This window comes from Triturus cristatus, chromosome 7 (genome assembly GCF_964204655.1).
Source record: "Triturus cristatus chromosome 7, aTriCri1.1, whole genome shotgun sequence".
In the NCBI taxonomy this organism is placed as follows: Eukaryota; Metazoa; Chordata; class Amphibia; order Caudata; family Salamandridae; genus Triturus; species Triturus cristatus.
The window spans coordinates 1,860,467,391-1,860,611,569 of NC_140590.1; the positions used below are offsets into that span (position 1 = coordinate 1,860,467,391).

General features: G+C 45.7%; 1 protein-coding gene across 8 annotated transcripts; it reads left to right on the forward strand.

Annotated features, from left to right (window-relative positions):
- The first annotated feature begins 19,630 nt into the window (after positions 1-19,630).
- Positions 19,631-90,493, forward strand: LOC146813499 (uncharacterized). Of its 8 annotated transcripts, none has more exons than XM_085620256.1 (5): positions 19,835-20,108; positions 36,708-36,775; positions 42,757-42,878; positions 63,613-63,664; positions 85,534-90,493. In XM_085620256.1, exon 5 carries the CDS (start codon positions 86,200-86,202, stop codon positions 87,892-87,894), a length of 1,695 nt encoding a protein of 564 aa, XP_085476382.1. In that variant the 5' UTR covers positions 19,835-20,108; positions 36,708-36,775; positions 42,757-42,878; positions 63,613-63,664; positions 85,534-86,199; the 3' UTR covers positions 87,895-90,493. The 8 variants fall into 8 exon arrangements, 7 of the variants coding, with proteins under 7 accessions (XP_085476380.1, XP_085476382.1, XP_085476381.1 ...); XM_085620255.1 differs by lacking the exon at positions 42,757-42,878 and adding an exon at positions 73,400-73,495; XM_085620259.1 differs by lacking the exons at positions 19,835-20,108; positions 42,757-42,878 and adding exons at positions 34,666-34,795; positions 73,400-73,495.
- The last annotated feature ends 53,686 nt before the right edge of the window (positions 90,494-144,179 follow it).

Consider the following 144,179-nt stretch of genomic DNA (forward strand, 5'->3'; position numbering starts at 1 on the left):
GTCATATTAATAACATAGGTAGTTCTTTATTCAGTATAATCACAGAACTGCATAGCAGACTTCGAGATAACAATGCTGAGTACCATTCATACATAGCACATTTGCCATCAAAATGTTCTTTTTTTGAAGCATTCACCTTAACTGTTTGAGCTCGTAAAATAAGTAAAGCAGTGGCAGCTGGTGATTTTTCAAAGTGTAAAAAAGTTAGAACCAACTGAGCCCAACTGATATAAGTCAAGATCCGGGGGAGGGGGTTCTTCATCTAAGAAGTTTTTGAAAGAAAAAAAGGGCAAATAGTGCATTTTAAGCTAATTTAGACAAAAAAATGAAAAAGCAATAAGAATCTAGACCACACATAGGGTGCACGACAACTGAGCTGCCTCTTTGTTAATGGCATTATTGTAAGGAGGGAGGCTGAACACTTCTAGTAAAGTACACCTGCACCTCAGTAAGCAGTCTAGGGACATAGTGTTGGACTAAACCTGACTTGTATTTTTGTCACAAATCTAACAAAAAATAAAAACATAAGTTGGCAGTGTAAGGCACAAGACCCACCATGAAAGCTTTAATGTGAAAACACACTTCCTTCTGTAATTACTAAAACATACACAGCGACAGTCCTATTCTGCCTCAGCATTGTGGCTTTTATTGAAAAAAGGACACTAGATGGAATACATAATCTCCCAAATACATTCTGTAACTATTTCTCACAGCGAAACATCGATCACATGCATCAGTGTACACTGTTGTTGCTCTATAAAATATAAAAGCCAACAGTTGAAAAACTGCTGAAAAAAATATTTAAAAATCATAACAAAGCACAACAGTGCATTACTGCTGCATAATCAGTAGTTTTGCCTGTAAATTGGACAGTCACCCGAGGTCAGCTCTGTACCCCCAGAAACATCAAAGTCCAAGTTCATATAGGTGTTTTGCAAGGTATAGGAGATTGCATGCACTTTACTTGCTGCAGACAATGTTTGTGGTAGTACCAGAGAAATAAACAGTAAAAGCAGCCTTCCAGACCATAAAACAGGAGCACAAACATAACAAAAAAAACTGCCTACTCTTTCCCATTATTAAACGTTACCTCACTGTGTTAGTGATGACTTCACTCGGCCTCAGGAGTCTGCTGAGAGAAGGGTTCCCACTTCACCTCTACTCTCGCCTTCTGTCAGCAGAATCTGTTGCGCAAATTGCACTGCATTTTACGCTACTAAGTTAAAGGCATCAAATGGCGTGCCAGCCACCTAGCTTAGGCGGCAAGGAGCCTTTGATGTGGTTTCTAACACTTGCAACAATGTGAAACTCTATGTAGGTATTCTGGGTTTGCAGACCTCTTTACAGCACTAAAGTGAAATAACATGCGCTCTCTGACATACTTTGGGTGCTCTCATACACCAATCTATAAATAGAAGCAGATCGGCTTAGTTTGGCACACATGTATCCATGTCAAAAAGTTGTGGCGGAACCTGCCATTGAGCAGCACTGATACTTGGACCTGAATCCAAAAGTGGACCCAGCTTTAATTTTAAGAACCCTGAGTGAAAGTGCACCCTGCTTTAATTTGAAGAACCCTGAGTGCTTTCTGCCCTCTTACTCTCCCTGCTCTGCCAGTGGCTCTCTAATTACCCATCTGCCTCCTTCTACCCCTCTCTGACTCTGCCCTGCTCCGTGCTCTCTCTCGCCGCTCTGACTGCCCCTCTGTCTCTGCCCTCTTACAGTCAGAGCTCTCTCTCTGGCCCAACTGCCTCTCTCCTACCTCCTGCCACTCTCTGTCTCTGCCCCACTGCTCTCTCTGCCTCCCAGGCTCTCCCCCCTCTCACTCTCCCATCTCTGACTGCGATTCTTGAACTGCCTCTCTTTCTCTGCCCTCCTACTCTCCCCGCTCTGCCTGTCCTCTAACTGCCCCTCTGTCTCTGCCTTGCTCCTCTGTCCCTGCCCTGCTCCACACTCTTTCTCTCGCCGCTCTGACTGCCCCTCTGTCTCTGCCCTTCTCTGCCCTCTTACACTCAGAGCTCTGTCTCTGGCCCAACTGCCCCTCTCCCGCCTCCTGCCACTCTCTGCCTCCGAGGCTCTCCCCCCTCTTACTCTCCCCTCTCTGCCTGCGGTTCTCTCACTGCCTCTCTTTCTCTGCCCTTCTCTGCCCTCCTACTCTCCCCGCTCTGCCTGTCCTTTGACTGCCCCTTTGTCTCTTCCCTGCTCCTCTGTCCCTGCCCTGCTCCACACTCTTTCTCTCGCCGCTCTGACTGCCCCTCTGTCTCTGCCCTTCTCTGCCCTCTTACACTCAGAGCTCTGTCTCTGGCCCAACTGCCCCTCTCCCGCCTCCTGCCACTCTCTGCCTCCGAGGCTCTCCCCCCTCTTACTCTCCCCTCTCTGCCTGCGGTTCTCTCACTGCCTCTCTTTCTCTGCCCTTCTCTGCCCTCCTACTCTCCCCGCTCTGCCTGTCCTTTGACTGCCCCTTTGTCTCTTCCCTGCTCCTCTGTCCCTGCCCTGCTCCACACTCTTTCTCTCGCCGCTCTGACTGCCCCTCTGTCTCTGCCCTTCTCTGCCCTCTTACACTCAGAGCTCTGTCTCTGGCCCAACTGCCCCTCTCCCGCCTCCTGCCACTCTCTGCCTCCGAGGCTCTCCCCCCTCTTACTCTCCCCTCTCTGCCTGCGGTTCTCTCACTGCCTCTCTTTCTCTGCCCTTCTCTGCCCTCCTACTCTCCCCGCTCTGCCTGTCCTTTGACTGCCCCTTTGTCTCTTCCCTGCTCCTCTGTCCCTGCCCTGCTCCACACTCTTTCTCTCGCCGCTCTGACTGCCCCTCTGTCTCTGCCCTTCTCTGCCCTCTTACACTCAGAGCTCTGTCTCTGGCCCAACTGCCCCTCTCCCTCCTCCTGCCACTCTCTGCCTTCGAGGCTCTTCCCCCTCTTACTCTCCCCGCTCTGCCTGTCCTTTGACTGCCCCTTTGTCTCTTCCCTGCTCCTCTGTCCCTGCCCTGCTCCACGCTCTATCTCACGCCACTCTGATTGCCCCAAAAAACCACAAACATACTTTAATTTTATTCTAAACCAAAGGAATGTTACCACTTTTCTGTGATATACAAGCTGATGAATATACTATAACAGAATTGTCGGTATATGTATTCAGTATTTCTTATATATAAATATATCACACTCGTGTAAAATCCAATATTTACAGTCATAAACATGTAGTGATTAAATACATTCTTTAGTTGTTTCTAAGTATAACTATAATAAAGAAACTTTGAACATAACCTAAGGGAAATCCCATCCTACAGCCAGTCAGATGGAGCCATAAAATACAAATCACTCACCTCGTGAGACAGGGTTGAGAGTCTGCAGAGCACCATCTGGACTCTGCAAGCAGTGACGCAGCCACGAGTCCCAGACAACTGAAGTGGGCACCTAAGCAACCTTCCCTTCATGCTGCCATCGTGTCCAGGGGTCTTCTGCTGGCTGCCAGACAGTCCATCACTGTGTAGTGCTGTAGACGTGTGATGCACCTACAATTCAACACCGGAAACAGAAAACTCGAGTCTGCGCAGTGTGTCTTCAGGAATCATGTGGATACACTGCACAGAATCAATTTCTACGCTTCCTGTCTGCCTGGAGCCTCTACCCCACCCCTTGCCAACTCCTCCTCACAGGGTGGGACCAACCCACCGTGACGAGTTGGAAATGGGTGGGGTAGCCATGCTCTTCACTCCCTGATTGACGTGAAGCCCCTGCACTACAGGGCTTAAGCCTGAAGCGCCCGGGGCTAACTTTACCCCCACGTCATCAGGGGGTGGAGACTGATCCTTTGAGCTATGTGTTTGCCGAGCTGATGACCTCACAGACCTCAGGTCGGTGAGCTCTTCAGCCCGGCAAATAGTTTGCCCAACGTCACTCAGCGTCAGTGACTCAGGCTGGCATTGTGCATTACTTATGGCCCCATTCACAGAAAACAAGGATGGCATGTATACTATTTACCGACCGAATTTAGGTGAGTGCAGCAGCCTGCATTTTTAATAACATAAACTGCAAACTGTTTTTATTGTGGAGATGGACGGTGATGATGGGGACAAAAGTAAAGGGGGCGGAGCCCCGACGCCCGGTACGAGAAACCGCCACTGCTGCTGACATTTGCATTCTCATCGGTGGTGAACAGATCTAACCAAGGCTCTCCTCACTGCTAAAAGACCACCTTCGGATGGAGACACCCTTCATGATACGCTAGGCATCTTTGGCTGAGTTTGTCTGCTCTGGTGTTAAGAAAATCAGCCAGATGTTGAACCACCAGAGAAATGTCCTGGTGTTCCAGTGAGGTCCAGAGGCGCAGGGCCTCCTGACAAAGGTTCCACTACCCCACCCCGCCCTATTTGTTTCAGTACCACATGGTGGTGGTGTTGTCGGTGAACACTTGCACTAGCCTTCCCCTGACGGAGGAAAGAAAAGGCTTTTAATGCCAGTTGAATTGCTCGGCGCTCCAATAGGTTGATGTGGAGTCCAGATTCCACCGGAGACCAGAGTCCTCTGATCTCCACCTCTCTCAGGTGGCCGCCCCATCCCAGAAGTGACGCATCTCTCACTACTATGAGATCTGGTTGGGGAAGGGAGAGGGGTCTGCCCCTGACCCATTTGCGGTTCGTGAGCCACCACTGCAGATAGTTTGCAGTTCCCTCCGAGAACTGGACCAGGTCGGAGAGATTTCCCTGATGCTGCGCCCATTGGAAGTTCAGGTCCCACTGCAAAGCCTGCATAAGCCATTGGACATGTGTCACCAGCAAGATGCAGGAGGCCATGAGGCCCAGCAGCCTCAGAGTCAGAGTCACCGAAACCCAGGATTGAGGCTGAAATATCGGTATCATAGCCAGGATATCTTGGATTCACCGCTCTGGAGGATAAACCCAAAACTGCACTGTTTCCAGAACATCTCCGATGAAAGGGAGTGTCAGTGAGGGAGTAAGGTGTGACTTTGGCACATTGATAGTGAACCCCAGCAAGTACATAAGGTTCGCCATAGGCTGGAGGTGGGAAACGACAGCCTGGGACCAGCCCGCCTTTAACAGCCAGTCGTTGAGATAGGTGAAGACTGGCACCCCTGATCTCCGCAGATGTGCTGCAACCTACGCCATCACAAATGCTCGGAGCCTACCGTAAACCATAGATAGCGCCAATGGGCAGGCAGGATGGGTATGTGAAAATAGACATCCTGCAAGTCCAACGCTACCATTTAGTCTTCAGGGTCCAGAGCAGACAGGACCTGAGCCGTAAGTATTTTGAATTTCTCCATTTTGAGGAAGAGATTGAGGGTCTGAAGGTCAAAAATAAGACAAAAGCTCTTGTCCTTCTTGGGAACCAGAAAGTAGCTGGATTAACAATCACAGCCTACTTATGGCACCGGAACGCTCTCTATGGCCCCCTGTTCCAGGAGAGCCGTGACCTCCTTGCTGAGAATAGACAAATGATCCTCCGTCAGCTGATCATGAGATGGTGGCATGAGGGGAGGGGTAGTCTCGAAGGGGAGGAGGTAGCCCCTACACATGATCTGCAAAACTCACCTGTCTGATGTTATAGACTGCCAGCGGGGCAGGTGATGGCGAATCCTTCCACCAAATGGGTGCCCATGATGGTAAAGGGGCAGACTAGGAGGGTTTGGAGGCTGTTGCAGTGGTAGTGAGGGTGGACAGAGAGGACCGCTGGCCACACGACCCATAAAGTCCGTGGGTACCATGCCTTAGGTCACGCAGAGGCTGGGGAGCCTGCCAGACACAGCGGCCCAGCGGGCATTAGCATGTCTGGAAGCCCCTGTCTGGTAGCACAAAAGAGTGAAAAGCAGATTGGCGATGTGGGGCGCAGAGAGGCCTAAAGACCTGGCCGTAACACGAGAATCCTTAAAGAGCTCGAGAGCCGAATCTGCCTTCTCCTATGTCCCATGAGAGAGGACTGGACATCTCCAGAGAAGCTAGTCATTCTCAGCCAGGCATGGCGCCTAAAGGCCACTGTCATTGAAACAGCCCTGTCCAGTGACTTGGTCATATCATGCCAGCATTGAATTGTGAACATTGCTGCATCTCTCCCCTCAGTAATAGCTTGGGAGAGTACAGCCCAGGCCTCCTGCGGGACCTGCGTCAGCACTTGCGCAGCCATATTCCATAGAGTGTGGGAATAATGGCCCAAAAGGTATGTGGCGTTCATGGACCGCAATGCCAGGCTGGCGGAAGACAACATCATCTTTACAAATGAGTCCAGCGGTAGGGAAAGAGCCTTGGGAGGTGGAGGCTTGGACCACCAAGCATTCAGGTGTAGGGTGTCAGGTGAGGAAGTTGGGGATCCCCAGGTGCGTGGCGATGGCAGCAGACAATTGTCCTATTCACAGGAGCCTCTGTGTTGAGTTTGGACCGGGTGCCCAAAATACGTCAGTAAAGCGTCACAGAAAAGGATTAATGGTGACGAAGCAGAGACTCCCAGTTGCAGCACTTCCATCAAGAGATTAGCCCTTGACTGCCACCATGGGCAACTGAAGGTTCAGGACTTTAGGCTCCCTACGCACCACCATTGCATATGATGCTCCCTCCTCCGTAGCCCCAGTAGGGGGAGAAAGCAGACCAGCATATGCAGAAATGTCCAGGCCACTGACATCACCCAGGTTCTCACACCAGTCCACACACTGTCCATCATGGGGCTGGTATTCTGAAGGGTCCAGCGACCGATCGCAGCCTTCCCCGAGTCTTATCGATGAAAATACCGCTCAGGCTCCAATCTGGGATGCATGGCTTCTGCCAGAGTCGGGCAATGCCCTTCCGGCTCCGTGTCAGAGTCGGGATGACAATGGGGATTGCACCGCCGGGAGCATCAGCGTCAGGACCGTGCCGGGGAAGGTTGAGATGGCTTGACCAGCACTGGTCTGAATCCAGGGATGGTTCAGTGGGGCCCCACCGGAGTCCGTGACGCTGGCACGGAATCAGAGAGGGTCCTTTAGGACCTGCGTCCCTAAGGCGAGTCGTCCGGGTCGGACCACCCAAAAATGAAGCGCAGGGCCTCATATAACTCTCCTAGCTGGGCGGGGTTGCTCCAACCTTAAGAAATTTCGGATTTCCGGAGGGTGCAGAGTCTGCCCAGGCGCAGGTTCCAGTGAACGAGGCCTAGAACTATGAGGCTTCCAAGTCTCATCAGCCGACGGACAAGGATAAATTGAAGAATGCATCGACTTCCTAATCTTATTCTTATGCCTCCTCCCTGAAGGTCCAGATGACTGAGTGGGATGAAGAGGACTTTGGGCTTCGTGAATGATCCTGGGACCTTCCCCTCGACCAGGATCTTGGCAGCAGCGGAGTCGCATGCTGGGCCACAAGCAGCTTCATGGACTGCTCCCTCAAAGCCTTCGGAGCCACGGTCCGGCATTTGGAGCACGCCTTAGTGTTGTGGTTGATCTCCAGATATTAAAGGCAGATGAGGTGCTGGTCCATCACCGATATCGGCCAGTGACAGGCGCCGCAGGGCTTAAAAGCCAAATTGCATTAAGACATCCTGGACACACCAGGAAGTAAAACTCAAAAAAAGCTGACAAAGCGTCGGAAAAAGGCCTGTCAAAAAGTGGCAAAGGGGTAGCTCTCCTCTGGATCAGCTCTGGCTGGCACATAAATAAAAGGACTGATATCAGTGCGCTTGGGTGGCGCTTAAATAGGTATTGCAACATCACATCCGGCGCGGACAACGATGGATGCGGAGCTGATGAACGCCGACCATTGGCGCGCAGGGGTACTGCTCATGAAAAATCTTCCGGATACAGCCTGACGTGTGTGGGAAATTCTAAGGTTAGAACTCTTCAGCTAGAAGTCTCTATCAGATAGAATGATTTGCAACCAGGAGCAAAGATTACTTGCAGTAAACTACATACACGGAGAGGAATAAATTAAAATCTAAAGGAATATAGGAAAGGGAATCTAGCCTTTGGATTTATTTTACGCATTCAGTTTCCTTTATTTTCTGTTCCAAGACAGGGGAGAAACTACTTTTGTGCATTTATTACTACGCCTTCAGGAGAGTCAATCAATATTTACTTGTGTTATTATCAGTTTTACTAGATCAGGTAAAAGATGCTAATATATATTCAAAATTGGATCTGAGAGAAGTATATCACTTAATTAAGTGAAAGAAGGAGACGTGGATAACTGCATTCGGAACAAACTTTGGTCTGTACGAATAACTCGTTATGCCCTTTCAGATTTCCAGCCCGGTGCCGAAGGTATTGCTTGCATGTATATGCAGTGGTTTACTTGGATGATATTCGCATCTGTTCCAGATCTGAGGAGGAACATGTCCAGCTCATGCAAACAATTTTAGAACGATTACAAAAACATCTGTATACTGAAATTAGAACTGTGTATTTCACACAGAGGAGGTAGAATTCCTGAGATGTAGTCTATCGCCAGATGGTATCTAAATGGATCAAAAAAGGTAGTGGCTGAATACAGTGAAATATTTCAAGGAATGTCAAAAAAGTGCAAAGCCTTCGCTGATCTATTGTAGATTTATGAACACATTTTCCAAGACAGACGTCCCCAAAAGAAGAATATTAGATAAGGGGGTACGTTTATCTGGGCTCCGGAGGCAGAAGCATTTCAAACATTTAAAAAGAAAATATTTGGAAAAGCTGAAATCTTAACATTCCGGTGTTTCACAGCCATTCATTGTTGAAGAAGAAGACCTCTCCCGTAGCAAATGTCACAAAGAGACACTGTTACAGGGAGAAATCATACAGCGGCAGAGCGAGAACTTTTAGCGATCAAAGCCGTGTTTGGGGAGTGGCTCAGGAGTAAGACGCGCAGTTACTGTACTTACAGATCCATAACAGTTTACATGTCTGAAATATACTAGTGCTTTATTTGTAAGACAACTATGACTGACAGAATTTTTGGGAGATAATGATTTTGTCATCCAGTCTTATACAGCCCAGAACAATGGGAAAAAATATACCCTATGATGCTTGGCTTTGGCAAAGAGGATACAAGTCTAGTTTCAGATCTGCCTAATATTCCTCCAAAAGGTTGTTTTCATGCTGGTACTGAAATAAGAGCAGGCTAAAGAATAATATTCTTAAATAAGAATGGAAGATTGGAAAGGATGAAGAAAGACTATCAGAAACGGATTCTTGTAATAAAACTGCAATTTATATTTATCTACAAGAGTGACACGATCAAGCATTATAATGGTGTCACAAATGTCAACAGGACCTCTTGGAGAAAATGAAACTAGTTAACTAACTGGAAAGACATTTCTGGTCACCAAGTATGACTCAATTTTTGTTTGTGCTCTAAGTAAAAAGATGTCTACTCCACCCTCTGGCCGTCTGAATCTTATATCAGTGCTCCTGGCCCTTGGCATGCTATTTCCATAAATTTATAGTATATCCTCTTGCGTCAGAAGAAGGCTGTGATATATTAGTAGTTGTAGACTATTTACTCAACGTAGCTAATTTTATTCCCTAGTAAAAGTTGCCAAAAGCCCTCACGCCAGGAACAGCATTTTTACAGTAAATAGTTACATTAAATCACATTTCTGTAGTGGTGATTACAGATCGATGTATCAAATGCATATTTCAAATTTGGAAAACTCAGTAAACTAATTGGTATTGGTGCTCAAATTTCAATAAGGTACCCTACTTAAACAGACACACTGAATGAATAAACAAGGTCTTAGAGCAATACCTTTGTGCCAATAAAAACAAGAGTCCGCAAATTGGGTTACACCATTATGGTTGGCTGACTTCACTTACAATAATGCAACTCAGTCTTCAACAAAATATTCTCAATTCTTTTGTAATTATGGTTTCAATCCTTGTATGATCAGTTTTGGGGTAATAAACCATCAAGAAATGCCCTTGGTCCAAGAAAGTTTCAGAACACAAAGTCAGTACAACATTTTATAACGAATAAAGAAACATAGAAACAAACTGTAGACAAGCATCATATAGGCACTTCAGTATACCAGTCCGGCGATTAAGTCTGTATGACTTTCAGTAAATTAAAAGGGAGTGATACATTTAAACAAAAATACCCAGGGCAGTGTCAGTGGAAAATATAATGAATTCAGTAGAAATGAAGAGTAAACCTCTCCCTGCATTGCACATTCATTCTGATTCCCATTTATGAAGAGCTAAACCAGTTGCTGAAAGAAGAAACTCAAACAACCCCCCCCCCCCCCACCAGCATCAGTATAAGGACACCAAGCATCTGAAATATGATGCATATTTGAATAAAAACAATGAAAGGGCAGCTGTAGTATTTCATTGATTGTAAAGTGTATGGCCCTGAGGAAAGATCATGTCACCCAGCTGTGCATATTCCTGCTTCACGAATTCGAACACAATTCCATCAATGGTTCTCTTTAACTCCAAGCCTCTGGAGAAGGCCTTACATAGGGTGCACTGTTATAGAGTGCCTACATCGGGCCATGTTAGCCTTTTATTAGGTTGCAAGGACAGATTTTGTCTATTTAAACAAAACGTTCTCCTGAAAGGTTTTGTCCATATGTACATATATACATTTCTATACATACATTCTTGTAAAGTGCTCCCAGATATCAGGACATTGCAATGCTCAAGCCTAGTTATGAGAATCCCCTGGAAGAAAAAGAAAGTGAGTGAGTGTCTGCTCACTCTTGTTTGAGCTTGAGTTACCTAAGAAGGGTTTCCAAATTTGTTTTTTTAAAGGATTCTAGCCTGGAAGGTGTGATGATTGTGATCTGGCCAGACTCTCGGCACTTCTAGCATGCTCTACTGCATAAGCCTGCTAATCCCTTTCTGAGAGAGAGAGTCTTACTTCTTGTATTAATCTACGAAAACTGTTCTGCTGATTAAAGGAGCAGTTTAGCACATAGTTCAGGATTTTCAGTTTCATTTAGTTTCTCTTTATTTTCTTTTGCAACGATTCTGGTTGGAATGTGAATTGCTAACAGAGTCATTCTCTGAACCAAAAATGTTTGTATAAAAGAACTTCTTGTGCAGTTTGGACTTGTGCTTTGATCACCAAGGCACTCGTACAGGGTGATATGAGTGATTGAGTATCAAGTCTATTTCACAGTCCAAAGACTTGTGGAAGATTTGTTGGTAAGAGCAACTATCTTATCATTGGGATCAAGGCATTCACTGAAGCTCAGAGTGACAATGGACTGTATGACACAATTGTGGTACCACAATAATGAAGGGCAACCACATGTTTCCACTAATGGCACCATTGCTTTTATGTGCAACCTTTTTTTGGTAACAAACTTTTTGGTGTCACCTATTTCTTTGAACAGACGATGGTCAAATATAGGCTGGAGGGTCTGTACTTTTTCAGCACAGGGAAATATCTTGAGTAGCTACACTGTTCTCTTTCCAACACTTGAACACTTGCACCTTTTTCAACGGAATGGAGAAGGGCCCCTCCAAAAATTGTCTCTATAGGGGGCAAGATGTGGTAGAGCAGACAGTAAAGGTAGAACATAGCCATGCTGAACTACCTGAATGACCCATTTGTCAAAGTGATGGATCGCCATCTTGCGAGGAAAATTGAATCCTGCCTCCAACAGGTTAAGCATTCGCCGCTAAGGGCAAACTAAGGAGGTTTAGAGGCAGATGCTGCAGGTGAAGGAGACTGTGAGGACTGGTGTCCTGGTTGGTCGGTGCAATGTTTGCCAGACCCCCATCCGCAGCTTCGAAAGGGCTGAGGTGATTGCTGGATTAGTTGGGGTGATTGATGGGGTTTGTTCGCCAATCCTTTTGAAAAGCACCTACATTTATGAAAGTGGCGAGGAAGCTGCTTAGCAGGGGTCAGCAGGTCCAGAAAGCAGCCCTTGCTCTACTATCCTTGATTCACTCAAGAACAGAATCAGCTTTTTCGCCAGAGGTCAGAGCCCAGAGCCATAGAAGTGTATATCCATGAGCAAAGCTTGCACATCTCCTGAGAGCCTCTCTTGGGGTGACAACCTTGGTAGAGGTACTGGCTAGGAATCAACGATATTGGCTGAGATTAAGCAAATGTCAGTTAAGAGTTGGACATCAGAACCAGAGTAATGTTGCCTTTTGTCGCCTAAGGCAGAGACGTTGGTACCGGTGTTGTGGATTTACGGCTTGGCATTGGTGTTGGGACCAAAGTAGGCATTGGACCCGCAACAGATCCCACATGATCAGTTGATGCTGGGAAAGTCCAGCTGGAGGAAACCTGTCGGCCCCGGCGCATCCTTGGGGCCCAAAGGCACAAAAAGAGGGGCCGATAAAGTGCAGAAAAATGGCAGCATGGCCTCCTTGAAGGCTTCCACTTGCTGCAGCCTAGCTGATACCCTGGGGTAATTGGAGCGCATTGAGAACGGATGGGGAATAGCCTCCATTCTCGGGGACCCTGGAAGAGACCAGGTAGCATAGTGAAGCCGTCTCCTTAGATATAGAGTAGAAGGATGGAAAGAAGTCCAGCTTCTCTTTTTAGTGTTTCCTCTGAGATTTTGACTTACCAGAAGACTTTAAAAGCAATAAATGCAAGATGGACTATTCTCAAGACCGGACCAACACCAGCGACCTGGAGCAGGAGCAGGACCGGCGCGAAGGACTCCAGTTCTTGTATTCTTTGGCAACATACAGCTTTGCATTCCGAAGAGGCTGAGGATGCATAGCTTCGCACTTATTACGCATCTTCTAATCATGGCCCAAACCCAGTCACCAGAAGCATACCTCATGCAGGTCCATGACTGACATCTGTTTCCTACAGTAATGGCATGGCCTGAAGCTTGTCATTCCAGGAGAGGATATCGGGCCCTACCACACAGTTTTTTCCCATTTTAGAAATCGTCAAAGGGCAGTCAAAAGTAGGAGTGAAGCTCCGGATCTACATCAGAAAGAAAGAAATTCATATCAGGACGTAGGAGTGGTGCTATTATGCCAACTGATGGCATGCAAAAGCATTGCTGAAAGCTTTTTTATTCCAGTCTGGTACCTGGGGAGTATTATAAAGGTGAGGAATCTACAGTTAGAAGTATGCATCAGAACATACCAGCAGTGTATACGTTAGAGAACCAAATACGGTGAATCACATCACAGCTGAGCAGCTGATAGAACACCAGCAGCTGAGATGGAAACTACGGCACAAATCTTCCCAAAGGCTGATGTGGTGAACAGGATTCTTTTTCCATGCAACCTAAGGGTAGTTGTTTTCTAAGTAAACGAGGATGACCACATTCTCTAAAAGATACTTCATACTATTTTCTGACCTCAAGCATTTTAGGCCAAGGAAAACATTTTGTTCAAATGAGCAGGTGCAACCACAAAGGACTGAGCTTCGATCTCTGGATCTGAAATCTCTATCCAGGAATATAAGCATCACATCTCCCGACACACGTCAGGATTCCACCATCCTGCCATCAGGTGTCGCTCATGAGGGCCCCTGAGAACCTGCCGTTAAATCAGTACAGGACAATATACACTTCAACACTTGCTATACTGAGGGCCTGATTTAGATCTCGGCGGATGGGTTACTCCGTCACAACGTTGATGGATATTCCATCCGCCAAAATATAAATCTCATTATATCCTATGGGATTTATATTTCAGCCAACGGGATATCTGTCACCGTTGTGATGGAGTAACCCGTCCGCCAAGATCTAAATCAGGCCCTTAGTAATGCTTCACATTTTAGTCCAGGATTCTGTACCTCTTTCCTGATGCATTATGGTCCCTGCAGTTCCCTCTGTCTTCAGACCCTTATTACATCACATTCTGTTGCTGGTTTCCTGTTCACTAGATTGGTTCTAGGATCCTACAGGTATTCTGACCCTTTATATTTGCATTCTGCATTCTTCTCTATGTTTGACCGGATCCATACTCCGTTTTAGGCTTTTCTAATCCCTTTCTTGCATCACCTATTTTCCTTGGTCTTCTCTCTAACAAGCCCCAGTTCAGCCCTCCCTTATTTGGTTGTTCCCCGATTCCTTGCACTTGGTGAATTCCTTGCACCTGGCTCTCTCCCTGCATCTGTGCTCCTCCCCTGAACCTCCAGCTATTTCAGTCCTGTGAGCGCAGAGTACAGCGGCTTGCAATTTCTGTTGAGTCTCCCTGTTCTCTATTGTGTTCCTACTTATGTTATTACAGGCTTGTTCTTTGATTCTGTTTCCATTTCCCCCCTACCCATTTTCCTGTTTTGGGCTATTTTGTAGTATCTGTCCCTTGTTTTCCTGCACCTCTGTTCCTGTGTTAGCCATTGATCCTAGTATCTGCCTGCACTCTTCTTGACCCACTGTGTTTGTATGCAGACTCCTTGCGCAGTATTCTGTGTTCCAGTTTGTCTGCATATAATTCTGTTTTGTCTTATTTGAATGCAGATCTTTCCTAGCCTTGTTCAATTACAGCTCTCCATATTCCAGTTCTCCTGCTGAACGATTCCAGTCCTGCTTTTCCCTGAGCTCAGTTTTTGTTCTGCTGTTCCTTGTTCTGTTTTGTGGTTATATTGTGATTGCTGTAGCTTCCAAGGGTGCCAGTTAGACTCCAAGGCTTATACCTTTGGCTCAGAGGGCCACCCTGTACACCTCCATAGGAGCTGCTGTGTGTTTTCCCAGAACTCTGTGAGATTAATCTGCTCCTTGTGTTTTTTTATAAGATATTTTCACCTCACAGAGAGATCATTTCCAGGGATCAGACAAATGATCATTTGTGATAGTTGGTTTATCGTTTTCCTGCTTTACCTTCCTGTTGTTAGTGCCTGCGTTTTCCCCACAGACTTCCAATTCCCTATGACTTCCTGTTCCAACCTGCTTCAGTTATCTGCTTGTCCCGCTTCCCTTCCATCCTACAGGTACTCTCTTGTATATAGGACACTCCAGTTATTGGTCTTGTCCCATCTCTCTCCCAGCAAGGACTTCCTGTGCCCTATTCACAGCCTGTTCCAACGGGTTTCAGTCCTCTGCTTCTGTCCTTCTTCCCTTCCGCCCTTGAGGTACTCTTGTTTGCATTCCCTTCAGAGACCAGTTATCCAGTCTTCTCCCAGTCTCACCAGCTAGTTCCCTGACAAGAGATGCTCATGACTTCTCGCTATCACAAACTCTCATCAGCAGTTGGAACTAAGGTTGTACTGAACATACTCACTGCAGATCAGAAGGCAGAGAGGCAACACCCACTGTTTAAGATTGAAACGCAATTGTTTGATTTGGTTTGTTTATCATTATCCGATTGTCTTGAAGAATCATTCCATGAAGGAAACGCAAGCTTAAAGCACAATGAGGTTAGTCAAGACGCCAGCAAATCTGGCACCCTAACTATTTGTAGTTATTGAATCACTTGCTAACCTCAGCAAGAGGTTTACATTTTTCATTCATTTCATCACAAGCACAAGACAATTGTTATAACACAAGCATTGAAGATTTCTCAAGGCACCACCGCTGGAGTTTTCAGCATTGTATTTGGGAATAATTATAAGCAGGAACACTGGAATTATACAGCAAGAGAGGGTCAAATTAAGCGGCAGGGTTGAGTAAATTATGCGACAAGAAAAGGCAAATTATGCGGCATAATGCAGCACATTTTGTAGCACTGTTACTTCTTTATTTCATCATTTTTTAAATGTGGTAACACTCTCTGGGCATTGGCTGCACCTCATTAGAACCAGTTTATCATCCAAATATCGAAATAAGCAACAGAAAGGCGTGCAGTCTAGCTTTGCAAAGAGTGTTCCACTGCAAGGAAACACATTTCATCGCAATTTAAGCGAGAAACAAAAAACATTTTGTTAAAATCTGCAGATTATGCAGCACATGATGGATTATGTGGCAAATGCTGCAAACCTATAATTATGTGAAAATCGCTGAGGACGCATTATTGCATAATTCCAGTGGCCCTGATTATAAGACAAATAATGTTTGCCAACTTGATTTGAGACCTGCAAAAGAATTTACCCTGATTAGGCAACACTGGTCAAAGTGGGAAAATTAATTATTCACTACTTGGGTCTGATTAACAAAATGTGCAAACCCTGAGTGCAAGTATACAAGTTTTGCAAAGGGCTCGAGGAGTATGTATTGTAAAGGCCCTTGCTGTCGTCGAACCTATACAAGTGGTGAGCAATGATAAAAGTTACTTTCTGTACATTTTATCAAATCTACACTCTGAATTTGTTACTGGTCGTTGGAGTGGAACACAGCCATTGGAAAAACTGGAATGATGCTTTAAAACATGCTGTATATCTTTACACATTTGTGTATAGGATCTATTAATTTAACAGACTTGCCAGAGCCTGATCTTTGACTGAAACACCAAACAAAAACATGTTATACAAAAGAGGTTAAAGGCAGGGTAAGGCATAGTTGGTGGGTTTTTTGGTGATTTGGCTGACCACTAGTGCTTCTGCCATGCTGACCAAAAGAAGGGTACTCTCATAAACACTGCCCATGCTTCGTGGTCGAGGATAGATTATTGAATGGTATCGGAAGACGTCCTAACCAGGGCAGCCCAAGTATCCCACTTACGGCGAACACTTTCTGACCATGCTACTGTCCTTCTAGAGTTATTACTCCCAGACTGTCTCCCCCGAGCTTTTAGTTGGAAATTCCCACCTGGCGCCCTCAGAGATCAGATGTTTTAGGAAAATATTAGAGCAGCAATTTTGGAATACTTCTAGCACCATGATAAAGAGGACATATTGAGGGCTTCCCTACGAGAGACCTTCAAGGCAGTTATTAGGGGAGAATGCATTGCCAAACAGGCAGGCGTCATCTGCGCCCTACGGGGAGGACTGGCACGGCTGGAGCACAAAATTAGAGACCTCGAATAAATGATCCAGTGTTATCAGACTAGCAACTATTCAGAATAAACTCTGAATATGAGGAGGCTGCCCAGCGTGAGGTGCATTATCTAGGAAGGGACTGTGAATCCCAGCAAATTTCCCACATCCTAAAAAAGAAATGCTGTCTGTGACTTTACGTTTTGTGAAGTGTTCTTATGTCCATGGGCAAGGTTTATAATAGTTACATCAACGAGGACATTGTTCCATGTTGTTTATAATAAACAAATGAGGATTCTGTAGGTCATCTTTACATAAAAGAGAGTACCCTCTCGCTAACATGGAGGACAGGGTTTAAAAACCAAAAATACAACATCTATATCCCCTCCGCATACTACACCTTCAGTTCTCACCTTGAGTATCCTCCGTATCCAACTTGACATTACCAATCACCTACGCTGTATACTACAAACAACACTTATAAATCATGTTATTCTTTTCAAAATATTAGCTCGCAATACATTTAATAACATTTCTCATACAAGCTTAAAACATTTTTGGGATCATCATTCCTACAGAAGTGTGTTAGCAACGCATCAAAGTAAATAAACCTTAAAAATCATGTTTAACATAAAAATGCCAATAAACACAAAAATGCTGCAGTGTTTCGAAGGACTTGCTGGTCTATCTCACCTTCTTCAGGACAGATCTATAACAATTTTTAAATTGTAAAAAATGTGTATTCACTCACAGGGCCCTGTATATTTTTTTTCTTACTTCTCAGACACATGTGATGAGTCTCTCCTATACTCCCTGGAAGCCTTGAAAATATCATGTTGGATACAAAGGGTAATCAAGGTGGGACCTGAAAGTGTAGTAGTACATGGAGGAAGAATGACGTATTTTTCATTCTGCATGCCACTTACACGCTGATCTTGTACGCCACCAATTAAACACCGTTAATGTGAGAAAGCAGTAGCCATCTAGCAGTTTAATTACTGCGTGACATGAAAATCTGAGATTAATCCCAGCCTCTCTGCTTGACCAAATTGTGTGATCTAGGTACTTTATTTCACTCTGCCTCATTTTGGTTCAATATCACATATGAGAGCTGTTACGAAGCCGGTCAGCAGGCAGAAGAAGTACAGACACCAGATGGGTTCAGGTAAGCTTTATTCACTGTCTCCACTGCACCACTCCTGTCACAGCCTCAGGTCGCCTCACAAGCCACCTCAACATTCTAAGGTACCCTTTTGAACCCCACAGTGGGAACATTCCATTTAACAATGGAAAGGAGGGGGGAGGAGGAAGGTACCAAGTGGAGAGGAATGAAATTACAACAAGAGCATATTCAGATATGAGTTTAAGATGTGTGCTGTACAAAAACCTCTCCTGTCTCATTTAATAGTCTATAATGGTGCCCCCTCTATATTAAGACTCTAAGCCACAAGTAGAGTACATATGACAACTAACTTTTAACTCTTAGTTCTCTAATAGCATTGTCATCAAGGCGCAGGGAAGGCTTCCCAGTGTATGTTTAAAAACTCTAAATTCTCATTGCTCTGATAAAATCTGATGCATTAAGGTGAACCGCTTCCATGCAATATAGAAATACGAAGGGGCGTATCAGCAACAACCGGCGATAATTGTCGCTAAGCGCACTTAGCGCAAGGATAATTATCACCGGCTAGCATGGATTTTTATCGCTGATATAGCGTGCGATTAGCAACGCTTATCTCAAAAGCGATAAAAATCCTAGCGCTAACTGCCAAATGTGAGATTATCGCTGGAAACCCAGCAATAACCCCATGAAGTTTGGCGAAAGCTTGCTGATAGGGCCTCACATACTTAGCCATGATATCCACCTTCCAAGGTGGATATCATGGCTAAGTTAGTTTCAAAGCAGGCGTAAGGAAAGTAGCGATAACAGAGGTTATCGCTACTTTTCTTGTCGCTATGCTGCTTTGCGTGAGGCCTGATAATAGGAGAAATGTCACTTAGCGACATTTCTCCCGTTATCCTGGGGAGGAACGCCCACTTTGCATCTCATTAGAGATGCAAAGATGGGCGTTAGGAATTCAGGCGCTAAGGCAAGGTTTCACGCGATAGCGTGACCTTGCTAATATAGCGATAAAATTATCGCCGCTTTTCGGACGAAAACGGACGCAAAAGCGGCGATAATTTTGTATTGCCGTCTTGTAGATATGCCCCGAAGTTTTTAAGGCACCTTATCATATTTTAAAGTGATGTTTGTTGCATGATTTACATGCCACATATTTTCCTGGGCTTGGCTCGTGCATGGGCTCTTAGAGTTAGAGCCAACCCTTTTCTCAGCTCTGGCTTTCCCTCTTAATTTGTTGGCTCGCCCACTTCTGATAAGAATACTGAAATTGTGGAAATGTCACACATAAGCAATCCCAAAACTTGTCAGCGAAGGAACATCATTTATTTACGCATATTTATTTAGCACGGACATTACGCAAGGTGCTACAGCGCTTTTCAATAGAAATATTTAATTGCATAGAAATTACAGGTGGTTTAAAATAACCAAATACTACCAAAACGAAATACAAAATGGTAGATCATTGGAGAAAAATAAAATGTACAAGGAGTACATACAGCAGTGAAAAAGCTGTAGGCACCTGATGAGATGGAGGTAGTGTCTGTGCCCAGATTAATAGCAATCCGCCGGACTGGGGGGGGGGCTCTTCATGCGCCGCCCCCGCTCAGCTGCAAGAACAGTCAGAGCAGCGCCATAATCAGTGGCAGGCAGGAAGTCAGGCAACAAACCCGGAAGTCACCTGCCTCGCGCCCTACACCTGACAGAATAGCCGTACAGGCAGGAAAACCGGAAGTCACCTTCCTCGCGACCCACACCTGACAAGACAGGAAGCCGGAAGCCACTCGCTCCGAGGCGCACACCTGACAGAACCCGGAAGTCACGGTTCAGGCGGCAATTACCGGCAGACCATGAAACCAAACGGCAGAACCCGAGTGTTGCGTGCGCGGCCTCCGGAGACAGCGCGGGGCCCGAGGCCTCTGCCACCCTCCTTTCATCCCGCGGATCTCTGTATGGCAGCGGGAGTTATAGCCGACCCCGCCTCTCAAGGACATCGGGGAGGGTGTAGCCAAAAGACAACCAGATACACCAATAAATTCGCAGGGAAACCAGTCCAAAAAACCCCGTTGCCTATCTTCCGGTTCTGCTTTTTGCTTGCTTTCCGGTTTCCCGCGTCGCCTGTCTTCCTGTCCGGTCTGCCTAAAGTTCTCTTTTTCTTGCGGCCGGGGAGCGGCGGAATCAGTTGTTTGCCTGCATTAACCCCCAAACCACCCTCGTCCCCCGGCCGTCCTGACATAGCAGCCGAGAGAACCTGCGGATGGTGAGTGCGGACACATATCAACAAGCATTTGCATTGCAACGGGTCTCGCATTTATCAGAGTTAGAGCTATTGGCGTCTGTGATTGTGTCTTTTATATTGTTTTGGTTTGGAGTGAAGTGTATGTATGAACAGAGATACAGCTGCAGGACTGTCTAGAGGACTTAGAATGAGGAACGGACACTGGGACCAGAGAAGCAGGTAGACTAAGGTAGAACTAACAAGCATTGGCGTAGACAATAGGTCTTGCCTTTAGGACCTTATACGTTTTTAGTTATGCTTTACATTATCGTGTGTGCAAGTTTTAGCACATTTATTAAGCATATTATAGAACTGTATGGAGAAGTACTTATGTAAAGTGTTATTTTGTACAACTAAACCACAGGGTATATATGTATAATACTACTAAATTAAAGTGGCAGAGAATTGAACAGCTCATAGCTCTTTAGTTGCGGTTGAAACTTCCTGCCTGGCCCGTATCGGATACACCGTTTTGGCTTCCGAAAATCTAGATTACCAAGTGGCGTCTAATCAGTTGTTCTGTCAAGCTCTTAAACTCACATCTCGTATTTAATACCCTTAGTGAAGTTACACACGTGTAGTCCATGTGGCTGTCTGTCTGCTTTCTGGAAACAACGTGTGCCCCCTGACCAACAGGCTCAGAGGCCTGCTGCAAAATTACCTCTCTGCAATAGTCCCCCCCCCCCCCTGCCATTTAACAACTTCTAGTTACTGTCCTGCACAAAAGCAGGCACGTGCTCAAAAAGTTATTGGCACTGCGTGCCACTGGAAATTTCATACTCTCTCTTCTCACCACTTTCTGCATGTCTGTGTTAAGTCAGTCCACGAATCAAGTAGAGATTCAAAACAAGTTTTAATCCAAAAGTAGTGGAAAGGAAGCACCGCTGGATACAAGTCTTCCAGCTCCAGCAGACCTCCAACAACTGTCGCCTCTTGGTTCATGGGACCGATCACATGTTCTATTCTAGAACACTGTGATCGTGCCATGAACCAAGAGTTTGTATAATAACATGTAAAAGATACGATCTCGTGCATGCAAGCACGAGACAACACAGGAAAAGTAATTACACATATATAAAACACCTTCCTCCCTTAAAGAAACAATAAAAAAACAAAAAAAACATTCAATACACAAACCTGTTTCTGATAAAAGAAACAAAATCAGCCATCCACCCAGGTTTTTTCCGCTGTCTTTTCCCATAGTCTACATTACATTCATTTTCACAAGGAATATTGCCCAAATCAGTATCACAGATTGGACTACTTACACAATCTTCATCCTCCAAATTGTCAGTAAACTTAGTTTCATCGTCAGCATTTAAATAAACACTTTTGTCCCCTTTTAGAACAGCAATTCTACTTAAATTCCAAACTTTGTTATTGGTAAGTTTCACAGAATTCTTAAGTACCTCTTTTATCTCAAAAGGTCCCATGAATTGACTTTCACCTTTCCTAACCTTCCAAGGTTTTTTAACCTTAACTAGCATGCCTACCTCAACAACTGGATCATGTACTGACCCTCTTCGCTTGTCATAACGTTCTTTAATGACAACATGATTTTTTATGAGATTTTCCTTCACAGTCTTAAAATCTAAATTAGACATGGTAGATGGTGCCAACCATGCTGGATTACATTTGGTTCTAGGGAGTCTACCCCTCATTATTTCAAACGGTGAGTAACCCGTCATAGCATTAACGGAGGTCCTATACATCCATACGGTTTTAAAAATGTGCAGTTCCCATTTATCATTTCCAATGCCCATAACTTGGATGGCACTTTTGAGAACCCTATTAAACCTCTCAATAACACCATTGCCGCTGGGGTTGTACAGAGATGTGGTGCAATGAGTAATGCCTACTCTGCTAAAATACACTTTTGCTTTGTTAGACATAAATTGAACACCATTGTCTGTGATTAGTCGTACTGGTAACCCTTCCTCAGTAAAAATTTCATCCAGAAATGCTAAAACAGAATCCGTGTCCACCTTATCAACAATTTTAACCACAGGCCATTTTGAAAAAACATCAATGGTTGCGAGCACATATTTTGAGTTAGGACCAACCGTACCCATAATATCCATGGCAATGGTATGCCACGGAAAATCTGGAATGGTATGTTCACTAATATTAGGTTTGAGAGTGACCAACGTCTTGTCAGCATTTGCACAAGTGATACAGTTCCTAATAATACGTTCAATGAATACATCCATACCAGGCCACCAAAAACTGTTCTTCACTTTTTGCTTGGTTCTCACAATACCACAGTGCCCTTCGTGACCACTAGAAACAATATTCCGCCTCAATTTGCTCGGAGGAATGGCACAATCACCTCTTTTAAGCACACTATCTACCACGGAAAGCTCATTCCTTACCTCCCAAAAACTCCTAAGGTCAGAATCAATGTTCTTTTTATTAGGCCAACCCGATAAAATATACTCTTCCACTTTCTTAAGAATAGGATCATTAACAAATTCCTTAAACCAAAGCTTCCGGTCAATGGGTAAAAGATTTTCATCATGCACCAAAGCTATATGGTAATCATCCCACTCATTATGTGTACATTCTTTAAGAGGTAAAGGCATTCTTGATAAAAAGTCAGCCGTTACATTATCCTTCCCGGGCACATACACAATGGAATAAATAAAATCTTGAAGACGCATGGACATCCAGGCTATACGTGCTGAAGCTTTCAACATGCCTTCTGTGGTTAAAAGACGTACCAATGGTTTATGGTCAGACCTAATTAAACACTCTTTGCCCCACACAAACACCCTGAAATGCTCAAGCGCCCAGACGCAAGCTAAAGTTTCCCTTTCTATGGTAGAATATTTCTCTTCAGCGGGTGTTAGTGCTCTGGATGCATGCGCAATGATGTGTTCCTTACTGTCATTGGATTTCTGAGACAGCACTGCCCCTAAACCCTTTGAACTTGCATCAGTAGTGATAATGCACCGGAGTGCAGGATCAAAACCTGAAAGGGCAGTAGCAGCACAAATGGCATTCTTAACATCATTGAATTCACTTTCACAATCCTTTGACTACATAAATTTGCTCTTGTTTTTGATCAATTGTCTTATGCTGAAAGTACGACAAGAAAAAATTGGTACATATTTAGAGTAAAACTCTGTAAGACCTAGAAAGGATCGAACGTCATCTTTGGACTTGGGTTGAGGAGCACATCTGATAGCCTCAACCAAATCATATTTTGGTTTGATACCCTCCTCACACAGCTCATGACCTAAATAAGTCACAGAACTCACGCCAAACTTACATTTGGAATGTTTGATTGTAAGACCATGGTCAGAAAGAACTCTCAGGACATTTTCTAATGCTGACAAATGTGCCTGAGAACTATTACCAAAAACAAGAATGTCATCTTGAAAACAAATTGCGTTGTTACATTCCTTAAGTAAATCTTGCATTACACGTTGGAAAATGGCCGCTGCAGACGCTAAACCAAAAGGCATCCTGTTATACCTGAAACATCCGAACGGAGTAATGAATGCAGTGAAATCTTTACTATTCTCACATAATTCAATCTGGTGGTACGCCGCTGATAGATCAATAGTAGAAAAAAATTTAGCCCCCCCAACACTGCTCAACATTTCAGATATGCGCGGTAGAGGGAATTGATCAATAATAATGTTGTTATTCAAATGGCGTAAATCAATGCATAACCTGATTTTTCCATTGGCGCGTTTAGCAACGACAATGGGTGAAACCCACTCAGAAGACTCAATTCTTTCAATAATACCGTCTCTCACTAGTGAGTCTAACTCTATTTTGACCTCTTCACGAACAGCTAGAGGAATGTTGCGTGCCTTGTGAATCTTAGGACATGAGTCTTTCTTTAAACGGATTTCCTGTTTAAAATTGTTTAGTTTACCAATACCATTACTAAACACACTGGGAATTTTTTTTAGTAAAAGTGTATTGAGACCGTTAGACTCATCAATTATCATAACAGGGTCAGGGCTATTAGGGTTAAGCATGATGTTTAATTTGCCCTGATCGAACCAACTTAAGACAGATGGTCCTTTCTTGGAAACATATAATTTGGTAGTGCATTCCCGATTTTTGAACCTAAAAACAAGAGTTCTATAACCCAAAATGTCAATTCTTTCGCCAGAATACCCCTCTGGAGAGATGTCAGTAGACTCTAACGTGTTACCTAATTTTGGTACAAATTGTGTGTTCCATACAGTCTCATTAACGATTGAGTAAGGAGAACCAGAGTCTGCATACATTTTGGTGTTTACACCTCCAATAACCATATCACATACAGGTTTTTTCCTGATGATATGATTATCAATATTCAGAATGGAATGATACGGGTTCTTAATGTTGAGAACATAGGAACATACTTCACTATAGTCATTGTTGGGATCTTCATTCTCACTGTCCTCGTTTTGATCTATACACTTAACTTTGTTGTTGGCCTTCTTTTTGTTACATGCTTTAGAGAAATGACCAACCAAACCACAATTAGAACACTTCTGCTTGATGGCTGGACAGAATTTGAAATGAGCTAAATGAGTTTTGCTGCAACATCTATAACACTTCAAATTATCTTTTTGTTCCTCAATTTTACCCTTGAAAGAACCAGAAGTTTTTTTCGTTTTAACGTCCTGTTCTTTGAAGCGAGTTTTAGTATTAATTTTAGCAATAGTATCTTTATCAGTACTACTGGATTCTCCCTTGACTTGCTTTGCACTTCTACATGACATTTCAGACTTTCTCACAATGGCTAGAATACTTTCTAAATCAGAATCTCCATTAACCCATAACCTCTCTTGGATAGTCGAATTGTTAGAGTGCATTACAACTTGGTCTCTAATGAACTCTTCCTGTAAAGTACCAAACTTACAATCCAAAGACAAAGTTTTCAAAATGGAAACGTAACTGTCCACCGGTTCATCATTAAGCTGCTTCCTTTGAAAGAACTTGTACCTCTAAATGCCAATACAAACTTTTGGGGAACAGTAGCGATCAAAGTCCAAAATAGCTTTTTCAAAAATATTACCATCCCCACTGCTGTCTAGACTGGGTAATTGGTTGAATGCTTTTAAACCTTCTGGGCCTAATGAATGTAAAAAAATTCCCTTTTTCTCAGGTGGTTTCATTTTTCCATTAGCATCTAATGTCTCAATATAATTTAAAAAATACGCTTTCCATTCTACCCAGGGCATACAAGGAGAACTGCCAGCTGACCAATAAGGTTGTGGGGGAGACAGAGTATAGCCTTGTGCACACATGTTAAAACTCAACAGAGGAAATAACAGAAATCAGAAAAGCAAAGGAGTAAGAGAAGAAGAAGAGAAAAAAAAAAAAATTAGAAGAAAAATGAATAGGATTTGGTGAGAACGATAGCAAATCACAAAATAGTGAGATATTTTGTCCAAAAGCAATGTTAAAACAAAAAACGAACGAATTTAACCACTAGATGGCGTAAATAGCTCAAAAATAACCTGAAATATGAAAGAGCAATAATGAAGTAGATCCCAAACACAAACCAACAAAAATGAAATGTGTTTGAAGTTCCTTACGACGGTGCAACAGTTTTACCTGGAAGAGGAAGAGAAAAAAAATACAAATAAACCGTCCCTTAAAAGTTGAAGAAAGAATCCTTTAAGAATCCACAGCAAAATGAGCGAATTTAAAAATAAATGAACTCCGTAGTAAATCAAAGGCTGCCGATGTCCGTGCAACGTTGGGCGTGATGATGAAATGACGTACGCGTCATTACCCTCGTTGCGTAGTCAACGCAGAAAGGAGACCGAAGAGCTCACGTTGAATATTCTGGAGCGCAGTGGAGGAAGAGAGACGAAGACGATGAGGATTCCAGAGCGTGATCGGTGAGTGAAACGTTGGTTATGTTCAAAACATAACAATAATGCATGTGCTGGCCAGGAGTGTTTCGCACGTTAGGAACGAAAAGCTTGCACTCACGATGATTCCGCACCTCAGCACATCTTGAAGGATCGATCAGCACCGCTCAAATACGTCTCAAATTCCGACTTCCCTTCTTTATTATTTTTCTTTAAAAAAAAAATAACGAGTAAAGCTCCAAGGACGAAGATGAACTACCAAACAAAGTCCAATGAAAATAAGAACAGCGGGTAGCAAATAAAGCGGAGGTTCACTGCCAACGAGATGATTCTTTAGTAAAAAGAAAAAAATATATTTGAATGTGCTTACAAATGCGCGAAGCGCAAAAATATAGAAATGCACATAAATAAAATATTTCAAATCGTAGGTTCGATGAAAGGTGCTTCCTAGGATCGTCGCCAGTTTTGTTAAGTCAGTCCATGAATCAAGTAGAGATTCAAAACAAGTTTTAATCCAAAAGTAGTGGAAAGGAAGCACCGCTGGATACAAGTCTTCCAGCTCCAGCAGACCTCCGACAACTGTCGCCTCTTGGTTCATGGGACCGATCACATGTTCTATTCTAGAACACTGTGATCGTGCCATGAACCAAGAGTTTGTATAATAACATGTAAAAGATACGATCTCGTGCATGCAAGCACGAGACAACATAGGAAAAGTAATTACACAATATAACAGTCTGTGCACACCTTGAATGTTTGCAATGCCTGTACAACCCAGAGATGTCTGATGACTGTATTTAAACACCATGCCATATTATCTTATGTTACTCCAGTAACATTTTAGTTGAACCGCCGATCCTTTAAAATGAACCTGGTCATTATTTTAAATTTAAAGATGTTGTTGGATGGACAATTTATTTTACAAGGATGCTAGAGTATTTAAATGTTTTGAAAGGTTAAAAACGTAAGAAAATGTGCAGCAGGTGGAAAGTACATACTGCAAAGTCTTTGTCATGAGTTTCCCAAACAAAAATGACACCGTAGTTGTTAACATTTTCACTGACATCAACAAACCGGTGGGAGAACAGGGTCTAAGGGAAACTATATTTAATGACCTGCCCAAGTCCTAATCGCCTATTATAAACTAATTCCACATACACGAGAACTGGGGGTCAATCACAAAAGCACATAGGGAGATATACACAGGAATTGAAAGATAGTTGTAATAACGCCCTGGCATTCAGAGCAGAGCAAGGATTACCATCAAATTGCTGTATGCGATAGAGCTAAGGTATCAAGCTCTGATGATCAATGCTATCATTTGGTAATCCGCCACAAGCAGAAGGTCAATCTCTTGATCATAGGGATTGCTTCTATGGCAAGCTCTGATGCTCATAAGAAATCGGGCAGACAACAACAGCAAAAGTGTACTAAGTAGTAAAGAAATATAATGTGATGCAGTGCAACAAAGAGAAAAGGACATTAAAAAGATTGTGTGGAGAGACTAGTCGCTCTAGAGAATATAACCCTCCTAACACCTAGTAAAAATGAACAAATAATGCAGTGATCACAAATAACTGCCATTAAATCATAGCAGCTTTACTGTGAAGTGTTTATTGTAAACACCCACCAAATGCACAGCGATGACAGCAGGCTTCAGCTCCAACTATCCCTTCAATCCCTTCTACACTCTAAACCCATGTCATCACATTCTGAGACAGAACTACCACTTAAAGGAGAAACTACAACACATCTTCCCCTTATAGAAATGTAAAAGAACACAAAAGAGAGAATAAAAAGATAAAATAACACAGCTTAAGCAAATACATAAGACTTGCAGATACAAAGATAAAACAACTTATTACCATTAGTACTTTACACAGTAGTCTTGAAGATACGATGGTAGTCTCCTGATTCTGAAACCATGAGTAGATGGACCAGATCGAGTACAATTTCCATTATATTTTGGGACTTTGGGCTGAGACAGAGAATCTGTGTCCATTCACAGAATGGGCACATCTTGACAAACGAGACATACTCCACACATCTCCCCCCCATCAAGCATAACTACATTCCTCATGACTTTAACAATACGCCTCGGTCCAAAATATTTTGTACCACCCTTGGGAGACCAAACTGCCTTCTTAACAAACACCATGTCACCAATTTTCCAAGTAGATTGACATACCCCATTTTTCATATCAAATCTACGCTTGTAATTCTCTTTATTTGTTAAGTCTCCAATTCTTCACAACACAACCTCTATCTTTCACACTCAACCAGTGAGGAATTAACTTAGAACCAGCTGTTCTCCCCTTAAGTTTTTCAAATGGGGAACAGCCAGTAACACTATTAGGTGTATTCCTATGCGCCCACAATTTTTCTCTAAGAATGGGCTTGAGTGGAGCTCTTCTCTCTAGGGCACTCTGAGCCGAAGCTCTAATTAATCTATTCATACTTTCAACTAACCCATTTGCCTGGGGGGCATAAAGAGCAGTTCTGTGATGTGTGACTGAAAGTTCTTTAAAAAAATCTGTAATTTCTTGAGAGGTAAACTGCACCCCATTATCTGAAACCAGAACATCGGGTATACCTTCACTATGTTCAATGCTCTCCACAATCGTTACGGCTTCTTTAAGATTGGGGTTTTTTGAAAATAATTTTTCCTGGACTTTTGGATCATTGGTGCATCGTACCAGTTGATCACGGATGAGAGAGTCAGATAATTGTTCAAACTCACAAGTCTGTGCCAAAGACTTTAACGCTGCCACATAGTTCCCTACTCTCTCTCCTTTGGCTTGTACACGCATGAAAAATTTGTGTCTTTCCATAACCACATTTATCCGAGGTCCAAAATAACTCGGCAATTGCAATAGAGTCATTTCATACATGTCATTAGGTTCACCTGCACCTCTGCCTATTGGTATAGGATCTAGGCTGTCGTAAATATTCCTTCCTTCTGTGCCCAAATTGTGAAGTAGTATGGCTTGTTTCCTAATTGCAGAAAACTTTTCACCACCAATTGCCAAGAAATATGAGTCAAAAAGTGGTTTCCATTTTTTCCAGGGAAGTACAGGTTCACCTCGTTCACTTAAGAACTGTGGTGGTTGACTCATGCCACTTGCTGAAGCCATGTCTGAATGTTTTTGAAATTGGCTTTTATCTTTCTTGTTCTAGATCATTTCACTTGAAAATAATGAGTTTGAAATATTTCTTCTTCTTTTTTTTTTTTTTTTTTTTTTTACATGCAGATTTTCTGTGGCATAACTCAAATTAACAACGAGTTCCCTTTTTAAAAAAAAATTTCCTCAACTAGCACCTTCCAGACATGAAATGATGAAAAGTGTGAACAGATTTCTGTTTAAATTACTTGCATTCTCGTAATCTCATTCCCAATAATTTCAAATGAAGAGAGAGAAAAAACAAACAACAATGGTGTCAATTTCAATCCTTCCTGAATTCCACAGAATTTACATCAGGAACCAACATCATATCATATCCACTTCGCGCTCCTTTATTTTCATGAAAAAAAACGCTTTTAACCAGTGCACTATCCTTTGATGCATAAATGTTTCACACTTTAATCTCCTCTGTCTCTGTTTGCGATGACTTTAAGTATCGAAACACTCTAAAACATTAAGCGAGTGTATGAGTCATCCACATCCTTTGTACAGCTGCTCATCTCATAATGGCCACACATGCTGACATCTTCACCTTTGTTCCGAATGCAACTCTGACTTGGCCCATTAACATTCTTTGCTTGAAAGGCCTCACGCGCTGACTTCCTTTGCCTTTGTTTGCTAATGATTCACGAGCAAGCTGCTGTCATCTCGCGCTCTGCTAAGGCGTGTGTATTTTGCCTTTCGCTTATGTTTAAACAAAGCGCGTTTGAAAACCGATGAGGCTAATTGTTTAAAAAATATGAATCCAGCCTCTCAAAATACATATATTTTCTGATCTTCATTCTTTCTCAAAGATTAACGCAGGCAGCTCTCAAACTTCATTCTTTTCACAAAATATTAGCGTAGGCAGCCCTCCAACTCCGAAAAGGATTAAAGACAGACCTTTATCTTTTCCTTATCGCGCTCTTCAGGGGCACACAGGGTTCCTTGGTGGGTGTTTCCTCTAGATCGTCGCCAGTATTGTAAAGATGATTCACGAGCAGACTCTTTGAAGTGTTTATTGTTAACACCCACCAAATACACAGCGATGACAGCAGGCTTCAGCTCCAACTGTCCCTTCAATCCCTTCTACACTCTAAACCCATGTCATCACATTCTGAGACAGAACTACCACTTAAAGGAGAAACTACAACAAGTTGGAAACAGATGGCGCCGCTGCTCGCTCCCACAAGGTGGATGCCGTACATGCACGAGTGCTCATTGGAAACAGTGCAGTACATGCACGAGTTTTCGAAAAAGTGCAACCAGATTCCAAGAGGTCATATCCCAAGCAGCGCTTGCGCGCTGTGCTAGACTCGACCTAAAAATGAGGAATTGGCACTGAGACTAGAGAAGCAGCTAGCAGCACTGCCTGGAACATTTAGAACGAGAAAATTACCTACTTGACCAGAGACGCACCTGCAGCACTGCCTAGGTGTTTTCCTTGTAACCTTACACTGTGGTGCTTATCCAGTCATTTTCTGCACTATTTTCTTCTTTGCTTCCTGCTTATATTTGTGGAAGCTTGTTTTACTTTGCCTTTATTACTTCTTCCTTCCACCTGTCTCTGCAACCCCCTCCCACAACACTGCTTGACGCCCCCACCACCCCTCCCAGTTTACTGCTTACCCATCCCAACTCTCCCCTTCACAGTTTGGTTTAATGCACTTCGACCGCCAATTCAGGTTCTCAGTGGCGATGGAGGCGCTCCCATTGCCAAAATGTCCCATGCACCTCCGTGAGAAAAAGCAAAAGTAAGTGGCGTCTGTTGAGCAAAGCACTGATGCCCTTAATTCTCGCAAATGACATTCCCGGGTACTACAGGCTAAACGTCTCCTTTCCCTTTTCACCTGTGTGTATGATTAGGTGCGTGCTGGACCTTAGTGTTGTCAGGCATGGTTGTTCCTCCCTTGCCCGCCATCTTGTGACAGTTGCCCCCCCTTCTCTCTGGCTCGCCTGATTGTGACGGGTGCGTGAGCGCCACCTATTGTCTCAGAGAAGTGCAGCGGCCTATAGTACCTGCTACCGTTGCTTCACCTCAAAGCCGCTGAGGCTGAACTAGAGGCCTGTGGGAGTCTCTGGAACACGCAACCAACTCCCCACCTCACGCACAGACGGTTCCCCTTAGCAACACCGCTATGATCGACGACGAACTGCTAAGCCCCTTTGATTATCCCCTGCCTAATTTATTCCCAGGGACCGAAGAAATGTTTACTTTTATTTTTACTTGGAGCCCCTTATACTAAGCACCGTTAAACCCCTATGTAATTTGAATCCGTGAACACCCCGATGCCAAATAACTCCCTCTCCCAAAAGGCTACACCGTTCTTGAAGTCAGCGGTCTCATACTTCTGTTATGCATATAGGCCAAAGGTAGTGTCCCTGATCACCGTTCCTTATGTGTACTAGTGTTTTGCTGTACCCTACCCCCAGAATGTGGATGGATAATTTTAAAGATCCATTTATTATGATAACAATATTAATACTTCCCTTAAATGGATGTAGGGGATTTGTTACATTTTCAGAGGCATGCGTAAGTTGCTTTCATGTCGGGTAGTGTCAATATGCGCTACTTGCCTGATACAGTAACACGAAAATTCACAGGATTTTCTCACTCCATTTTGGGTACTTTTGAAGCTACCGTTCCCCCAGCTTCGTGTGGTGTAGGGTAGTACATGCCAGGCCTTTCTACACTTCAAGCCTTTCTACACAATTTTAGTCTTACGTTCGCTCAAGTGCGCAAAAAATATCCGGAGTGTCTCCTGAGCATACTTTTTACCCATCACTGTTCTAGCCACAGACTTCCACTATCCAGTTTGCTATTGCCACTGAGGCGAAAGAGAGCTGAAAGTTCAGCCAGATCTGTCTAGGGTTGTGCCAAAGACCTATTCCGAAAGAACTTTGTGTCCATGAGACCAATTTGTGCAATAGGCACTCTTTTAAAAATAGTCAGTAGAATCCCACTTACTTCAGTATGTATACGTAAGTATTGATAGAGATAATTCCGCCTTTTCCAACGCCCTCTTCAGCATGCATCAATCTACATTAATCATCTGATCCGCGCTAAAGTGGCCTTAATCTTATGTGTCGTGATGGTGCTGATTTTATAATTAGTAGTGAACAAAGATAATCACCTGAGAGCCCCGCTCATAGTCAGTTCTGTTCCGGAGCTGCTTGAAAGAGTGTCTTGCAGTAATATATTGACGCCATGGCTGGTTGCTTTCAATGTAATGTTACCTGCACTATGCCAGTTGTTCAGGCGTGGGATATTCCAGGTGCTTAATTATACCATAGTAAGCATTACCTTCCAAACCGCATATTGAATGAGCCAGTGGTAGCAAATGGATGCACAACAGTCTGTAAATTTTGCCATGAGCGCTCACCCTACAATCTGCCATATCCGTGGCTGCGCAGGAAGAAAACCCTGAACCAAATTGATGCACCTGCTGTTGAAAATACAATAGGTGATGGGTGAAACGCTTTCAGTAGTCTTATCCACTGCAGTCGATCAGAGCCACATTCACATTCATCAGTTTTTGTCCACTCTAGATGGTATTAACCATATCAGTTGTGGTCTTACTCTAGTAGAAACAATCCACCCGAGCTGCCTGCCATAGCTTTCTAAATGGGAACGTAAGCAACCCAAGATTGAGTTCAGCCTTTTTGAGCCTCATAGCTAGTTGAGGTGCAGCTTAGATCCTGTGGCAATGTGAGTAATGGGCCCATGTATCGGACTTGCCTTTATTTTATCTAAGTGAGACACCATGTGTATGTTAAAGTATTCACTCTCTCACTCCCAGTCCAACTGTCTGTGATATAATAACTACACGTTTTAATTGAACCAATATATATCTTAAAGTAATGTGACCTGGGAGGACTTTGGCAGCATTCCCAGCAACCCCAGGTAACTTTTCTTTGCTCTACTGATGGTCGAAACTCAGAAACACGTCTAGAGATATACCGCAATGTCTGTACCAATTTTGGTGAAAAACTACAGCTAATTTTAAGTAAGCGCTAATTGTGTACTGTATTTATCAGGATGCAAAGAGGCAAACTGTGCTGGGATGTGCGGCAATGTGCTCCCAACCCCACTTCTGTTTTAAAGGCTCCCTTGAGCCAGTAAGCTGATGAACTTTGGAGATTCACCTATGTACCTGTGAGCGGTATAGTGACCTGAGAAGAACTTTGCAGCATTTCCAGCAACCCCAGAAGAGATTTCTTTGCTCTCTACTACTTCTGCTCTCTACTGATGAAGGGCTAAACCCAGAAACACATGCTTAGAGATGTACAGAAATATTTGCACCAACTTTGGTGAAAAACTACAGCTAATTTTGCAGTACGCGCTAATTGTGTACTGCATTTACCAGGACGCAAAGGGGCGAAATGTGGTGGGATGTGAGGCAGTGTGCTCCCAACCTCTCTTCTAGTTGCAGTGCTACGGCTGCTATAATAAATATAGTTTTCCCCATTCTGAGTTGCCTGCCTCTGTACTGAGAACTGTGCAGTCATGCATTCTACCTGCTCTGCTCAGTTTTCAGCTCCGTTAGCGCACTCAGTGTATTAGTGCAATACGCTGAGTCGTTTTGGGTCAGACTGGTGTGATTAGCCGCTGTGAAAACCTCCTGGATGTAGTTCTGCGGGTGGCGCACTGAACAACTATCTCCCCAGCACCAGGGGGCAAACTTGCTGCACCGCTGTTTAGCTTTGTGTGTTTCTAAGAAGTACAACACATGATTCTAAAGTCCTGAGCAATAAGTCAGAATTTCCAAATCCCCTTCTCAGAGAGGGGCAAGGGTCGTTTCTCGACCATAGTCCTTACCTGCCTCCTTTGAACACAAGAGTCTGTGAAGCGTGTTTAACTCTGCTGGGAGCCTTTTTATTGGCATGTACTTCGCATAGTCATACAACCACACATTAGCCCGGGGTGGACCACTCAGCTATTGTACGAGCTGATTACTTTTTAAAATAAATACAACCTACCTGGCTGTGACCTAATATTTAATATCATGGTTACACATTTTGTTTTACAGCATGATTAGGTTACAAGGGCACTAGGTTAGTGCTTTTCCATTTCTGGCACTTTGCAGCAGATTTAAGATCTTAGCTTTTCTCGTTGCTCAAATGGGTGTAATTTCAGATATGTATATGTTAGCCTGGTCTTCATTGCTTGATTGTGCTTGCGAGACAGTGCCACTCATAGTCGTTGAAATGCCACTCATAATTACACTGAAATTATGAAAACACACATAAGCAATCTGAAACCTTGGCAGCTATGGGTGAGGGTGCTGGTCACAGGAGAGGAAATGTGAGTAGTTAGGAAAGGAGTGGTTAACAGCACCCCGTTAATGTTTTAAGAGCTTCTGTTTTCGTGGAGCGATGTGTTGCCTCCCCAGGCTGATGTGCCCCTTGCTGCACAGAGCTTAACACTTTGGCGGTGTGTGGGCACTGATTTTTAAGATGTAAGCGCAATGTCCTTGTTTTATTGAGAAGTGTCCTGCAAGTGTATTTTTTATTTATGTATTTTGATAGGGAAGAGGTGTGGCGCCTTGGCCAGGGCGGCTGACTCCGGGGCTCACGGTTCGATCCGCGGTGCCGAGGGCAGATCAGCCCGGCACCATGTGACTATGGACAATAGCTCGCTAAATCTTCCCGACGGCCCCCAGCGCCTTGACACCCTCTGGTAATTGTTCGCGCTTTAAAAATACTGGACAAACTGAACAAATGTGGAACTTGGAGATGATCAGAGTCAGGGAAACAAAAGGTGTGTTTTGTAAAGGTGTGCTTTGTTTTTGGAAAGGCTGCATTTCAATTTGTAGCACTAACTCAACCTGAGCAACAGTTACATTACACAAGGACACATTCATATTTTTGTTTTTTTTGGCATAAGGAGAGTTGGTTATTTGCCCAGAATAACAGGATGTTGAGGCTGGGCCGAGACTTGAACCCACTTCTAACATCAGCAGCTCTGGCCATAAGGCCACATCCTCTGCCCGTTTGCTTTTCTTGGTGTTCAGAGAAGATTGACATTGCTCCCCCATCAAAGGGTTTTATTATTCTTGAGATTTTCCTTCTGAGGGATTGTTCTAAAAACAAGAAGCTAGTGTGTTATATTGCTGGCGAGAAACAGCGTTTGAGTTTGATATAGTGCGGGCCACGTCACTGTTTAGTGAAGGTGGCGATGCATTACACAGGCTACGTAGAATTAGAAAATCCTGCATCCCGAGCACAGTGCTGGACTCGAGCTCCAGTCCAACCACGGATTCAAGCCGCTTGTGTTTAGTGCACAGACACGCTTTACCCTCGTTTGAGACTAGCAACGGTGGGAGTAAGTTTCACAAAATCATCTGCATGCGCATAATTGTTTTAATTTATTTGCAGTTCCCTCGTTTCTAGTGTGAGCGATGGAGTGTCTGTGCACTTCATAAAAAGAAAAAAAAAGAAAGCGGTGCATAGGAAAAAAAAGCTCCTTGGAATTGTAGTTTATATTGCAACTAAACAATGGCTCATAAATGTACAAATACATACTCTATATGGAGAGGCACGACGTGTAATATGCTGTTTGTTACCTCTGTTCACTGTGGGCGTGGCCATGAGTTAATGATGTCCCCTTGAACCCCCCCAGCATATTACACTCAGCGTATCTGCACGTATGGTTTCTGCCATGTTCTTTTTAGGTTGATCCTACTAGACCGCGCATGCGGTGTCTGTTGTGAGGCATATTGTGGGCGTACAAACAATATACAGAGACTTTTAGCACACCTATTGGATGGCTTTCCTGCCGCCCTCATTAGCTTCTCTTTTATTCAATAGCTTGGCTTGTCCCTCTTGTGTCTATTCCTCCCCTGGAGTATTGTTACTTTACTTGTATCCTTCCACTGCTCAATTTTAAGGCCCTTTTTTCTTTAGGGGTTAGCACATCCGAATAGTGCATGTGTTTTTCAGCTGTCTTCCTCGTGTACTTCTCTTGAATCCCCCCCTCCGTGCACTGCGTTGTGCTCTTGCTGTGTACTTATACCTGCCTCCGCCATGAAGCACGCACTGTTCTATGCTTCTCTCCACCACGTGTTGCTTCTCACTCAGGTGCTTCTCTCCTGCCCTTTCCATGTTTCCTTCTCTGCTCGTTTGCTGCCCCTGCTCTCAACATTGGTGCGTCTTACTCCTTGTTTCTCCTCCCCACCTGTGCAATCCGTGTTGCTTCAATCCTTGTTGCTTCTTGTCCAGCCTTCTTGCCATATGCTCCCAACCCGTCCCCACACCGTGCCATGTTTCCTGACCCACCATGGCCCTCCCCGTTACTTGCTTTTCACTCGCTGGAGTGTAAATAAAAAAAAAAAACTGAAAAAAAACTTTGTGTGATTTTGTAAGCCCGCGCATGTGTAGAGCAGGTCTACAAAAAATGAAGGACCTCCGCATTACAATGCCTTTTTTTCTTAGATGAGTTTGTTTAGACATGCACGCAGCACAGTGGATGCTGTCAAGCCAAAAGTCTCGAGGCGAGACCTACCTGCATTTCCAATGCTTGTTATCTTTTTCACGTCTGTTCTATTTTGTTCTAACCCCTTTTCCTGTTTTCTCCTCCTCATTTCAACAAGGTTTCAAGATTGGATATCGGACAACAAACCAGTGAAGGACAAGACCAGAGAACTGGAGGGCCAAAGCGGTGAGCTTGTGTGGAATGCAGACCTGGAGCAGGAGCAGAATTCCCACTCGCTTTGGAGGGGGAAATCCAAGGGCCTGACCATGCCTTGGGTACGGTTCAAATGCAACTGCACCCAAGATGCTACCTAATCTTGCAGCTTTCGAACATCTCACTGCAGTCTTGTGAGGTTCCAGGACTGGACCCACAAGACAAGATGCAGTTCGCTTGCTGAAGTGGGTAGTCTTGTCTCGCTGTGTCTCTTCAGGGTGCTGGGCAATAGAGGGAGGGACAGGAGAGAGTGAGTGAGTATGTGCCAATAGTGACCGGTGGTCATGGACAGGAAAAAATATCATGGGCAGGACAGGACTCGCTAGGCCATTCACAGCTGAGGTTCTGGGGGTTTGCCCTGACAGCACTCCCGCCCCCCCCTCCCCAAGATCATCCCACATATCTCGGCTTTGTTGACACATTTGGCTCCCAGTACCTGAATTCTGCTTCACAAACTTTTCAGTGAATCTGACAATGTAGCTAACCTATTAGCAGGCCAAAAAATCTACTTGCTCCCTCACTATGGCGAGCCAAAGTATATCACAGTGAGTTTTTTTAGGGCCTACTGGCAATAGATTGTCTGATGAGAGAGTTTGAGCAGAAAGTGAATGAGCAATAAAGCTTCTATGGATCTTGAGAAACTGGATCAAGTACTCTTCTAGACTTCAGTGTCAGTTAATGTGGTCCGAGCAGTCCAGTGGAGTGGGAAGCCGGGCGTGGTGGAGAAAGGTTGGTGAACATGAGTTCACAACTTCGCATGCACGTGCAGCACCAATAAATCATTGTCCAGCCAAATAATCTCTTTTATGAAAATAGAGAAGTATTTTATTTCTACTACTATACACACAAAGGAAAAATACAACATTCACAAATAACCACACTGCCTCCCTGAGATCGCAGCTCTGGTGTGTCTGGACGGTACCATGTCCCACTTCCTCCTCACTCTAGTGATAGTAGTTATTCCTATTCACTATTGATTAAGTCCGGGGTATGCCCCACTAGTAGTCTGAGTCTCAGGAGCCTACTCTGACCCTGCTGTAAAGCCAAAAGTGTTAGCACTGCTGCGCTATCAAGCAGCCAGATCCCCGGAGCTGGCTGATCTAGATGAGTTCACCGTATAGAGCCCAGGCGGGCTGCAATTGCTAATCCCCCCTATCTCCTTACTTGCGGTTGCTATCCTGCAAGGACTGGATCTTTCTCATTGCTCTTTGTTGCCGGTAAGTCTTTTGGTCTCATACAACGGATGACTAGGTTGTCTCGCAGGCTACAAATTATGCAGAATTCTGTGGCAAGAATGATTAGGTGGGTACCTTTCCGTCCTCATATCTCCCCTCATTTGAGGTAGGTTCACTGGCTTCCAGTAATCAGGAGGGTAGAGTTCAAGTCACTGATTCTGGCTTTAGAGCCACCAGAGATCTGGGCCCTAGGTACCTTAGGCAGAGGTTGCATCTATATCATCAAGATCGTGTCTTGAGATCCAACCACTTGCGGGTTCCACAATTCCGCAAAGCCCAGCAAGGTGGCAGGTCTTTTGCGGTTAAAAAAAAAAAGCGAAACTTTGGAACTCTTTGCCAGCTCACCTTCGTCGGTTGGAATCTGAATTGGAATTCAGGAGAGCACTAAAAACCTGGCTCTTCATAACTGCCAGCCTGACCCTTGCGTGAGCCTGCCGCTAGCGCTGGGACACCTCTGTAGAGGTAGCTGCCCGTTTTAGAAATGGCTATTACAATATATTACAAGGTGATATGTTGCCTGTGCTGATCTCTCAAGTGGAGGTTGATGTATGGAGGTTCCCACAGCATCCTCACTCTTCAGATGATATTCTGGGTCAGTACACACCTCTCGCTAACTCCAGTTACCCCTTCTGGCATACAGGGTCACCACGTCCCCATTGTACACGGGCACCAACCCTTTTGGTCCAGAGTGTGTCCGCACGGCAGCCCCTCCTGGCATACGACGTTGTAGAATGTGGTTGCATAAGGCTCTAACCTGATCTGCATAGTGTTCAGCAAAGTTCAAATCATCGCAGCAGCCCCTCCTGGCATTCGGGATTGCTGATCCTTTAGCTACACCCGGGAACCAGCTTGATCAGCACAACATTTACCACTGCACACTTCACGGTAGCCCTTCCCATGACTTACAGGGGTGGCCAACGTTGTCATGCACATGAGCAACAACCCGATTGGTGCAAGAGCTGCTGCTTCTCGCCTTGCCGCAGGAGTCCACTCAACAGGATTTCCTATTGAAGCTCGCTCCCTCCAACACTCTCCTCTTCCTCACAAAGCCTTTTATATACGTCACTAACGTTTTCACTTGAAATGTTAACTCTTTCACGTTTTTAATTATTTTGAAGTCCACACTATCCAAATAAACTCATAAACCATATATTTTTCCCACGAAACTCTTTATCAAAAATAGCTTTAAAATGCACCATTTGCCCATCTCTTTTTAGGTCTCGGCTAGCGAAGGCTGCGCTTGCGCAGTCTCGCTCGCGAGATTTAATGACTTGGAGAAGAGGGGCTTGAACCCGCCTCTCTTCTCTCCTCTTCTCCATTGGCTGGCCTCTTGAATACTGGTCAGCCATTGGAGAAGAGGTTTTGTCTCTCCAAACAAGCCCCGTCCTTTTCGGATTCGGGGGCGTGTTTTTTCGATTATTTCTCTTTTTTAAAACACGCCCATAAGACAGCGAGTCTACGGCATATCTTGCTCACGCTGCCTACACGCGCCAGTCGGCTCTCTGATTGGTTGGCAACTACCAAATAAGCACTGTGATTGGTGGACCTTGTCAACCAATCAGAGAGCCTACTGGCGCGTGCAGGCAGCATGAGCAACACGCGCTGTAGACTCGCGTGGTGCGATGCAGCCATTTTCCCCTCATCGGCTGACCTCCTCGAAGAGGGCTGCCCTGCACACCGAGGTGAGGGCGGCCGGCAAGTGGGAGCTCGAGAAATCCACAGAGAGGCTCGCGGCCTCCGAGGCTGCCCGGCAGAAGAGCAGCGCCTGTCAGCACTTCAATCATGTCTGCTCTTTTTCCAGCACCTGAGCAGACTGTGTGCATGTAGCGCGATATCTCGCTGGTCCGTACTGACAGTGCTTGATACTTTGCTCGACTTATTGTATAGCCTGAGCTGTCTGCATGTGACCCATTGTGTCCGATTGCCGACCATATTCTTTTCAGCAGCTGGTTCTGCCTGGACCAGCTATCAGTTTCACCTCGAGTGCCCCATGCCGACATATCATTATGCTAATCATGGTTTTTTTTCATGAGCCGTTTCCGACTGGACCAGCGTATTGCTTTCGATCTTGTATCGAGTTCAGTGCCCTATGCTGATATTTAATCGAGGTTTTCCTTCTCGTGCTGGGACTACATTTCCCTAGGCGTGCGCTTTCAAAAACTACAAATTCCAAGCACCCCGGTTTATCTACACGGAAGTGGACGAGCCGTAATAAACAACAAGTTGTTTCTCAGAGTATCCTGCTGGTTGGACGCACACTAGAGAGACACCGCGACATCAGAGCGGTAAGTTACTTCGCCTATTTTGCCCGGGTTGCGTTACCATCCCTGGCTTGCTTGAATCACAACCTACTTGGTCTAGGCTTTGCCGTGCCTCAAGACTTGTAGACAGGGACCATCCCCCAGTTCACTTTCCTTGCTGCGGCGGCTTAACTACCCTAGCCTTGACCGCACCATTGAAGCGCTTTGTCGTGCCCCGCACTCCCCGACTGGGCCCCGCATTCACTTGCCCATATGCAGGGCCCCTATTAAGGTTGAGCATCCTATCCGGACCGTCTTACACGCTCCCCAGACCCACTGCAAGCTCGCCATTCCACTGTCCTACAATGGGGCTTCTATCTACATGGATGCACCAGTTTTTACTTCTCAGGGTGTACTTGTATGGTCACAGTTCCTTCTGGTTTCTCCCCCTCAAATGGCACCCATACCGTGTCTGGGTCCACTCATGCACAGCCTCCCTGGGTTTATCCATGAGTTCACCTTGGATAGTTGCAGTCTTACCCCGGGTTGCACATAGGGGGGTTGTTTTGACGCTACACTATATTGCCGTGACACGTCACTCTGTACACAGCTCCTTTAAGAGCAGACCCTCATTATTATATAATCCTGCCCATATCTGTACTTCTGTTTGAACAAAACAGACGCCCTCTGTTTACCCCATTTCTGACTAATGAATATCGGAGCTCTGTCGGATCTCTGCTCTCCTCTTCCTCTTTCTCCCTTGCTGACACCACCTATTCCCATTTCCAGGTTGGGTTAGCATGCATACCTCTGGCTAAAATAGCCCCGGACAGAAGCGGTAACTACATCAACCAAATTGGGTAACTGCCGCCCTGTACCAATGTTACAATACTTTTAATTGTGTCTCTACCCAGCAGTGGGTAGTTCAAAAGCCCTTTTGATCTGTGTGGCATAACCTAGCACCTACACCATTGGTTTTTTTGTTTCACTATAGGTCCTAGTGGTGGACTCACTGAACACGCGCCAGTCGGCTCTCCGATTGGTTGGCAACTACCAAATAAGCACTGTGATTGGTGGACCTTGTCAACCAATCAGAGAGCCTACTAGCGCATGCAGGCAGCATGAGCAAGACACGCTGCAGACTCGCGTGGTGCGATGCAGCCATTTTGCCCCCATCGGCTGGCCTCCTCGAGTAGATTAGTCCCTCGCACATTCCCGCATGACAATGGGGGTCCGTGGCGAAACGCGTCCTCACCGGCGGGAAGCCACGCAGAGAGGCGTTTGTTTTTCAAAGCCCTATTTGTTTTTTCCAACATACACCAGCCTTTCAGCGGCCCGGGGCTTTCTCCCAAAGTAGTGGAAGTGTCCGCGTTAATCTGTAAGTGAAGGAGGGGAAAAACATCACGAACAATCATGTGCAAACAAACCTAGGGGTTTGCCTCTCTTCGTGCCGGACACGCCATCTCAACTCTTTTGTTGTAGGTGGCTCTATGCGTGGTGGCTCTGTGTGTGGGTAACTGTGTGTAGGTGGCTCTGGGTGGCTCTATTTGTGTGTGGGTGGCTCTGTGTGTGTGGGTGGCTCTGTGTGTGGGTGCAAATGCAAAAGGTCTCGCATTTGAGAGTGATTAAGCTATTGGCATTGTAAATAACAATGCCGTTTCTTTAAATGTTTTAGAAACATAAACAAAAATAATGTCATCAGCAATGTCAATAGCTCTAACTTTAACAATGCAGAGACCATTGCATTGTAAATGCTTGTTAATTTTTTTTTTATAGGGGGCAGAACCACCTTGAACCCCTTTTATCAGTCTGGTTTGCTTGCTTCACATGCAATACACCATGAATCCAAGTCTCAAATGGAACACAATCCTCTCTTGCAGTCACGGAATCTCTACAGATATTGAGATCGCTCATGCAGTCACAGAATCTGTACTGACATTGAGATCTCTCTTGCAGTCGCGCAGTCTCTGCTGATATTGAGCTGGCTTTAGCCAAAACGGCCAAATGAGAACTTTCATTCGCTCCTAGAACATCTGGTCTGCTACAGGCATTCTCCCAATGACGGCTGTCCCTTCCAGTGACATGCTCCCCATTAAGGCAGCCACCTTAGCTCATTTAAAAGCTCTGCCTTACAAGCAACTGCAAAGCTCACAATCCATTCCAAAATGTCCTGACCTTTCTCATGCACAAGGTGCTTTTTTTTTTTTAACCTTGGCCACAACCTATCCTGAACAGGGTGTAGATGTACTTATCCGTGATAGATTTGTTATTGCTGTCATCCGACGTTTTTCTTAATGGCTATCCTTTCATTTTCCATCTCTTTTTCCTTTTGCTTCTGTTTCTCCTCCCATTCTGTTTCTCCTCCCTCTCTAGTAATTTCTCTTCCCAGAGCCCATTCCTCCCATCTCCTCTTCTCTTGTTCCCGGTGAGCTAGTCCTAGCTTCTCCCTCTCAAACTCCATCTTTCTCATCCCCTTCAGCCTTAGCTTTCTGAAGTGCTAACTGCAAGCTCAGTCTCGGCTAAACTCAACCCACCGAAGGAATCTATTCCTGGAATTGGTAACCGTGGTACCCTAGAAATTCAAAGTGGTGAATGCCCCAGGTGAGTGTCTTGGTGAAACTCTGGAAAATACATTAGGGACACGCTTTGCTTGTGTCTAGGATAGATCTGTGCAAAGGGAATCCTAGAGCCTGAGTCCACAGTGCTCTCTTTCTGGGTTGCTACCATGTTTCCCTCCCAGAGTGAACTACAGCCTCATCCCTGTCACCCAGTGCCTCATACTGATCCCTAATGAAATTAGCAGGGACGTCTCTGTCCCTACTCCTAGGAGTCCTCCACCCTCTCTCTCTACATAAATCCTTTATTGGATCTATGGACATTTTGCTAAGGTAAATTCGCAAACCTGTGTTTTCCATTGTGTATGCATGTCGCCTTTGTGTGTAAAAATAAATAACTAAACAAACAAAAAAAAACGGGGCTTAATGTACTGCTGGTGCAAATGGGAAAGGCCAATGGCATGCCTGTATCCAGTCTCCTAAACATTAGGCACTCCACCGCTCACAACACAATATGTGCATATCAGCAGCAATAAACCATTGTCTAGGCAAATACTCACTTTTGTGAAAACTGAAGTATTTTATTTCTACTGATATAAACACAAAAGAAACATGTGATATTCAAATAACTACACAGTCCCCTTGAGGTCTGGGCTCTAGTGTTTCTTTGGCTGTCCCCTGTCCACTTTCTCCTCTCCATAGTGGTTATTCCCCATTCACTATTGCTAGTACCCAGGGAATGCCCCACTTGTACTCTGAGTCTCAGGAGTCTACTCTGACTGTTCTGAAGCCAAAAGTGTTCCGGCACCGAAGCCCTATCTAGTATCAGGTTCCCCTGGAGTTGACTGGCCCGAATTTAGCCGTACCCACACCTGCAGGCTTGAAGGGTCCAGAGTTCACGAGCATGCTACTGCTGGGGCCATCACACCAATGGCGACTGATCTTGGTGAGTTCACCTCACTCGAACCTGACAGGCTGCACTCGCTGATCCCTAATCTCATCACTCAAAGTGGTACTCCTGCAGTGACGTGAGTTTCCTTGCAGCTCTTTGTTGCCAGTAAATCTTTTGGTTTCTGTAATAATGTAGTCCACGCTGGTAGGATGTTGTTTAAGTTTATTCAAATTACGTAGAACGGCCCCACCAGGAGCAGCCTGCTAGCTGCTCAGCCCTACCACCAACTGCCACCACTCTTACCAGTCACTCAAGCATTCCACTCATGGCCCACATACCAACATTCCACACAGAACACTCGCACTGGCTGAGCAGCTAGGAACAAGATAACGTAGAACATAACACAACATGAAGATACTACATTATCTCCTTCCTATAAAATAAAAGAATAATGAAACTAAACTATATAAAAACTATAAACAACAATGTACACAGAAGTAAATGGTCCATAACCCAGGGGTGAACAGGGGAAACCACATCATGAGAGGGAAAAGAACCACACCAGGAGGAAAGATAATACAAATTACCCACCCCCCTCCTTTAATAAAGAACAAAAAATGACAAACACATTTTTAATACTGCCCCTCTATGAAGAAAGACCATGTAAAAATGTAGAAAAAAGGGACTGAAACCCAAATTCCTGCCTCTAAATAAGGGACCAAAACGACCAAAAGCTCCATTGAAAGATAGTGAAAAACATCCACTACCACAAGACGAACGTGCGGCACATGGTGGCTTTTGCACACAAGGAAAAATACCTTGCAACAAATGGAACAAAAAATCCATCCTATGTGTAAAAAGGGAACAAAACTGCAATTTAACTCTCATGTAAGACTCAATCCTAGACTGAAAGGGAACAAACCCCTTAAGCCAACCCTCATGTAAGGGTACCATGACTCACAGTGAGGAAATGAGACTAAAACCCATTCCTGCGTGAAAGGGAAACAAACCCTTAACCCAACCCTCTTATAAGGGTACAGTGTCTTAAGTGAGGATATGGCACTAAAACCCATTCCAAAGTAAGGGGCACACAAATTAAAAAACATTCCTTCAACATACAGTCTAAATGTTGCAACTCTTTTATAGTCAAATTATTTGGGGATGCCCTTAAGAAAAACTTGATGACCCCATATGACACACAGGTGCGCGATTCCTCACCCATAAATGCACTGCATGGCACATACAGTCTTGTAACGTAGAACATAACAAGGTTGTGGAGTATGTTGTGGGGAACTCTTGACAAGTAATCCGCTATAGGGCCGTGAGTACGGTTCCCAATATGTGTTGACTTTCGTAAACACCGTCTTTACTGCGTGCACGTGGACACATCAACGATTTATGCACTTTTTCAGTACGCTTGTCTATCACTCATTTTCACCCCTTTTATCACTTGTATCATCACGCACTAGATGGCAATACCATCATGCACTTGTGTGTAAATAGAATCACATTTCTAGGTTTTCTTTAAATTGGGCACCAACGAGCACGCTATGTTTCTCGCACTGATCGCGATAAAAGTGTTAAGAAATTCACACGAGGCACATGTTCGATATCACCAAATGTATATTCGGTATGGTTGTTTAAATGTGCTGATACCCTGTTTCCTCATTTATAGTATGTCAGCCCCTGATGAAGGGCTTTCAGGCCCGAAATGCATTGGGCAGCAAGAATTCTGAATCATGAACAATGCGAAGAACTGTACATGCATTTCAATGAATGAAATTTAATTGATGAAATCCATGAAGAATTAATGGACATTGCAATTTATTTACACTCGTAATCCAATAAAGAATTGAAAATTTGTCTACTGTTATCAAAACCATTTGATTGAGTGCAAAAGGGAGAGATTCTTTAACGTTTAAAGAGTGCGATTACGTTGTAAGATATCCTTATACTCAGGAGGACCCACCCAATTGCACCACCTACAGATTTACCACGTGAAGTACCTCATTCTACCAAGGAGTGTGCTACCCTGTTCATCTATTCTAGAAATACCCACTCTGAGTAACAGAGTACGCACCCACCATGTCACTGGATGACATTGCAAAAACCACAGACAACAGAGCTGACACCTTTGTATATACCACGGACGAAACTCAACGAATATATGACCTCTTCGATGAAACGGAGGGAACCAGCACCAGTACAACCTCAACACAATTTAGCATCAAACAATTAATATATGTCTCAAATAAAGCCTTCAACCAAAGATTACACGCCAGCACACTTATCAAGTACCACAAAGTGCAACGGATACCGAGGGGATTAAGAATAGCTTTGAAATCTACACTTTGCAAAAACAACATACGATTTACACAGAAATGGGAAGCAATTTTAAACAAGTGTTCGTTGGATTTGATTTTACTGATAGTCGAAGAATTATCCAAGTTATTAGAAGAGCTCAGCCAGGAAATCACCAAATTAAAGCAAGATCTTTCGACCAGACTAGAAGATGTGGACTGGAATAGAACACTACAAGACATCAACAAACAACTTGATGATTACACAAAAGAAATAAACGAGAGAATCAGAAAATTCAAAAAAGATACCGTTGACTACAAGTTGGGAGAAGTATACACCTGGGCAGAGGTGTATGCCAATCGAAGACAACCGAGAGCTAATACCGGTCGTTTCTCAGACACGGATGCATCATCTTCCGATGATACTCACAACAAAAGACCGCCACGCAGACAAGAAAATCCACAATCCTCAGATACTACCCGATCCACACATGATTTATCTGGCCCTGAAGTAGAGGGTCCATCAACATCTTACAACAACAATGGACAGCCTTTTTTAGATCCAGGCCAAAGACCACCAGACGAAGCAGGAGGAAAAACTTTACCACCAAAACCAGTGGCGAAAGGAACACGCAGCCAGAAAGTCTCGTAATTAACATTTCCAAGCACAAATTGACGGATTTTCAAATCAACACTTTACAAAAGGGATTATCATTTGTACCCACCTACCATTCTAATTCTCTCAACATCGAGATAAGTTTCTTTAAATTCATGCGATCACTAAGATTAAAACATTTTTTTTAACAATATCGTAGAACCATCTCAAAGACCGCAAGAAAGCACCCTCCTGGGACTGCACAACAAAAGTACATTCATGGCTCCTATTAGCCACAAAGTGTTGGATGCATTTGTAACCATCACCTTAAAAGAATTGAAAAAAATATCTAGCCTAAATAAATCCAAAACCATTAATATTACTCAGAAAGCACAACAGGCATTAAAGCAGATCGCGGCAAAAAGTGAGGTTACTATCCGCCAGGCGGATAAAGGGGGAGCAATGGTAATCATGGATTCCGATTTTTATGAGAGAAATGTTCAAGAGCACATCCAAGATACCAACACATACATGATGTTACCATTTGATCCCACCAACGAATTTATGAAAATTCTACAAACCATCTTGAATAAAGCCACAGACCAAGGAATTATTGCGGCAGAAGACAAGAAATATCTCAGTAAAGTCAATCCAGCTGTACCGTTTAGACCAATAGTCTCGACCATCAACTCCATACACGAACCCATAGGTAGATATTTGGACAAACACTTACAACCGCTCATTTAATCCATGAGTACATACATAAGGGACACCACTAACTTTTTAAACATATTGGAAACAACTCAAGGCAAGACTAACTCGGAAACCATATTGTGTACTATAGATGTCAAAGCATTGTACACATCAATACCACACAACAAGGGCATGGAGGCAGTTGAATCATTTTTGTTAAACAGCGATAAACCCATCGATCTAAAAGTTTTTCTAATGGAACTCATCCACTTTACATTGTATCACAGCTATTTTCAATGGGGAAATAACTTCTATTTACAGTGCTCCAGAACATCTATGGGTAATTGTGCTGCACCAACGTATGCAAATCTTTTCATGCACAGATTTGAGTTAGACCATATCTTAAGCAACGACACATGGCAACAACACTTGTTATTATACAGGAGATATATTGACGATATATTCATATTATGGCAAGGATCCTCCACAATATTGCAGAACTCAATTGATGATCTAAATAGAGTGGACGATCATATTGAATTTACATCGACCATCAGCAAAAAGTGCATTTCCTTTCTTGACATCACCATTCACAACAACAATGGAATCCTCACGACTCAAGTTCATGTCAAAACAGATCGCAACAATCTACTTCACTTCCACAGCTTCCATCAACCTTCCCTCAAGGAACATTTACCGTATTCAGTTATTGCGGCCTAAAAATATATCCAGTACCGAACAACTATATATAGAAAGCAGAGAAGTATGCATTGAGAAGTTAAGAAGAAGAAAATACCCAGAGCAAATCCTCAATAATGCATGCAAAAAAGCAGACAAAATCACAAGATCCACGTTAACTACTAAAACAAAAAAAAAAACACAGTCAACAGAAGTGTATTTATATCAAAATATTCATCTCAAAGTTACAGTTTCAAAAAAGTGATCTTAAGATATTGGCCTATGTTGGCAACCGAAACAGATTTCAAGCACATTTTTGACGCACCTCCGATATTTGCATATCAAAGGTCAAGGAATCTCAAACAAATACTAACCACCTCAAAGAGTTCTGCTGAACCTCACTATAAAGGAACTACCCCATGTCTAAATTGTGGAAATTGCAATTTCATTATAAAGGGGAATAAGATTCAACATCCACACAAAGGATTCAGAATCAAATTAAAAGTATCCGCCACTTGCAATAGTCAAAATGTTATCTACATGTTAAAATGCCCTTGCGGATTAGTATACATTGGAAAGACTGAACGAAGAATACGCATCAGATTGAATGAACATAAAAGTAACATCCGAACGAAAAATGCCAAATCCTCCATAGCCCAACACTTTGAGACTCAGAAACACAACATCAGTCAACTACGATTCTTAATTCTAGAACAAGTACCCATTCAAAAAGGTCGAAACAACACCCAACATTTGTTGCAAAGAGAGGTGTATTGGATAGACAGAATGGACTCCATCAGTCCTAAAGGACTAAATGAACATTGTGATTTAAGTTGTTTCTTGTAAAGTACACCCCTGGCATCATTATTGCACTGAATACCGAATCCTCATTCATATTTCAATTGTCGTCATTTAACTGTTCAACGTTTACAACATATAAACGTTTCTCACTGATGTGCCACCAAATCCACCACTCACTTTTGATCCACCGTCATGTGCACACAATTATTTTAGTTTCTTAACGTTCTACCATTTGCACACGTTTTATACCGCTCACACCAGATCTGTACACAAGGATGATCGTGCGTAAACCAACCTTGGACACAATTTCCCACTCCTTTCAGTTCCTATATTTTTGTATTAATCTTCACAAGGTACATCGGCTCCTTTCAATTCCATCGCACTACACCGGACATCTAAAAACTAAGAGTCTTTTTTTCTCTGTAGTTTCATACGCTCACGATGCGTGTAAGGATTTAACTTGCGCAATTTATACACATACAATTCTAGTCACTCCACATACAACACTCGGAGATATCCCGATAGAAGAATTCATGTGTTAAATCAATTGTTTTTATTCATTTATCGTTTTACTTGATTTCACCTTTGTGACAATCTATATACAGGAACTACGAGTCTTTCTTCTCTGTAGTTCTGCACACACACGACACGCATTATTATTTAACCAATGGAGCACAACAACATTCACTTCCTTGTTTCGGGAACGCGAACTCGCATATTACACTCGAAGAAGATTGAATACAATACTGCACACACAATCGATACAATAAGTTATTTTTATCTTTGTCCACACAATCTTCTTAAGCTTACCGGGCACCAATATCGTTTGAAAGCTTACGACGCACAATAACTCTCTTACAGAAATTGGTAGATTTTATCAACACGAAGCCAATACAATTGACACGTTTCGTGAGTACGGTTCCTAATATGTGTTGACTTTCGTAAACGCTGTCTTTACTGCGTGCATGTGGACACACATCAACGATTTATGCACTTTTTCAGTACGCTTGTCTATCACTCATTTTCACCCCTTTTATCACTTGTATCATCACGCACTAGATGGCAATACCATCATGCACTTGTGTGTAAATAGGATCACATTTCTAGTTTTTCTTTAAATTGGGCACCAACGAGCACGCTATGTTTCTCGCACTGATCGCGATAAAAGTGTTCAGGAATTCACACGAGGCACATGTTCGATATCACCAAATGTATATTCGGTATGGTTCTTTAAATGTCCTGATACCTTGTTTCCTCATTTATAGTATGTCATCCCCTGATGAAAGGCTTTCAGGCCCGAAATGCATTGGGCAGCAAGAATTCTGAATCATGAACAATGCAAAGAACGCTACATGCATTTTAATGAATGAAATTTAATTGATGAAAACCGTGAAGAATTAATGGACATTGCAATTTATTTACACTCGTAATCCAATAAAGAATTGAAAATTTGTCTACTGTTATCAAAACCATTTGATTAAGTGCAAAAGGGAGACATTCTTAAACGTTTAAAGAGTGCGACTACATTGTAAGATATCCTTCTACTCAGGAGAACCCACCCAATTGCACCACCTACAGATTTACCACGTGAAGTACCTCATTCTACCAAGGAGTGCGCTACCCTGTTCATCTATTATAGAAATACCATGACTGAGTGACCACACGGGACTACTCGCAGGAAGACTTGAAGAAGAGAAACACCACCTTCGCAATGTTATCATGGCCACGCGTGTTGCTTGAAGAACATGTGACAAAATAGTCAAAACGGAATAATGCAACAAGACCGTCAGCTGGAAGAGAACTTGTCAAAGTCCTGCATCTCACCAAGAACAGGAGAGACTTAAAGGTCAAAAACACCCATTCTTTCAAATGAGGATCGGAACATCTGACAAAGGTCAGGGAACTGTACTTCGTGTGGGCAGAACATACTCTAAATTTGTGGCTAATACCAACCGCAAGATGGCGGCACGCAGCATTCGCTGCGCCGGGTGGCTCTTGGCATGTATGTGCTGTGCAGGGTCATGTTCCAAGGCGTCCCATCATGCCATGAGCTGGTGAAGACCGCACTCGCGCTGACGACTTGGAATACAAGGCACACAAGCGATAACTGTTGGGGTGAGAGAGTCCTCAAATTCATTAAAAAAAAGATGTTTACTACAGAACCTGCATAACTTCAGTGCCATAAGTCCCAACATGTAACAATTAACCCGAGTACATGTCTCTTCCACCAAACCTTAGGAGTGCGAGATACCCCAGCGTTTAACTGCGTCACAGAAAAGTCAGCAAGGATTATAAAAATCTTCTCAACGTGACAGTTACCAACAGTGCAAATCCTCAGTGGTGCCAAATAGTTGATCTTGTGTCAAACTGATCCTCGGGCTGCTACTAAGTTTCTTTTGTAACCCCGAGCAACCCGTTAAAACTCACTGCAAAGTTTGACACAGCTGATGTTCTCCTCCAGCCGCCGGTAGAAAGATCAGCATGCCAAAAAATAACATGCATGATCTTGAAGGGGTCACACACGTAATGTAGATGGGTGAATAAGAAAAAACCAAACCATAAGTATCTTCCATCATAGAACTCCGAGCATAGGTGTTCAGCCATAGCACTTCCAGACATCACTCAGAAGGCAGTGAAACAGTTTAATTCCTTATACGACAAAGCTTCTTTTTGAAATTCCAGTTTCTTTGCGCAATGTGACGCACTTGACTTTGACATTGTGCACGGTAAAACATAACAGGAACTCCAGTAATGCAAATTGTAAGTCCAACTGCATTTACCTTTAATCAGATGTAGCTCGCAATTCCTGCTTCCATAACAAACCAACAGAAGCAATGTTATTTAAAAAATGAAGTAGCTTACTTGCCTTGAAGGCGCATTTTTTGTCTATGTGCCAGATGACCAGAATACAAAAAGAACAATTGATGGACAGAACAATTGATGGACAGAATGCAGAACAATGTTATACATTCACCCCAGTACAAAGATCTAGGCCTAACTCCATTGTATTTTTGCTCACCATGCCATTCCAGTTTGAACCCAGCCATATGCAAATCAGTCTTGACCCTGCACCCAATGGGAACAGTCCAGGTCCTCCCTGGAGTGGAAACAAGCATCCTAGGACCGGCTTCGGGCTTTCAGCCCTCATCAGCCAGGATAGCTTGATTCCAGTGGCATGAAGAGCATATCTGTCCCACTCGGGGTGACAAATGCAAAAAGAGCAATTGATGGTCAGAATGCAGAACAATGTCATACATTCGCCCCAGTACAGAGATCTGAGACTAAATCCGAAGTTTTTTTTTTTTTTTGCTCACCATGCCATTCCAGTTTGGACCCAGCCATATGCAAATCAGTCTTGACCCTGTGCCCAATGGGAACAGTCCAGCCCGAACTGCTATGCCACGTCCTTCCTGGACTGAAAACAAGCATCCTAGGACCAGTTTCGGGCTTTCAGCCCTCATCAGCCAGGATAGCTTGATTCCAGTGGCATGGAGAGCACGGGACCTATGTCCGGGCATACCCGTCCTACTTGGGGTGATAAATGCAAAAAGAACAATTGATGGACAGAATACAGAACAATGTGATACTCTGGTGAGAGCGCCGGCGTGTGCCTGAACTTTTTAATCTTTTTTACAGAAAACCTGCACTTTATTTCAAAAGCATATCTTGTACTGATTTTAGCTTAATTTGCGTCGCATTTTACTCCTGTTTACCTTATTGTTGCCCGCCCCGGTCCATCCCGGCTGTGTGTCAAACTTTGCAGTGAGTTTTAACGGGTTGCTCGGGGTTACAAAAGAAACTTAGTAGCAGCCCGAGGATCAGTTTGACACAAGATCAACTATTTGGCACCACTGAGGATTTGCACTGTTGGTAACTGTCACGTTGAGAAGATTTTTATAATCCTGGCTGACTTCGCATAGCACATAATTTCCGGGTAGGGAGGTGGAGCAGGAAATTCTCACCCGCTCCACCATTTAGACCCATGTGTGTCAGTCCGTGCAGCGGGCACGCCAAAGGCTAGCCCGTCCGCGCCAGACAGGGCCCAGAGGCCAGGACCCCTGGTCCTGCTGAGCCATCAAAGAGACTTAGGTACACAGTTGAGGAGCTATGGTGACTATCAATGTCCATTGATGAATCATGCAAACACAACATAAATATAGATAGTAATGAGTTGAAATGTGAGCACTGTAACATGACCCTAGGGCCAAATAATGATAAGAACAATAAAGATAAGCTGCAGTTAGCACTACTAAATTGTAGATCATTAGCGAAGCACAAATATGAGATACAGGACCTTCTTAGGGAAAGATCACTGGACGCTCTATTTCTGACTGAGACCTGGCTGAATGAGAGCTCCACCCCAGACGTTCTGGACGCAATCCTCAGTGAATATATGTTAGTAAGGCAGGATCGGGAAGGACAAACAGGAGGGGGCATAGCCATTATTTTCAAATCCTAAATGAAGTGTGAAATTCAACAGGCCGACCTTAAAAAATGTGAGGCGTTCCTATTTAGTCTATCGGCGACAGAAGATTTATGACGAGCCTGGAAGAGAAAGTAGTGCAACCAGCACTTCGACATGAAAACTTTTTGGTGCTAGGTGATCTGAATTTACATTTTGATAACCAGCAGAACCAAGAAGTATACACTCTACGCAACGACCTACTGACTCTGAGCCTAGCACAAAGAGTAGAATCTCAAACGCACCAAGGAGGCCATATTCTAGATTCTATCTTCTCCAACTTTGAGGATATAGGGGTTAAGACACCATCGCCTATTCCTTGGTCTGATCACTAGTCCAGTTTTCTGTGCCTACCCACAGGAAGAGGGTAGTACAACCTACTAGAGTAATTACTACAAGGAAGTGGAAGAATTTCAACTCCAATTCTTTCACACAGGCTCTGATGGAGAAAAAGCCCATCTTAGACAAAGATGTTAATCTAGCCAACAATCAATTGGAAGCCTGGATCACAGAGGCATTAGATAAGACAGCACCGTGGATTACCAGGACCCCAAAAAGACAAAATACAATGGCACCTTGGTTTAGTGACTAGCTAAAGATAGCCAAAAAAAATGCAAATGCTCGAGAGAGTCTGGAGGAAGGAATATAGTAGTGAGGCTAAATAAAACTTTAAAAAAGAATTAAAACAATATCACTCCTTAATTAAGAAAGCCAGATTTAAGTTTTACACTGAAAGAATAGAAGAGGCCAGCAATTCCCATAAAGAAATGTTCGCGATACTGAAGTCCTTAAGAACACAGGAAAACAGGAGTGACACAGATGCCTACGAAGAGAGCTGTAATAAGGTTGCAGAATTCTTCGTAGATAAAGTGGCAAAAATCTACAACACTTTCCCGATAGAAGCATGGGAAGGAACTAGTATGACAGGCGATAGCCAGACTAATTTTGCTGGGGTAATTCTGGATGAATTTAAGATACAGGAACTTGAAGAAATTACCACCATAGCAAAAGGGATAACATCGGTATCCCCTCTGGACCCAGCTCAACCGAAGATAATAAGGCAGGGAGCAAATGTAATCATGCCATATATTTCTGAGCTTATCTCACGCTCCTTCCAAAATAGTGTGGTCCCCACAAAATGGAAACAGGCCATTGTGAAACCACTCAAAAAGAAGCCATCACTGGAACATACAGCACGGGAAAATCTACTCCCAATTTCAATGCTGCCGTTTGTGGCTAAAGTTGCAGAAAAAGCTACGAATAAACAATTAATAGACCACATTAACAAAAACGACCTACTGCATCCCTCCCAATCAGGTTTCAGAGTGGCCCACTCCACAGTCAGCACTACTCATAGCCACAGAAATACTGAGGAAATATGCAGATGAGGGACAAATGGCCACACTGATTCTACTTGATCTAAGTGCGGCGTTTGACACTATTTCCCATAAGCTACTCATTCAAAGATTAGAGGTGTGTGCCATAAGGCGTATGGCATTGAGCTTGTTGACATAATTTCTCTCCACACGGAGCTTCCAAGTTGCACAACAAACATATCTATCTAAGAAGATTCCCTTGACTCAAGGGGTCCCGCAAGGCTCGATCTTGAGCCCCACCTTGTTTAACATTTATGTGGGGCCATTGGCGGAGTGTGTGGAGAAGTATGGGGCGTTGATCGTCTCCTACAAAGACGATACGCAACTAATTGTGATGTTAGTACAAGACAAGGGCCAAGCAGCTACCCGGTTCTCCGAATGTTTAGAAGAGGTGGCAGACTGGATGTCTAACCACTGCCTCAAGCTAAATGGGAGCAAAACGGAAGTCATGGTGGTAGGCAGGGTGCCATCCATATGGTCATCCGCATGGTGTCCTGAAACACTAGGCCAACTGCCTCCTCCCAAATCAGAAGTTAAAAACCTCGGTATATGGCTTGACTCCGAGCTGACTTTTGAAAGTCAGATTCGTAAGGTAGCTGGCAAATGCTACGGGAACATGAACATTTTGAGGAAGGTCCTAGATTTATTACCACAAACAGCCCGGAAAACCATAGTACATGCAGTAATTACTTCCCAATTGGATTACGGGAATGTACTATATCTTGGTGCTACTAAAAAGGGACTTGCCAAATTACAGAGTACAGAATGCGGTGGTGTGAATGGTACTGGGCTTTCCGAGAAGAGCGAATACGAAGAAGGCACTGACCGCTTTACACTGGCTGCCAGTAGAAAGGAGAGTCTCATTCAAGGCAATGTGCCACTGCCACCGTATTCTATCGAAGAAAGGCCCTAGATACCTGCAACCGCTAATAACCCAATACATCCTAGGACGGAATTTAGGATCTATGGGTAAGGCGCTGGTTACAGTACTGAAAATATTCAGAGCAAGAATGGGAGCATGCTCATTCAGGTACCGTGCAGCCAAAACGTGGAACGGCCTACCATTAAATCTAAGATTAGAACCATGCGAAAGTAGTTTCCGAAGACAGCTGAAAACGTGGCTGTTCAGGCAAACCAGATGGGGTTACTGGTCAGTTCTGCACAGCGTAGCACAGGCGGATGGCAGCTGCCTCCCCCCAGAGCATGCATATCAACGCAGGGACACACCAGTGGTGTAACCATGCGCTTTACAAATGAAAAAATAAATAAACTCACCCCAGTACAGAGATCTGGGCCTAAATCCATTGTTTTTTTGCTCACCATGCCATGTTTCTTTTGCATATGTCGCCTTAAGTGGGAGAGGTATGCCCAGACGTGGGTCCCATGCTCACTACACCACTGGATTCAAGCTAGCCTAGCTGATGAAGGGTAATACCCTGAAACAAATCCCAGAATGCTTTTTTCCGGTCCGGGGAGGACCTGGCTTGGCAGTTCGGGCTGGACTGTGCCCCCAAGGAACAGGGTCAAGAATGATTTGCATATGGCTGGGTCCAGGCTGGGGTTGTGTGGTGAGCAAAAGAATGATGGATTTAACCCAGATCCTTGTGACTGGGGGTGAATGTTTGCATTGTCCAGCATTTTGTCCATCAATTTTTCTTTTGCATATGTCGCCCTAAGTGGGAAGGGTATGCCCAGACGTGGGTCCTGTGCTCACTACACCACTGGATTCAAGCTAGCCTGGCTGATGAAGGGTGATGCCTTGAAACCGGTCTCAGGATGCTTGTTTCCGGTCCCGGGAGGACCTGGCTTGGCAGTTCGGACTGGACTGTTCCCACAAGGAACAGGGTCAAGACTGATTTGCATATGGCTAGGTCCAGGCTGGGGTGTTGTGGTGAGCAAAAGAATGAGGGATTTAACCTAGATCCTTGTGACTGGTGGTGAATGTTTGCTTTGTCCAGCATTCTGTCCATCAATTGTTTCTTTTGCAGACGAACAGAATGCAGCACGCTTGGGCTGGAGCTGTGCAATGTAATGGACAGTGGTGGGGCTGCAAGGTGTGCTGTTCTATTTTCCTTTGTATTCTTTGTGGCTTCTTTTGTTTTTGTGTTGCCTCCTGTGACCCCGACATTGTTTGAACTTTTCCTTGTGTTGTCTGTCGCGTCTCCCAAACATTTTTTCTTTTGTAGATGTCATCTTGAGCTTCTTTCACTGTAGAGTGTGAGCAAGTCTCCAATTTGTCGCCAAAATAAATATAGTAACGTAGTCCACGCTGGTAGGATGTAGTTTACGTAGGTATATTCAAGTTACATAAAACAGCCCTACCAGGAGCAGTGTGCTAGCTGCTCAGCCCTTCCACCAACTTTCACCACTCATACCAGTCACTCAAGCATTCCACTCATAGCCCACTCACCAACATTCCACACAGAACACTCACACTGGCTGAGCTGCTAGGAACAAGGTAACATAGAACATAATAACACAACAGTCTTCCATGGCAAGGGGGAAGGTGATGAGAAGTTTCCGGTGCTGATCCCTCTTCTGGGGGTTGATGTGTGTGGGTTCCCATGGTGTCCTTACTGCCATAATGCCCAAGATCAGTCCACCTTTTTGGCTAGTTCCCTTAGGCATATGGGGTCACAGTGTCCCTACTGTACCTGGCTCCGACCAGGACAGTGGTTGTCCATATGGTAGACCCTCCTGGCATGCTGGATGCCGATTCTTTCGCTGCACACAGGCTCCTGCCCCATTGGCACTGCATTCAATACAGCTCACATAACAGCAGCCCTCCCTTGATATACGGGGATTGCCGACTTTGTCATGTACATGGGAAACAACCCGATCTGTGCAACAGTTGCGTCCTCATACCTCGCAACGGGAGTCTACTCGACAGGATTCCCCACTGGACTTCACTCCCTCCAACACTCTTCTCTTCCTCACAGGGCTCACAGGTCTTGGAAAGAACGCAGGCCATGCTGCTCCAGGGCAAATGGTCTTTAATTACCTGGGTGTTGTCTCCTCACCAAGCAGGGAGACTAGTAGGCCTTGGCACCCATTTCTGTTTTTTTTTTGTAGAGTTTTATATAGTGCAAACTAGACCCGAGGAATCGGGTATCAGATTGCTTTACATGAGCACCAGTTTCAATACAGATGGACACATTCATTTTTTTTTGTTAGGCACAGGGAGATTAAGTGATTTGCCCAGATTCACAGGATGTTGAGTGCCATTGCCGAGACTCGAACCCGGTTCACCAGCTTCGAGTTCGACTGCTCTAGCTGTAAGGCTACATACTCAGGCTACAGAAACAAGACTTGCAAAGCTTCCCCTCCTCACCCAGCCCATCCCCAGACATACATACACCCAGTGCATGTATACAGCATACACACACTGAACAGTCCTGTTTCTTGTATGTAATGTACCTTTCATAGACACACATACACCCAGCATATCCATTTAACATGCACGCACTGTCCAGCACTGTATGCTTTATGTATTGTACCCCTCATAGGCAGACATACACCTAGCACATGCATTCCGCATGCACGCACTGAACAGCACTTCATCCTTCATGTACGGTATCACTCGCAGGCACCCATACACCCAGCACATGTATTCGGTACGCACGCACTGCATAGTACTGCATTATCCATGTGTTATACACTTCCCAGGCAATCATACACCCAGCACAAATACCACTTCCACCACTCTGAGGGTTGCGCTTTGGGCTCCCCTCCCGGTCCAACAAGACTGCACTCAATGAAACAGGCCTATGTCATGGCTCACACACAAGAGCTGTGTTTGCTCATGACAACAAAATCAGCATTAGGGATCCAGACATCAGTACAGTTGGGTACTCGGGGCAGGGATGCACACCCATTACCATGTAGAGGACTTTTCTGTTCCAACACTCTGCGTTCAAAGGCAGAGGTCAAATGTTAACTTCTGTCTTCATACAAATTGCTGCTTATTTTATCCTGGAGATTGGTGTTAACTTTTCTTTCTTTGACTACAGAATTGGAGAATTGTGTAAAGTGAACTGTCTGACAGTCATGGCGAGTGCACAACATTTAGATAGCTTGTAAATAAACAGTACAAATATTTCGAAATATTACAGCAGTTAGGAAAGTGCATTGTTTCAATCCTGAAGTGACCTGGAACCAAAGATTTTAATAGGATCAAAGCAAATCGATTTATTTTTCTTCGTGATGTGCAAATGCTACTGATTTCCACACTTTATCATTTGTGTTGTATATAGTTTTATCTGTAAAACTGCATGCGAGTGGGAAAGTTTGTGGCCTTTTCAATGGAACATGTCTTTCTGTAATGCATATGTATTAAAAGTGAGTTTTTAAATATGAACTGAGAACATTCCTGCCCGCCCTGATGACAATGCTATTAGTGATCTAAGAGGCAATCAGGGGCCATGTGCACCTCATATGTGGACTAGATTTTTATTGTACATGGAGCAAAGTTTTTGTCTAATACATCAAACAAAATAGTTTTTTTAACAGACATGCTGAGCTTACATATTTAAAAGGTGTGATAAGGAAGCGAAAGGTGACTGTGAAATAAAATATCTGCCTAGATGTCACACACTTTGAGACCAGCTCATGGGTGTAGTGTATTAGATTAAGGTTGATTCAATTCACTAGGCCTGCAGGTCTGGTAACGTTTTTTATTTTTTCAAGGCCTGATTAAAGACCCTGTTAGTGGCCCGGTTAATGGGACAGGTTTTCCTCACTCCCACAGTTACCAGTACCCCTGGTATCAGTTTACAAGTTGGACCCTGAGCGTCCACTAAGAAATTATGAATTACATGAGGAATCTGCAACTTCGGGTCCAATTCCCTGGAAGTGTCTCATTTGGACTAGACTTTCATGCTTAGTTCAGCAGCTAAACACTGTGTGAAAGCAAAGAGATCAGCAGTATCCACAAATCTCATATTTCCAATGGGGTGGTGGGGTGAGAGGTTAGCTGCTGGTCTGCTGTTACCGGCCCAATCATAACTACGAGGCAACTTGTAGTGAGGGTCAAGTCTTTTAGAACCGGTAATGACCCTCGCTTCATATTCTAAATGACTGTCCATTCGACAGGTGGTGGCAGAGCTTTGGGTGAACTATCTTCATGGTAAGGCTTGAGCAAGGAGACATTAAATACCAGATGGACAGGCAAACCATGAGGCCGGTGAATTGGGCAGCCTCTGGACATCAGAGAAGAGGGCTGCAGTTAAAAAGGACACAGATTACTTGACTGTCAAATCAAGCCTTATTTGGGTGTCTGTGTGTGTCATCCTGTTTCTTTCTGGCATCTTTTAGTTCCTGTAAATGCTGTTTTTCTTCATACAGTATTGTGTGATGATCTTTTACTGGTGGAATTAAGTTGTCATTCCGCTATAGTGGAATTGGCTCTAAACCACTGTAGCTGTAGAACAGGGACACCCCTGTAGCAGCATGTGGTCTCTTATTAAACAGCTCTGATACGGCTGCAAAGACTGACTTACTGGCTCAGTTTGTGGCTAGCAAACCAAGGATCGACAAGAGTCGACTTCCATCGATGTGCATACTTTCCTCCAGAATCTGGATACAAACTGTGTGCCCCAATCAGTGGCAAACACAGGGAGCAACCCATGTGAATGTGTCCTGTGCTGAGACAAAAATGTCTACCAGATCCTTTGCACTGGGAACTATATTCACCACAATGAAATGTACCATTTTGGTTAACCTACCAACCACAAGTAAAATGGTGCCATGAGATGAGAGGAATGTCTGTGATGAAATCCATGGTTATAGCGTGCTATGGGACCAGTGGTATGGGAAGGGGCTGCAACAACCCATTTGGGTGGGAGTATGAACATTGGTTGCTGTCAGACCCCGTTCAGGAGGCCATGGGGCAGGCATGGGCTACTGGGCCAAAACCATGAGAGTAGAAACTTATATCTCTGCTGGCCCAGGGCCGGCCATACTATGGCTTTGCAAACTGGGCCAGTTGCAACTGTTTCTGCACTTTACTGCCACTAACAGCATCGGCAAGCAGGCACAGATTTATCAAAGAAGGTTAGCGCTGGAGTTTTTCTGGCTCAAGAATCAATACCACCCACCTCCCCCACGCAGCACAATAAATCAATGCTCAGACCAAAGCTTCTCTCTGTAGAAGAAGACAAGTACTTTTAGTACACAAAAAATAGAGGGTCACCACACATTTAGTAATGAATAAATACCTCATTCCCGGGTGTAGGAGTTGGTGCTGTTAGGTCAGTGCTTAATTTGTAGAAAAATAAGTGCCAGGGCTCTAGTCAGGTGGCCACTGCAGGTCGCACCACTCCTTGCCCCTGCCATGCTGCCAGTGCCATCACACTCCTGCAAGTGTGACAATTCGGGCTATTTCAGGCCCCCAAAGCGATAAGAATAGCTTAGGAAGCAGGTGATAGTGATAATTAACTGTTGTTGTGGTCATCTCTAAATTAGCCAGGCAGCACTACCTTGTGTCAGACTGCCAAAATCGCCAATGTTGACAATTAAGTGCCCGTGCCGAGCACCGGGAACCACTGTCTCAAATTAAGTACTGTTAGGTGGTCTCTGCTGATTAGACCATCACATTGTTTTAGTCGGTCTCCCCCCTGATACTGGGCACCCCCAAGAGTAGGCTGCAGGTCATCAGATAAACTAGTGGGGGCTGCTTGTGCTGCACCCCCTTCCTGAATCTAGACTAGTACACCGTATCCCGGTCCTTTGCTCGATCAGTCTCTCACCATGGTCAGGTTAGCAGCTGCATGTGGCCCCCTCAGTCTCTCACCAGTCGTGATCGCAGTGTGAGCCGTGCTTGGCCTTTCTGCGGCAAGTGGATCTTCACCAGCAGTGATGGGGGGCTGTGGCGCTATTCTGCAGTCCAGGAGAGGTACAAGGTCACGTTTACTCCTCCTGCACTTGCGGGATCTCACAAGCAGTATCCAGGAGTCTCCAAGGATGTTCTGCCCAGCACAGTACCCACCACAGAAGTGATCAGGAAGAAAGACAAGAGTCTGTGCCTTGTTTAAAGACTAATTTCCTTATCGGCTGATACTGCAGGCCGCACACTGTACTCCCTGCCATCCACCAAATGGCAGCAGGTATCAGAGTTCCTCCAGCCTGTCTCCTCTTTGCTCACCGTAGTGTGGGGTTCTCCCCCTCGCATCTTGGAGATACCAGAAATAGACACATACTGCGTGCAAGAAAGTAACCTCTCTCCAGTCTTTTACTTGGCTCAGGCTGTAGGCTTTCAAAATGAAACTCACAAGGCTGCAACACTCCTGCATGGTACACTACTGCTTCTAGCACACAGACACATACAAAACACTCTGCATGGCACACTACTGTTAGCATTCATGCACACGCATAATTCATGGGATGACGCATTTAGGATTCCGGATTCATCACACGGAGCAGAACTGAAGGTAAATAGGCCCATAGGCACGCACTCATATTTTATATGTTAAAAAGCTTGTCATAATTCACTAACTCAGTATGCTTCCACCACCGTGCTCGACACATAATGACACCTATATAGTGGGAGAGGACTATTATCCTTCACAGGTATTCATAAAAGTGCCGCTCCTAGTCAAGGATTAAGTCCGGAACCTAGCATTGTCATCAGACCGGGCCTAGGTCAGTGTGTGGCACTTCAAACGCACAAAAGGGGATGGGAAGAATGCTTGCAATTTGTTTAACCACTGGAAACCGCTCAGGGTAACATCCCAACCTATTGTTCTTTCCCTCACCATGCCACATTCGTTTAGACCCAGCCATATGCAAGCCTACCTTGACCCTGCTCCTCATGGTAACAGATCAGCCCGAACTGCCAGGTGAGGTCCTCGCTGAACCGCAAAATAAGCAACCTAGTGCCAGTTTGGCCCTGATAAGGCTCATCAGCCCGATATAGTTTGGTTTTGATGACATCGGTACCACAGGACCCACACCTGCGCATATCCTTGTCACTTAGAGGTACATCAAACGCACAAAAGTTGATGGTAGGAATGCTTGCAGTTTGTCTAACCACTGGCAATTGCTCGGGCTGCATCCCAACCTGTTGTTCTTTTGGTCACTAGGCCACCTCAGTTTGGATCCAGCCGTAAGCAAATTGGCTTTAACCCTGCTTCTTATGGGATCAGTCCACCCCGAACTGCCAGACACTCCCTGAACTGGAACACAAACAACCCAGGACTGGTTTCACCCATGTGGAAAGTGGCCATAGGAAGAGGATACAGCCTGCTACTCATGGCCATAGTTCTCATTCGTTGAGCGGTTCAGACAGATGAGGGCCATAGAACACCTCAATTAGGAGGAACAATATTTTTTGTCATTTTCGTTTTTTTTTTTTTTTTTTTACAGATTTACTCTTTTAAAGATTTTACTTTTAGTATGGATTGTTATAAGCTACAGAAAAAGTATCCCTGAAATGATTTCATAAGCCATGCCCTTGCCGCTCCCTCAGTCCTTGCCATAACATTCTCTGCTATTTAGATGTTATTACATCTTCATTGGCTATCCAAATATTTTGCCCTACCTTCCAGTAAACAGATGCATCTGTGAGGTCTTAGATTGTTACCTAAATGTTTTACATGGTTTCAGGTGTGATATGATTATTTTGATCTCTTTGTCTCTCTCATACAACTTCCTGTGTTTGGATTTTAATGATTGCCTTGCAGAGGCGACTTTTTCCAGAATTCATCCAGTTTGTCAATCTTTGTAGGGTTGTCATTGAGGTTGGCATCTACTGGTGTTGGTCTTGGAGTGCCTGAATCATCTTTCTTTCCTGACGTTGGCAAATGTTTTGAATCAGTTATGTTTTTCTGCGCTTTTATTCCGTCCATTGTTGTTAACTCTACTAGTTGTACAATATGTGCCTGAAGAGAGAGGGATGGGTAGGTGCTTGATGTTCTAGCTTCATGCACCCTGTGGTTATGCAGTGAAATAGTGCCTACTCTGACAAATTTTCTTCTTTTTGGGTTAGGTCCCTCCGTGACTGATCCCTTGTTGCAAGTGCCGGATTCAATTCTGATCAGGTATTTATCCGACCTAGATTTGTTGTGTATCTCATCCCTGCACATTGTGGATCACAGAACATGAACTGACCAATAGAATATTCTAATAATTAGTTTTAGACATACATTGTGTTATTATTAGTACAGATGCTTGAGTGTGACATTCTAAGTAAGAACGGTTGGCTTCCTGAATACCACTGTGTCCCTGAGAGGGATTAGTTTACCAGAAAACACTTCTCCTCCTGTAAAAGGGCATGTTGTGCAGGTCTGCAGTAACCCAGATCCACCTTCCTCATACATAGCACATTGAACTGAGTCCTTGTATTAGGATATATCTCTAACATACCTAAAATGGACCTTCGATGTCAGCTTCTGATTTTATTTGGGAGTGGGGGGCCTGAGTAGTCTTGAATGAGCACTCACGAGAACCATTGAACCATCATTACAAATACACAGTTGTCTGTTGTAATTATGGTTAAACCTCCGTCAGATAAATAAGGGAACCCCTATTCTTTCTGTAGGTTACTCAGGCTCTACTCTTCAAAGGATAAAAATCCTCATCTATAGGTTCCCAGTTTTTTATTCTTATTGAATCTGCTCTCTTAAAATAGTGCCTTCTTCTCCAGTAGAGATAGGAGGTAATAACAGAGAGAAAGTTATACAGCACCTCAAAGCAAATGTAGTCCCCAGTGCAGGGGGGCAGTTACCTTTGTATTAGCTGCATATGCATGTGAAAATTTTACTCATGGCTGGAGCTTGTGGCAGTTGATTCTAATACAACACACTTTCAAGCATACACATGAGGTGCAACACCTAATGAATACAGAACACACCAATATTTCAAAAATTCCTCTTACATATCAGGAACATAAAAAATTGTTTTTAGACGCCCTACCACATACATACATTTGTGTCAGACTACGTCCTCTGAGTAATGAAGGAGCTACCTGGCCAGTCTTGGCAGGATGGACAATATATTCAAGTCCAGGTGCACTAACTGTAGTATAAGTAAAGGCACTATTAAATAATGTAGTTTGGACTTGCAGACAACTTATTTTGATATGTTATTTTTTTATTGAACATAAAGCAAATAAAATAAACACAATAGGCAAAGCCTATTGTGCCACACATCTTTAGCATGATCATCGATCCCTGGAGTCTGAAGTGGTCTTACAAATTGCCCAGATCTTGCTGTGTTTATTTGGGGCAGCCTTGTGCTGCATACACAGGCTCCTCCATCTTAGACCACCAGTCTGTAGCCCTGTGCCAGGCTTTCAAATCCAGGACAAAAGCAGAGATCCAATTCCAGGTAATGTTTTGCTTAGCAAGCAGAGTCTTCAGGCCCACAAGATTTATGTGGTATCTACTCCCACCCACAGCCTCCAACAGGCCCAGGTGCATAAAACTCCCACTGCAAACACAAGGAGATGATGGACGGAGTGCTGAAACTTTTGAAACACTCACCCCCAGTCACAGATCTGGGTTGAATCCATCATCATTCTTTAGCTCCCTTTGCCATCCCAGTTCAGACACAGCTGTATGCAAATCAGTCTTGACCCTGTGCCTCATGGGAACAGTCCAGCCCGAACTGCCAAGCCATGTCTTCCCTGGACCGTAAACAAGCATCCTGGGACCGGTTTCAGGCTGACAGCCCTCTTCAGCCAAGCTAGCTTGAATCCAGTGGCAAAGTGACCCGCATCTGGGCATAGCCTGCCAACTTCGGGCGAACAAAGCAAACACAAAGAGATGATGGACGAAGTGCTGAAACTTTTCAAACACTCACCCCCAGTCACAGATCTAAGTTGAAGCCATCATCATTCTTTAGCTTGTTTCCAGTCCAGGTAGACCTGGCTTGGCAGTTCGGGCTGTTCCATTGAGGCACAGGGTCAAGACTGATTTGCATATGGCTGGGTTCAAACTGGAATGGCATGGTGAGTAAAAAAACGATGGATTTAGGCCCAGATCTCTGTACTGGGGTGAATGCATGACATTGTTCTGCATTCTATCCATCAACTGTTTTTGCTTTTGTCACCCCAAGTGGTACGGGTATGCCAAGATGTGGGTCCCATGCTCTCCATGCCACTGGAATCAAGCTATCCGGGCTGAAGAGGGGTGAAACCCCGAAACCGGTCCTTGGATGCTTGTTTCCAGTCCAGGGAGGACCTGGCTTGGCAGTTCGGGCTGGACTGTTCCCATGAGGCACAGGGTTAAGACTGATTTGCATATGGCTGGGTTCAAACTGGAATGGCATGGTGAGCAAAAAAACGATGCATTTAGGCCCAGATCTCTATACTGGGGTGAGTGTGTGACATTTTTCTGCATTCTGTCCATCACTGTTGTTTTTGCATAAAACTCCCATTACCTGTGACCAATAGTGTTGCACAGCAGGGCACAGCCAGACTGTGTGAAAGGTTATCCCCTACGTCTTGCAGCGATGACAAGCAGACAATGGAAGCCGACCCGCCTTCAAAAGCCACAATAGGGGACAAGCATATAGTGTGTAGAAAGTTCACCTGGATCAAAAGAAGCCAGGAGGATATAGCCTATTCCCTCGGGGCCATGAGCACATCCCTTCATTCCCCGTCTTCTAGACTACCGAGGATTCCCAGCGTGCACAAAATAAGGAGAGCAACCCCACGGAGTAGAAAACCAGTGAACAATATATATGGGAGACTCCTTCCTGGCCCCAGGGGCCCATGAGTAATTTGGCATTCCATAGGACAGAATTTGGGAACCTCCCCAAGGAAAGCATGATGGGGCAGCAGGGCATGCCAGCGCTGTAGGAGTTTAAAAACCTGGTAGCGGTGGAGCTGGAAGACAACCTGTAAATCTAGAAAGGACCGCATGTGTGTCCCTTGCCACACGTCACCCAAGTGGAAAATACCAACAAGGCCCCCACCTCCTAAATGTAGAGAACAATGAGAGAGCTAGGGAAAAGGAGAGGTACGTCCGTATCCCCTGAATGTCAATAAGTTTTATCAATGGTGGACGGACCCAATGTAGTGTGGTACGTTCACTGTGAGACACTAGGTAGGTTAAAAGACCCCTCACACACCAACCTGGTTAGTGTCATGCTTCATCATCGGGGTCCCAACCGGGTGGCCGAATGCCCCCCGGTTGTGCTGCGACGCCTGGCTACAGCGGAGCTGGTGTGGTGCAAGAGTGTGATGTAGTGATGGTTAAAAATATCTCTGAGAATCCTTGCTTTTAGGAAATTTATTACTGGCAGCTCAGGATATAGAATAAAAAGCAGGGTATGTGATGCAACTCCTAACCCCTGCCAAACCAGCCACTTGGCGTAGCCATGTGCACCTCCAAAGAGTAGTGTTTGGGATATGATGGCCAGCTGGGAGGTGGACTGGATGGGAGGGAAGGGTTAATCTCCAAACACTACTCTTTTGAGGTCAGGGAGAGAGTGAGGGGTCGGGGAGCTGTACAGGTGATCTAGAAAAGTCTCCCACGACATAGACGATAGCGCCACACAGTATGCCAGATCGTCCTGTTCCCCGTGTAGCATATCATTCAGAATCACAAATTGCGATGCTCAATAGTAGAACTGTAAGTTTGACTACACACACTTGACGAAGGCAATGCACACTACCCAGTTAGCCAGTATGAAGGATTGCACCACTGCCTGTATGGTGATGGACCAGCTCCTGTAGAGAGGGGAAGCAGAAAGTTTTGCAGACCATAAAAGATCCGTGGCAGAACCATCATTTTAAACTGGGCGATTCTCCCCATAATATTGAGTGGCAGTGATGACCACTGATCCAGATCTTTCTTATTGTGAGTGGCAAGGGGCATCCGCTTCAGGGAGCAAGCAAGATTAGGAAGGAGGGAAATATAAAGCCAAGTCAAAGAAAGCTTAAACTATGGAAGGGTATGTTGGCCTGCCATCTGTGATTATGTGTGTCACTGGTCAGGTGGATCAGTAGGGACGTAAAGCAATTAGCAAGCAGGCTAGATGCCTGGCCATAGAGGTCCAGCATTTGTTGTAATCTGGGACCCACCTCTGCCAGGTCATTCAGAAAGAGCAGAACATCGTCAGCATATAGGGTGATGCGGCCCTCCCGCCGCATGGCCTTCCTACACAACTGGAACCCTCTGACTGTGTGTCACAGTGAACTCCTGTTTCTAGGGGCTCGATTGCAAGGGCATAAAGAAGAGGGGACAGGGGACAACCCTCTCTGGTTCCACACTAAATTGGAAACACCCGCAAGAGGACCCAATTCACCCATTTCCGAGTCATGGGTCCAGCATAGAACATTCGCACATAAGAAAGAAAACGAGCCAAAGCCTAGGCGACCAAGTGTGTCCCACAGAATATCCCAGTCGAGGGAGTAAAAGTCCTTTTCGAAATAGTGAACCGTAAAGAGTGCTGCTATGGAAGGGCATGGAACAGGATGAGTGGGGCTGTGGCAGTAGGGGGGCCCACCTATAGTCAGGATATGGGGGATCGCGACAGTGGATGATCTCTTGGAGAGATGGTCGTGGGATATAGTGATTGAGCCTGCAGAGACCCCGTCCTATAGACAAACTTGATCCTCCCGTTAAAAGTCGGTTGGATGACACCTTGGCATACATCTCAAGTTTGTGTTTAATATGCAAAATCGGGTGATGTGACGGGCAATTCTCAGGGGATCACCCCGCTTAATGGAGGACCACTATGGTTGCCTCGTTCAGCTCCGCAGGAAAGTGGCCCTTCAATATGGCATCATTATATAGCGCCAGTAATGGGGCAGCAGTGATTTTCAGAACATCCGGTAGTACTCCAACAGCAAACTGTCCGGGCCCGGTGTTTTTCAGGGCTCATGTCTGATAGGGCTGTGCCGATTTCTTCAAAGGTGATGGGTTCATCAAGGTCCCTCGTACAGCCGCCTCGAGGGCCACAAAAACAGTTTATCTATCAGCAAGGAAGAGCATTAGCATGGAGGTCTTCGACATTGTGCGTATAGAGTTCCATAATAGTTTGCAAATGCGATGGCAATATCCCGGGCCTCAGTAGCCGGCCCCTGGTTGGGGTCCAAGATGCTAGGAGCCACTCTATATGCAAGGCCGCCATTAGCCAGCTAATATAAAAGATTACCTGACTTATCCCCAAAACGTAGACCCTACTTTGGGATGCCACCCAACACCTGGCTTTGTCAAGGCATTCCTATCTCAACGATAGCCTATCCAATGCCACTTCACGTCGTTCGGTTGTGTCTGTGGTGGAACACTCCTCTGTCAGGGTTATATGAGCTTCCAGCCCCTCAGTCTGCAGTAGTTCCTTCATATCCTAGCCGTGGAAATATTTGTGTGCAATCCTGCGCATGAAAGCCTTGACAGGCACACAGAGTATTTCTGGGAAGTCCACCGAGCCCACATTCAGTACCAAAAAGGCTTTGAGTTCCTGTAGAAGAAACTCAACAGCACCAGCATCCATGAGACGCCATGTATTAGATAGCCAGACGGTGCTTTCCTTGTGCCCCCACCCAGTTGAATAGTCATTGGGGTGTGATCTGAAATCCCTCTGGGGAGGATAGCTGACCCCATAGTGTATAGTAAGTCAGTGGCGGGCATAAATACATGATCAATAAGTGATCTGGTCTTGTGTGTGTCTGAGGCGTGGGTATAAGCCTGTGTGTAAGGGTTCCAGATGCACCTAACAGAGTCCAAGACTGGATTCCCAATCTGCTAGGCGAGATGCTGCAGAGTGGGAGCTAGTCGGTATCCGAGAGCTGTCAAAGCCGGAGGACATTACCATATTTAAATCCCCTCCCTCCACTGTGACACCTTTTGGAAGGCTTGCTAACACTCCCCTTTCTGCATCCAGCGTGGGAGTTGGCAACTGGGGAGGAACATAGACAGTTATTAGGTTATAAGTCTGCCTACCGATTGCCCCTTCCACCGTGACATATCAACCCTGTGGGTCCGCCACAGTACGGGAGAGAACCATGGACAAGTGTTTGTGGATCAAGTTGGCCACTCTGTGTGAGCCCCCAGTGTAACCAGCATAGTAGACCTTCTCATACCCATATTGGGCAAGGAAGGGGCATCAAGTGCCCAGGAGATGCGTCTCTTGCAATAAGAGTATGCCAGGATTATGGTGTTTTCGCGAAACCCTGTACTGTGCTCCGCTTAATGCAGTCATTTAGACCATTGACGTTCCATGTCATTTTTTTGGAAGCCATCAGGATGTGAACGGAGTATATGAGCCATGGCAAACCCACCAAAGTCATTGATTGGGGAGAGTGCTATCAGGATCGCAGCCTGCATGGGATACAAAAACACAAGGCCAAACCAACCAAACCACCCCAACCAACCTTCCCCACAATGCCGCCCCAGAAGCATCTGTCGCCCCAACAGTGTAAACTACAAACTGCATAAAACCAACTTTTGAAGCGAATTGAACCAGATCACCCCATTGGAAAGTACTAGTTGAAAAGGATATCGGGCTGCTGGTGTTGTAAGTCATTCAAGTCCAATAGGCATCCATAGCAGCACCGCAGGCACATGTTCAGCCGCACTTGTCCGCTAAGGCCATATCCACATGTTCTATTGCCTGAGGGGGTGCCACTGGAGATGGGGGTCCAGATATTATCTTCGCATGGAGGACCAGGGGCTTCTGTGGTGGAAGAGGTGGTGACCCATTGGCCTGCACCCGCTGCTTACGGGCTCCTCTCCTATGCCCATTTCTTTCCAGGCGAGGACCACCGCTTAGGGTCTCATTAAGAGGTTGTCCCTCCAAAAAGGGGGCAAGTTGCCCCATAGGATCTGATGTTCTGCAGCCCACTCCCACGCTGACTCAGGAGTGTCTAGTAAGAAAGATTTAGAAGCATGGATAACCCGCAGTCGGGCCGGGAACAGGAGCATGTAATGCAAGTTTATCACCTGCAACTTCTATTTAACAGCCTCAAAGGATTGTCGCTGTACCAGTCTGGTGTAATCTGGAAAGATGAGGATACTGGAGGATTGTAAACTCGTGGGAGCCTTTTCCCGGTCAATACGGAGGATGACGTCTCTGCCCTTCTAGTTAAGAATCTTAGCAATCGTCGGCCACGGGGGAGCTCGGGGTGGAGGGGCCACCACCAACGATTGATGGGCCTGCTCCACGATAAAACTGGGAGACAGTTGTCTCTCTGGATTCCATGACAGAATTCCCTTCTCCAAGAAGCTTTCGGGGACGGGCCCCAGATCCCTTTGAGGAAGCCCACGGAGCGCAGGTTATTCTGTCAGTCCCGGTTCTCCACATCTTCGGCGCGGCTCTCCAGAGTGCAGGACGCCGTGGTCAAGCAGGCCACCTCTGCCTTGAGGGTAGACACAGAGTCCTCAAGGTCCAATATGCGCCACCTCTGTCCCAGCTAAAGATGCACCCACGCTGTGGCGGTCCTGGTGCAAGAGCGTGACATCCACTCAGACCTCTCCAATGCTGCTCTCCAAGGCAATTCAGGGAGGCCTGATTTGCAAGAAGAATTTCTGTGATGTTGGATTGGCTAGCTTGTGAAAAGGGGGCAGTTGGTTGCGTCCTGTTTCGAGGTCAGTACCTGGGGTCATGTATTTATACATCTTGGTCTGTCCATGAGCAGGAGTGGGGTCTGCGTCCCTGGGGTCGCATGTGCGCTGACCAGGGCAGGTAGGAGGGGAGACTCGTCCACCAGTCTGAGCCTCTATGAAGGTAGGTCCTGCACTCGAAGAAGTCATACCGGTGGCGTAGGCAGACCCCACGCAGCACAGTGACATAACTGGGGGGTGGGTGGAATCACACCACCCTGCGTACATGTGGGCCCGCCTGTGGCCCCGGCAGCATGAGCAGTTGGGACCTCACCTCCACCTTCCTATGTTCAAGACACAGGCAGGCATGCCGAGAAACAATCCCCGCAATGCCAGACACAGGGGAGGGATCAGGTCCCTTATGCCTCATAATTATCCACTGGCGGGCAGGAGGCCACAATATGGGTGTTAGGCCCACAGTGGAGTATGGCTTCTCCGGGAGAAAAAGTAGTCTGCCACTGGTTGCAAGAGCAGCATGGTGGGCCTGCAAACCCTCCTGCACCCACCCCCCAACCTTCTCCAGATTCAGCAAGGCCTCAGGTGCGAAACTCGCATAGAGGCGGCTCCCACAAGAAAAAGGCTCCGACAGCCATCAGATGCCAGTGCAACAGCAAAGGGGGACCCGTCAGGCCACGCTCATGCTGCTCTCACCAAGCTCACTGGCACTAAAATGACCAAATCTTCGGGGACCAGAGGGGGCTCCAACGTTGCACCCCCCTCAGGCGACACTCCCTCGAACGCTACAAGTGTCCCGCATCTGGTGCCTGCAGTCGCAGCAGCACCACGGATCATGTCACCTGCTTTGAAGGGCTCGTGTCGGCCACCATTTCAGCTGCCGACGCAGGCCGAAGCCTCTCCATACTGCTCCCATGGCTTAATGGAAAAGTGAGTGGAGCAGTCGGGACCCTTAGTTGACTGAGACCAATGTCTTCCCTTTGGAGGGGGGAGGGGTTAAAAGGCCCCAGCAGTTAGGATGGCTGTCTAGATCGGCAAGCCGGGAGCTCACAGAGGCGACTGCCATGTTGCCCGACATGGCCACACCCCCTTGTTGATGAGTTTTACTATCTGTTTTAAGAACTTTATATACTGGACATGCTCCAGTAGGATCTATGGCACAGTCAGGCAATAAGTCCAGAGACAAACACTATCATGGGGAAAGTGCCCATGAAGCATATGAACTATTCTTCTGGATTGCTCCCGTAACAGCCAGTTGGAAGTGGTTTACCCTCGCACACACCCCACGATAAACATACAATTCTCACTTTGTGCCTACCCTTAGGAATGGTGCCACCTATAGAGGAGTGTAAAACGTGGGGAAGCATTTTCGTATGTGTTTACTCTACCACGCATGGTACACCCTTATTGGCTTACTCCAGACATTGTTAAACAAGTACGAAACTAACACAGAGGTGAACCAGCCCTAGACCTGGGGATGAAATCGATTGGTAGTTTTGCTATGGTGTCCTCCAATATTTAAAGTAATATTTGTGGGGAGGATCATCACTGGCTATACGTCAGAGATTGTCAGCTGTTTCGGCAAAGATGTAATGTAATGTAAATGTAAATGTAAATTGATACTTGTACAGCGCACTACTCACCCGCAAGGGTCTCAAGGCGCTTGTACGAATACCACTGTGGAACCCATCCTGGCTTTCCCTGTGAGGCGTCCACTCCTGGGCACCCCCAAGGTGGAGGCCAGGCATCCTTAGCATTGTGGGGGCCGTTGTGGAGATTAAGCAAGCTATTGCCCAGAGTTGCAGAGTGGGACTCCATGATTGGAATGGCACCGAGGCGAGAATTATCAGGTCCGTGGAATTTTGAGCCCAAGACCCACCGAGGCGGGGAATTGAACCCTGGTCCCGGGCTAGACCTCTGCATCAGGGTCTGCCGCTTTAATCATTGAGCCACACTTCTCCAGATCAGGAACGAGCTCTGCCTAGAATCAAAGCTGAAACCTACATCTCTGTGGACTGCGATACCTGTGGTCAGGGGTAGTAAAACCACATATTGAAAGCACAAATGAGACTGAGAGTATCAGTAAATACAAACCCGCACCTGAAGCTAAAAAGAAGCAACAGGGAGAGATAGAGAGAGAAAAAACAAAATTGATGTCCGGCAGAGCAGGAGTCCAGCAGGAGTGGTTTCAATGTGAGTGACAAAGACAAGATTAAAAAGCGAGATCGGCGTCAGTATCCTGATGGCCATTCTTCATGTTCTTTTCAGGACTCTGATGCGAGGATAGAAAGTGGGTGTCAACGCGATTACAGACAGAGAGACAACTGTACAAAACGAAAGAGAGAATCAGGACAAAGTACTGAGGTTAGTATAAGGAAAGAAGAGAAAAGTCCTGACTCTAAATCGTATATATTGCTTTACAGCTTACCCTGTACCGGAAGGAATCGTTTGGGAGAAAGTCCCTTACTTGATTATATCTACTAGGATCTTACAATTACAAAATGTTACAAAATCTCAATGTATGATATTATAACTCCCAGATCCATTTCAGATGAATGGGAGATAGAAAGAGTAAAATGTATGATATCCAATTTGGAAGCATGTACTACCCTTGACAGTGAAGGCTTTCATTTGAATGCTTACAATTATAAATAAATGTATTATTATCATTACTGTACTCACCATTACCTTCACAGTACTAGGTCTCGCGGTGAAATATACAACTGCGCTCAGTGGAAACCCTGCAGAACACCTCCTGCAGACTGCTTTGCAAACTATATGAAGAAAACCCCCTATTTCTCTGGTGAAAACAGAGCAGACCCGGCTGCTTTTTATAACTAGCAGACACCCGAACCGGCATGAAAGCATATATTGACAAGCACTCAATTCAGACAGAGAAAACTATTTCAGGGGAGCAGAGAGATTGTAAGTGGAGGAGAGCGGTACTGCGGCGACGAAGGCCTACCCTCCTTAATAGGGGAGTTAAAAAGTGCTGTTGTGCTAACCTGTGTAAATTGCAAAAGAACATAAAGTGCAACAAAGATTGAACAGTGTGAATATCACATGGACAACGGCAGACTGTACTCCCTTCTGAATCTAATAAATGTTTTAAAAAGCCAGTAGATTGTACCAGCTCTGAACTAAAAAGTAAGGACCGCTCCTATCTGGTCAACTCCAGGCCAAATACAGCGGGGAGTCCTCAGTATAAAAGAGACTATAATATTGCAGCACCAAGTGTTTGGATAGCTCAGATTGCAACCTAATATTTGCCCAAGGGGTCTTAAATAATGATTTCACCTTGGACTTGGCGTTATTGGGAATGCAGTTAGGTTCAGAGTACCACCAGGGTATGCAGAGGGAACCGAAACTATCTCGTAAATAGCTCAGCCATGGAAGGGAGGAAACATTATCCAACGTCATGCAGTCGGATATAATGTCCTTACAGAGTTTGTCGGCTGGATTCAACCAGATGCTAACACATAATAAAAGCGGCGCCATCTGGATCGTATCCTCAATAAAACCCGGGTTAGCTCAAAGTGCATGGTGAGGGTGAGGGGTAGATGGAGGTGCGCTTAAAAGCCTACGAACAAAGCGGTTTTCCTCTGCCTGAATAAAGCAGCACTTGCTAAAACCCCAAACTTCCGCTCCTTAAGTTGCCACACTAATGCATTGAGAGTTGACCACTTGCAAAGGTGGAAACAGCGTCCCCCTAATTTGCGGTCTGATGAGGTTGTTTACTGTGCCCGTGGTTTTGCTTAACTTGGAACATACCTGGGCACAGTGGAGGTTCCATGACCCTGAGGAACTATAATTTAATCCCAGGTAACAAAAAGTCTTGATGGACGTCAAAACATGGCCGTTAATACTGATTTTATTTAAACTTTGTTTACCTGGGCCACAGGACATGATGTGCGTCTTGGAATAATTAGTGTTAAGGTTCAACTTATGCATAGAGGAAACAAAACAGTCCAGCTGATGTCTCAGGGCTTTTGGAGTAAGGGCCAACAGTACTGCATCATCCGCATATAACAGAGCGGGGACTTGGGAGCCTGCGATTCTAGGTATGTCTGTGTGGGAAGAGGCTAGGTGAGCTGTTAAACCATTAATATATAAAATAAATAATAAAGGCGCCAATATGCAACCCTGCCTCACCCCGCTCTTTAGCAGGAATTCGGAAGACAGCTCCCCAGGCGAAGTTAAACGGATCTGAGCAGTGAGGTCCAAATGCAGACAATATAAAAAGTTCACCAGGGGGAGTTCCACGCCTTGATCCAGCAACATTAACCAAAGTTTGGTTCTGTTCACTGAAACAAAAGCGGTGGATAGATCCATAAAAGCTAAATATATGGGGGATTGCTTGGCCTCAGTATATTTGGAGATTGTCAAAGCCAGATTCAGACATTGTTCGTTCGTACCTAATTTAGGTCGAAACCCAAATTGAAAAGGGGAGAGTATGTCATTATCAGATGCCAATAATTTTAATCATGCTATCAATTAGTGAAATTGGTCGATAGCACTTGGGCGACAATCGATCTCCCTTTTTGAATACGGGGACTATTGTTGCAGAATACCATGAGAGAGGGATAGAAAGAGATAGGGAAATGTTAAAAGTATTCATAATAAGGGGGCCCCAAATTTCGGGCATGGATTTCACCAGGTCCATTGGGACCCCATCTGGGCCTGGGGCTTTCCCTCCCTTACTGTGCTAAATGGCCGACTCAACTTCCTCCAAAGTTAGCACAAGCTGGGGCGAATTCTGCAATGAGGTATGAAGAGCGGCAGACAGAGTAGGCTCCTCCTCGGTGTGGTAAATACAGGAAAAATGGGTAACCCAGTCCGCACCAGAGATATTATTTTGGAGTGGGGATTAATGAGAGAGTTCCTTGACCATATTCATTTTACTACGTCCCAAAAGGATTTACTGTCCTTTCCCTGAGATGAGTTCCAAAAGTTTCCAATCTTGGATGTATACTTCCCTTTTCCTAGTTGCGTGGGTGGATTTGTACGCGTTTAGGGCTTTCCTCACACTCCTATTTGCCAGTGAGCAAGCCCCATCGAACCATCTTGGGTTCATGTTGGGGGTACCCATGGACTTAAGAGTAGAGTCTCTAATTGTGTGCATTAGCTGGCTGTAGTGTAGGGCCATAGAGTCCGGTAAGTTCTCCACAAGACAGTCGAGAAATTTGTTTAGATATAACTTAAGGTAAGGGTCTGAGTGACTCTTTGGGATTATTCATACACCAGACTAGGCGGGGCCTTTCGCAGGGTATTGTGTAATGTAGGCTAAGTTATTGTTATGTGCCAAGCCCTTAAGTGGTAAGCACACGGAAGCGCTTTAGGCATTATGATCACCCCAGACTACAGGCAGGATCTCACTTATGGTGAACCAATGTAAAATGTCTGGGCTAACAAACATTTAATCTATGAGAGAAGCTCTCCTTCCCCCTCTGAAAAATGTCAGTGTAGTGCAAGCACCCCCAAGGATTTCAAATAGGTTGACCAAACTACGGGCAGTAAGGTATCTAGATAATTCAGCGCCCCTAGCATCTTGCCAAGTACAGTGCCTATTTATTACCGAATCCTGATTGATCTTAGCATTAAAATCGCCAGAAAGAAATAAGTGAGCTGGGAGAGCGCTAAAATCTGTCTTAGATTGTAGTAGTAAAACGAAATTAAATAGGCTGATAAAGTGTGAGCAGCTAGCATTTGTGAAATCATTATTATAAAAATGTATCAAATGAAAAGCCATGTTTGTCTTTAGTATTCGGCTTAAAAATACTAAAAAAGCGGGGGAACTAGATTTAATGTGTGAAACCTCTAACTTTAGGCTGAGACTAACCCAGGTAGCTAATCCGCCGGCCGCTCGGCCGTGGGGGGAAGGAGTGGCAAAACTTGAATAACAAACATATCCCTTAAAATGCAGAGGCTCAGTGAGCCAGATCTCTTGCAGGAGGATAAAGTCAAACTTAGATACAAATGCTCTCCAATCACCGTTGTTAATCTTCCCTTTAAGCCCTGCCACATTCCAACTAAGGACGGAAAGAGATCTATAATATAAGTGAGATGAGTGGGTGTGAGGGGCGACTACCGCTGGCTCTGACAACGAGATTGCAGTATCTAACTCTAAGGGATTATCTACTGGTGATAGAGTGCCCAAAGTTGCAGGTATTGGGACTACCGTTGAATCAATGAGTCAGTCGAGGTCAGAAAGTGCCTTAAACCTATTAGATATGGGTGTGGGACATGAAACCTGAGGGGCACTCAGTAGAACCTGTGGTGGCGGCAGGGTGTTAGGGAGGTGTTGACTGCTGGTAGCTGTCGCACCTAAAAAATCTCTGTGTATTTACATCCATATGGTGATTAGGAGGGGGTAAAGCGAGGGTGCGGATGGCTGACACTGGATTAGGTGGACACAACCAGGAATCAAGGGTGAACTTGTAAAAGAAGCCTAAGGGCACCATAAAAATAGTAGTGAAAGCAGCATTACTGGTACTTACGTTGACTAACAGATGGTGAGCCAAATCTGGGAGTCTACAATTAATCACAATACAGTCCCCATGTAGGTCCGGCCGGTTTGAGCCAATCCAAGCGCATCTCCTAACATGCAGGATGTCCTTAGCATGCCGATATTGTAGGCCTTTGTGTCGAGCCAACCAGTTCTGAATTTTATTGAAAAGCTGCTTGTGAGATTCGATTTGATCCGGGCGCAATGAAGGGGCCCCTCTCAATACGACCACATAAGGGCATGCTGCAGGGGGAGGTTGATGACTGGAAGTTGTGAGCGCGTCAAGGAGTGGAGTGGTGTCTCACTGACACCTGGAACCTTTACGTTGTTGACGAGATTGAGAGAGATGGAAGATGCTTGGTCTACAGGCTGGACAAAAGCAGATTTTCCAATGTGGAAGTAGGCAGCTTGGGCTGACAAAATGCTAGCGGAAGGCAGAACCTGTGTTGCTGGTACATGTTTTTCCAGAGGGTCGCCGGGCACTCTACACGAAGTACAGAGTCTGGTGACGGGTTTGGTTGAAGATCCTTTTGCTGAATCAAGAAAGTTGATGTCCAGTGTGGCCAGATTTGACTCAATGGTGTCTAGGTGCAAAATTAGGGGGGGGGAATAGTGTTGATGCGAGAGCACAGATTATCGGAAAAGGACTTAGTGTGTTGCCAGGAGTTTGTTAATGGGATCAAAAAGATGCAACCTGTCGACCTGTGGTAGTTGATCAGAAGATGAGACTAAATTCTCTGGGGCATCTGTATTTTCAGGGTAATGGAGCAATCTAGGGGGACCGCCGAGGTCAGCCTCCGGTTGTGGAATGGAATGTGAGGCTAACTACGGCGGTCTCATGGACAGCTGTTCTCAACGGATACCCTTCCGCAAACACGGATCCTCGTGTTCTCCAAAGTCACGGATGTCATAAACCAGCATCACGCTGATAGACTGTCAGCTCTCTTCCCCTCACTGGGTGCCTGACTGGGCCCCATGTGAGTACCTCTCTCATAATACACTTCCTTGTGGTGTGCACCTTACATTCTGACAGTTGATCCTCCTTGTTTCAGGTGTCCCTCCATGTTAGGTCCTAAAGAGATCTCCTATTGGTGGTGGGGTAAAAATGCCATCGACATAAAAGCGAACTGACTTACTATTGAATATTCATGTTATGGTTGTTTTTGTATTTTTGAAACCTATTTTTATGTCACAAACTGTCACAAATTTGATATGTAGGTTCTATGTTCACTTTGACACCATGCACCTTTATTGATTAATTTGATTACGTATTTACATAAAATGCTAATATTCATAAGTATCTTGCTGTATATGGTTTCTTTTCTCTCTCTGACATCTTTTGACCCATGAATACTGTCATTGAGCTAATCACTACCATTTATTACACACACTGTCCACAGGAACCACTGTTCTTCGTTATATAATTGATACCCTGGTTCCATGTGAGTAGGGGAGCCCTTGTTTTCTTATACACGGCATGCAAAGGGGAAGGCTCAGCACTGATACTAGGTAAGACTGTGTGTATGACCGTAGAGAGGCAGGCGGACGGGCCAGGGGAGCCCACGCTGAGCCCGTCTGTGGTAATAGACAGCCTCCGTTCGGTTCTGGCAATTTCACTGCGGATGGCGCTAACAGCACGCTGAAGCATCTGGTCGATTGTAGTAGGCTTTAGTGTGGACTTTTGGGATGGCTCAACTACAGAAGCTGAAGCAGGACCGAAGTCACCTCCTTTTTTTGTACACATAATTTCTACAGTTTTTAAACAGTCAGCTAGTGAGTCACTAGAGACTCACATAAACAATCCCTAGCCAACATAAGCTAGAGGTAAAAGTACGGCTGTTCCAAAGAGTAAAGGGGTCGAAACTAAAAGAACAGTACCTTGTGATGGATGCAGAGTTAAAATGGCTGAGGGAAGGCGACTACAGCTTCTCTGGAACAAAGGGAGTAGGCCCAGCCCGGCTACAATCGGCCACAGACGTGCGCAGACGAGGCCCAGATATACTCCTCCTTGAGCTGAGGGAGACGTCACTGGCATTGCCGGCAGTGCATGGGCCGCGTTGGTCAATGGGGAATGTAGTCCCCTTCTCCCCGGCACTCGGTAACTGATGCGGTCTCCCGTTCGGGCCCAGATATGTGCCTCCTGGCGCTGAGGCGGACGTCACTGGGGTTGGCGGCGGTGCACGGGACGCGTTGGTCAATGGGAAATGTAATCTCCTTCTCCCCTGCACTCAGTAACTGATGCGGTCTCCTTTGTCAACTTCGATAAAATGTTTAGAATAACTTTCTATTCCCCACCCAGCGATATATTATTGAAGGTGTCCGTTGGCCCAGAATACAAAACCAAAACATACAGTTTGTCAAGATCAGCAAATTAGTTGCAGTACTGCTACAAAGAGACGTAGTTCTCACATCTGCAGTAGAGGTTTTGAATTACAAGCTGCTTGCACCACATCAGACATTGCTCAGAACACAATATCCAACACACTTTGCTGACCTGGTGCACAGAATGTTTAACGCATGACCTACAACTGGAGTTATGCATCTATGTTTTGTAGGGCATCTGCTCTGGTTTGATAACTGTGTTGGCAATAATACTTTCATTTTTCCACCCTTCATTCTCAAGTATATGTGGAGGGTTTCCATTAATACTGCTGATCATTGGCTGCAGAATTGTCATCATCCTGGTTGCTTGAAATAAATGCAGTGTCCGGATGCCAATTGCAGACAACGTACCCGCATCAACAAACAGACTGCAGAGCTACTTGGTAGTTACCTTGGTGATGAATACCTCTAAAATGATTGAGGACTGGCTGTTGTCGTTTACAAGGGTGGAGCTTAATGGAGCCAAACCAATAATTTGGTGCAACTACTGTTTCTTTGACATATGTTCGAAACTACATCTAGAACAATGGCTTTTTGATTGCGTGGATGTAAAACGTCTCGTGTGACAGTTGAGGACTCCTGAGAGGTTTTGCTGAACAATCATGCTGCCGATTGCGCCAAATGCCTGCTGCGATGATCCACCATCTCCCCAAAGAGCCTTTCCCAAGCTTTCGACTTCAAGAACTGCCGCTCCTGAGAGCACCACCGCCATCTCGAATGCACCATCAGTGCATCAGAGGTGAAGAAGAACCATGGGCTGCTTCTTCCAATGAGCTACTGGAGCCACGAGTGGAATCACCAACTCAATATGCCGCAGGATGGGCAACCCCATGCAGCAGTTCACATGCAATCTGAACAGGGTTCCATCGCGTATGAATCCCTGACACACAACAACCCTGATGTGATCATTTCGGATGACGAGGAAATCTATAACAACAGTGCTACAGGGTTGCAACTGCTGAGGATAAAGGAGCGGTTTATGGCGTCCTGCCCTGGAAATTCCATTTGAACATTATACATATTTTTTTACTTCATTCATCATTGGATTTGGCCCTGTTTTTGATTGATTTCAAAGCTACTTTGTATTTTTCCCTAATTGGCTTACTGAAAAATACCACGTCTAATTTGCTTAAATTGACAAAACGCATCTTTTGTTAAGCCTAATTGTTCCTACGTTTGTAAAGGAAAGGCGGGTTTTTTATGCAATAGTTAGAATGTGCAAAATGTCATATATACTTATTTTATCCAAATGAAATAATGATATAGCTTGTAATGCAAAGGAAAGCTTTGAGTATTCATTCTGCAAAAGCTATGCATGGTTTTATAGTGGGCTGTCCTGTCGTTTACCAGGCAGCCCTTCCCCTGTGAACGGGGGGAGAGTGCAGGTCTGCAGTAATCCAGATCTCCCTTCTCCATACGTAGCACATTGACCTGAGTTCTTGTGTTATAGGATGAGGGGTCTAAACCTGTAGAGGTAGGGTCTATTCCTAGGAAACATAATACTAGTGTAGTGGAGCTACAGCTGTCATACTACTAGTGGTTTAAACCTGTAGACTTAGGGTCTATCCCTAAGATACATAACACTAGTGCAGTAGAGCTACAGCTGTCATGTTACTAGGGGTCTAAACCAGCAGACTTAGTGTATACCCCTAAGATACATAACACTAGTGCAGTAGAGATACAGCTGTCATGTTACAAGGGGTGTAAACCTCTAGACTTAGGGTATATCCCTAGGATACATAATACCAGTGCAGTAGAGATACAGCTGTCATGTTACATGGGGTCTAGACCTGTAGACTTAGGGTACATCCCTAAATTAAATAACACTTGTTTAGTAGAGCTACAGCTGTCCTGTTACTAGGGGCCTAAACCTGTAGATGAAGGGTATATCCCTAGGGTATGTAACACTAGTGTAGGGGAGCTACAGCTATCATGTTACTAGGGGGCTAAAGCTATATTCTTAGGGTACATCCCTAAATTGAATAACACTTGTTTAGTAGAGCTACAGCTGTCCTGTTACTAGGGGTCTAAACCTGTATTCTTAGGGTATATCCCTAAATTAAATAACACTTGTGTAGTAGAGCTATAGCTGTCATGTTACTAGGGGTCTAAACCTGTAGATCTTGGGTATATCCCTAAGATGCATAACACTAGTGTAGCAGAGCTACAACTGTCATGTAGGTAAGACTAGTGCACTGGAGCTACCTACAACTTTCATGTCACTAGGGATCTAAACCTGTAGACTTAGGGTATATCCCTAAGATACATAATACTAGTGCAGTAGATATACAGCTGTCATGTTACTAGGGGTCTAAACCAGCAGACTTAGTGTATAGCCCTAAGATACATAACACTAGTGTAGTAGAGATACAGCTGTCATGTTACAAGGGGTGTAAACCTCTAGACTTAGGGTATATCCCTAGGATACATAATACCAGTGCAGTAGAGATACAGCTGTCATGTTACATGGGGTCTAAACCTGAAGACTTAGGGTACATCCCTAAATTAAATAACACTTGTTTAGTAGAGCTACAGCTGTCCTGTTACTAGGGGCCTAAACCTGTAGATGAAGGGTATATCCCTAGGGTATGTAACACTAGTGTAGGGGAGCTACAGCTATCATGTTACTAGGGGGCTAAAGCTGTATTCTTAGGGTACATCCCTAAATTAAATAACACATGTTTAGTAGAGCTACAGCTGTCCTATTACTAGGGGTCTAAACCTGTATTCTTAGGGTATATCCCTAAATTAAATAACACTTGTGTAGTAGAGCTACAGCTGTCATGTTACTAGGGGTCTAAACCTGTAGACCTTGGGTATATCCCTAAGATACATAACACTAGTGTAGCAGAGCTACAACTGTCATGTAGGTAAGACTAGTGCACTGGAGCTACCTACAACTTTCATGTCACTAGGGATCTAAACCTGTAGACTTAGGGCATATCCCTAAGATACATAATACTAGTGCAGTAGAGATACAGCTGTCATGTTACAAGGGGTGTACACCTCTAGACTTAGGGTATATCCCTAGGATACATAACACTAGTGCAGTAGAACTACAGCTGTCATATTACATGGGGTCTAAACCTGTAGACTGAGGGTATATCCCTAAGATACCTAATACTAGTGCAGTAGAGATACAGCTGTCATGTTACAAAGGGTATAAACCTCTAGACTTAGGTTATATCCCTAGGATACATAACACTAGTGTAGTGGAGCTACAGCTATCATGTTACTAGGGGTCTAAATCTGTATTCTTAGGGTACATCCCTAAATTAAATACAACTTGTTTAGTAGAGCTACAGCTGTCATGTTACTAGGGGTCTAGACCTGTAGACTTGGGGTATATGTAAATGTAAATTGATACTTGTATAGCGCACTACTCACCCGCAAGGGTCTCAAGGCGCTTGTACGAATACCGCTGTGGAACCCATCCTCGCTTTCCCTGTGAGGCGTCCACTCCTGGGCACCCCCAAGGTGGAGGCCAGGCATCCTTAGCGTTGTGGGGGCCGTTGTGGAGATTAAGCAAGCTATTGCCCAGAGTTGCAGAGTGGGACTCCATGATTGGAATGGCACCGAGGCGAGAATTATCAGGTCCGTGGAATTTTGAGCCCAAGACCCGCCGAGGTGGGGAATTGAACCCTGGTCCCGGGCTAGACCTCTGCATCAGGGTCTGCCGCTCTAATCATTGAGCCACACTATCCCTAAGATACGTAACACTAGTGTAGCAGAGCTACAACTGTCATGTAGGTAAGACTAGTGCACTGGAGCTACCTACAACTTTCATGTCACTAGGGATCTAAACCTGTACACTCAGGGTATATCCCTAAGATACTTAATACTAGTGTAGTAGAGCTTCAGCTGTCATGTCACTAGGGGTCTAAACCTGAAGACTTAGGGTATATCCCTAAGATATGTAACACTAGTTACAGCTGTCAAGTTAATAGGGCTCTATACCTGTAGACTTAGGGTATATCCCTAGGATACGTAACACTAGTGCAGTGGAGCACAGCTGTGATGTTACTAGGGGTCTAAACCTGTAGACTTGGGGTATATCCCAAAGACACATAACACTAGTGCAGTAGAGCTGCAGCTGTCCTTTTACTAGGGGTCTAAACCTGTAGACGTAGGGTCTATCCCTAGGATACGTAACACTAGTGTAGTAGAGCTACAGCTGTCATGTTACTAGTGCTCTAAACATGTAGACTTAAGGTATATCCCTAGGATACATAACACTGGTGCAGTAAAGCTACAACTGTCGTGTTACTAGGGTCATTCTATGCACCACAAAGAAATCTCCGCTCCTCTAACCTGCTGCTAGCTAACATCCCCCATATTAAAAAGTCTAGGACAAGGGGTAAGGCTCTCTCCTGCCTTGGACCTTCCCTCTGGAACAAAATGCCCCTCCAGCTGAGAAACATTGAATCTACACCTCTGTTCTGGAAAAAACTGAAAACTTAGCTCTACTCATGCCTATAACCCTTCCTTACCCCGCTGCTACCCTTCAGCTTTTAGCGCCAGGACACTCCCTGGAGTAACAGTGCGCTCTATAAATACCCCCACATAGACATAAACCCGTAGACTCAGGGTATATCCCTAAGATACGTCACACTAGTGCAGTGGAGCACAGCTGTCGTGTTACTAGGGTCTAAACCTGTAGATTTAGGGCATATCCCTAGGATACCTAACACAGATGTAATGGAGCCCGAGCTGTCATGTTACTAGGGGTCTAAACCTGTAGACTTGGGGTATATCCCTTAGATACGTAACACTAGTGCAGTAGAGCTACAGCTCTCATGTTACTTGGGGTCTAAACATGGATACTTAGGGTTTATCCCTAAAATTGGTAACACTAGCATGACCAGTCTAAAAATGGCACCGTAGTTGTGGTCTTAATATTGGTTACAAATAACAGAAAAGTCCACAATTGCAACGCATAAATACCACAAGTGACTGTTAGTAAGGGCTAGGATACAGAAGTAAACAATACATTTCAGTAACATGGTAATATATCACAAGAATATTTCATGAAAGATGTAAATACCAGAAGAAAAATAATATACAAATATATATATTAGCTGAGCCTGTAATGTTTCCCAACATTCTTACGTCCAGGAACAACAATATCCATACTGAGTGTCTAGATAAGTTTGTTGTGTTTGAGTTTCAGCTCTGTCACTTACTGTTGAACTGTGGTGGTGCTGTCTGATCCCAAACCGTAAATGACATTTATGCTGCTAATATCATGTGATGAGTGGTTTTGCAGTCTGATTTTAAGCAGCCAGTGGCCCAGGCAGAGCAGCTGTTCCACCATTAACTGATAATTATGTAATTTTCTTTTCCTTAACCTACCTTCAGACCCCATCTGCCCCTGTGTTCTTATGAGGAAAGTGACTCGAACTGTAATTCTCATCATTAGCGCAGTGTTTTTACAGTGACAGGATGAGATCATTAATTCTATATGTATTTTATTGTACATGCAGAAACTAACTGAGAAACAATTTTAAACCAACAGGTATTAAAGCTTGAGCAGAAACTGATATGGTGACACCCGTGTTAAATAACCTGAAGAATGATGCTGCTAAAAATGTAAGGAAAGCATGTGATGGTTTTCCAGAAACCACATTAGAAGCGACACGCGGTCGAAAACTAATCAGGAACTGAGAGATGTGAAATTACAGATTGTGAAAATGGTTTGAGTCATCTTTCAGATGCGTGGTCACATCATGTGGACCATCTCAGAAATGACACCAATCAACTGAATTCCGGATTCTTTTTTCCTTCCATTACCTGACAGAATTTCTACTGAAGAACTACTACTGTTAGGGTGTTAATGTGTAAAATATCTGATCCAGAAGGTTGTTCTAAATGTGAGAGAAGCATTTGAGTAATGATGTCAGTGCACATAATGTAGGGGCCCTCACTAGTGACAGCCCAGAGTTTACTAACCACAGCTGGCAGCCATTTGAGCTTCCTGTACACAATTGATAGAACTTACTGTACTAAGCTTATTATTCATAACTGGTAGAGTTTACTTGGCTCAGCTGTCAGAGCCTAGTATCCACAGATAACAGAGATTGTCATCCTCAGAGTAGAACTTACTTTCCTTTTTTTGTGCTGACAGAGCTTATAGGCGACAGAGCTTACTACCCACAGTTTGCAGACTACTATACATAAGAGAATGCCTCTGAGCGGGAAAGTACATCGATGCTCTGAATGTGACAAATGGTTTAGGTTCCAGCACCAACTTATCATCCATGAGAGAATACATACAAGAAACAAGCCCTTCCAGTGCTCTGAATGTGGGGAAAAGGTCAGGTTAAAGCACCAATGTATCCTCCATGAGAGAATACATACAGGTAGCAAGCCCTTCCAGTGCTCTGAATGTGGGAAAAAGTTCAGTACAAAAGCCCACCTTTTCTACCATGAGAGAACACATACAGGTTACAAGCCATACCAGTGCTCTGAATGTGGGAAAAGCTTCTGCCAGAAAGGACAGCTTTCTATCCATGAGAGAACACACACAGGCGAGAAACCCTACCAGTGCTCTGAATGCAACATTAGTTTCAGTACTAAAGGCAGTCTGACTACACATGAGAAAACACATACTGGGGAAAAACCTCATCAGTGCATTGAGTGTGGAAAAAGGTTCATCCAGAAAGGAGTTCTTAATATTCACATAAGAAGACACACAGGAGAGAAGCCATATCAGTGCGGTGAATGTGGGAAAAGGTTCCAGACAAAGGATTGGCTCTCTAGCCATGAAAGAATCCATACAGGCGAGAAACCCTTTCAGTGCCCTGATTGTGATAAAAGCTTTTGTCATAGACGTGACATGAAGAAACATTTAAGAAAACACACAGATGAAAAACCATTCAGAGACAATAAATATAGGACAAACAACACTGTCCATAAAAGAACGTCTGTGGGTGAGAAGATACATGTTTGCAGCGAATGTGGGAAAGGATTTAGGCTTAAGATGGAGCTCATCATCCATTTAAGAGTGCATACAGGGGAGAAACCTTATCAGTGCTCTGAATGTAAGAAAAGCTACAGTCGGAGTGGAATGCTTACTGTGCATAAGAGAACGCATACTGGGGAGAAACCTTATCAGTGCTCTGAATGTAGCAAATGTTTTATTTCTAGCACTAAACTGAAAATTCATGAGAAAATTCATACAGGTGAAAAATCGTATCAGTGCAGTGAATGTGGGAAATGTTACTGTCAGCAGGGGGACCTACTTAGGCACAAAAGAATACACACAGGAAGAGAAAAAGTACATCAGTGTACAAAGTGTGGGAAAAGCTACTTTGACAAACGCCAGCTTACTCAACATGAAAAAACACATACAGGTGAGAAACCATGTCAGTGCAGTGAATGTGGGAAAAGATTCCGGGATAAAGTTTCTCTAATCCGACATGAACGAACACATACTGGTGAGCAACCTTATCAGTGTGCTGAATGTGGGAGAAAATTTGGTACTCTTGGGAATCTTAATGTCCACAAGCGTTGTCATAATGGAGAAAAACCTTATCATTGCGCTGAATGTGGCAAATGTTTCAGACGTAAGCACCATCTTACTACGCATGAAAGAATACATACAGGGGAAAAACCATATCAATGCACTGAATGTGACAAAAGCTTTAGCCATAAATTCATACTTACTGTGCATCAGAGGACGCACACTGGTGAAAAACCTTACAGCTGTACTGTATGTGAAAAAAGATTTAACCATCTGGGAGATCGTTTGAAACATGAGGGAATACATTCTGTTGATAAACGTTACAAGTGTACGGAATGTGGCAAAGGGTTTAATCAGAAAAGATGTCTTACTTCCCATGAGAGACAACATATGAAAAAGAAAGTAAAGACATGACTTCTAATAAGGTACAAAGGATAAGATGGAAAAGTGAAGGTTGAATTAGTCTTCTATTCCTGATAATACAGAAAAGCATATTCAAGAATCAAGTTTGCATTGTTACATGTATACAAAACTGTAACACAAGTCAGGAGACAATAACTCATGTGCAAGACAATAGCCATACAGCGAAAAGATTTAACAAACATTGGCAAAGCCAATAGGTCTCACCACTGTTCAGCATTTAAACAAAAAGTGGTGTGCCACAGGGTGGGGAGGGGCTTGAGAATGTGTCTCATGGGCCACCGCCATGTTAAGAGGGGAGGGTGAGAGCAGCAGACTCTGCGTCTCCTACAAGCAGGTCGTGGCAGCTGTGGACCACCCTCTTGCGACCGGCCCACCGTGGGCTATGATATAACGCAGGGGATAAAGGGAATGCGAACAATGGGAAGGAAGTGGGAGCATGGTGGGCAAGGACAACGGAAGGGGGCGGGAACAAAGGGAATGCGGACAATGGGAGGGGGGCGGGTGCAAGGCGAGGCAAAAGGAAAATGAGTGCAGGTACTAAAACATATGGCCCATATCAAAAGGATCCATGCAGCAGGGGCAAATGCCAGGGCCGAAACAAAACAGCCACAAAGCGGGACAAATTTACTCTATCCACGCACCAAAACCATGTCATTTAGAAAGGCAGACTAAATAACCAATTACAAGCAGTGGGCGTGTGGTGGGTGTCTTCTAACTTCAAAGAGACGTTACAGCATGCCTCACAGAGCAGCGCAAGTGTGCTGCCTCTAGGCTCGACCTAAAAATCTGAAAAGATGTCTTATTTACCCCAGGAGATATGAGATGTGGAAAGGAAACCAAAGTCACAGCAAATGTGAAGTACAAACATTTAGAAACCTTGCATTGGCAAACTAAAGTTTGAAAGGATTGTTCCCACTGACTCATACTTCTCACCTAGTGATTCCTCATTTTGCGTATCTCCCCAAGCCCCTGACTAGATCTGGAACCTCCTGCAGTAGCTCCTGCCTGGCTGTAAATGATGCCTTCAGATTCCATCACAACTCCATCACACCTCATCATGCGGATATTGAGTTGCACAAAGGGCCCATTCCTGGACAATGTCCAAGGTTGCCATCCGAAAATATGACATGTTTCAAGCCATGCTGTTGTTGTAATATTTATAGTGGTCACTCTAGTTATATGGTTTTATCATCATTCACAAGTACCTACGAGTTATCATTGATAAAGAATGGAGCTTTGCACACCAGAAGGAAGAAATTAGAATGAGAGGGTTAGTCATAGCAATAACGATGAAATATATCGCAAATAAATTGATGGGGCCTACACTGATCCCGCTCCTGAAGGTAGCACAAGCCAAACTACTCCCTACGATAACCTATGGCAGCGAAGCAATGCGGGGTAGAGACGCCAACTTACTGGACAGCACACTGGTTAATGCATACAGAACCATGTTTTGCCTTCCGTCCTACACCTCACCAGCTCAAATAAGGCTGGAGTTTGGCTTATTAAAACAATCCCTGGCTAGGCACGGAGCTTACATTATCTTCTGGAACAATATCAGAACTTCCACTCAAACACATTAAATCAAATGCTATGGCAAGAACTCCAGCACAGGGAAACTTCCTGTGCAAGAAGTTACCTACAGGAATCTCTGGAAGCCACCAGGCTCACCGAACTCTGGAATACACATCTTCAACATTTAACTTTCAAAAAATTGGTCTGGAAATTCGTGAAACAGCTGTCACTGGTGGAGGGCAAGGCAACATTCTCAGCCAGATCTCATGCCTGGATGATCCCAAATTCCTATAAAACACTCGCACCTCAAAAATACTTCAATCAGGGTTATCCTAAATCAATAAAAATTAAATTCCTAAGGCATAGATTGGGCATGCTTCCATGTACTCAGCACCTTCCCCCTTGTCTGAGGGCATCAACCCAAAGCTCTTGCAGGCTGTGTGATACGGAGCAAGGAGACATTCTGCACTTAATCTGCAAATGTAAGGAACTGCAACAAGAGAGGTCACAGCTGCTAAAGCCCCCTTCAAGCAGAAAGGTATTCGCACCAGGAGGCAAGCGGTGCTGGCATGCTTTGACCGGGGGGCCGCGCAACTGAGCTGCAGAACAGTAAAATTTCTCACACTGGCCAAACAAAAAAATGCCTAAAATGACAATCAAACCTCAGCAACATTAGCAATAAGCTGCCAGTGTAGCCATTGGCTCACAAGCTGGTCACTGCATTTCCTTTTTGCAAGAAGAAAAGAGCACCTTTTTAATGTATACAATACTAGCAGGTGCCAAATGTATTAGCTGTCATGCCAAACCTGTTATGCGCTATACAGCACCTTTCTATGTGTATTTCTGGTTTTAGTAATGCATTTTAATGATCGCACTGCACTTTATCAGGTGAATCATTGATTCACTCTAACGGCTTCACCATCTATTTTAACCACAGTCATGCACACACGGTAAAGCATTTTTAGCATGTGTATTATTGGTTTTACCGGGGTACAACACCAGTTCTATTGGCTATTTTAAAATGTTGGAATGGTTTTTAGTAACTATGCAAATAAAAATAAACTTGAAACTTGAACTTGAAACTCATTTATTCACAGTGTATGGCTTTAATGAAATGCTTAATCATACACCAATAAAATGCTTGCTCTGAGATATTGTGATAATAGTGCTTACATGAGTAGGTTATTCTAAATGTTTTTTAAACCCAAACTGGTACATTGGCTCTCCCATTGTTTACTTTCAACAATCAATGCATATTCGTGACGAGACGATCCGTTAATTGCTTGCCTGTATAGTTTATTATTTATTAAACAAGTCTCAGGGAAGTATGTAAGTGACTGAGAGGAGCCAGAAGAAATAGTATTTCTAGTACATCGTTTTAAAACCATTTCTGAGCAAATGGTATAAAAGCTCTGAACCTGCATTGTGCCCATAGAGGGCTTCAGATTTGTTTGTGACAGTCTGTAGGAAAGTAGGAGCCAGCCTCCTACACAGTCATACTGTGTGCTCTGGGTCTCGTTATAGTTCTGATCTAAGACTGTAGACTTTATGCTTTTACGTGGAGTCTCTACACTATTAAAGACAGATTCTCATTGCAGTCACCTCTGTGCCTTGTGTCAGCAAGCTGTAAGCTCCGTCAGTGCCACTTTTTCCCCAACAGAGGCACTTAGAACACGTGTATTTGTTTTCTCAAAAATGGTATCGCGTGTCTGTCTGCAGAAGTACATCACGCTTTCTGCATTCTTTGCTCCACTATAACCTGAGGAGGAGAGGTTACACCGCTTGAGGCACAGCGTGCTTTTCTTGGGGATGATCAGCTTTATGTTGGTTCAGCTTTTTAAAGAAAGGAAAGGCGGTCCAGATATTGACTTGGTCAAGGATCACCTTATGCTTCAAACTGTTACACGCTGACCACAAAGGATCCCCTGCAGGACCTTGAGGGTAAATCCACCAGGGTGAAAGCTACTACTACTACTACACTGACACAGATGTTCAAAACAGGAAGTCCATGTGAAGTAGAAACTTGAGCATCTGTCCATACTTTTCACCTGGCACCACAGGATTGATTAAGAAGTCTGCAGAAATTCCTATTTTCTCGATTGTTTGTGCCTGGCGTCCTGGTGTAGAGTCCAGTGCTCAGGTCCAAATCCATGGAGGGGACATGGCTTTGTAATTGGTGAGGAGTCGCAAGGTTAGAATCTGTAGTTACATTGAGCATCCACCAGAAAAAGCATCGCCAAAAGTCTTTTACTCATTGTCATGCAGAGCAACACATATTGGGTATTGGGTTTGTCATGAATTATATGAAAAATGTAATATGAATGATCGATAGAACCAAACTGGCAATGAACTTACCAATGCATTAAATTCATGAGACGTGTTGATAAAACAGTCTACCACTATAAAAGAACCCACATTGAACAAAAGGTAAAACAGATTCACCGAAGGTTGGGACTGCTTCAAAGGTGCCCTAAGATGCCAACACTCGTGGTCAAAAGAAATCCATATCTCCTCCTACCAGAACTTACAAAAGAACCGAGAGGCATCACCAGCCACTGACTCCAAAAACCCAATGGAAGCATGCCAAGGCCAGTAACTGTGACTGGCCTATCTTGCGCCTTTAATAGCATCTAAGTGTTGACAGTGGACTTACATTTGGGCTGAAATGTATGTGGATATCTTGCCTGGAAGCGCAGCAGTATTTGTTCTCAACTCACTCAAGGGTGATCAAATTGCTAGCAATAATATTGCAGAATTATAACGGATATTGATCTTTGGGAGAACTTTCCTGTGAGATCAACTATAGCCACCTATTTTCTCTGCATAGTATCAGCCTGGATATCTAGTTATTGGCAGTAGCACAACAGTCTTGCATATATATTTTATACCTATTATGTTGCATGTTGATTGTGATGACTTTCAATATTTCTCTTCTGTGTGGTCATCAGGTTTCTCTCCGTTGTACTGCAGCTTCTCTTTTGTATGGAGTGTCTGAGAGTTTTATTCTTGTATTTTATGTTGATTAATGGCAAGGTAATACAGAATACCTTGTCAGTGATATCATTGGTGATTTTTTATATGTGGTGCCATCGGTTCTTTACATGACTCTGCCATCTGTAATGTCAATAATTTTTTTATTTTTTTTTATTTTTTTATTAGTTATATCTGCAATAAGTACAAAAAACAATACAACCAACATAACCAGCCAGCCTTGTTGTAGCATAGTAATATACATGATGTTGTCAGGTGCCATACAGGGGTGTACCTATTACAATATTTGTCTTGTCAATTCCATATTGGGCAAAGCACATTGTTAGAATAAGTCCGTGAGTTACAGGGGCTACACATATTGGCACAAGTACATGCAGACACAAACCTTCAGGACCCTCAGGCAATTACCATAACAGTCATATTGTCCCATGACAACCCGTACAATTGGCCGTAGGCTGTGTTCTAGCTCATAGCGTAGGGAAACCAGAGTGTTACACCCGTTGACAGAAATACCCCCTAACCCCCCTCCGCCCACCCCAGAGGCTACCCATCCAAGGCGTCCCCCTCTACCCCCATGTCCTGACGCTCCCGAGCCCATCGCACAAACGGATCCCAGATATTGCGAGGTCGGGATGCTGCCGGCATCAACTCCCAGAACGTGGTCAGCTGGGTATGCCCATATGTTACGTCAGCCAGCCAGCCCTTTATCGTAGGCACCCTACATCTGCCCCAATACAGCGCAACTTGCCTTTTAGCGAATAAAAGAAGCAGCGCATGCAACTTGCGCAATTGTGGTGGAGTATCCCTAACATATCCCAATATGCCAAGTACAGGGGATGGGATATCTGAAGGCCCAACAATCTGGTTTACCAAAGTGAAAATCTGAGACCAATACTGCTCAATCAGTGGGCAAGACCATGCTATGTGTAAAAAAGAGGCAGGGGAGCACCTACATCTCCAGCACTCATCCGTTTCCCGAAGTCCCTTCCTTTTCAGACTGATAGGGGTTCTGTAGAACCTGTGCAAGTATTTAAAGTGTATTAACCGTAGCTTATAGTTGGGAGAAAGCTCAGTGAGCTGCCCACAGCAGAAGTTCCATTGTTCCTCGGACAGTGGGGATTGGAGGTCCTCAGTCCAATACTGGAGGGACTTAGGTGTGATCACCGGCGCCGTGTTTTGCATTTGCCGGTAGATGCGGGAGACTAACTTGCGCCGGGACGGGGAGCCCACCACACCCTCCAAAGCAGTGAATGTCGGAGGGGCCTCCGGGAAGTCCCCGCTGAGCGCGCGGCATGCTGCCCGCAACCTGTGATACAAAAATAATTCAGAGAAGGGCACAGTGTGGCCCTCCTCTGCCACCGGGGGGGACATGAACTTGTTGTCGGGGAAGAGGTCTGCGAACGTATGAAGGTGCAGTTTTTCCACTAAGTGTTTGGCAATTCCATCCGCAACACACGGCAGCATCGGGTTATGCATCAAGGAAAGTGAGGGGGCATAAAGCAACGGGACTCTAGCCCTCTTGCGTAGCTCCTCCCATGCCCATTGTAGTGCCCCAGCCGTATCTACATCCCCTCTAGGGCGTTTCGCTGTGGCGCATATCGCTACGTTTAGTGGAAGTGGCGCAACGGCATCCCGTTCCACCGCCACGTGTGGCTGAAAGGGAGTTGGGTGGGTCCAAAAATGCAGAAATTGGGCCTGAGCGCAAAGTGCGTATAGCCTCATATCCGGGGCGCCCAGGCCTCCCTGTTTTAAAGGCAGCGTCAGCATGTCCCAAGATACCCTCGCCTGTCCGCCTGCCCATGCTAGTTCGACCAGATGGGATCTCAGGGTGTTAAAAAAATGTGATGTGAGCGGAATCGGTATGTTTGCAAATAGGTAGAGGAATTTAGGTAATATAATCATTTTAGCCACCGCTATCCGCCCCGTGAGGGACAAGGGTAGCTTCGCCCATATCTTCACCTTTTCTCCCAACCACATTGTCGCTCTCCCATAATTAAGGTTCCAGATCGCTTGAAGATCTCGACTGATCCATATCCCCAGATATTTAACCTCTTCTGCCTCCCATCGTAGGGGGTATTCAGAGGATACCCTTACTGTGTCCTCAGTCAGGGGAAAGATCACCGACTTGGACCAATTGACGGAGATGCCCGCAAGACCCTCAAAGCGGACAAATTCACGCAATACAGGATTTAAGTTTTCGTCCGGATTGATAAGATAGAGGGTCTCATCGTCCGCGTACAGCGATATTAGGAGATTTCTAGAACTGAAACCTATACCTCTGGCCGTGTGATGCTGTCTGATTCTGGCAGCCAGAGGCTCCATAGCTATGGCAAACAACAGCGGGGAGAGGGGGCAACCCTGCCTCGTGCCTCGCGAAATGGAGAAGGGTTCCGACACCAGGCCATTTACCCTCACCCGGGCTTTGGGCATTGTGTATAGCAAGCACATTTTTTTGACGAGGAGCGGACTAAAGCCCATCCTGCCTAGTATAGTAAATAAATAGGGCCACTCAAGAGTATCAAAGGCCTTGGTGGCATCCAAAAACACCACCGCTGCCCTAACATCTGGGTGTAAATAATGCAAGGCTGAGAATATCGTGCGAAGATTGTGTGAGGTTGATCTCCCTGGGATAAATCCCGATTGATCGGGGAGCGCTATTATAGGCAACATGGGTTGCACCCGATTCGCAATTAGTTTGGCAAGGATCTTCACATCCACATTTATCAAGGAAAGGGGCCTATAGGAGTCTAAGTCATCTGCTGGTTTATCTGGTTTTAGTAGTGTGATAATCAAAGCCTCACGCATGGACGCGGGCAAGAAGCCTGTCTCCAGAGCTTCTTCGTAAACTGCTAACAGTCTAGGTGCCAGCTCCTCAGTGTATGCCTTATAAAAGGCCGTGGTTAAGCCATCCGGTCCTGGCGCCTTATCGGGTGGCAAGCTCTTTATGACCTGCGCCACGTCCCCGGCATCAATTGGGAGGTCCATGTACTCTCTATGCGTGTTATTAAACCATACCAACGCAATCGAATCCAAAAAGGATTCCAATCCTTCCGGGCACGTTTCCTGGGTAGTTGTGTATAAATAATTTAGAGTAAAAATCAGAAAAGGCCCCAAGGATCTCTCCCTGCCCTCTAACTGGGACGCCAGATTTTGTGCGCAGTTCATGTATGTATGTTGCAGATCTTGATGCCTTCAACATACCTGCCAAGGCCCTACCTGACCTCCCACCCTCGCCATACCGTCTAGCCTCCGCATATTTACCTAAGAATTTTACCTCACGCTGCGCTTCCTCAGCGTAGTCCAATAACTTGGTTTTCAGCAGACCCGCCCTATCCTGCTCGCCAGTTTCAAAAAATGTTTGCTCGAGTTCTTTTATATCTGCCTCCAGTGATGCAAGGGTGCTCCTTATAGCCCTTAACGCTCCAGCCTGCCGGGCGATACACTGGCCTCTAATTACAACTTTAAATGCCTCCCACAGGGATGTCTCAGTGGCTACCGATCCAGCATTAAGTTCAAAATAATCAGTAATATCCTTTCTAATCTCCTCCTTAAAAGCATCATCTAGTAGAGCGTGGGGTGGGAGGCGCCATGCGAATGCCGGGTGTGGACCGCCCGGGATCAACAATTTCAGCATGCAAGGAGCGTGGTCAGACAGTGTACGGGGCATATGTTCCACGTCCACAGTCCATAGGGCTATGTCTCGCAACACTAGCCAAAAATCTAAACGGGACCAAGCGCTGCGGTGGGCCGAGACGCAGGTACCCTCCCTCAGCCCCTCATGCCTGCCTCGCCAAATGTCAATGAGTTCGCCATCCGCTATTATTTCCTGTAGTGCTATGCTCGCCATCGGGTTCAGTGCACGGGTGGCCCCCTTCCTATCTATTGTATCATCAAGGACCGCATTGATATCTCCCCCCCCCAGAGAATCGTATTGCAACCAGTAGCCCTAACCTGCCCCCACATCTTGTGAAAAAAGGTGGGGGAGTCTATGTTAGGACCATAAACAGCCACAATAACGATCGAAAGACCACATACCAGGCCCTGCACTAAGACATATCGCCCCTCTGGGTCACCTTGGACCAACCCCTCCCTCCAATCCAACCCCCGTCTGATCAGTATCGCCACCCCACGTGCATAGTTGGAGTATATAGCTGAATAAGTGTGCCCCCACCTGGCATGGCACAATCGCTGGGATGGTGTGGTATTTAAGTGTGTCTCCTGCAACAGGCAAATATCTACATTGTGGCGTACTAAGTAGGCATGCACCAGCCGTGCCTTCCTATAGTCATTTAGCCCCCGAACATTCCAGGTCAGACAATTTAACGTTTTGTCAGCTTTGTGCATATCCCGCTATACTCCAGAAGAGGAGACCAATAGTTCGACAAGATCCATTCAATATGCAGAGGACCCCGAACACCCATCGTATGATATCGGTACTGGCATTGAACAAAAAAAAAAACCCCAAAAAAACAAACCTTCCTTCCACCCCCCACCCACTCCAACCCCCCAACCGGGTTGTAGATTACCCATCTCAACTAAGAACCCCCAACCATCATTAAACAAGCAAGGGAACATTCCCAAGGGGGTCTGGCTATGCCGGCTACTACCCTGTATTAGACAGGGTGGCCAGAAATCCTGCGGGGGATGTGAGCCGCCCAAGACACATGTACTGAAAAACAAAACTATAAAAGGCAGTGTGAATTAGAGACCGGAGAAGTGCAAGTGCACACCACAATTGGCCCCATCTCAGCTCCCAGTCGACCAATGTGTCAGGTCACATATATCCACTGTACAATACCCGTATTAGTCATTGTCACTCAGCTGGCTGCCAGAGGCCTCCGCTCCGCCCCGAGGCCCTTTAAGTTTCTTGCCTCCCACATGTTTGGTGAACTTCAAGGCCGATTTAGCGTCAGTGAATATGTGGGCAGTTCCCTCAAATGATACTTTCAGTTTAGCGGGGTATAAGAGAGAGTATGGGATCTGCGCCTGTAGGAGAACCCTCTTTGCTGGAAGAAATTCTCGTCTCGCCGCCTGGACAGCTGGAGTGAAATCTGGGTAAAAGGAGATTTTATTGCCTTTGTGCGTGATGCTACCTTTTTCTCTAGCCAAACGTAGGATGATGTCCCGATCTTGGTAGTTCAGAAGCTTTGCAATAATAGGCCGAGGCGGCGCCCCAACAGGAGGTTTCTGCCCCAAGGACCTGTGAGCCCTTTCCACCACAAACACCGCAGACAGGTGTGGATCAAATAGCTCGTGCAACAGGTCAGTTATGTAGGTTTCCATTTTTGATATTGCCGTTGTCTCCGGAATACCGGTAATGCGAAGGTTATTGTGCCTCGACCTTGCTTCCAAGTCCTCATTCTTAGCTCTGATGACGTCGAGCAGTTTGTCCATATGTAGCAACTGGTCCTTCGTTTCAACTTGGAATTCGTGAATCTCCATCTGACGATTCTCCAGCGTGCCCAACCGCGTCTCATGGGTTGTCACCTGTGATTTCACAGAGTCTAATTGAGAGGTTAGATTATCCAGTTTAGTGTCAATGTTACGTAGGCTCGATCGCATCTCCAGCATAAGTGACCGCAGGTCCTCTCCATGGTCTTCCGCCGCGGGCTCCCGCTGCTCCCCCGCCGGAGCGTCTGACTCCAATTCCGCCTGCCGCGTGGCGCGCTTATGTTCGAAGGTCAGCTTTGGCTGCTTAGAATCTTGCTTGCCCATTTCTGGTGGGATGTAACAATGTCACGCAGAGAAAAGCAGCAGAGGCACCCCCGAGCCAGCAATGGTAAATGTTGGGTGGCAATTCCGCTCCACACTTCAGGCAGTGTACCCCCTGTCGGTGATCGTTATTTGATTGGGGAGGTATTGGCTGTAAAGCTGACGTTCACCCCTACAGAGCTGCCGCCGTGGCCAGCCTCCCCCACCAGCAGCCGCAGCTCCAACAAGCGGCGAGGTCCACTGCCCTATTACACAGCGGCCCCCCGGGGGGACCCTCCAGCAGCGCCCTGCTAGATCACCTATTACGCGGGGGTTGGCCATGTAGCGCCTACCCAAGCATGGCAAGAAGCGGGCAAATATCCATCTACGGGCTCAGTTTAGCAGGTGGGTATGCGAGGGCTCCGGCACAGAAACCAGCAAGATCCACGCCAGCAGCTTACACTCGACCCCCACTCCGGATCGTCTTCCGCAGAGGGCGCAGTCTCTCAATTGCTCCACCTGTGCCCCCAATCGTGCAGTAGCAAAGTCCCAAAGAGGCGAACAGCGCCGTGCCCGCGTAGGGTCTTGAGTACACCCGAGGCCTCCTCCAGCTCGGTCAACAGTAGCTCCCACTGGCACCGGCAACAAGTGCGGCCACCAATGCCCTCCAGGTAGCCAGGAATCGCAGTTGAAGCCCCAGACACCCCCAGCTGTTGTTTATTCGAACCACGGCACCTCTCTGGATGTGCACCTGTCGTCCAGGCACCTGTACTACCCCGCCGAAGCACTGCTCTCAGGCCGTCTCAGCCGCGCTCTCAAGATGGCGGCCGTACACCTCCCCATTAACTGACCGTTACGCTCTGTAGATCTGCTCGCCTCCACCACAAGCCAGCTCCGGCACTGCAACTTTCCAGCGCCACCTCCTCACACGCGGCACTCCCCGGGCCTCCCGATCACTGCTCCGTCTACATTAATGGCGTACGGTGTCCATCACATCGTCTCGATCCTCTACAGGCCGCTGCTTCGGCGTCCGTCCCAGCAGGCACCAGGAGCAGCCCATGCCACAGCCGTTCACCCCCGGGGGGGGGGGCATCCGTTACCAGAGACGAACGATCCTCAGCCGCCACAGATGATGCTCCCCCTCTCAGATACAGGCCACGCTCGGCAGGACAGCCTCGGCCTCGGTTCACCACGCCTCCCGTCTTCGCATCCGCAGTCGCCGCCTCCAGTCGCGGACTCCAGCGGGTCACAGTCCCGAGCTGTCTGAGATAGGAGAGGTATGAGGGACCTCCGCCGGTGCCACACCGCTACAGCAGCTATTTCTGACGGTCTGGGCAGTTCGTCACCACCCCGAAGTGCAGGATAATTTAAGGATAGTTATCCGGCCGGCGGAGCACACTCAGAGAGCGGCCATTTCGCTGCTCAGCAGGCCACGCCCCTGTAATGTCAATAATTACTGTGTGAAAAACAGGAGTGGTTGTCCACCTTACCACAGTTATCATATGAAAGTTTAAATCGCAGTCCGTAATTCCCTTTCTGTTGTTATACTTTGAGAGAAAGTGAGTGTCTTTTTTTAGATTGAGCTCAGCAGATGGTATTTCCCTTAATGGAAGCTTTCTTCAGTGGATCATTTGTTGTTTTCATAATAATGCGCCAGAGGTCCATAGCCCTTTGTGAATGCGCGCTTCACTCAGATCATGGCCCTTGTTTAGAGCCTAGCAGAGCAGGAATCCATTATAAATCGATGTGGTTCCTGCCCCATCAGACTCATGGTCCTCCCACCTGATTTAGAGGTGGGGAAGTGCCAGGTGTACTCAAGTGAGCTCAACTGGTTCATCTGTGTTAAATCTTTGATCTGGCAGCCATCTGGCACAGGCCATTATGTCATCGTGAAGAACAAAATACTTTTCATAATGGCACAACAAACATGGTGCTTGCTCGGTAAAGTTTTGCTTCTTCAGTGGAGGGGCTGCCCCATCAGCTCCACTGACGGGACATACATCCCTGCCGGGCAGGCATGGATCACTAAATATGGCAGACTGTCCAGGCCGAGGGGAGTGTAGGCCTCAGCCTCCTCTCAGCTGGTGGACCCCCCGCCAGACACCAAATGAGGCCCAAGCCCTTCAGCCTCCTACTGCCCTGCCCATTTCCTTTGCTCCTTCTTCACGGCTTTTATTTAAAAATATGGAAAGATATGTCAAGCTGATTCATTCAAGACCTATTTGCCCTGCCCATATTTGTCTTATCCTGCGTCGTCCAAGGTCTGAATACGTTCAAGGTCCATTACTTTAAAACCCAGATTATGATGTCTCTGTAATTATTGCCATTGATTCTTTCAACCTGTTATCAAGAGGAACCTGGAGTTTGAAGGTTAGATGCTTTTAACTCTACAATCATTCTGTAAAGCATGCGGAGTTGGAGAAATTCAATTCTTACGCTTAATTACTTCAATAAGTTTAAGTAAAACAGTGACCCTTTGTCAGCTTTATTAACCCGTTCATTATTTTTCCCCTCTATTGTTCTAAAGATTATCAAGGTAGAGCTTACCATAATTTCACCAGAGATAGTTTTTCCAACTTCCTTCCAGTATTTTCTCAAAGATGCGCAACTCACTAACATGAAAGTCTTTGGCATGTATTTGGCTGCATTTCGTACAAGTTAAGTTAAGTTAAATGTTTTTGTAAAGCGTGCAGCTGCCTCAGCGAAGAGACGTCCCGGCGCTGGTAGCAGTGTCGATAGAAAGGCTAGGGACTAAACTGGGGGAAACAGGCGACGGAGCTGGGTAGGAAGAGAATTCCACAGTTTAGCTGCTAGACACCGAAAGGACCGTCCCCCAGCTTGGAGGTGCTTCACTCGAGGAACCGTAGCCAAGTATTGCTCAGCCGAGCGTAACTGGCGGGTGGGTACGTACGGTACCAACAAATTGGACAGAATCTCAGGGGATAAGAGTTTTAGCATTTTAAAAGTCAGGCATAGGGTTTTAAATTCAATCCTTTTGGACATGGGTAACCAGTGTAGACGGCGAATAGCCCCCTTCGTGGAGCAGTTTCTAGGGAGCCTCAAAAGGACTCGGGCAGCTGCATTCTGGACTCGCTGTAGACGAATCACTTCTGCCTTGTTAACGCCTAACAGGAGCGAATTAGCATAGTCCAGTCTGGACAAAAAAGCCGCCTGGACTATCAACTGGCGGGTGGATGGATCAAAGAAACCCAGCATGGGCCTCAATCCCCAGAGAAGGCCAAAGCAGGTGCCTGCAACCTTCTTAGAGTGCTCCTGAAACCCAAGAGTGGAATCAAGCCAAGCCCCGAGACTTTTTACAACCGACTTAAGGGTGGGGGCGTTGCCCAAGGTCGCAGGCCACCATTGCTCACTCCAGTGCCCCTTATCTCTCCCCACCAACAACACCTCTGACTTATTGGCATTGAGCTGAAGGCAGTTGGTGGTCATCCACCGCGCGACCGCCGCTAGGCCGCCTCGAAATTTGGCGGCGCCCCGCATAGAGTCATCGGAGAGGGCCACCACCAACTGCGTATCGTCAGCATACGAGACCATGGTAAGGCCATGGTCCCTTGCCACCGCAGCTAGGGGTTGGACGTACAGATTGAAAAGTCCCTTCTTCTTGCTTCTGCTTTGATTAGCGAATTTCTTTGGGCACTTATATAATCTGTGGATAGCAAAAGAGTGGTTCTTCTTAATTACTGCAGAATTCACCTTTTTTATAAAACCTGCATGAAGATACTTTGCTTACATTTTTGAGTTCCAGAGTTGACAAGTTCACTTCTACCAATCCTACATACCCACATGGCATTTGTTTTTGGTCAGGATTTTGCAGCGTTAGTTCGAATTCTGAAGTAAGTTCTTGTTTCATTTTTGCTGTGCACACCATGCAGCCAGTGGTAGACATCCCCTTACGGTTAGAGAGCGTTTTGCAGTCTCATGTAATGCCTCCCAACAGATCGTTTTTCCATCTTTCTCCCCCTTTCTGCAGAGGGGCTTTTAGATAATTCAATCAACCCAGGTAAGGCTGTGTGTCCCAGATTGGGCAATATTTCCTCATTATGGAGTCCCTGATTCATTCCATACCACAATCTGAGCATTGCTCCTAAGACTTTTCATCTGACAGTTTTAAAGTACTTGAGGGTGCCACATTTATATAGAAAATTGGAACGAGAAAACGCTTTGAGCATTGCTTGAAACAATAACACCAGCTTTGCTTTCTCTGGGTATTTTATCAGCACTCTGGGTGTTTCCAGTTGGAAGACCTAATAGGACATGTGTCCTTTCCTGCCCTGCCCATGTGCCTATTTCTTTGTAGACTATTGATTCCTCAAAGATGAGGTTCCTTCAAGGAGGCTAAATGAGTAAGCCGTGAACTCGGCTAAATGAACAGACGTAGAAATTTACAAACTCGTAGGATCTCTCCAAGTTCTAAAGCCTCACCACAGTTCTTTATAACAAGTTCAGCCCCAAGCAACACATGCAGATTGTTGCGTCGCGAAAACCTACAGACAATAACCTGTTTTTCAGTCGTGCTCCCCTGGTCAGTATAGTTCTATGAGAGTGATGGCATTTGCCATTTGTGTCCCAGTACCCATTTGGTCAAGCCTGCAGAGATGCCCTGGGGGCGCTGGGCTTGGCGTTTGTAAGTTTTCGAGCATTAGTAGTGAATGATAGATTTGCCCTATGGGAGCTTTGTTATATTTTCAGGGTAAATTAAAATGATCTTCAAATCAGCAGTATTTGTCCATTGCATCTTATTTATTCGCTTGTACTGGAAACTTCAACAGAACTAAAACTAAATAGAGTTAAAAGGACACTGAGTAATATTTGTGGCTGCTCATACACTGTGACAATGCCTTGAGAAATCGTCTTTGCGTGTATTAAACCAAATTTCTGTTGTGTTTGCAATGAAATGACTGAAAACTGTGAAACTTCCTGGAGAGGCAGGCATGCCACACAAGCATTACCTCCCACATGTCTGATGGCACTTTACCTCATCACATTATGTATCCTTCAACCTTGGATTTGCTTCAAGATAAAAAATTTTCACAACACTGAAAAGATAAGAATAAACCAACAAATTAAATGTTTTGTGGTCTTAGAAAATGCTGTTTGCCTCCGCTTTTTCGTCCCAGTGAATATATCTGGTGAAACTTGAGCTGCTACTCCTGTGAGACTTGCTGGTGATGAGATGTTGAGGGCATTCGTAGTAGTAAGATTTGTTTATTAGTCAATAAAAACCATAAACATTGTTAAAAATATACAATTAGCATTACGAATGGATTAGTAAAAGAGGGCAATAATTAAAACAACCAAACATCAAGCACTTCAAACCAACTCTAATAGACCAGGTCTCCTTACCCGTAGAGCCTTGTAGGGCCAGGGTACCTACTGTTTGGGAAATTCCAAAGTGCATTCCTCCCCATGACCAACAGTCAATGACCCCAAGATAGGGTGCTGCCATATTTAGATTCATGTCAAATTCTATATGCACATAAAACTGAGGTATTTAACTAATTATCATTCCATGTTACACTAGCGTGCAAGTTAATGCATAAAGTGCAAAAGTGCAAAAGTGCAGATATTCAGTCGTGGTAACCTCTAGACCCAATAATATGGGACAGGGGACCGAAGAGCCCTGGTTCTCTCTAACAGACCGCTGTGGCAGTGCAATGTTGTAAGGTTAACAAAGCCCTACGGTACATGCAGAACTACACATTAAGTGCGACTGTGCTGGAATCGACTCACGAAGGGATCAGGTAGGGTGGGATAGGGAGCCAATAGCCATAGGACTCCCTAGCAACCCTCCATGCCAGTGCAAATGTTCAGTGATACGGGGACAGATGTCCAGCCTGGCGGGATAGGGAGACAATGAGTGCATGCTCTCCCTAGCAGCCTGCCATAACATGGATGGATTCCATCTAGTCTTGGGAGGTTCTCTGGGCCAACCACCTGGACCTGAAAATTCTCCTTGACAAGACTTTAAGTGTCCAGGATTTGCACCAGACGGATCTTAAGCATTGTATTCCTTGGGTCTAGTAACTCAATTACTGCGGGCCTACATGCTCTAATCCCTAATGCATTACATTCCTTGTTCAACAGGGTTTTCTGCTGGTGGCCTGGGGCAAAGACAGAGGACGTGCTTGAGCGTTTCGTCTGTCTGTTAACACAAGCGACATTACCGGTCCCCCCTTTGACCTTCTTCCTTCCACTTTTGCATGAAGCCCAGAGTGAGAATTTCTCAGAGTCTTATCGACAGTAGTCTCTGTTAGTTCTTCATGGAGTAGCTGCCTCCCACGTGACTGTTTGGACACTTCTCTTTTATCTTTCAGATAGTTTTGCACTTGATGGATTTGTGGAATGCCCTTCTGAATGCTTAGGCGGATGTGTCTAAACTCCCTACTCCGGCTTCTCTATACTTCCTTCGAGGTACTTTTTAAATTCACCCTTTCCTCTCTTGATGTTAATTTCAGACCAAACTAGGCTAGCCAATGAGCCCCCTGCAGATGATCTCAGTTTATGGCAGCATTTGACGCATGCCGCAGGCCTAGCAAGGGTTGTATGACGTAACAACGCATTCCGTTGCAACGCATGCCTTTACAACGCATGCGTTACAATGCGAATGCCATTGCTACGCATCACCTTTACCACGAAAATGTCTTTACCACGCATACCTTTACATTGTAAAACGATGCGTGGTAAGGGCATTTTCTTGGTATAGGTTTTCTCTGATCCCTACCCTTATTCCTTTCACTGCTCCTCTGTGCCCTCCCCCCTCCCACTCTCTTTTTTTTTTATATATAACCCCTTCCCTGTACCCTTGTGCGACCATCTGCCTCAACCCACAAACCCTTCTATTAAATAACCCCTGCGCTACATCACTCCCTCATTCCTTTATTACTTCTGAATTTAATCCCCCTTCCCTCTCCACGTCCTCTTTTCTTCAGGCTCTTCGGTGCTGCGTTGCACGTCATAAAGAGGAAGCGGAAGGGTCTTTCCGTTTCCTCTTAACGACACCGATTGTCAACAGAAACAGGTGCGTTTTTTTGGGGGGGGGATACCCCCCCAAGCCCCCTTTTTTTAACACACGCTTTATTTTTTCTTGGGGGGGAGACCCCCCAGGCCCCCCTTTTTTACGTTTAACCTTTATCACACATTCCTTTACTACGTATCTCGTAGTAAAGCAATGCTTGGTAAAGGCTATGCGTGGTAACCACGCATGCGTTGTTATGCATGCGTGGTTAAGGTTAGCGTTGAAACGGCCGCCTTGTAGTGGCCGTTTCCCCTAGCAAGAGAAGGCTTTTCAATGAAAACTCCAACCTAACTTGGGCAGGCGATGCAGATCTCGGCAGCCAGAACACTTGCTTACAGGTTCTTGTTACGATTTTATCCGGAAGACTCGCCTCTGCGCCCATCATTTCCCCACCATATAAGAGCGCAGGTATCAATGTTGCCTTCATTATTGCGACCTATGGCTGGAGGGCATCTGTTGGGAATTGTCTGACATTACATGACAAGGATTTCAGACCCAGACGTCTGACCTGGGTCCTCAGGGCATTTTGTTTGCGCCTGGCCCTTTCAAAGTAAAATGCTTGTGTTCACAAGACAGAAAGTAACATCTTTTAGCGAATTATAGAACGGTCCTCAATTACGCTTTACCAAAGTACCCTTTGGTCACAAGAAACAAGACAGCCTGTACACCACATACGCCTTTCACCTTTCACTCACCAGCAGTAGAGCCTTCTTCTTTAAAATCTTTTTTAATGAATGTTTTTCATATGGGAAATAAAGGAATACATTACAGTACAGAAAGGAAATGTCAACCAGTTCAAAACACAAGTGTTTGGGCTGCATGTATGTAATGTTGATGTACAGAAGAAAAGAACCAAGCCCTCCTTTTGAGCTATTGTTGATAGAAACCCATAAGGCATGCAGCAATGTTATGGGACTAACATTGTGGCGTTGACTGGTGATTCTAAAGGACACTCCAAAGACAGTGTTGAGCTCATAACAGAGGCAGGTCTCGTGCACCCCCTACCCCTTCCAGTCATTTGCTGTTCCTGAGGGAATGGGTTCCGGGCTGAAAAACGCTTACGGAAGGGGACCACATTCCTCTACCAGTTTTTTTTAAAAGTATTGGTTTCAGGGGATTGGATCCCAGAGGCCTTAACAGGCTCTTGGAGGGGAGGACGCGCACCCACTGACCCTTCAATCTGTAATCTGTCCCCAGGGCCCAAGTCTGGCTCGGAGAAGGGACCCAACTCACCCCCCGCCCCCAAATATAAAAAAAATAAACAGTGCATGTTTTTTTTGCCTCAATCCTTTTATTTTATTTGGTAACTAACCCTGGACAGGTGGCTAAATCCCCAAGTGCTGTAGTGGCTGCCTGCAACATTTTCTCTCATGTTGCAGCCAGCCATCAGAGTGCTTCCTCCTGCAGGAGCAAGTTGGATGATGAGAAAAAAAATCCTAGGCCAATCAGAACACTTTATTTTCTAAATTGGGTTTTGGAGTCCCTCAAACCCAACCATGCAGATATACAAATATATTTGAGCCCTAATTTCTCAAAAAGTATAAAACAGATCTACACCAGATCACAAAAAGCATGCGTTCTGGACCAAGATCGAATTCCGTTCAGCAATTTTTGCCGTTGCACAACCTAAAAACGTCTATGGAAAAATGTATGAGTATTTTGCATTTTGGGATCCCCTCTTCTTTTGGCCGCCACTCGTTGGACCACCCCAAACCTTTCCATGAAGAAACTAGCTAAAAGAGAGCACTTGGTTCCATGAAGAAACTAGGCCAGAGGAGCATTATTTTTGCCACGTTTCGTGAAGATTCATCAAGTGGTACCAAAGTTACTAGCAAACCAAAAAAGGCATTTCTTATGGAAATGCACACCTAATTATACCTACACAGTGGTGACTGCCACTAAGTAATAAATATATAAATCACAAAAGCATTCTTTCTGGACCAAGATCTAGCTTCCTACCAAATTTGGTGTAATTTCGCTCAACAGTTTTTGGCGTAGCACTGCCTAAAAAAGTCTGTGGAAAAGGCATGAGGATTTCTCATTTGGGGACCCCTCTTCTTTTGTCCCCGCTCGTTGGTCCACCCCGAAACTTTCCATGAAGAAACTAGCTAAAAGAGAGCACTTGCTTAGACAGTTTCGTGGAGGTTTGTCAAAGGGTGCCAGAGTTATTAGCAAACCAACAAGGGCGCATATCCTTTGGAAACACACACCTAACTAGAACTTCTCAGTGTTTTGAGGTGGCCACGATTATTGCTTGTTTTATGTCTTCATGTTTATAACCCCAAGCAGAGTATTCTATGTTTCCACAATCTGATCCATGTTTACTCTTTAATTGGTGACCTGTTGAATGTAAGTGTATTAAAATAACATCTTTCCTCAGGTCCAGACTCGGAGACACATCCCAAGCCTCCAAAGTCTGGTATTTTCTTTAATCTTTCCATTCACTGGGACAGCCTAACATATTAGGTAAGGTATAACAGGTTCAGTCTGTGAACCAACCCCTGGGTACTCGGTCTGAGATGGAAAGCTGGACTCCCAAGCCTCCTTGACTCTATAAATGACTTTGTCGAGCAGACAGGGCCCAGCTCACAACGCTTGAATACTTGATTTCCACAGTTGCAATAAAGAGGGATAGTCCAGCCTGGTTTACTATGTCATGTTGATTAGTTACCTACATTGTTTACCTCTTCTTTCTACTGTACACAGATTATATGCTGTAAAAAACACTAAAGTTGATAGGAAGTTAAGGTTGACTGTTATGTTGATAATGATGTAAAGAAATTGTCAGATTCAGGAACTACTGTCATCTTGCGTCCCAACCTCACCATTCTGTGTACCTTAGTTCCTACATGTTTTTACCTGAGGAAACATCAAATAACATGTTTTAGAGACTAAGCTTTGTTGCTTATAAGTGTGTTGAAGTTCATACGAGGGAATGATTAGTTTCTTGAAATGACATTGTAGAGCATGTAGTTGTTTTACTGGCACTGTCATGATCTTATACCCAAGTGGTAGGGCACGCATACGTCCCGTGAGGTATAGCAGGGTCAGGGGTGAGTGAAGGCATGCCTGTATTAAGCACTAACCTGATCAGAGACTTCATATCCTAGAACCCTTTGAGGCATTGAAGAGCACCTGATCAGGGACTTCATATCCCAGAAGCCCTTGAGGAAATGCATAGCACCTCATCAAGACTTCATATCCCAGAACCCCTTGTGTCATTGAACAGCAACCGATCAGAGACTTCATATCCCAGAAGCCCTTGAAGCGTTGAATAGCACTCCAGCTGTGATCTCGACTGCCATGTTGATGACGGGGACTATAAAGGCCTTTTGCCCCATGACTACTGTGCTTGACAATCTCTACAGGCGTCTTTGACCGTTAGCGTCTAGCGCTTCCCTTTGGAAGTAACCGTCCATGGAGGGTTGACCCTGTGGTGCCAGCATAAGTCCTTGTAGGGGTGTGACTCCAGGTGAACTGCTACAGTGTCACCTTCCAAAGGCTTCCCGGCGAGGCTGTGTTGGGAGCAGAGGCCTCTCCCCCGTGGCCCAGCGTCACCTACTAGCGGCCTCCGCGAGGTGTGTTGGGAGCTGACACCTCTCTCCCACGGCCCAGCAGCACCTTTCAACGGCCTCCTGGCAGGGCTGTGGTAGGAGCTGATGCCTCTCCCCGTGGCCCAGCGTCACCTTCCAACGGCCTCCCAGCGAGGCTGTGTTGGGAGCAGAGGCCTCTCCCCTGTGGCCCAGCGTCACCTTCCAACGTCCTTCCAGCGAGGCTGTGTTGGGAGCAGAGGCCTCTCCCCCGTGGCCCAGCGTCACCTTCCAGCGGCCTCTGTGAGGTGTGTTGGGAGCCGACACCTCTCTACCACGTCCCAGCAGCACCTTCCAACGGGCTCCCGGCGAGGCTATGGTAGGAGCTGATGCCTCTCCCCCCGTGGCCCAGTGTCACCTTCCAACGGCCTCCCGGCGAGGCTGTGGTAGGAGCTGACACCTCTCCCCCGCGGCCCAGCGTCACCTTCCAACGGCCTCCCGGCGAGGCTGTGGTAGGAGCGGACGCCTCTCCCCCGCGGCTCAGCGTCACCTTCCAACGGCCTCCCGGCGAGGCTGTGGTAGGAGCTGATGCCTTTACCCCGCGGCACAGCGTCACCTTCCAACGGCCTCCCGGCGAGGCTGTGGTAGGAGTTGATGCCTTTACCCCGTGGCCCAGCATCACCTTCCAACGGCCTCCCGGCGAGGCTGTGGTAGGAGCTGACGCCTCTACCCTGCGGTCCAGCTGCACCTTCCAAAGGCCTCCCAGCGAGGCTGTGTTAGGAGCTGATGCCTTTACCCCGCGGCCCAGCGTCAACTTCCAACGGCCTCCCGGCGAGGCTGTGGTAGGAGCTGACGCCTCTACCCTGCGGTCCAGCAGCACCTTCCAATGGCCTCCCAGCGAGGCTGTGGTAGGAGCAGAGGCCTCCCCCGTGGCCCAGAGTCACCTTCCAACGGCCTCCTTGCGAGGCTCTGTTGGGAGCCCACACCTTTCCCCCGCAGCCAAGTGCTCTTCCCACCCGTTCACATGGGGGAAAGTGGGTTTGCTGATATGCTGCCCACTCTCCGGAGTGCTTTCCAGGCACTGGCATATACCAGAGCAACATGGGTAAATGACGCACGGTCCTCGCAGGGTGCACTCAACCCTCCATTTGCAAGTGATTCCTATCATTGATTCTCATGATTATTGGGCTTTTGTTATATATTTTATGTTTTTGGCCTTATACTTATATATATTGCACAAGCTCATGGACGGAGCGGTTGTGCCTGTGTGTTACATCTCTGGGCAGGCGTGGACGCCTGGTACTTTTACATAGAGGTCATTAGTTCGCCCTACTCTGCATGGAGTCCTGAGAGAGGATATCTCTTGACTCCTGGGAAACTTCTCTGTGTATTCACAAACAGGGATGTGCACAACCCAGTCCTTGGTGTAAGGTGCAGGAGTACTTCATCGAAATCCTGGGCTCTATTAACAGCCCAGCAGAGCATGTGTGTTGCATTAGTGAGTATTAGTGTGGGAGTAATTGGGCAGGAGGGAAGCGGGTGGATGGAAGGACATTCTTTAGTAACTTCTCGTGTCTTCTTGCCTTACCTGCAGGCTGCACACACCGATTGGCCCAGCTGGACACGCTGAAGAACCAGACTCATTAAGCCTGGCGGCGCAGGGTACGCCTGAAATCTTCTGAGTTCGCCTTCCAAATTACAGAGACACGGAACACTCTGCTTGCATAGAAACTTCAATTTATTAGCTGCAGCTAGGTACAGTTGTCCTAGAAGTACATCAGTGGTAGGTTCTCAGGAGACTGCCACTTCAATCCGTGGCTCACAGTCTTTTGTAGCGCTTGAATCCCCTAAAGCAACAACCCCCTCAATGTGCAATAAAAATACAAATCATCCACAAGAAAACATTCTTTGTACAAGATACAGGATAATGGGTAATAGAAATTCCTTCCCTAAGGTCGTGTTCTCTACCCGACCCTACAGGTCAGGTGGCATAGCCATTCCTTGGTTAAATTAATTTACGACAGGACGTGTTTGCGTGTTGAAGATAGTGATTCGTAAAACAACTGGAGAGGCCGAGAAAGGTCACCAAGGGTCAATAGATGGTTATCTCGGGGATTAGTTGCTTCGAGCCGGGTCTCAGAATGTACTTAGCTCAGGGAAACAGGAAAGGTCGTGTAATATGCGCAACAGTATAGAACGTGAAAGAAACGCTACGAAGGTTGAAGGTGCCTGAGTGAGGGCAACAGCTTAATGGTGTTACTAGGAAAGATGGGGCCGTATTTGAATTTCCTCAGACCCTCCTTTTGCCATTACTCAGGCAAAGAAACCAGAGGCTGTTGTTAATCTGAATCGACTTCAATAGCCATGAAATCTACAAGCTGTTGTTGCAGCATTATCTTTGTGTTCGCTGCTTTCTGTGATACCGGATTTGGAACACACAGGGTGGCGCAGAGCCCGCATATAGCTGGACCACATTGTAGGCAAAGGCAACATGAGAAGAGAATAGCCAAAGTCGCTCCGACAAAGGTAAGAATCTTCCCTCCCCATGTAGACAGTAGTCCCCCAAGCCATCCCATCAGAGACCAATTCCCTTCATCCTGGTGAACGGACTCAGCGATCTTATGTAGCTTAGAGATGGCTTGGTATACTGTAGGGGCGTTGTCTGGAATAAAAATGCAACAGCTAGATCCGATCAATCTGCATATGCCCCCACGGTCAGCAAGGATGATATCTAATACCATCCTGTTCTGAAGCGTGACAAGGTGGTCAGCAACGAGTTCTGCAGTGAGGTTACTCAAAGCTCCAGCTGTTTCATTGACAGTGGCTTCTACAACTCAAATTAGTTGTCTTATGTCTCTACTGTTGGCTATTGGGCCCCAGATTGGAAGGAGTCCTTTCAAGATATCCCCGACTCCTTGTCCTGACGTATCCTGGTCAGACATCACCCTTCTTTTCTGTAAATGATGCTTGGCATCTGCTATATATGTAGGGGGCAACAACCAAGCGATATAACAAGTGCCTCTCCAATTACCTGGTAGAGAAGTGTAAGCCTTATTTCCACACACGAAGTATGTATTACGTGAGGGAACCATGCGAGGCCAATCTGTCCCATTCAATGTCACAATATGTTGGCAATTGCTTGTACCTTTATATTCTAACCCTCCTTTCCTAATACAGAATGGTACTTGTCCAGGTACCACTAGAAAAGTTTGTCCTTTTCGAGAGGTTCTATTAGAGGGCAGAAAATACAAATCCGTAGATTTGGTTTGGCGATCAGCATATTCTGACTTCTCACTATCCGTCCCATATATCCTTTTTCTGTCCCGCGAACATAAATGGTATAGATGTACTCCCAAGCTCCTTACTTCTCGAGTATCACCATCTCCAGAAAATACCCAACTGGCGCTCAATTCCCACCATGCACTACAAGAGTCATTAAATGAAAAAGGAAGGGTAATGTATGGCATTCCAGTATTCACCGAACTTGGCAGAAGACCACAAACCCAACAGTTCGTTGCATTAGTTGCCAATTGATGTTGGTGTAGCATGGAAAGAAATGTGTTGTTGCGGAATTCACTCCTTCTTGACTCAACATGAGGTGGTAGAGTGACATGTGTATGCATTTCAACGGTAACTTTGGGAGTAGGCTGTGTAAAAATTACGTGTAGTCCCCATCCTATACAAGACAATATAATACACATTAAAATCAATATTATTAAAACCACTATAAAACGATTATGCAATAATTTACAATGCTTCGTGCTCATTGTTTGTATTTTGTCCATTCCCTTGTTAACAGTCATTTCCAGCTCTAAATATTGCCCGTGACGGGAGGTTGCTTCACTCAGCTGTGAATGTCTGTAGTTCTTTATACTTTCCTACAAGTCCCACAGGCCTAGAGCCACATCTTGGGTCACAATTCTGAGACTTACGATCACGGCCCTGCAATCATGTGGAAATCGGGATAAAGACAAAGTCAATGAAGCACTATTGAGGTATTTTTGTTCAGTCTGGGCCTCAAATCGAACCTCCGGGAACCAGGTACAGTTTGCTCTTGAAAAGGAGATGTGGTTTAGTAGTGTCCAATTTCACTGCCGGTGGTATAGCTGTCTGGAGGACCTCGTCGTCATCTTGTCCTGCTCTGGCAAAGTCTAGGTGTGCATCTCTGAATAGTCCAAATCTTGGTATTCTTCCGGTTTCAGAGTCGCTAATTCGTTTATGAACCCATTGATCATAAGGCAATGGTAGGGGCACTTTCTTGCAATGTACCCCATGTACCCAGTTCTTTTTGCCGACCACCTTTACTGCAGTACGCGTCGTCAGTAGTACCTGACGAGGTTCTCTCCAGCGAGGTTCCAAGTTCTTCGACCTCTGAAAGTTTTTAACGCAGACCCAGTCTCCCGGCCGTATGGTGTGACCAGGATCCGTTGAAGCCTGGGGCAAAGTATCTTGTACCTGTTGGTGAAGGACACGTAAATTAGTGATTAGATCATGTAAATAGTCAATCAACAATGGAGGCTCTATCTCTGAGTATTTCTTTGCCCTTGGGACTCCCCAAACATTTGCAGGGCGTCCAAAGACAACCTCATAAGGACTAAGCCCCATACGGGAATGGGTGGTTGTTCTGGTGGATAAGAGAGCCAAGGGCAAGGCATCAGGCCAGGCAAGACCCGTGCTGGCTTGTATTTTCGCCAGTTTAAGCTTAAGGGTGCCATTATAGCATTCCACCAAACCTGCTGACTGAGGATGGTTTGCTGCATGGAACTTTTGCTTAATGCCAAGGCCTGTACATACTTTCTGCATGATCTGACCCACAAATTCACTTCCGTTGTCACTCCAAATAATTCTCGGTAACCCAAATCTTGGCAGAAACTCCTTCAAAAGGACTTTTGCCGTGGATAGAGCAGTATTATCTTTCAGGGGATAGGCCTCTACCCATCGGGAGAAGACACATACCACAACAAGAACGTACTTCAGATTGTTACATCGTTCCATGTGAATGTAATCTATTTGTAAAACCTCAAAAGGGTAAGTTGGGGGAGCAAAGTGGCATGCTGGTGTTGGTGTTCCCTTCCCCGGGTTATGCATCAAGCATACAATACAATGCTTAACCAGATTGTCTGCACATTTAGGGATCCCCACATTCTTCCATACCGGAGACAGAAGCTTGCATATACCTTTAGCGCTAATATGGGCTGGACCATGTGCCATGGTAACTACTGGGAGTACATAAGCATCTGGTAACAACCAGCGTTGATGTTCTGACAAGTCTGTCCAGCACCCTGTCACATCCAATCTTCCTATACTTTCTTTCCACGTACTCAATTCTTTCTCTGTGGCCTCTGCCTGGATCATTTTCACACTGTCCACAGTATTCTCACACATCCCTCCTTGTGCAACCCATCTAGCAGAGCCCGCAACATACATGCGGCTTGTAGTGTCTCTAGCTGTCTCTTTCGCTATGTGGTCTGCGAAAGCATTTCCTTGACCTACATCATCAGTGATCTTCTTATGTGCACTACACTTCACAATCGCTATCTGAGTGGGCAAGGTGAGTGATTCAAGGAGGTCATTTACCAATTGGCCATGCTGTATCTTAGTGCCATGGGATGTGAGAAACCCTCTTTCCTTCCACAGGCGGCCAAAACTATGGGCCACTCCAAACGCATACTGACTATCAGTATACACATTCACCCTTTTTCCTTCAGCCAACACCCAAGCTCTAGTCAGTGCTATCAATTCAGCTGCCTGGGCTGAGTAATGTATAATACGCGCTGTTTCTACAACAGTGTATAAGGTAGTGACTGCATAGGCTGAGGTCGTTTCACCATTGGGAAGCTTAAAACAAGAACCGTCCACCCATAGGGTCCCATCCGGGTCCGGGAGTGGAGTATCCTTTAAATCAACTCTGCCTTTTGTCTCTTCCTCCGTGCGGAGGAAGCAGTCGTGTTGCTCCTGAGTGTCATTTTCTACTGGAATTGGCAGCAATGTTGCCGGGTTCAAGGTATTACATCGCTTAATGTGTATGTGGCTAGCCAAGAGCGTCAATTCGTACCCCGAAAGGCGTGCACTCGTGAGGTGTTGAGTCTTTGTTCTATTTAGGAGGGTGTCTACTGCATGCGGTACCATGACAATAAGGGTATTATCTCATACCAATCCAGCAGACTGGCGAATGGAAACTGCCGCTGCTGCTGTAGCCCTCAAACAGCTAGGTAATGCCTTGGCCACTGGATCTAACGTGGCCGAAAAATAGGCACAGGGACGTTGCTTGTCCCCAAATCGTTGCGTTAAAACTGATAATGCGCAACTTTCTTTCTCATGAACGTAGAGTTTGAAAGGCTTACTGTAATCAGGAGTACCTAACACAGGGGCAGAGCACAAGGCAGTGCGTAAATCAGTGAAACTTTTCTGACATTCCGCAGTCCATTGAAGCGGGTGTGGTGTATCTTTAAGAGTGAGTGCCAACAAGGGTTTTGCCAGAAGGGAAAAATTGGGGATCCATTGTCTACAATAAGAGGTAATACCTAAAAAGGCACGCACCTCTTTTTGCGTACATGGAATAGGCATTTGGGCAATTGCTTGGATACGTTCTGGGGTCAATCGCCGTCCCTCCTTTGACAAGAGATGACCTAGGTAGGTAACCTCTTGGCAGCAATATTGCAATTTTGATGGTGAAACCTTGTGGTTGTGGTCAGATAAGTGGCGTAACAGTGAAATGGTAGCCTTTTTACAAGTGTCTTCAGAACCTGCTGCAACCAACAGGTCATCCACATATTGAATGAGAGTGGCCCCTGGTGGTAAACACAAAGTATCGAGCTGTGATTTCAATGCTTGACTATAAATGGAGGGGCTCTCGCAATAGCCTTGAGGAGCTCGCTTGAACCGGAAGCTTCGGCCTGCTAAGGAGAAGCCAAAAATATCCCTACTTTCCTCAGCAATGGGAATGCTGAAGAAAGCATTTTTGAGGTCAATGACGGAAAACCAGGAAGCTGAGCCTGGTATCATTGTCAGCAGGGCATTAATATCCGGGACAACAGGGAATTGAGGTACCACAATCTTGTTGACCTCTCTGAGATCAATCACAAAACGATAGACAGGTGGCTGGGAAGGGTTGGTTCGTTTAAAAACAGGCAGAACAAGGCTATTGCATACATTTCCCCATGTCTCTTCGACCACATCGTTTTGTACCAAATCATGAACTATAGTCAAAAGAGCTTTTTCGCCGTCACTGGAAATTTTATACTGTGTAATGCGAGGAAATTTAGTATTAGGCTTGAGTGTTACAATGTAGGGAGGAATCCCCAGGAGTCCCACATCATTGGGGCCGGTGGCCCAGAGGGTGGCTGGAAGAGATTGTAATTCAGGGGGAAGCTGATCTTTAGACAAGTACATCGGTGAGGCCAATCTCTTACCTAAGGTAAGACGTACACCAGAAGGGGAACAGTGTAATGTCGCATACAATCTCTTCAATAAATCCAAGCCCAACAAATTTTCACCACAACCAGTTGTTAAAAGGAGCGGGGCCTCTAATTTGTAAGGACCTATTGAAATGGGCAAAGGGCATGAAACGGGGTTCTGAACTGGGGCGCCAGAAAAACCTACAGAAACATTTGTACAGCCAGACAAAGGTGCCCCAGGGAGTTTAGAGTGAATCATAGAGCTCTTCGTTGCACCAGTGACTAATAGGAATGGCTCTGTAACACCTAGTGCTACCACATCAACATAAGGCCCGCTTTGGTCCACTGGAACTGATACTACTCCCTTACTTTGTCCATGGCTATCCTAGCTAGGTTGGGAATTCTGACTCTCATCCTCAGTATAGTAATCACTGTTGTAATAGTTGGCAGACTTGAACATTTTGCTGATCAAAATAATTCGTGGAGTTCCCAGGGGGCATGGAACGTTGGTTATTAGGCGGCGTACCTCGTCCTCTACCTCTTGGTGCTGACTGATAACCACCCTGGCCTCGTGACGCGGGAATACCGCTCGTGCGCTGTAACAAAACTGGGCAATTATACTTTAAATGGCCTTCTTCTTTACAGTAAGCGCATTGATTTTGGCCCAGTGGGGGTCGGGGAACAAAAGGCCCAGGCCTCTGCAACTGTCTCTGAAATTGTTGAGGTGGCTGAAATTCACGTTGGGCAGGGCGAGGAGGATAAGCTTGTTGCAAAAGAACTTTTGTTTTCAGCTCTTTAGTCTTTTTATCAAGTTTCTCTCTTTCCTCTTTATCCCTATTTTCATAATACTGAGCAGTAGCCAATATCTGGGCCGAAGAGGAGACCGCCCACGCACTTTCAGAATTCTTTAATTTATTAGATATTTCCGGAACCAAATTTGACACAAATTTGTCTACAAACAACCGTTGGCCACCTTCCGTGCTCATATCCTGACCACTATGATCGATGAACGTCTCCTCGAAACGAGTGAAGAAATCAGACACGTTTTCATCCGCTTTCTGCTTACAAGCTGCTAACTTATCCCAATTAACTCGCAGAGGGGGCATCATAGTTTTCAGTAAGGCAATGATCCTAGCTGGGAGTTCTGTAATTAGAGCCTCAGTTTTCGCACCACCCACTTGGAGTCTGTCCGCGGCGAGTATGGCAGCCCAATCACCCCCCAGTTCCCCCACATGGTCCTCCTTCCGAATCCTAGCCCACAACGGTTGTGGGACCACATTACCCATTAGCATGTCTATATCGGCCAAATTCATAATACATGCATCGACAGTTTGGGACAACTCTTTGTAGTACCCAGCAGGATTTTTACGGGGGTCCGGTAAGGACTGCTTAAGGGCCAATACCTCAGATCGTTTCCAAGGAACGTGTACCCACACACGTTGAAAATGAGCAGGTATACGAGGATTAGCACCCTGAGCTGCAACCTCCTCTCTCCACACTGGGGGAACCTCTCTCATGGGATAGTGTTTTAACTTTCGCCTGACGGAGGAATCGCGTTTTGGCAAGGACCGGCAGGCAAGCATCCTTCTAAAAGTGACAAGCGTTCCTACCGCGTCCTCAACCTCTGCGCCCACAATCAGCCCTTTATCAAACTCGGCCTGCACATCGAGCAGGCCCTGAGGGGCTCGTCCCAATCCCATATCCTCCCACTCTTGACCTAAAATGTTACACATAGTATCAAAAACATATCTCTGCGTTGGTGCCTCCCACTGCTGAAAGGTGACCATAATATCTTGCACACTATACTGGGGGCCATTCGTGATCCACCTTCGGGCTTGAAGATCTAGCACTTCCCGTTCCTCCGGACCTGGGAGCTGACTACGAGTTTGTCTACGAGGAGGAACAGGGGTCATTTGAAATGTCCCAAAGAGAGGGGACAAAGGGCCAGAAACGGTATCAATCATTCGCCTCCGAGCGGAGGGAGAATTCGTCATTAGGACAGGAGACAGAATATTAGGCGGGGCAGAAGAGGGAGTAACATTTACAAAGGGAGACGAAGGTAAGGGAGAGCTCGGTAATACCGGAAAAAGCTGTGGTGGGGGTGCAGGAACCGATTGAGGAGCGACAGGTGGGACAACAGGTGGAACAGGCGGGGCAGGTGCTAATAATAAAGGTGCATTCGCTCCGGGGGCAGGCGGTAATCCAAAAGGTACATTAGCTCCCTGCGCATAGGGCGGGGGTAATCTCAACAGATGGGACATTAAAGGATCCTTCTCAGGGTCCACATTTTTCTCCGTAGGGGAAGTTGGCAACACTGGATAACATTTATCTACCGCCATACGATGCTGCCTATCTGAGACCTCAATCGCATGATCGGTTTCATTATTTTTAAACTGTTGCGCAGCTTGCAAAATAGACATATCCCTTCTATCTCTTTTAGCTTGTTTTATTTCTTTCTGTTTGGCCTCCTTACGCCATAAGCGAAAAGAGTCAAACATAGCCGGCTGGGCTTTTCGTTTAAACAAAGTGTCCCCCAAATTATCTAAAATATTGAGCTCAAAACTGCCGTTCTGCGGCCATCGTAAAACACCATCTTTCCTAGTATAGCGAACCCACGCCTCATTAAAAGCTATGGGGCCAATACCATGTTTAGAATATACTTCATAAGTGGGAGTTCCGGCCGGAGGAATTGGACAAGAGTCCTCCAGTCGGGAAGCCCTATCTCGATTACAACAAAACCATCTTCCAAACTTACTGAAACCAGGCATCGCTACCACAATAGTTTCTTTACAAATTTCAAGGGGTTAATTAGTCACTTTATAGTACAAAAAAAACTGCACTCACCCCTCGGTTTCGGCTTTTGCAAAAGTCGAACAAAGACAAAACAAAGACAAAGGAGTGGCCACTATACTTAACTTAACCAGATGTTTTCGTACGCCAACAGAGGTCCGTCTGATGTCTCGCAATACCAATTACCAAGGGAGCCAAAGCGTGGCCGCAGTCAGGGCAGCAGGTCTTTGCAGCCGTTGGAAGGGAGAAGCCACACGGTAAAAAACCTTCGGTCCACTTACGACATGCAGGGGTCGATCACGTGGTGCGCGTCCTCCGGAATTTCCTTGCGGGGCTCCTCACGATCCTCGGGCTGGACCCACGTCCTCTGAAGCGGCCTCACAGAGGGCACCAAATTGAAGAACCGGGCTTCTTAAGCCTGGCGGCGCAGGGTACGCCTGAAATCTTCTGAGTTCGCCTTCCAAATTACAGAGACACGGAACACTCTGTCTGGCATAGGAACTTCAATTTATTAGCTGCAGCTAGGTACAGTTGTCCTAGAAGTACATCGGTGGTAGGTTCTCAGGAGACTGCCCCTTCAATCTGTGGCTCACAGTCTTTTGTAGCGCTTGAATCCCCTAAAGCAACAACCCCCTCAAGGTGCAATAAAAATACAAATCATCCACAAGAAAACATTCTTTGTACAAGATACAGGATAATGGGCAATAGAAATTCCTTCCCTAAGGTCGTGTTCTCTACCCGACCCTATAGGTCAGGTGGCATATCCATTCCTAGGTTGAATTAATTTACGACAGGATGTGTTTGCGTGTTGCAGATTGTGAATTCGTAAAACAACTGGAGAGGCCGAGAACGGTCACCAAGGGTCAATAGATGGTTATCTGGGGAATTAGTTGCTTCGAGCCGGGTCTCAGAATGTACTTAGCTCAGGGAAACAGGAAAGGTCGTGTAATATGCGCAACAGTATAGAACGTGAAAGAAACGCTACGAAGGTTGAAGGTGCCTGAGTGAGGACAACAGCGTAATGGTGTTACTAGGAAAGATGGGGCCGTATTTGAATTTCCTCAACGCTGATAACCGTTTCCTCAGGTGAAGATTCAGCCAGGAGGTCATCCTGCACTTCTGGCTGTCCTGTCTAATTTTCTCCATTTCCCCCCTTCCCCTGTATATTCACTACTGGGGGGCTGCTCTGCTTGTCCCCCCTAGAGAATACGTCGGGCGGTGGTCGGCCAGTCATCTCTACATCTCCCCCGCCGACCGGAAGGTTGAGGTTAGTGGTTGTGCCTTGCTGGATCTGACAGGCACATGTTAGTGGTGGAGTGGGTTAATGATGGTGGGTATCAGCTCCTTTGATTGCCGGTGGGTGCTTGGATCTAGAGTGGGATTTGAGCTGGAATTGATGGTTGTTCTGCATTTGTACTGTGTATATGGTGATGCCTGTATCGCCCCTTTAATTTCTTAAGTAAGATTTACAGTTTGTTTTGTTAATTACTATTGTTGAAAGTTCATACAAGGATGTATGATGCCAAACATACGAATGAGGATACTCCTTCCCCGGAAGTCAGAACCGTTTCTTTATTATCACTCGTGCCCCCCTTCAAACAATGAGCAAGAGGCGCAAACTGTCTTTACTCTATCTACAATACACAAATACTGCGACATCACACAGGAATCGACCACATTTCGTAGAGGAGTCCTTGCTGCAAATTTGCCATTCAAGTACTTTCCAAACCTTTCGTATGAAACTTTCACAGGGCCTTGAAGAAGACCCGGAATATAAAACTTTTTATTATAACTTTTCAGCATGATGCACAGCAGCCACAATGCCCTACAACATAAGCAAAAGTTCTGGCTAAACACACAAGGTACCAAAGGCGAGACCTATTGGCTATGCCAATGCTTGTTTTTTTAACGTCTGAATCAATAAATTATTTACCCTTTTGATACACAGTCCTAGGAGGTGGTGTGTGCAGTACATTCTACAATTGAAACTCTCTTTAGTAGCTACAGGTCTTGCAATAGTTGTGCTATTAATGGTGCATGCTGTATTTGTTGTCCAGCTGAGGTAAGGAATCCCCTCATAGCTCACAGCTGACAAAGGTCAGAGGCGACCCCAAAATCATATTTGCCGTCTGTGTAAATGTTCACTATTCTTCCTTCATGTTGTTAATCTTGCAGTACATTCTAGTACATTTCTAGCCGTGCCCACTGCGTAAGAAGTTTGCAGTGAGCTTGTGTTATTGCTGATGCATGAACCATGAACTATTAGATCTACATCTGCATCGGGGAAAGGTGTCTCTCTTAAATCATGTCGAACATGATTGTTACTAGCACACATGAACTATTCTTTACCAAACACTCCCTGTCTTTTACCCATTGCTATGTGAGAAATCAATGAGAGATCAGTAGTGGTGCAATGTGTGATCCAAATTGTCAGAATTATAGAACATATTTGCACCAGTGGAGCTTTCTAACCAGATATGAGAGGGTGAAACCGTTAATCATTAACACATGCATGCAAACATGTCAAAAACAGTAAACCTATTACATTCTGTATGGGAATGAAGGAAAGAACCTAAAAATTATATTGGCATCCCTGTACAAGACTTTGAAAAACATCCATTATCTTCAAAAGCAAAAGAAGAATTAAAACATTGTACTGTAGCTTGTCCCAACAGCAAACACAGATGAAAATCTCTGTGAAAGTAACACCTCTGGGTATCAAAATACTCGTAGTTGTCAAACTGTGCCAATCCTTTACACCTTGAAATCTAATTGCAAACACCCTTAAATACTGCACCTGTATATCAAAAGACATATTAAATCTGTACACATTGTATCCGTAAAACATTATACTACGAAACATTGTTATGCAATGCACACTATCCCTCTGCATTGGCATATACTTATTACTAAAGATCAATATATAAACATAATATAAACATAATATTACTACTTAGAAGGCATTTAGCACATTCCACCTCACAATATAATTTGTTATTATAATATTTTCTGCAACTCTGAAGAACCTAGAACTGAAAAACATTAATATACATACATATTATTTATGTTAGATACACACACAAAATACTACTTCTCCTTGCGCCATTTAAGTAGGCAACACCCTTCACGAACGCAATATACCTAGTGCTATTCTATATATATCTTCTTGTGAGGGTGGCGGTGTTATATGTTAGGTGGCGGTCTGTAGAGTGAGAAATGGGGAAAACAAGCCAGCTACCTAACCTGACCTAATTGTGTGATCCTGGGCATTTCATTTATAATTCTTTACACAGCTCTCCGTGTTCCAACTGTATACATACACATTTCTACATAAACTCCCTCAATCTCCTGTTTGTTTCAAACCGCAAGAAACTATTTCAATATGTCTTTCCTGCCTGGCTCAACGCCCAGAATCGGTGGCCAGCCAGGAGTGTAACAGCAGCCCAAGACTGAATCTATTAACCCTTTGACACCCTGTAATATCTAAAAACATGGGTTGTCTTTAATTGTACGTTATGAATAATAGACCTTATTTTAGAATACCATGGCTTTCTTGTAAAGCGCACATTCACTCAGAATGGTATTTTGACGCTAAATAGCAGATCTTTAGTGTTCCCCAACTCAATGGTACTCATTTTACCCACCTCAGAATGATGAAGGGCTGATCAGACCCTGCATCTATCCACCTCACAAGGATTAAATGCTCCGGAGACCTAGTAGCATTGGAACACGTAACCATGAAGTCAAACACAGGCTCCCACAAACCCAACCCACGTTCAATATGTGTCATGCATGCTGTGTAATGCACCGTATTTTCTAGTCTTATGCTCCTAAGGGCCTATAATAATGTATTGGACCTATGTTTTGATCCAAGACAAAAACTGGGTGTAGCTAGCGTGCATTCCATTCCATCAATTCGTCTCCCCATCTGCTCCAACATTTACGTTGCTCTAAGTCTAGTGTCACTAACTTCCTTGGCCACGAGACACAGTTTCAAAATCTTTGGAATTAGCTAACTCCATGCTCTATAGCTGTACTTCCTGTATTGGTGCTTGCATTCGGGCTACTGCTTGTGCCTGGAGGGGCGGCACCTTTGTTACTGCATGGGCTGTTGTTGAATTTGGACGCAGGTAGGAGTAAATTATTTTTTACTTAGTTGCTTGGTGCTGCAATATTTTGTGCTGGTGAACTGTGCATCTAGCTGACCTGGTAGGCCTTTGCATTTTGTGCATTGAAGTATGGATGCCTATAGATATTCATCATGTCTATAATGCAAAATTATTTTTTTTGAATTATAAATGGTCATCTATATAGAGAGAGATATTCATATGCATTTGAAACTTAAAGTATTTTCCTTCTGCCAATAAACTATTCTAATTATATAGATGGCATTTTTAGTCTTTTAACATTGTTGACTATAGAACATTATTTTGTAAAGATATATTTTCAATAAAGGAGATATTTTTATATTACTGGCAAGGCAATTTACTAATTTTTAAAATCTTTGTTCATTTTTCTTTTGTTGTCAATAATCTAGATGCTGTGGGGCGTGTTGAATAGAATGAGGATGCATGTACTATGTTAAGCCTATGATCCAAAAATATCAAAGGGAATAGCTCCATCTATTGAGGGGGTAAGAGATGGCAGTCTTTGACCTTAACTTATTATGTCATTGTTCATAGTGGGAGGGAAGGAGAAGGTTTCTGGTATTGGAAGGGAACCGATGGCTGACCTATCATTTGAAGTTGGGGCCAAGTCTAGGGCGTAATAGTGAACAGAAACGTAAAAAGTTGGCTGTGTGACTTGGTCAATAAATGCCTGCGAAATCCTTCCTCCCCCTCTTTCTACCACTTGGCAGAATATTCAAGTGAAAGTACTATTACTACTATTCACCGTGGACTTAAAGACTTAACAATATGCATATGACAGAAAGAAGAATTCTACACCTAGATATCTTGTTCTCGCCAGCAAAACATTTCTTTAAATTGTTACACTAGACACCGGTGTCAAACACAGCAGCCACAACAATATTATTATGAGATGCGATAATGCTACCAGATAATAGAAACACCATACAAGAATCATGAATTAATGGAGGTACACAACAAACTATATATATGTATATAGAAGAAATGCATTTTACAATAATCAAAGAGACAAAATTGTGCTCTTTCAGGCCTACAAAAGACAAAAAAAAAAAAACGTTTCTATTTAAAGTTAAAAATAAAGCGTTTGCAGCCAGCGAAAGTGTTATACTATTATTCTCTGTTCTTCCCAGGCAGAACAGGAAACTACTACAGGCAACTTGGCTTGCGAGATAGAGTCGTCCTCTCACTGTTAGCTACGTAGGCATATAAAGCTATACTTTTAAACACCACTGTGTTTTTCACATACTTTAAAATAACTATACAGACGGTTAGCTTGCAAAGCCTGGAGATGACTTTAAAACGTGCTACCCTAAAAAGTAAAAAATGTCTTGACGTGTTCTACACTAGTAGAAGAAAGAACTGAGAAAGATTTCAACATGTGTTACCCTAAAAGAATTTGAAAAGGTCTTGACATGTACTACACTAATCTCTCGTGCCACTCACAAGTCATGAACCGACAGCTACTCTTAGTTGCAAGTTCCGGACCCACCAGAATCTTTAAAAAAGCTGAAAAAAAGCAAGACGCAATTTTTCCCTTACCAGTCTATGTTAAACAAACAGGTTCCCTCTCCCAGCTCAGAGAGGCAAAATGAAAGCTTATGCATATAAAATGGAAAGTCACAATTCTCAACTGTTACAAAATATAGATCTCTATAAAAAAAACTCACTATTTAAACTGTCAAAAAAGCATTACAGTAATTCCTGATTCAGCGCCCACGTTTTTAAAAATGAGCAATTCGAGTAAAGTGGCAAGATACCTTTAAGCAAAGAACTGCGCTATCGGACAGAGATGCACCCAACAAATGCTTAACCTACCTAATACAGGCAAAACAGCACATCGGGAGAAGGCCAAGAGATCAAGAGAGAAATAAACTCTGTCTCCAAGACTTTTCTTTGAGCGTGTGGAGCCTGCACAGACAGGAAGAGGCACCGGAAGGGGGCAATAACTCCGTCCGCTATCACAGGATGACGGTAGGAAAGCTGGCACGCGAACTGTGGTCGCCAGATGCTGGAGGGTGAAATTTATGGTCTCGGAGCACTGGGTCAGGGCGGCTTAATTTGAGGGGGTGCTTCTACATAATAAGAGAAAACACAAGTGTAAGAGACAGAAATTGAATCAGGATTTGGTGCAGGTTATTACAATGAAACCACTTCAATAAGAAGTGTAAGGAAACACTTTAAAATTCAATAATGAGCCTGGGAGTCTTAGTAAAGACTAGGCATTTAAAGACACATTTCTGGAGTGAAGAACAAACGCATGCAATGCAAATATATTTTAGATTAATGGAAATTCAGAGAATGGAGAAAGAGACAGTTTCAAAGTACAATAAGCATTATAGCTTCCGCCAAAGATGCTAGATAGATGGCTGAAGGGAACCACACATGCGTCATGACCCAAGGGGGGTCATTTGTGCGAGGTAGTTCATCGAGTGGACTGAGGAGCAGATCTTTATATTCTTTTAATGAGGAACCATTGACCACAAAATCATGACATTAGCAGGTGCCTTGACCATAGAACATGACGCATTTTGGTCACTGTCCGAAAATATTTAGGGACACGGAACTGACACCCACAAAAGTTTACCAAAAGGTCACATTGATGTTTGACCGTGAATCATAATGAAATTGAACATCTATTGAACAGGATTTGCGTAAATTCAGGGAAATTTGTATAACTTTATAAGAGTTCCTCTTAGCTTGCGATGTTCTGTGTTCTTGTGGTTTTGATATATTTCAATAGATGTGAGAACAAAAGTGCACGTTGGATGCAACGAGAGAGTGGGGGCTTGGGAGAGCTGGGGCTTCGCTGAGATGTCTTATGATTTTAGTCAGAGGCGCAGGGCCTGCTTTACAGGGCCTATTGTGTTCAGAAAAAAGAGTTACAATACTTTGGTCAATTTAACAAATCCCTTCATGCTGGCTGGTGGGGCCATATGGGGATCTCATGCTTCAGGTGTGGGCAGGTGTGGGTAGGAATAGGCTAAGGCATTTATACGGTAAAAGTGGACCCTGCTTCAACCCTTCATTGGCCAGGATAGCTTGAATCCAGTGGTGTAGTGAGCACAGGACCCACGTCTGGGCATATCCTTCCCACTTAAGGCGACATATGCAAAAGAAACAATTGATGGATGGAATGCTGGACAATGCAAACATTCACCCCCAGTCACAAGGATATGGGTAAAACTCCATCATTCTTTTGCTCACCATACCACCCTAGTTTGGACCCAGCCATATGCTAATCAGTCTTGACCCTGTTCCTTGTGGGAACAGTCCAGCCTGAACAGCCAAGCCAGGTTCTCCCTAGACCGGAAACAAGCATCCTGGGACTGGTTTCAGGGCATCACCCTTCATCAGCCAGGCTAGCTTGAATCCAGTGGTGTAGTGAGCACGGGACCCACGTCTGGGCATACCCCTCCCACTTAGGGCGACATATGCAAAAAAACAATTGATGAACGGAATGCTGGGAAATGCAAGAATTCACACCCAGTCACAAGGATCTAGGTTAAATCCATCATTCATTTGCAGAGAGAGGGTAGTGCTGCAGCCAGTTCGGCCACCTTAGCTGCTGCGGGCCCAGGTCAGAGTCCTGTCATCGGCTCAGAGTGAGAGAAGATTGTGGCAGCCTGTGCTGTCATGGCTTGTAAATTGCTTCTTCCTGGGGCAGTTTGTGTGTTTGTGAGGGACGTCCGCTTGGTGGAGCGCTGCTTAAGTCTACATTTCGGTTGATTCCCGCCCCTGCTCCTCCACTGCTGGGCGGCAGGCTTACCTTTCGGGTCCAGCCAGTTGTGGGTGAGGCAGTGGTTCTCTGGGCACAGCAGGGTGTACTGCTCACCCATCGACCTAGTTTGAGCGGGCTGGACATTGGCGGTGGCGGGGCACCCGGTTCTGCCTGCCCAGTTGTTCCGGGTTGACCACCAGTAATTGAAATGGGTAGATGGAGCGAACATGTGGCTGAACCCCAGCTGGTTACATGTGAGCTACCCTTCTCACAGTGAACACGCTTATGGGGAGACGTGAGGGAGCCAACGTCCTGCCGGAATCTCAACATGAAGGCCGGGCGAGCCTCGGGCTTCGCGTGGTGTTGAGGGGCAGTCGGAACAAACGGATTGAGGAGATTGGGCGTGTTTGCTACTTTTGGGTCCGCATTTGAGTTTGTCTTCGTGGATAGGACTGAATTGCCATGTTGGGGGGGTTCAACTCTCCTGTGCCTAGTAAGGGCTCGCGCAATTGCCAAGCGTCTTGAGGTTTGCCGACTGGTGGGTGGTTGTCGCCTGGACCATTTCAGAAACCTGATGCGGGTGACTGGGTTCACGGGTGCAGTGGGGGTGGAGACTTTCAGTGTTGGTTGGCCACAGGCTGGCTGTGGGTGCTGGCAGGGTTGCCATCACGCATGTGGTCTTGAGGCCAGCTCCACCCCCTGTTTGTATTGGTTGGAACACAGGCTATGGAGCACAAGCTCCCCTGACGGGTCACACTTCCCTCCATCGTAGAGAGGTTGCCTGCAGCTGGCATACGCGTTGATAGGGTGGAGGCTCCCGCATTCGGCTGGGCCTCCTTGGTCGTTTCACAGGCAGTGCATTTTCATACGTGATTTCCTTCCGCACCAGGTGGCAATTGCGGTGACCAGGGAAAACCAGGCATTGTATGGAGGTCGGCGTCTCGGTGGGCGCCTGTACTTTATTGGGGGTCATGCCGTTTGCTTATGTTTCTCCCGTGCCAGCAGTGTGCGAGATCCTGCTGCCTGGTGTACACCACCAATTCTTACAATGAAGCCATAGTTGTTGTGTATTTACCTCATGCAATTATCAACCATTGTCAAAATCAATAGTCCTGGCTTGCTGGCGAGGCTGTAGTAGCCCTGCTAGCGCCTCGCACCTTTAGCCTGCCTTTTGCTGTGTTTTTTAATTGCTGTGTTTTTTAATTGATTTTACTGTTGGCTGCGTTTACTTCTGAACATTGCCATTCTTTTATCACTGTTTTAAACATCTTTTGCTGTTAACTTAAAACTGAATTTCGATGCTCACCGGTATCTTGCACTTGCACTTTAGCCCGTTCCTTGTACAGAGTGGTTGCCGACCCCGTTCCGCCACGGCTGTTGTGCCGATTGCGCGGAGGGCGGACCCACCTCTACCACTTTCTCCTCACTTCAGCCCACAAGACACTTCCGGTTTGGACACGGTCTAGTCGTCCAACGGGATTCCGCATAGAACGGCCAGATGGTGCGGACGCGCACAGCAAGCGCACCGCTGGCGTGCCAAAGGCGCACCTAAGGCAAGCCCGTCTGCGGCCATCCACGCCTGGACCGGGCCTAGGGCCACAGCCCCATGTCCTTTGAATTCACATACGCTCAGATACATGGCAAGGGATCTACTCCTTAATTACCCCAAGAATAACTGCTGCTTGTTTACTCCTGTTAGAGAAAGCGCAAATTGTCCCTGTGGTTTTTCACTCCCGCAACCACGAAGGATTAGTGCCTTCCAGCCCCCCAAACCTTCCCGGAGTCACAACTCTTCCAAACCCCCAGAGAGTGCTGAAATTTATTGTGGCCTTGCAAACGTCAGCTCACTGGCAAAGCATAAGTATGAAATTGCACATGATCTCTAACTTTGATCTAGATATACTTATTATTACAGAACCTTGGGCAGATGCTGCTTCCAACCCAGACTTTGTCACCGCAACTTCTATCGGATTTCGGGCTATCAGGGTCGATAGGCCATTAAAACGAGGGGGTGGAGTAGCATTTATCTTCAGGGAGCAGTTCCCAGTAACTTTCCACCCTACCTCCACGCCTTCTTATGAGGCTCTTCACTTTACCCTCGAACTCAGCCCAAGGTTGACTTTCAGAGGCATTTTATTGTAGTAGCCTCCAGGCACTAGAAGCACTTTCACTCTGAATCTAGATAACCTTCTAGAACCTACTCTTTTAAACAATGACTTCACCATCCTTCGAGACTTCAATTTCTACCTTAAAGACAAGGATATTAGGGAGACAGGTGTACTTTTAGACACATTGGGAGCTGTAGGCTTAACGCAACTAGTACAGACCTCCTCCCATGAGGTGGGGCACACGCCTGATGGTACCTCGGCCCAAGGTCTCATACTGAAAGAAACCCTTCTTTTGACATGGCCAGATCATTCGTTAGTTAAGTTCAATCTTCCAGTCACTACTGTCGGACTCGGAGGGACCTCTAAGCCCCCTGCCTCTACTCACACAGAGTGGAGTAAAGTGGATAAAACGATCTTCCGTACACATTTGGAGGGCTCACGACCACAGCTAAATGGGCACTCAGAATTAGATGCCACCAAATATACTGAATGGCTTAATGATGCAGTTAAGGCCTCAGTACCCACAAAAAAACCTCAGGCAACAGGAGCAGCCCCTCTGCCGCTGGGTTTCTGACGCACTACAGAAAGAAAAGCAAAAATGTTGTCGACTAGAAAGGTGCTCGCGAGCAAATTATCACACACCTGAGAGAAAAGCATATAGAACTGCCCTAGCACAATATAAACCCTTACTGATATTAAAAAAAGGGATTATTTTGCTAAACAGATCGAGAAAGCAAAAAAAATCCTCTAAAGAACTATTTGCAGTAGTAAACAAACTAGCTATACCCAAAAATACAGGGATCAAGGGCAACCAAAAGTTCTGTGATGACATCGCAGCAGCTTTTAAAGCCAAAGTCCTGGACATTTTTAAGGTCTTTGAGGATACATCAGTTCACCTCCCCACCACTCAACTGACAAGCCCTGACTCTTAAAATAACACCCTCCTCAGCTTCTCCCCCACTTCATCAAAGTGGGGATCCTCCTCCGACCCATGCCCGCCGGCATTTCTGGAAGAAATAGCAGAATTGGTGAGTCCCGGGCTCACAGAAATCTTCAACTCTTGTGGGTCGGGGGAACGCAAAGTCCCACATCTAAATGGCATCTTTGCAGGGCTCCGCTTTTAATAGTTTTGCCCCTAGCAACCAGGTTTAGGTTTTAGGGCAGACTTCATCCATCTTGAGGCGGAATGAAGTTGTGGTGTTACACTGCAGGCAGCGGTCCAACAATACATGTTATTGGACCGGAGCCAGGCCGGAGACTCGGCATTCTGAAGCAAAATGGCCCCATTCTGCCTGCCCTCCGCTCGAGACAGCCTGTGTGAAATAGCTCTTCCCACGGGATACTTGCTTGCAGTAGCGTGCTGCTTCCGGTGCAGAGCGATCCACACCATTCTCCAGATCATTTGCCCCCCATATTCAGCCAGTCTGCGCTAAGGGGACTCCGTACACTGTACAAATAGAGCCAAACATTATTTGCTGTGAGCCGGAGCGCCCGGCGAGAAGGGATGTACCATTCTCGCAGCTGGGGGGACTTGTGATCAAGATAAGTGAAAGGACTGGTTTTCAGACCCTTATTCTAAGTCCAAGTAGCATCATTGTTGAGCGATATTGATGAGCGCCGTGGTTAACAACTCTTGTGTCATACAGGCAAAAAGACAGAAATACTGCGGAGCGCTCAGGTCAGAAGAGTTCCTGGTGTGAAATGAAGCAGTCTTCATGGCTTGCTGAATTCGAAAGAATTCTAAAGTGATGGCGCAACTCAGAAAAGTTCAGTCAGAACTTCATTCGGGTTCATAAACCTTGCATTCTTGACGGGGTACAACGGTTTCGGGGGCTTCAGCCACCATATTATTACACTTTTACCATTTTTTCTAGGTGTCTTCCTTGAATTACATGCAAGTGCGTCAAGTGAAAAGTATCTAGGTAATTCACAGTGAGGCAGAGGGGTCCTTGCAGGACCCACAGTAAGGTGGGCTGCGTTAGAACATGAACTGGGAATCTTAGATCCGGACAGTGATGTCACTGGTCTCTCACACTGTTAATATTTATACAGCCGGGGAGCGTGAGCAGGTGGTACACTAGTTGCGGCACGTGAGAGGGCATCTCCTCCACAGCAGGCAACGGTTGGACAGCCCACCCGCAGTAGCTTCTGTCTTAGTTCAATTGGGGTCACTTCCCGTCCATACTCTCTTCTGCTTGACGCTCTTGCTCTGCTCACACAAATTGATCTAATGTGACTAGCTTCATTTTGATGGACTTAGTCCAAAATGTTTCACATTTACAGAATGTGCGAAATTCCCAAATATTCATATACACTGTATTAAATTAAGTAAAAAAATCACTGTATTAACTAGTGCGACCAGCGGGGGCTTGCGCACCAAGGCGTCTGCAGCGGCGAGTGTTGCTACTCTGCAAGGATAGGAGGGTTAAAGATGACTGCCAGGTCCAGCTGGGGTCAACCAAATGGCCACTTGCAGGTTATAGGGTGAGTTCAAAGGGCACGGAAGGGGTCATGGCAATGGCAAAGAAAACCTGAAACGATTTACCTACTGGGTCAGGTGGTGGGTTTGACCTCGTGGTCACAGGACCTAACCCCGTCGGCTTCAATCAACATTTCATCCTTCTGAGGTTGTTAGAATGAGTATCAGCGAGTGGGGTAACAAATGTCTCTTATTCAGCACCAACATGCCTACGGGAACACTTGCACTTCACAAATCCACAAGTGTTATGTTATGCTCCACAAGCGTTATACACAGATAGCTGATGAGCGGAAAGTAAGGCGGGCTGGATATAAGAGGTAGTAACTTCACTGGCACATCTTGTCAGAAGTTACTTTGGCAAAGGTATTCTCCATAAAAAAGCTTCCTCGTTGTCTGCATCCCGGCAATATCTGTATCAGAGTTCAGGTGCTGGGCAAACAACGCCAGGGTAGGTGCAGCAGTACGGCAGCTCGGCAGCCATCCAAAGTCCGCAGTTAGACTAGGGTTGGATTCTGTACATACTGTTCTCCTGTTCTCTGCATTCAAAAGCTTTTTCATCCCTTGTCTGCATTCTGGTACACATTAGCAGACGCTTGGCTCTGGGCTACGGATGCTGGGGTGGGGACAGCAGCAGGGTGACTCGGCATCTAAAGATCGCAGTCGGACGGTGATGGGCTTGCAGGCAATGATGACATGAAATCAAGCAGAATACTGTAAAGATAAGTGTGGGTAAGGGTTCCTGCAATTCAGCTTAAACCCCGGCAGCCCTTCAGCCGGGTGGGTTCCGCTAGTTTGTCATTTCAAAAGTGTGCTGTGGGGTCAATAGGTTGAGAAGTATGGGTTTGGAGCACATATGTCGATAATTCCATAACAATTTGCAGTCATAGTATGAAGGTGCAGGCAAACTCGTTCGTATGTTTTACTCCAGGTTCTCACTAGCCAAAAGCTTTGGCATCTGTTCAGCACACTGGAATACCTCTAGCAAAAGTTGAGTTATGGGCTCCATACGCTAAAGCCGCCAGTCAGCCAGGTGGGCTGCGTTATTTTGACATTCCAAAAGATGTGCTGTTACTCCAATAGTGTTGAAAAATACGGGTTTGAAGCACTAATGCAATTACCAGAACACATTTGCAGCCATATTTAAGAAGGTGCAGGTAAATGTGCTCATATGTTTTACTCCATGTCCTCAAATCCAAAAGTATTGGCTAACTTTTTTGACACTCTGGGATACCCTTAGCAAAAGCTGTTTATGGGCTACATATGCTGGGGTGGGGGATACCAGCATGGCGACACAGCACCCGTGATCGCAGTCAGACTGCTGGGTTTTGTAGGCAATAAGGACATGAAAGGTAGAAGAATATTAGGAGTACCATTAGGGGACCTCACGCTATTCCCCCTGTGGTGAGATCCACCTTTATCTTGGCTTAGGTGAGGAGGCTCACCGGGAGTCCTCGTAAGGACATGACACAGCTTAAATTCGATCCATGTCTACAGGTTCACTTGCAGGCGTGGCACTTGGTAATCAGCCTGGACCATGATAATTAGGATCATCTAAGTAATGGGGGCAACCAAGGGCTTAACCAACCCCCAATGAAAATGCACAAATGTGCACACAGTGCGCAATAGATTGTTTCAGATAGATCTGTGGTTTCGAAGAGAGCTGCTTTATATCCCCTAGGGATCCTATTCCTGGCCGGTGCTGTTCTCCTACACATAGGGAGGTCAGTGGATAAAGATGGGGGTATGGTGTTGGCCACAACATTAACTTGTTTAACAAACATACTTGTGGCCTTGAAGACAGACACATGCCTACCAGCGAATCCTGATGCTGGGGCCTGGGCAGTGAGGGGAAAATACAGGACCCAGACAACCCCTAATCAGAAGGCCCATTAGCACAGAGGGACATATTTTGGAACTGGTTAAAGAGATGAACAGTAGTTCCCAACTTCCGGGGAGGCCATCGAACTTTCCTATAGGTATGTAAATTAAGTCAAGTACAAGCCCGCCAAGCAGGAGGGCTTGGTTCAACCTGAATTACAATATCAAATAAAATAAGAAGGGCTTGGTAAATTAGGCATGTCCTCATTAGCGCAAACACAATAGGGTACCCCGATAGGGACAGGGCACACCTGCCAGAGGTTGGTAGGGAATTGGTCCAGCTGGAAGGTATCTGCAGGTTGCAGGAGATTATGGAGCCTGCCATGGTGGGGTGGGGGGGCCTGGATGTGACGCTGGCCACATCCAGGGCTTGGTGGAGTTACAGTGCGATCCGGAGGCTGAATGGTACATAGGGCTACCCTCTTCAGGAGAACTTTAGAGGTGCAGAAGCCAAAGAACCCCAGGAGTCTTTACGGCAGGACCATGGAGGAAAGCGACGGCGCCCCGCTAGTCCTTCAGGTGGTTGTAAGCCTGAGCAACTGGGGGCTTGCCTGGACACACTCTGCCCCTAAAAAGGCGTGAGTAAAGCGATAGACTGGTGGTCAACGGTATTTAAGGGGGATAACCCCCACAAAATGGTAGCACCGATTGGGTTGGCCACGGTGCAGTTGGCTCATCAGGCGGGCAGGGCAGCTCAGGTTAGTCACCACTGCCTGCCCTTAGATCGCCCGTAAGTGAACCCACCACGTTGGCATATTTCTGGTATGAAGTAAAACCTGCAGCAAAGTGTTTCCCAAGGAACATGTCTTGAGTGTTTATTTATTGATGTGCATGCTGTGTTCTTCATGTTGGGTGAGTTGCCTATATTGGCACTATGTGCACTATGGTCAACAAACACGAAAACACAAAGGCAAGACACCAGAGAAAGGTTGTTACAGTGCTGTCCGACATGAGTTCTATGTCCTAAAGATGGTCTAGAAAAATATTGTGTCACTCGAGTTAATAGAAAATGTAAGCCTAGTGGAAGTACATGTTTGTATTTGATATGAAGGGCACAATATTTGTCAGAACAGTTTCTGAAAAGGACATTCTGACTACGAGCCGTGCGCGGGTTTAATACTCGAGACAGTGCATCATTACCACTGGATGCGGAAGTGTAAAGATGGACTTCAGATTGTACATACACAACTGCTGTGCGGTGTATCCCAGGACTCCTAGCAGCATTCTGCTCCTGCACAGCCACAGGTCAAGCTTACTCCAAACCAAATAAGAATAGAAACATTTGGAAAGATCCTGGCTTGTGTACCCAATTCACATTATGATGGGCGTAAAAAGGTCTGAGGGTTTTGCCGCCATGGGTGGATCTACGTGTCATTAAATCATATTAGGAAACGCTCACTAGGAACCCACTATTGTATTCATTTACGGGTGACAACGACCCTCCCACTGCCCTCAGAATTGCAAAATGGAAGGTTACAAGGGCAAGGCAGACAAACAAACATTTGCCATCAAGTGCCGCAGACTAGAAACTTGTGAGTAACTGTTAGGCCTAGAGGGACCTTCTCTTCCGGGTCATGACCCGGCTGTGCATTCTACATCAAACACGGGCAGAAAAGCAGGGCTCAAGTCCTCAAAAAAGAAATGGGGGGACTCACCAACTTAGGCAGAATGGGTGTGACATCACTGCGTGTGACCTACAGGAAGTTATGTTATGTTATATTGCATTTGTAAAGCGCGCAGATACTCAAGAGTGTCCCGGCGCTGAGCACAACTGGGGAACCCATCCTGGCTTTCCCTGTGAGATGGTCCCTACTGGGAATCTCCAAGGTGAAGACAAGCATCCCTGGCGCTAATTGGGCCGTAAGTGGAGATTAAGCAAGCTATTGCCCAGAGTTGCTGAGTGGGATCCATGGTTAGAGTAAGGCACCGAGAGAATTATCGTGTCCGCTGACCTTGGCCCAAGACCCTGCCGCGTCGGGAATCGAACCGTGGTCCCGGGCCGACTTCTGCTTACGGGTCTGCCGCCTCTAACCAGTGAGCCACACCAATCCACTGTGACATCAGATCTTAAGACCTCACATATATTTGGTAGGTCTATTGTGAGAACATTTGAGCGCATTACAACATTTACCAAATGAGATTTTGAATCAGGGTTGTCCCAAAATATTGATGCAAACCAGACCCAAAATCTGGGACTCCATTTATGTTTCTTTAAGCCCTGCCACAAAGAAATTGGCAACAAGGAGAAATGTGGCAGTCAATCTGTTCTGCTTAATTGGTTGCAATGTCTCTATTTTAAAATATCTTATGGGGTTAAGGCACCTGCTGCAGAGATCCTTGAGCGGCAGCTAAATCTCAGGGGATAATAATAATGGTAAGATAACTCTGGAGGATAATGTGTTTGCTGGAGAGATCTGTGTTTTGCCTTGTCCTAGTTTTGAATTAAAGTAGCATAAAGGGTTAATATGTCTGCTGCAAAGCACATCATGTAACACGCAGATGACACATTTTTTTAAGGGTAAGTGGGTTACTGGTTTTGAGATAAAGATCCTTTTGTTACTTGCAATTCATACATTGTAATCCTTCTAATATAGCACAGTGAGCTATGAAGGATATGTGACACCTTGTAACCCTCACTGTCTTATGTAACACGTCCTTTATATTTATGTACACACATATGATTTATTGTCAATATATAATTTGTACATGTGATGTAAAGTGCTCTGGCATTCATCATCCCAATGCATGGTGTCAGAGCGCTTCACATCACACTTACATAAATAACAATTTAAATACCACTATTTTTTTAAATATTTTTTTTTATAGAGCTTTAGCACTACTGTAGTGCTAAAGCGCTATATAAGAAATAAAACAAATATGTGCTAGTTAAGTTGTTATTTATCTAAATACTGAGGCAACCAACACATCTGGCATTCTTGCAGTGCATGCATATACGTGTCTTATACACAGCTGTGAGCCTTTGATTCCCCTCCATCGGTGCTTTAAATTATTATTATTATTATTAATAAATTTTATAGAGCGCGTAGTCACCCGTGAGTATCCCAGCGCTAGGAACAGTAAACCTGAGGGGAGTGAGGGCAGTGAGGGGGTGTGGAAGGGATTTATGGAAATAGAAGGGTTTTCAGACGCTTTCTGAAACGTAGATAGTTGGGTTCTGATCTTGTCTCGCGGGGTAAGGCGTTCCAGAGACGTGCTGTATGAACCGAGAAGCGTCTTCCACCCGTGCGGGCCTTCTTAAATCTGGGGATAGTGATGAGATGTTCCTGATCGGAACCGAGGGATCTTGGGGCTTTGTAAGGTTTAATGAATTTGGCTAGGATCGGAGGTCCTTTATTTTGCAGCGATTTGTGGGCCAGGCAAAGGGCTTTGAAGTGCACTCGCTCCCTGACCGGGAGCCAGTGGAGGAGCCTCAGAGCCGGTTTGGCTGAGGCTCTGGCAGGAGTGTTGGTGACGATCCGGGCCGCCGCATTTTGGATCCTCTGTAGCCAGTTCAGGGTGGCCTCAGGCGCGCCCAAATAGATGGAGTTACTGTAGTCGATCCTGGAGAGTATTAGGCCTTGAATCAGTAATTTTTTTGCGGTAGGAGGGAGTAGGGGCAGGATCTTTCGAATTGATTTGAGGAGCCCAAAGCATGTCCCGGCTACTTTTTTTGCCTGTGTTGCAAACGATAGGTCTTTTTCGAGCCAGACGCCTAAGCTCTTAACCTCGGGTTTAGGGTCTGGGGGCGGGCCTAAACAGGGTGGCCAGATATTCTGTGACCAGATGTTCTGTGACAGGGAGAGTCCCTTCTGACCCAGGAGGAGGATGTCAGTCTTTGAACCGTTAAGTTTGAGATGGGATCGGTTCATCCATCCTTGTATCTGCGTCAGACAGTTGTAAAGGTCCGCAGGTTGTTGGCTTGGGTGAGATAGGGAAACAACTAATTGTGTATCGTCGGCGTAGCTGACGATGCTCACTCCGAAAGGGATGACGACCTCCTCCAGTGGGGACATGTAGATGTTAAACAATGTGGGGCTCAGGGAGGAGCCCTGAGGTACGCCACATTGGAGGGGTTTTTCGGAGGAGCGGGTGTTGTTCTCCCAAATCTGAAAGGACCGATGACCCAGAAAGGACGATAGCCAGGACAGTGCTTTTCCTTCCACGCCGACACTCCTGAGACGATGAATCAGGAGTTGGTGGTTGACGGTGTCGAAGGCCGCACTGAGGTCGAGGAGGATCACTGCCACTGATCCTCCAGCGTCGAGCAGTGCTCTGGCCTCTTCCACTGCCACCAGGAGGGCGATGTCGGTACCCTGGCCTGGGCGAAATCCCGTCTGTGATCTTTTCAGCCGATCATTGGTTTCCAGAAATTGTGAGAGTTTTCTGTTTACCAGCTTTTCGGCAACCTTGCTAGATCCCGGGAGGAGGGAGATTGGCCTGTAATTGGCCAAATCCGCGGGGTCAAGGGAAGGTTTCTTCAATAACGCCTTGACAACTGCCGCTTTCCAGTTGGGGGGGACGACTCCCTCTTCCAGCGAAACGTTGATGAGCTGGGTGAGGGGGGGGACGATCGTGGATGCTACTCTCTTAAGGAAGCGTAACGGTGCAGGGTCCCTGGGGGAGCCGCTTTGATGTTATTGAGCGTGCTTTCGACCTCCTCATCGGTCACTTGTCCCCAAGAGGTGAGACAGGGGGCGATAGGAGTGTTATTGGTCTCTATTTCCTCGTGCGAGTTGGTGGTTGGAATTGAATCGAGGATTTTCTGGATCTTATCTGTGAAGAAATTAGCTAGTTTATAGCATTTTTCCTCATCAGCCTTGGGGTCTGGTGGGATTCTGGGTCTGGAGTCGGGGACTTTGAGGAGTTCTTTTAGAATAGTGTAGGATTCCTTGCTGGAGCACGCAGAATGTTCTATTCTTTTTTGGAAGAATAGACTTTTGGATTTTCGGAGCGAGGTTTTATAAATTTGTAGAGCGGTATGGTAAGCGTCCTTTTTATCCTTAGCCTTATCCTTCCTCCAGGAACGTTCCGTTTTCTTACATTCCTGTCGTAGGGATTTAAGCTCCGGAGTGTACCAGGGAGCGGGGGTAACTCGTTTGGTATGTTTGAGAGTAGTCGTTTTGGGGAGGAGTTGATCCAGTGAGGATGTGATCCAGAAATTGAACTGGTCATCGGCGATGATAGGGTCACCGGAGAGAGTCGGTACAGAATTAGCAAGGGTGTTGGCCCATTCCTCTGGGACAAGCTTGTGCCAGCGTCGATCGGTGACTCGGGTTTTGGAGGGTTCTGGGGGGGCTGTGAGTAGATGACAGAAGAAAGGGATTAGGAAATGATCTGTCCATGGGAGAGGAAGGGGGGAGCCAGTGGTAATGTCCGTGATATTGGTCAGGACGGGGTCCAGGAGGTGTCCCTTGTCGTGGGTGGGTCCATTATTGACCAGCCGAATGTTAAATGACCACAGGTCATGCAAAAGATCGGATGCTGTGGAGTCTGTCGGATCTGCGAGATGGAGGTTAAGGTCGCCCACTAGAAGGAAGTTGGGGGCGGAAGAAGCTAGTTGTGCCACCGTCTCCGTAAGGGCGTTGATGAATTTTCCTGGTAAACCCGGCGGCCGATATATCAGCAGTCCCGTTATGGAGTGAGCTGGGGAAGTTTTGAGAATGAAGTGGCAGCTTTCGCAGTCTTCAATGTTTGCATTTCTGGTTCTGCAGACAAGGCGTTCTTTATGGATTATTGCCAGTCCCCCTCCTCTCCCTTTAGGTCTATGCAGGGTTTGGATCAGGTAGCCCGGAGGGAGAGTGTTGACGATGTCAGAGTCAGAGCTTGCAGAGAGCCAGGTTTCTGTAAGAAACAGTACGTCCAGGCTATGGTCTTGTATCAGTAAATTGGTTTCATGCGCATGCTTGGGGAGGGAACGGCAGTTAAGAAGGCCCATCTGTAGCTCGGGCCTTACCGGGGTCTGGGTGCCTGGGTTACAGCGTGCGCAGTTGATGTAGGGTTTGCCTTCTACATGAGAGTAGTGACAATCCGGCTTTTTTTCCAGGTGGAGAGCCCGAATCGTATCACTTGTGTACACCAGGCGCTTAGGCGGCGAAACCGGCAGAGTTCCTGGGCCTGGGACCGGCTGGGCCCGGACGGGCCCAGACGGGCTTGCCTTAGGCGCGCCTTCGGCGCGCAAACGGCGCTCCCGCTGCGCTCGTCCGCTGCGCTTGCGTGGGACACACATTTATGGAGAAGAGGAGGTGGGCGTGGCCTAGCGGGTGGGCTTGGCCTCGCGTTGTCAGCGATGGCGTCCGTGTAATGTTTTCCCTCCCAACAGCGCTAGGATCCGCTGTCTATGGGTGCCTGCTTGGCGGGAAAATGCCTGCAAATAGCTCAGGGTAGGTGCAGTGATATTAAAATAACACAGATAATCACGATTTCAACAATTTTTAAAAACGAGCAAAATAGCACCTCCGGCTTCCGCCTCAGAGGTCTACCAATTCCAATGTGTCGCGCTCTAGATCAGCGCTTACATAGGCTCGGGGGTGGGCGTGGCCTAGCAGGTGGGCGTGGCCTCGCGTTGTCAGCGATGGCGTCCGTGTAATGTTTTCCCTCCCAACAGCGCTAGGATCCGCTGTCTGTGGGTGCCTGCTTGGCGGGAAAATGCCTGCAAATAGCTCAGGGTAGGTGCAGTGATATTAAAATAACACAGATAAACACAATTTCAACAATTTTTAAAAACGAGCAAAATAGCACCTCCGGCTTCCGCCTCAGAGGTCTACCAGTACTGTCCGGTACTGAGTACCGACACGTTTTTATTTTGAGAGGGAGAGTACCGGCACTTCTCAAGAGAAATGCTATACTTTTAATTGGAGAGTACCGGCACTTCTCAGAAACAAGCAGGTACTCTGGGATAGAGTACCTGTACTTCTATTTTTCCATTTCAACCAGTGCCCTCCATTGCATTTAGGTGTGAGGCTCCCAATAGCTCCAGCCAGGACACTCCAACAAAAAGAGGCCTAATGGCCCCTTAACTTCAGCCTATGTTACGGCCCAGGCTGGAATCTGATAAGCTCCCTCCCCTGCTGCTGAAAGTGTCCTGGTGTCAGAAAATGACATCGAGACGAGTTTAGCATATTTCAGAATTTCAGGAGGAGTAGAAAAGGAATGGGGCACTTCGGTGAAAGCGGCCAGCTTTGCAGCAGGGTAGATGGTGTCTACCCTCTGAAAATAGTGGGTAGACGGCGGCGTCCTGTGACTAAAACCCTGCAGAAAAGACAATGGCTGTGGGAAACAACTGACTACACACTGTAGTTCCAACACAGAACGATGTGTGCCAGGCAAGGGCAACTCCTGTTCTATCCTCGACACAAAATGAGACCTGCAAACACACCACCAGCGTCAAACCCCATCATGCAGTTAATCCCAACACACAGCAGTGTGTGGCAGGCAGGGACAACCCCTGCGCTATCCCCGATACAAAACCAGATGCTACCTATTCTTGCAAGGTTTGGAAATCAAACTTTAAATGGCACAGAATGCAACAGCAAGAATACTGTTGGACATCCCCAAATTTGATTCAATCTCCACAGCGTTAGTCCGACTCCACTAGCTACCCGTAGCCAAGAGGATTAAATTTAAATCGCTATGTATTGCTTTCAAATCTCTTAACGAAACGGGCCCCACACAGTTGAAGACATTTCTAAAGCCATACACTCCAGCCAGAGCACTGAGGTCTGCCGAACTGGTAAAGGTAATTGTTCCTAGAGTCAACAAGGTTAGATGGGGAGGCAAGAGTTTCTCGGCTACAACTGCCACCCTATGGAACTCTTTGCCAACCATGCTGAAGAAAGAATATAGTCTCTTCAAATTTAGAAAGGGCCTAAAAACATGGTTGTTTACAGTGTAATTTCACCCGTTTGTTCCACTCTGCTCAGTATGTTATCAAGTGCAAAAACAACAATTGATGGACAGAATGCAGAACAATGTCATACATTCACCCCAGTACAGAGATCTGGGCCTAAATCCATCGTTTTTTTGCTCACCAAGCCATTCCAGTTTGAACCCAGCCATATGCAAATCAGTCTTGACCCTGTGCCCCATGGGAACAGTCCAGCCCGAACTGCCAAGCCAGGTCCTCCCTGGACTGGAAACAAGCATCCTAGGACCGGTTTCGGGCTTTCAGCCCTCGTCAGCCAGGATAGCTTGATTCCAGTGGCATGGAGAGCACGGGACTCACGTCTGAGCATACCCTTCCCACTCGGGGTGACAAATGCAAAAACAACAATTGATGGACAGAATGCAGAACAATGTCATACATTCACCCCAGTACAGAGATCTGGGCCTAAATCCATCGTTTTTTTGCTCACCATGCCATTCCAGTTTGAACCCAGCCATATGCAAATCAGTCTTGACCCTGTGCCCCATGGGAACAGTCCAGCCCGAACTGCCAAGCCAGGTCCTCCCTGGACTGGAAACAAGCATCCTAGGACCAGTTTCGGGTTTCAGCCCTCGTCAGCCAGGATAGCTTGATTCCAGTGGCATGGAGAGCACGGGACTCAAGTCTGAGCATACCCTTCCCACTCGGGGTGACAAATGCAAAAACAACAATTGATGGACAGAATGCAGAACAATGTCATACATTCACCCCAGTACAGAGATCTGGGCCTAAATCCATCGTTTTTTTGCTCACCATGCCATTCCAGTTTGAACCCAGCCATATGCAAATCAGTCTTGACCCTGTGCCCCATGGGAACAGTCCAGCCCGAACTGCCAAGCCAGGTCCTCCCTGGACTGGAAACAAGCATCCTAGGACCGGTTTCGGGCTTTCAGCCCTCGTCAGCCAGGATAGCTTGATTCCAGTGGCATGGAGAGCACGGGACTCACGTCTGAGCATACCCTTCCCACTCGGGGTGACAAATGCAAAAACAACAATTGATGGACAGAATGCAGAACAATGTCATACATTCACCCCAGTACAGAGATCTGGGCCTAAATCCATCGTTTTTTTGCTCACCATGCCATTCCAGTTTGAACCCAGCCATATGCAAATCAGTCTTGACCCTGTGCCCCATGGGAATAGTCCAGCCCAAACTGCCAAGCCAGGTCCTCCCTGGACTGGAAACAAGCATCCTAGGACCGGTTTCGGGCTTTCAGCCCTCGTCGGCCAGGATAGCTTGATTCCAGTGGCATGGAGAGCACGGGACTCACGTCTGAGCATACCCTTCCCACTCGGGGTGACAAATGCAAAAACAACAATTGATGGACAGAATGCAGAACAATGTCATACATTCACCCCAGTACAGAGATCTGGGCCTAAATCCATCGTTTTTTTGCTCACCATGCCATTCCAGTTTGAACCCAGCCATATGCAAATCAGTCTTGACCCTGTGCCCCATGGGAACAGTCCAGCCCGAACTGCCAAGCCAGGTCCTCCCTGGACTGGAAACAAGCATCCTAGGACCGGTTTCGGGCTTTCAGCCCTCGTCAGCCAGGATAGCTTGATTCCAGTGGCATGGAGAGCACGGGACTCACGTCTGAGCATACCCTTCCCACTCGGGGTGACAAATGCAAAAACAACAATTGATGGACAGAATGCAGAACAATGTCATACATTCACCCCAGTACAGAGATCTGGGCCTAAATCCATCGTTTTTTTGCTCACCATGCCATTCCAGTTTGAACCCAGCCATATGCAAATCAGTCTTGACCCTGTGCCCCATGGGAACAGTCCAGCCCGAACTGCCAAGCCAGGTCCTCCCTGGACTGGAAACAAGCATCCTAGGACCGGTTTCGGGCTTTCAGCCCTCGTCAGCCAGGATAGCTTGATTCCAGTGGCATGGAGAGCACGGGACTCACGTCTGAGCATACCCTTCCCACTCGGGGTGACAAATGCAAAAACAACAATTGATGGACAGAATGCAGAACAATGTCATACATTCACCCCAGTACAGAGATCTGGGCCTAAATCCATCGTTTTTTTGCTCACCATGCCATTCCAGTTTGAACCCAGCCATATGCAAATCAGTCTTGACCCTGTGCCCCATGGGAACAGTCCAGCCCGAACTGCCAAGCCAGGTCCTCCCTGGACTGGAAACAAGCATCCTAGGACCGGTTTCGGGCTTTCAGCCCTCGTCAGCCAGGATAGCTTGATTCCAGTGGCATGGAGAGCACAGGACTCACGTCTGAGCATACCCTTCCCACTCGGGGTGACAAATGCAAAAACAACAATTGATGGACAGAATGCAGAACAATGTCATACATTCACCCCAATACAGAGATCTGGGCCTAAATCCATCGTTTTTTTGCTCACAATGCCATTCCAGTTTGAACCCAGCCATATGCAAATCAGTCTTGACCCTGTGCCCCATGGGAACAGTCCAGCCCGAACTGCCAAGCCAGGTCCTCCCTGGACTGGAAACAAGCATCCTAGGACCGGTTTCGGGCTTTCAGCTCTCGTCAGCCAGGATAGCTTGATTCCAGTGGCATGGAGAGCACGGGACTCACGTCTGAGCATACCCTTCCCACTCGGGGTGACAAATGCAAAAACAACAATTGATGGACAGAATGCAAACCAATGTCATACATTCACCCCAGTACAGAGATCTGGGCCTAAATCCATCGTTTTTTTGCTCACCATGCCATTCCAGTTTGAACCCAGCCATATGCAAATCAGTCTTGACCCTGTGCCCCATGGGAACAGTCCAGCCCGAACTGCCAAGCCAGGTCCTCCCTTGACTGGAAACAAGCATCCTAGGACCGGTTTCGGGCTTTCAGCCCTCGTCAGCCAGGATAGCTTGATTCCAGTGGCATGGAGAGCACGGGACTCACGTCTGAGCATACCCTTCCCACTCGGGGTGACAAATGCAAAAACAACAATTGATGGACAGAATGCAGAACAATGTCATACATTCACCCAAGTACAGAGATCTGGGCCTAAATCCATCGTTTTTTTGCTCACCATGCCATTCCAGTTTGAACCCAGCCATATGCAAATCAGTCTTGACCCTGTGCCCC

Excerpts from the sequence above, each read along its gene's own strand:
- LOC146813499 (XM_085620254.1), top strand. The coding sequence starts at position 86,200 with ATGCCTCTGAGCGGGAAAGTACATCGATGCTCTGAATGTGACAAATGG.